Source organism: Athene noctua, chromosome 12 (genome assembly GCF_965140245.1).
Source record: "Athene noctua chromosome 12, bAthNoc1.hap1.1, whole genome shotgun sequence".
Classification (NCBI taxonomy): Eukaryota; Metazoa; Chordata; class Aves; order Strigiformes; family Strigidae; genus Athene; species Athene noctua.
The window spans coordinates 18,854,596-18,998,774 of NC_134048.1; the positions used below are offsets into that span (position 1 = coordinate 18,854,596).

At 42.0% G+C, this 144,179-nt stretch overlaps 2 protein-coding genes across 7 annotated transcripts; both read left to right on the forward strand.

Annotated features, from left to right (window-relative positions):
* Positions 1-17,187: 17,187 nt before the first annotated feature.
* On the forward strand, positions 17,188-35,184 carry GFPT2 (glutamine-fructose-6-phosphate transaminase 2). Its single transcript, XM_074915757.1, has 19 exons — positions 17,188-17,238; positions 22,102-22,209; positions 22,802-22,900; positions 23,597-23,722; positions 24,302-24,360; positions 24,865-24,999; positions 26,505-26,566; positions 28,170-28,249; positions 28,533-28,650; positions 29,354-29,517; positions 30,052-30,147; positions 30,253-30,350; positions 30,688-30,808; positions 31,125-31,282; positions 31,418-31,532; positions 32,146-32,273; positions 32,997-33,164; positions 33,587-33,748; positions 34,341-35,184. Exons 1-19 carry the CDS (start codon positions 17,232-17,234, stop codon positions 34,383-34,385), a joined length of 2,049 nt encoding a protein of 682 aa, XP_074771858.1. The 5' UTR covers positions 17,188-17,231; the 3' UTR covers positions 34,386-35,184.
* Positions 35,185-37,031: 1,847 nt separating this feature from the next.
* On the forward strand, positions 37,032-67,833 carry MAPK9 (mitogen-activated protein kinase 9). 6 transcript variants are annotated; one of them, XM_074916552.1, is made up of 12 exons: positions 37,032-37,149; positions 41,493-41,667; positions 46,343-46,472; positions 47,627-47,685; positions 48,687-48,825; positions 50,936-51,101; positions 52,081-52,152; positions 56,413-56,595; positions 57,537-57,661; positions 58,192-58,255; positions 59,881-59,956; positions 60,725-67,833. In XM_074916552.1, exons 2-12 carry the CDS (start codon positions 41,546-41,548, stop codon positions 60,870-60,872), a joined length of 1,284 nt encoding a protein of 427 aa, XP_074772653.1. In that variant the 5' UTR covers positions 37,032-37,149; positions 41,493-41,545; the 3' UTR covers positions 60,873-67,833. The 6 variants fall into 6 exon arrangements, with proteins under 6 accessions (XP_074772653.1, XP_074772651.1, XP_074772652.1 ...); XM_074916550.1 differs by having other exon boundaries at positions 59,881-59,952; positions 60,730-67,833; XM_074916551.1 differs by lacking the exon at positions 52,081-52,152 and adding an exon at positions 52,377-52,448.
* Positions 67,834-144,179: the final 76,346 nt, after the last annotated feature.

The following is a 144,179-nucleotide window of genomic DNA, read 5'->3' on the forward strand; positions in this document are numbered from 1 at the left end:
CACTTGACTCTGTTTCTACGCACAAGGGGAGAGGCAGACAGCAGAGTGAGTAGTTAGGAAGGAATTATTATTTTTTTTGTCAGTCCTTTCACTAGAGAGAACGTTTAGAGATATTATTGGCATAGTCATGTAAAGGGTTTTCCAGGCTAGATTTCATCAAAAGACTTCAAAAAGAGTTTAGGGACATAAATTTAATATTTAGATGATTTTGTGAGGAACAGATTAATTTAAAAACTTTAGAGCTGAAGTAACTCCCAACAAGAATAGAATAAAGTCCAACATATTTTATACAGACGGATCCTCACGCAGAGCGTGTCAGGGAAATAGTCACTGGCAGGGACCAGAAAGTTGAATCTGTCCTCCTACATAAAGAAGGAATAAGACAGAGAACCCACGCCAGGAGGAGCTGGGGGCACACTGAGGGCACTCCAGGAGGGCAGGAGCGTGAGACGGGTTTGGCTGGTAGGGGATGGATTACGGGACGTACACGCAGGCATGTGGGAGAGGCTTCCTGGCTGTTCTGGCAGAGGGAACTGCCTCTTCCTTGGGCCAGATACACGTATCAGGTCAGACAGATGGATCAGGCACCTGCTTTATCATCTGAACATCTTTCATATCAGGTCATTTGTGGGTAGCTTTGATGTTTCAGTGGGGTTTATTTCCAGTTCCCCAAGGACATCCTTCCCTCTTTAACTGCTCTCTTCCCATGTGTGATTTGAAAGCATGGCCACTGAGGGCTGAAAGTGCTGCTGAATTGCTTTTAGAGGCTCAGGACTCAAATTCCCAAGTTGCCTAGGCACAAGGCATTATGCAACCAAGCCAAGTGGTACCCAGGTATTTTTAATGATCTGAATTCAAGTGACTTACCCACGTTTACATAAAAAAATCAGTGGTGGAGCATGAGATTGTAATAGGATCTGCTAAAGCCCATTTAACCCCTGAACCATCTTCCCATGATCTAACTGGTGCTTTAGAGCTAAAGGAAAATGCCACAAGCTTAGTTCACCTTGGAGACTCCTCTAAGGAGAAAGCAGACTTGATAGATATTTCATGTCCCTTAAGGGGTACATTCTGCTTCCACAGCACTTTCTGAAGGTCTGGAAATCACCTGCTCAGAGCCTGTTCTGAACAGTTTGCAGACTGGGAGATTCAGCATCTTGGCTTGTGGGACTGTGCTTCAAAGGAAAGTTGGGGGGGGTGGGGTTATATTGTAAAATTAGGCTCTTACTCTACATCCATGGATACTTACTGTCTATTATTGCAAATTGCTGTTATATTTCCTACAAGAGTGACTGCTAAAACACTGAATCCATCTGCTAACAGCTGGGGTGCTGGGGAATATAATGCATGTGCTAAACCATTTTCTTGGAAGCTTTTTAGATATCTAAATACAGTCTGAAGAAGGAAATCATTTTCACTGAAGATACCTTACTTTTGTTAGCTTCCTCTCCCAATGACTCTCTTCTGATGTCTCACTTTGTGGAAGGAAGCAGAAAGGCTTGTTGCAAACAGTGAGGATACTGCTTTACCACAAAAGATCTGGCAAAATGTTCTGTGGGTTTAGTTTCATTTTGAGCAGTACAGGATCAAAAGACCAGCTTCTTTCTTTTCCTGAATCAAAATATGAAAGCAGAGGAACCTAACTATTTCCATACACGAGGCTAGAGCTGAATGAACACACCAAAATCTTATCGAACAGAAAAGATTAATTGACTTGGTTGCTGTTATCATGAGAAAGACCCTTAACTGGCTGAGTACTGGAATGGCTGAACACTGATTTCTGGAAAAGTTGACGTCTCCTCAAAGAGGTACAAACAGTGTTTCATCAGAAAATTCACATAGGGAAAAATTATATTCTAATTCACGGTTTCTGTATTCTAACACTTTGAAATTTATTCCATTGAGACCATTTGCCCCAGATATTTTACGACAAAGAATGGAAATGAACATTTGCAGAAACATGTAGGCTGAACTTTGCCTTATAGCATTATTACTCTAACAATTACATCGATATAAAGCACCATCAACTGGCAAGCAGTACATTGTCAGAAAAGAGAAAATATAACTAATATTGGTGGATAGTTTATTTTGTATTTTAATGTCCTACCGACACCATTAAAGGTTGGTTAGCTTAGGATGGCTAATTTGTTTTTGAATCTCCATCTGTGTAACATGTTTTGTTAAATCTAAGCCAAATTTAGTAGAAAGAAATCGTATTTTTGCATGCCAGAAAAGGATGTATTTCCTGTTAATTTTGCAGACATGCCTTTTAATTTTCTGCCCAGTGAACTGAGCTCAGATCCGTTAAAAGGCAGTCATTACTTAAACCTCCTCTGTCACTAAAAGCTATTTATTAGAGGTGATCCTTTAATAAAAGGAAAGCAAGAACTGGCTGTAGCTTACTCATGCGATACTTCTTAGTTCTTTCTGTTGCCAAGAGGTTACCAAAGAAGGAAAAGTTTTTATTGCATTTTTGGAACCGTTTCACTAGCAATGCACATCACAGGACAGTAAGAACAGGTAAAGAGAGAGGAGAAGGGTACTGGAATTGCTCCATTATTGTTGTTGGCTGCAACAAAAGCATTCAATCTCCTCTTGGATATTTTTTCTCAAATGCAGAGTAACACACCAATATGTACGAATTGCAAGGTAAGAAGAGTTAGAGTCTTCAGAAGCTAAATTTGTAAAGGGCAGGTCCTACCTGTCTAGATCCTCTGGGAGACCTCTTGTATGAAAAAGTGAAATATTTCATCACTTTGCTATATTCAGGTGTGAGCTGAGAGGTGAGAGATGGGCTTGTGGTTGAGACAAAGACACTACAGGGGCTCGATCCTCAGCATCACACACTGCCTTTGGCTTTCTTTGACAAGTCCTTTACCTCATGAACAAGAAAAAGAATATTTATTTATCACTTTATTTATCTCCTCTGCAGATGTTTTGCCCTGTTAAAAACAAATACAGATGTTGAATTGCAGGGGCTGTGAATAATCCATCCTACATCCATCTCTGCTCATTAAAAGCCACGTGCACAGATCTGAGATCACAGCCTACAAAAACCAGCCCTTTCCCCAACCTACAAAGTGAGCATACTGCCCCCAGCATTATATTTCTGTCTTTGAAACTTCTAGCAATAAAGACTTGCTTTCTTAGGAATTTCCCTAGCAGCTGATTGCCTATCTAAGGAAAACAGATGGATACGAGTGTAAACAGACCCACAGGTACTGGATGCAAATTATCAGTGGGATGGGACTCCCTGAGGCCAGCAGTTAGGCTGGAGTGAAGTAAGTGACCACCTGGCCCAGAGCTGATAAGAAGCAATAAAATCCAAGAAACCACCAGTCTGAACAAGAAAGGAAGAAATAGGCTCTAGCTTCATTCTTGCCTATTTTAATAACTCAAGGGATGATACACAGGAATAACCCTGGGGCCAGTCCCACTAGCTGCAAGGCAAAACCAGGTAGTTGGTGCAGTATTGTACCATATACACCACTGCTTGTCTTACATGTTTCCTTCCATGAGAGCTGCTCAGTTTTGAGCCAGTTTACAGAAGAGTGGGGCTCAAAAGAGCCTGATGAATACAACACTCACAAATGTAACTTATGCTTTCAAAAGCTCAAATCTAATCCTAACACCTTAAGCCATCTCTATGGAATATGGAACTGAATTTCCCAAAGCAGCTGTGTATTTGGGATTTTTCCTTGAAAAGCTTATAGTTGCCACCTGTGAATTAACTCAACTGCTCTCAGCTGCTGTAGATCAAGTAAATTACTCTGTTGTGTGGCTAAACTTCTACTTGTGGGTGACCTTGGCTATATTTAAGGGCTGTAGTCTTTACCTGCTCCTCTTCCATCTCCTTTGTGCTTCTATTTGCATCTGACTGGTTATGTCTATGAAAAAGAATGAATTTTTTTCTTGGTACATTTAGATCCACTAACTTAAAGGACAAGGAGGAAGCTTAAGTTGGTTCAGTGTTAGCAACCAGGTTCAAGGCAATGAATCAACTGTAGTTTACACCATTAACAGAGTAGGGAGAAGAAGACTAGGACTGGGTTTTAGATTTTGTTAGTCTGTAAAATAACTGAAATAGTATTTATTCCTGTTCATAGAAACTTATAGGAATTCTGTCCCTAGGAGGAAAGATGTGCTCTATTCTGAGCTGTGCTTTTTCACAGCTTATCTGGAAAAAGTATGTTCAGATAGGCTGTAACAATTGAAGCACAAGCTGTTTATGCATTGCTGGGTATTTCTGACTTGAAATATTTGACAGGCTCTATGTTAAATATGTGGGTTTAGTTTCTAAATGTCTGTCTCAAAGCATCTCTTTCCCCTGTGTGTTATTAAAAGAAAGGCTGTAAGAAAGGAAGTGAGGAAACTTGAAAGCTAAATCCATTCTGGGGGGTGGCCTGAGAACAGAGAAGCACATAGGAAGCCTTCCATGGTATCAGCTCTCCTTGCCATCTTTTGTTAGTGCGTTGAAATTGCTACAGTCGTTCTGTTAATTAGTTTGTGTTTCTTTAAAAGTTGTAAACGCATCTGGGACTTCTTAAGGAAGAAATTGCACTTGGGGATAGAGCTCTCAAAGATACCAGAATCAGACTTAGCTAAAACTTTATTAGCTTCACAATACTTGCCTCTGCACTTGATGGGGATGTGTTTACTGGGCTGAAGGTAAGAAGCAATCACTTCAACTGAGTGTGTCTGGAGAAAGATTACTTAGAAACTGCCTTCCAGAGGTAAAAGATAAAACCCCTGCCCTATTCAGGAAGAGCATCAGGCTGCCTGGTGTGATCTGTGGAAGGAAGCCATGTGTTACTGACAGCAGACTGGCAGAGGCTGCTGCCTTTGCTACCGCGTCCCAGTCATCGTGCCCTTGCCTTGATACAATGCCCAGCGTGTGACCGGGAGCCCTGTGCTGCTGGAGCTGGTGTCTGCAGGTAAGGCATAGAAAAGTCATCCTGATCCTCTCAAAATCACTGGAGATTCTATACTATTTTTCAAAAGAGGAAAGGGTTTAGTGTTAATGCTTCAATCAGGTTCTTTGCATCCAATGGGTGTGTGGGGGGGAGATGGTTGCTGTTCTTGCAGAGGATGCTCCATGGTGCCAGCAGCACATTCATGTAGCAGACTGAGGTCTTGCCCTTACGCTGCACACAGTTATTAGCAGACTTGTAGGTGGATGTCACCGATAGCCTCAGAGCTGGACAAAAAGATTTGTCTGGTTGTTTGCAACGTTAATGCAATGATTTGGTTTGAGAGACACCATAAGCTCAATGGACCTTCTTCTTGCTTACATGCATGCTGTCTCCTTGAGAGCTGTTGGGCTGCCCAGGTACAACAGGAGAAACTCTGAGTTATTTAACATCATTAATGTACAGCATCCCAACTCCTGCCGCCCAGGCTAGGCAATAAAACCCCTGGTAGTGTGCTTTGGCTCTTTATGATAAGATTTTTGCAAAGCAATGAAGATATATAACCTGTCTGTCCAATGTGATCAGGGATATCGCTGGGTTTTGCAAAGGTAATGATAAAGCCTTGTACTGAACTTAGTGGTTTTTTCTAAGCTGTACTTCAATAAGCCTGCAAATTTGGGGGTGTAGAAACACGAGTAACTGTATAATGTTTTGTTGCCCTTCATACAGCTGTGCTCAGTTGTTGACAACATGACTTGGGAGAAAGCTGATGGTTTTACAGTCCAGAAGTCTGGAATTCATTAGTGGAAATTTTCAGACGTGGGTTGGTTATTTGTTTTTGCTGGGGTTTTTTTGTGTGTGTTTTTTGTTTTGTTGGGGTTGTTTTTTTATTCCTTGGCTTAGCTACAAGATGTCAAAGCAAACAGAGCTGAAAATTCATAGTGAGGGGTGTGAAAGAGTTTCTTTGCTCTCTTTCACCAAAAAAGTGACTAGGCAGAAAAACCAAACACTTGTGAATTTCTTTTTCCTGGTTTTCTTTATCTGTGACAGCAAACCTTTACTGAGAAGAGGAGCTCTTAAGAGCTTCTCTGGAATTCAGGTTTATTTGGAGAACACCAACATGATCCTTGCTACTAAAGACTGCAGTTGTGCTAACCTCATAAAGGAAAGGGGAGGAGACAGGAGAAGTAATGTTAATTTATTCACTGAAGAGTTCCAACTGTGTAGCTTTTCCTGTGAGGAGCTTTTTCTCCTACACAGGAACCCTGCACAGAAATAAAAACTGTATGGCAAAAGTTAACCTGGGACATCTTGACTCGAGACGGCAGCAAAGCTCTTTGATACTGAGGTGCTGTGTCTTGGAAAGGTGGAGTTTTGTGCTTGAACTTTTTATTGGATGAGTTTGTTTTCTAGGCACTTAGTAAGAGCAGACTGCAACCCTTCAATAATGCCACTACCTGGAAGAACCTGAAGGTGGAATTATTTGGAGGGGAGTGAAAAATTCTTTCTATGAGAAAAGTACAGGAGTGCTGCAGCCCTCCTGGGCCAGGCACCAGCCCTGCTGCCAACCTGCTGCCCTGGCACAGAGCTCTTAGCCAGGTTCTGCTTTGAGTTCTCCCTTCTCAGAGTCTCATATCTGCTTCTTCCACTTCCCCATTTTTCACGCATTCACACCACCTAGATGTGTTGTTCCAGGCTCCCCCTATTTGTCATTGTTTCAGCACCTGTCAACTAATTTCTAGAGCATTTTCCTTGAGGTCCTGTGCCCCAAGCCTGCCCCAGGAGCCACCCTTCCCTGCCACATTACTTCCCAGTATCCTTTAGACAACAAATATTTCCTATCTTGTTATATTCCTCTGATGCTAATGCACAGGAGAGGCTGGGCTCTGGTTCAGGGCCACCAGCTTCTGACAAGCACAACCAACACAGTAACAAATAAGGCTCGGGAGAGCCACCTCTTCAGTAAATAAAGGGGAGGCGCAGAGAGAAAACATGCACATGAAACCTCTCCTTCTAAAATCTTTCAGCACACTCAGTGGATCTGCTTCAAAGGATATTTCAACATTAGCTGATGGAAGCTGTACTACTTCTGAGTGCCGAAGTGGTTTACACGCACCTACAGTATGGGAAATCCTTTAAGCCTTATGTAAATACAGGCTAACAAAACTACTTTGCCTGGGACTTTAAAAGTGTTAGGTAAACTTCTTTGGGATTGGGAGGCTCGGCTGTTTAAAAAAAAAAATCCAAGTTTCTGCTTCTCATTCTTAGTCCTCTTAGATTTCCAAGCTGAGTTGGGTATTATCCTCCTATATAGACATGGAGGGAGCAGATTCAGTGTGTCAGCAGCCTTGAAGCAGAAGTCGTAGAATCATCATAGAAACACAGAATGGTTTGGGTTGGAAGGGACCTTAAAGACCATCCAGTTCCAAGCCCCCAGCCATGGGCAGGGACACCTTCCACTAGCCCAGGTCGCCCAAAGCCCCGTCCAACCTGGCCTTGAACCCTTCCAGGGAGGGGGCAGCCACAGCTTCTCTGGGCAACCTGTGCCAGGGCCTCACCCCCCTCACAGCAAAGAATTTCTTCCTTATATCTAATCTCAGTCTGCCCTCTGTCAGTTTAAAACTGTTACCCCTCATCCTGTCCCTACACACCCTGACCAAGAGTCCCTCCCCATCTTTCCAGTGCCCCCCTTTAAGTACTGGGAGGCCTCTCTAAGGTCTCCCCGGAGCCTTTTCTTCTCCAGCTGAACCCCCCAACTCTCTCAGCCTGTCCTCACAGGGGGTGCTCCAGCCCTCGAGCATCTTCGTGGCCTCCTCTAGACCCACTCAAGCAGGTCTGTGTCCTTCTGATGTTGTCCCAGAGCTGGACACAGCACTGCAGGGGTGTCTCATGACAGCAGAGTAAAGAGGGAGAATCCCCTCCCTCAACCTGCTGGCCACACTTCTTTTAATGCAGCCCAGGACAAGTTTGGCTTTCTGGGCTGTGAGTGCACGTTGCTGGCTCACAGTCAGTTTTCCATCCACTGATCACCCCAAGCCCTTCTCCTTGGGGCTGCTCTCCATCCACTCATCGCCCAGCCTGGATTTGTGCTCGGGATTGCATCAGCCCATGTGCAGGACCTTGCCCTTGGCCTTGCTGAACTTCATGAGGTTCACACAGTCCCACCTCTCCAGCCTGTCCGGGTCCCTCTGGATGACGTCCCTGCCCTCCAGCGTGTCGACTGCACCACACACCTTGGAGTCATCAGCAAACTTGCTGAGGGTGCCTCAAACCCACTGTCCATGTCACTGACAAAGATGTTAAACAGCGCTGGCCCCAACACCGACCCCTGAGGAACAGCACTCGTCACTGCTGTCCACCTGGACATTGAGCTGTTGACCCCAACTCTTTGAGTGGGACCATCCAGTCAGTTCCTTATCCAGCCAGTGGTCCACCCATCATATCCATGTCTCTCCAATTTAGAGACATCATGTTGTGTGGGACAGTGTGAAAAGCTTTGCACAAGCCCAGGTAGATGGTATCTTGCTCTTTCCTTATCCATCTTGCTCTTTCCTTATCCACTTTAACCCTTTAACCCTTGGTTGTAGGTGACCACCAAATTCTTCAGGCACAATTTGCCCTTAGTGAAGCCCTGTTGGCTGTCACCAATCACCCCCTTATTTTCCTTGTGACCTAGCAGAGTTTCCATGAGGATCCACTCCATGATCTTGCTGGGCAGAGGTGAGACTGACTGGCCTGTAGTTCCCTAGGTACTCTTTATTTTCCTTTTTAAAAATGTCATGTCATAAGAAAGCTTTGCCCATATCTGGACAGGACAATAGCTCTTGCAGATGGAGCTAAGGACTAGCTAACCCCTTGTCAGTCCTCATCTCTGATCTATAAGGTAGAGAAAGAGCTGTGGCTTGTTACTGCCCTTAACATCTGTGCTCTTCGCCCTGACACAGCCAGTAAACAATGTGACTAAGAGAAAATGAAATTGGAATTTTTTTCTGTAAGCTGGAATGTGTAATTATGGCAGATGATAATCCTCCGTTTCTTGGAAAAGGCAAAGACTCTTAGCTGGGATTTCCCTAGCATGACCCAGTTCAAAAAGCAAATGACACTTCATAGAAATCACTGCAAAGCTAAAGTAGCAACTTTCTGGTCCTTAGTGCCAAGGGTGGTGGTAACTGCTTGTGAACAGACGTTCTTCCCTTCAGTTCCCAGCATGGAAATTCTTCTTCTAACTCCAGCGGGAGATGCAAGACAGACTGTGAAGCTATTCCTTCTGCCTTCTTTTAGTGCTGCTTGTTGGAAAGGAACTCAGAAGATACATGATATAAAATAGAATGGTTTCCTTGAAAATTTCTCATGAACTTATGATATTTTTAGCACATACAAGTTAAAACTGCATTCATTTGGGTTGCTTAGAAGTAATTTCAGATTTTCGTGAAGGTGGATTAATAAATGCGCATACTCCTGTTAAATGTTGGCCATTTCATGCCTTTAATTCCACACCTGTCTGTGTCTGAGTTAATTTAAATGGGATCAAATGGTATTATAACAACATATCTGAGGCCAAGCTCTGACCCTGAATTGATTGTACTGCATTCAGATGCTCTCTTAGGCTACAGCAATGCCACGTGTGTAGCTGTACAAGCACCAGTTTAAACATGGCTATGGTTAGAAGACTTTAGCACTACTTCCATGGGCAGAATCTTCATAGCTCATAAAGCCAGAAGAAACTTGTGATCATCTCATCTGCCTGCTGCAGGACCTGGAGGTAACTCCCTTGCCGTAGAGTTGACGTCCTGCAGCACGATCATTTATGGGGGGTGGAGGAGAGTCTGGTGCAGGCAGCTGTACAAATAAGGGGTTTAACTGGTTTGGTTTCAAGTTTACAGCCAGTTTTGGTCAACAGAATTGAAAACTGCCTGCTTTTGCTGTCAAAATGTATATGCATGTAAAATGCATATAAAAAAGATTTTGGATCTGACTTGAAATTAAATGTTATGACTTGGGGAGAGTATTTTTTAAGAGTAGACCACTTCATTTTAAGATGTAACTAAAATACAGAAAACAGAAATATCTACACCTCATCAGTTTTCTGGCAACTCTCTCCTCCCCCTACCCCTGTCCCAATTCTTCCCTGAATTTTGCCCAGGTTACAGTAACTTAGTATATTTTTTTTCTATTTAAATTGCAGAAGCAGTAGGAAGCATTTAAGAAATGCATGCTGTTTCAACACATAAGTCAAAGCAGCATAGTTAAAAGTGGAAATACTACTTTTACAGTCAAAGACGGTGCCTGGGAAAAAAAAAACTTCCAGGGGAAAATACTGTCATCTTGTCTCCCACTTGCCTAGATACAATGATGGGGTAAGTTGAAGACAATGTTTTGCTTCAAAACTGAATTTCCTGCTTTTAGTCGACCTACAGCTTACCTCGTCTGGGATGTTCGCACCAAAATAATCATTGCCCAATGACAATACCACAGGCAACTTTGGTTGCCAAAGGCAACTTTACAGAGCAACAGCATAAACATCCCCATGGGGATGTCATCTTTCATGCATCTCATGGGATACCCTAAACATGAGGTTCTAAATCCAGCTAGTAAGTGGAGCTATTAGGAGTAGACAGAGTCCACCAATTTTACTGTAGCACAAAAATCCTATGCTTAACAGGAGGGAAAATTATATTAAAAAAAAAAAAAAAAAGACAAAAAATTTCTACTGGCAGCAAACCAGTGCAATTCATAGCTTGGTCATTGCAGTTGTTTAACTGAAGAGTTGTTTGCAGAAGTTGTCAGGGGATAGATTTATGGCTGGACACGAGCCTGGCTGAGGGGTGGTAGTGGCAGAGGTGGGTTGGTGTGGGACATGCAATCCAGGTGATGCAGTGGAGGAGCTGTCATATCACTGCACAACTTCCTCCATTGCATGCTAACTTAACATCCTGCATGCTTGCCATAGGTTGTACAGCACTCTGTTTCTGTTAATTTATGAACCTGTACCTTCTACTCAGCACTCTCTATCATCCTGTTCTATAGCAATATTCTGTGTGTAGTGAACAAACTGATGTCCAGCATTATTTCTTCTAAGGTACTTCTTAATCCCTAGTACAGAGGAACTGCACAAGAACTGAACTGGTTTTGCATATGGCTGGTGATATAAAAGTTATCTTGAAATCCCCTGTGTGCAATGTCTTTGTTTCTACCGATGCAAATGTGCCCAAATCTGGTTTTGACAACTGGTAGATTCTGGCAGATTGAATAACCTCAAAACTCCACAAACAGAGACATAGAGGGGTCATTAATTGGCAGTGAGAGAAAATTAATGCTTCTATTTAAGCGTAGTTTATGCCATTTTTCTTTGAATAAGCTGCCAAAAGAACATGATCATAAGCTGTTACAAAAACAACTTAAGCTGTAGCTGTGATTTGCGTCAAGCATTCCGAAAGGAAAAATATAGAAACCGTAGGCAAGAGCAGGCATCAGTGCAATAGCTGTGACTCCAGGACTGAAAATAACCCACCTGTGAAATTAATTTCCTTCAATCATTTATCAGTTGCTAAACAACAGCATTGCATATCTATCATAACTGTTAACATATTTATTAAAGTTGGGGAATCTCTGGTCACCTGTGGGCATTTAGGTACTTTACTTTCAGCCTCCTTTAAAATAAATAGTAACGCTGCAGCTGCAATGTTAAGTACACCAGTCCTAAAAAATTACTTCTGTATCTTGATTCTGGCTCACCCCCTTTATTTATTTTAATCACAAATGGGAGAAAAAGGGGAAGAGGGGTAGTGTTTAAGTTCCCAGTATGTAATCTTTTGATGCCTATCTTGATTGTAGAAGGAAGTGATAGGGACAGCAGATTTGAATGTGTGAGGGAAAGCCAGATGCATCTTGTTATATGGGCTGCTTTTAGAAATTTGGATTTGTTTTCTTTTAGTCTGGAGCTGCTGATGACTGGAGCTGTGTGGAAACAGCTCCTACACCCAGCACTTTTCTTCCCTCCAGCTCCTTCCAGCTGCTGCTGTAGCAGCTTCTTGCTGGGCAGTGGTGGCAGAAGCAATGTTGGGGGGTGAGACAGTGGGGGAGAAAACTGGACTATTATTTAGCATCCTCTTGCCTTGCTTTGTGGGGAGTACAGGTATGTGTTCTTCAAAACAGCAGGTTTTGATTTGCAAAATCAGAAGCTTCTTGCCAGAGAACTGTCTAAAGGGCAAGCCGGAGGGCAGCCAGCAGCGAAACTATTTTCTAGCTTCAAAGGTGTTCTTTTCAAAGGCCAGTTTAAATCCTTGAAGTATTAAAGCTGTGAAAACAAATCAAGAGAAGAATGGAATGAAATTGTTCTTACTAAAATAGCAAGCCATGTTCACATGCTTAGAAATAAAATTAACCAGAGCAGAGCAGAAGTTGTGCTTCACCCTGCTCTGTGGCGTTGAGTGAGCCAGTGCAGCTTGGGAAGCGCAGAATTATTGCCCTTGGAGGGTGGCTGCTGCCAGGACGGCTCAGCGGGAACCGGGGAAGGAGTGTAAGGCTTTCCTTTAGTGGAGAAGAAAGAGGTGATGCTGTGGCTGGTCCTGCAGTGTGATGTAGCTGTACGAGCCATATGGAGCAGCTGCGGTACCTTTTTGATTCTACAATCAGCTCCTTGTTCAAACACTTTCAGCAAAGCCATCATTTGGTGAATACCGGAAAAAAGTTGATTTCTTTTAATGATTTTTTTATCTTTGGAATTTAAGCTTTTTGACTCGCATGGGCATGCTTCCCCCAGCTATTATAAATAGGTAGCTTTGCTTTCTCCAGCCTCATGCAGTCTGTGAGATTCCTGTATTTATGAAAAATACTGAGTGTATGGACCTGATCCCTAGAAATGTGTCAGGGGAGGGCAGGTATACAGATATCTGTATTGCTCTGTCAGCGTTTCTCACCCTTGACCTGAAGGACCACACAACAGGCTGAGAAAACTAATCTGGCACCAAAAGCTAGCTTGCTTGAAAAATCTATAGACTTTTCCAAACATTTCTTTTTCTCCCTGCCACTTCCCATTAACTTACTTGCAGCTCCTGTTATGAGGAATTTACATCAAAAACTCAGGAAACCACTTAATGCTGTTTAAAATGTTATGCTTTAGATGAATTATTACTGAATGCGCCTTTGTGTTTTTAAAGTATTTCAAGTCTAGTTAATTAGCCGAGTTGGTTTTACATTACACATGCTCATCACGATAATTCTGCTGAAAAGCCGTCATAGAATTAAATCATGGTTACTTAATTCTCAATCATAGCTATGACGTTGATTCACATTTATGCATAACTCCTCCTAACACGCGTAATTTTTAGCATTTCAAAGATAGCTGTCTGACAGTGACAAAATATGATTAACTCTCCCCTGCTCTCAAACGAAAGGTGTTAATTACTGTTATGTGCTTTTAAACTGAAAATACCAACTCCTTAGTCCTAGACAGATCCTAGGTGGAACAGCTAGTTGACACCTCCACTGAGAGAACCATCAGTGTAACAAACAAGTTTTCCTCTCCTTTGAACTTCTCAGCAGAAGAAAGGTGTTGCTGTCTTCACTTCAAAGGCTCTTGCCAATTATCTCCCAACTTGCTGTGGAGCTGAGATGGATGCAGAGTCGGGCTGGCCTTTCCCACCTAGTTGTGTCCTGTCCTGAAGCACAGCCATGCAGAGCCCAACTTTCTTCCAGTGTCAGCGGGGTCAGACCCTTATGTTTGTTTTTTCAATCAGTGAAATTCAGCTTCATTGGAGTGGCTCCTGATTAACAGCAGTCACCATTGCCAGACTGGGAAGAAATTGGAGAGAAATACAGATCAAGCTGGCAGCCCAAATATTCTTGAGAGCCTTGGTAGGGAATAACTCTGTCCCATTTTGTTAAAATCAAAGTGATGGTGATGGGAGTGCTCAGTTTTTCTCAAGGTTTTAAATATGTTTATTGAGAACAATACATAAAAATTGCAGAAGTGCAGGAATCTAGTTGAGGAGGACAGTGACCTGTAATATGGGATGGCTCTTTTGGTCTCTCATCTTCCACATTTGAAGCAAGAAAAACTCTTCAGGGCAGTTCTTCCTAGTGTCCATTTTCTCTAGTTTGTTATTTCTTTCTTTTATATATATATAAAACTAAAATAATGAATTATCGTTGTTAATATAAGAACAAGTACTGTGTATTCTATCATGAATCTAGCAACAGGCTATTAGTTCTCAGCAAATGTAGTAGCCACTCAACCAGCAGTCCAAAAAGGGCAATTTCAAAGGAGTTTTATAACCCAGCTATAATCATAGAAGTGCTAGAGTAGGAAGGGGCTTCCATTTGGTCACCCATCCTCCTTCACACCACACACAGATCACTCACTCTACCGATGCCTCACAGGACAGGGTCTACTCCAGCAGTGTCACCAATGAAAGGGCCATAAACCAGCCTTGGCAGCCTGTTCTATTGTATAACTGGTCCTGATATTTATCATAGTTCTTTCTCCTGCAGTTCACATCCAATAATACTTTTTTCCTGCCCCTGTTTACTAATGACAATGTTTTGGTCCTTTTACTCCCTGGGACAACTGAATTTACTAAAACTCCTCAGTAGGAAATTCAATCCCCTTTGGTGTCTAGGATGGAACAGAACAAAGTATTTAGATATGTATCTGAATCTCTTGAATATGCAAATGCAGTTTGAAATATCTGTCCTTAAAATCCTGCTGGCTGCTTTTCAGGGCAGATCATAAATGCTGTAAGAACTACTACCTGCATCAGTCTCAGAGCTTAAGCATAAATCCCTCTTCTTTCCAACCACATCCTGTATGATTTTAATTGCTCCCCGCCTTTGCCTAATGATGCCCCAGGCAACTTCCCTGTTATCTGATGCTAAACCAGCAATACAGTAGTCTCCATACTGTACCCTACTATTTCCTACTTCCATTTTTGATCACTTGTGTGAAGACAGAAAAAAGAAAGACATAGCTGGGAAAGAATTCTGGATCCTTAGAGAGTCAGTTAGGATTTTTGTTCAGATTTTTGTGGGAAGTTGCATCAGTTGACCTCCTTTGTTGCTTCTCAGATGCCTGTCTTTTGTAGCATGAAAATGGCAACCTTCAGTTTACAAACTCTTTGTCAAAACTGCTGTCTGTTTTGGGATTTTTTTGATGGTCTCCCAAGAAGAATACTTTTCCAGAATACAGAAGAGTTGTTATATCCTTATTGTGTTGAATATGGTAGATGATATTTTGGCTCTTAGACTTTATCAAGTTTTAAGGTGAGATGGGATCAGTTTGATCATCTCATCTGAGTGTGTAAAATCGGTCCCTCAGGCCAAACAAACCCACTAGTAAACACAATTAGTGTATTCTCTAATAGACTTCCAAAAAGTCATGAAAAAGCCAAATGGCATCAGACAGATGAGTCTGGGAAGTGTTGACTGATAAGTTATCAAAGTGACAGGTTAACCACTGATTAATGCAGTTCATACTTGCAGTTGAGTCTCATTTTCTTTAGTTTTCTCCCTGGGAATGTCACATGGAAATATGAAATGTCTTGCATGAGTGAAATTTTGGACTCTGGTTCGTGATCTTTGGCAATTAGTATTGCAGTGATTAAAAAAAAAAAAAAAGTGCTTCTTTCTACTGTCTGCACCACTCGTTAGTCAAAAGGCATGTTGTACAGGAAGCAAAAAAAGTTTAACTTTATTGTAATAATTTAATATAAATAGCAATGCTACTTAACACGCATAGCTGAGATCAGGAACATCTCCCTTTGCTTGGGCTGGACTGGGGATAACAAGATCAGATTGCTTCTGAGGAGGAACGAAGTAACCTAAACAGACAAGACAAACTAGAATGGAGTGTCAAAATGACTTGCCTGATGTGACATGGCAGGGACTGCACTGTTTGGTTTTATTCTGGGGGGTAGGGAGAAGGAAAACAAAACTGTTTTTTATAGAGCATAGTGTGCATAGATGTTTCACACAGGCAGTAAAAACCACAATTTATTCCTCCTTATATACTAATTTAAAGCAGAATTTCTAACACTGTTTAATTGTATGACTTGAGAAGATTTTAAATCTATGTTTTTTGCTTTAAAAGTGAGACAGGGTTTTTCTTTTTCAGAGTGGCAAAAAAATTTTAGGAAAAACTGAAAAGTTTTTTTTCTAGTTGAAATGCTGATGTTCCAATCTTTATCATTTGACCGCTGCATCAAGAGAAAAAGTGACAAAATTTGAAGGAACCACCACTTTATGTAAAAAAATTATGTACAAAAAGAAATTCAAGAGAAAATGAGCCCTTAAGTTCTAGCTTAAATAAGATACCCTACATTTGAGTTTCAGTAACTATGTATGAGATAACTAGGATCCTCTCCATGAAATATTTTGGTACTTTTTGATAAGGAAGAGGAAACTATAAGCAGGGTGAATCATCATCAAACTTTAGGGATTTAAAAAAAAAATCCCGTTTGTTCAAACAGTGGCTTGAGCTACTTCTGTGACTGCTTGCAGCCCAAGCAAGGCACTCGCTTTAAGAGTCACCATTCCCCTCTGCCTGGAGGAGGCTCCCTGACAAGGGATCACAAGTTTCTTCAGCAGAAGGTGAAACTCAAGACTGGTGCCCCGGGGCTCGACGGCGGCCGGGCCAGGGCCTCTGGCCTTCCCTCACCCCCATGGCGTCTGCCCCCACCAGAGCCCAGCCCGGGAAGAAAAGGCTGGGGAAGGCTCCTGGAGGCGATCTGCTGTTTCTTTCTTGCCAAGCAAACGGCGGAGCCCACACAACCTGACCAGGAGTTCCGTCTGGCGCTGCGGGGAGAGGCTCTCCCGCGGGCCGAGGCCAACACAGGTGCTCTCGGCCCACGCGGGCTGGGGCCGGCTGCTGGGCGTGCGTCTCGAAACGCTTGTGGCTGAAAAGGCTGAAAAACGGGGGACACCTTCCCCCGCCAAGCTCGGTGAGCGGCTGCCCGAGCCCTCCGCCCCCGGCCCGGCCGTGCTGCCCTGACAGCCCGGCCTGTGTCGCCTCCCGCCCGGGCTCCTCCGCCTGCGGAGCCCGGGAGACCCCGGCAGGGCCGAGCCGGGCAGGCGGGCCCCGGGGCAGGGCTGGCCGGGGGCAGGGCGCGAACCACCGCGGGCCCCCCCGCCCCTGGGCCTGGGCTCTGCCCCCGCCGTGCAGCCGCTGGGGGCCCCGGGCGGAGCGGCCCCGGCGCCCGCTCCGCGGCCAATGAGCGGGGAGGCAGGGGCCGAGCCGGCCGCGCTATAAGGGCCGGGGCGGCGGCAGCCCCGAGCCGGGCGGGAGCCGCGTGTCCTGACAGCGGGAAGGGCCGGGCTGGAGCGACCATGTGCGGTGAGTGACGGGACCGCGGCTGCCGCCCCTCGCCCGCCGCAGCCCTTCGCCCTCCGGCCGGGACGGAGCTGGGGCCTCCCCCGGACCGCTGGTAGGAGCGGGGTGCCCCGGGCCGGCCGCCGCTCCTGCCGGGGTGCTTTGTCCCTGAGCTGAGGGGTGTCCGGCTGCCCCGCGGGCAGTCCCGCGGAAACGCGCCCCCCTGCAGCGGGTTCGTCCGGGACTGGCCCCGCTGCATCCATTCTGGGGGGTGGGAACGGGGAATGACCGGCTCTTGCGGCGGTGGCAGGTAAAGCTCCTCCGTTCGCCCCCTTCTCCCAAGGAGAGGAAATTCCCTCTCTGCTCCCCACAGCCTCCCCTCTCTGTGCCCTCCCTGCCCGGCTTGGCTCGGATTTGTGATCGGAAAACGTCCCGTTCCCACCGCCCGGCTGCCCCGGGGGTATCTCGGCAGCGTTGTTAACCTTTGCTCCTCCTGACGCCTCGGTACATCACTGCTGTGGCTGATGTACAGGCTTCTTTCTAGCGGCGCTTGCTTCTGGTTTTCCTAATCCAGGACTAGGGATTAGTTGTAACTCACTTCCCAATTGCGGCAGTAGGGAGAGTTTGTTTTCAAACAAAGGCTGTGAAGGAGCTTAATTCTTAGCTGATGTGAGGTTATTCACCTTTATCTAACAAAGATGAGATGGTGAAGATAATACCTACACCGTGTATGCAGTTGCTTAGATATGCTTTGGATCAGATTGAAATCAAACTGCAGGTTCAGAAGCTGTTAATGCAATATATTTTAGTTACGGAGGAAATTTTAGTGAAATTTTAGTGAAATTTTACCTGTCCGTTCACTAAAACCTCCTCTCAGGTCTGGAAGGATACTTTTGTTGAAAGTAGAAAAGATTGTGCTTGTACTTAGCCACCATGAACAAACCCTCTTTTGTGAGAAGCAGACTGAAAGTGAGTTGAGTTACTGCTCCCAGAAATGTACTTTCTGAGCTAGATATCATTTCCCTGCCTCCACATCCTTTTTTAATTGTAACCTTAGAGCAAGGAGTCCAGTAAGCCTCTTTCACTTCAATGGAAACATGAGGTGATATTGTTTGAGCTCCTACGTGACTCTCAGGTCACTTATCAATGAGACAAGCTCACTGTCTTCTAAACAAAACCCGTTTAGGTGAGAGACTTGGCCCAGTGCCTAAGCAAACCAAAGGTATTGGTGGCAAGCACTAAGCAGTGAGACATAATGGTAACATCAAAAACTTTGCATATCTGGGCTCTATATTGATTGGGAAATGAGGGTGTTAACAGTGTTAAATGAGTTTGGTAAAGCATCTCTCTTGGGGTGGAGTAACTGACTCAGTATGAAACGACAAAGAGAGTGGCAGTTCATGAAGTGCAGTGAGAGTAGTGTTAGTTTTCTTCCCATCAACATTTGGAGACCTTTTACGTGACATTTGTCATGAAAGATGTCCCATATCTTCCTTGCTAGGCTGATCTGCTGTAAAAAGTGCAGTGAGGTTGCAACCAACAGTTCCAAATTACCTTTTTTGTTTGTTTTGATTTTTGCATATCTTCCCAGGTCTAAGTGTTGAAAATATGTCCTCTTGCGGGTTTTTTTCCTGACTTCAGGTAGCACATGAAGATTTAATCGTATGTTTTCTGTTTTGAAAATACATAGGTCGTTAAATACTGCCATAAACATGTTCTTTAGGAAACAAAGTTAGATGTTGTCACACTAACATGTAAGAAGACAGTATTAGCAAAAGCATGCAGGGTTTAAAAACCAGGTAAGATGCTCTTAAACTGATGATCTACCTATTTTAGATCAATATTAATTTCATCAGGGTGTGAAGTTGAGACTGGGACTTTCTCAAAGCTAAGTTTCCGGCATCAACAACGTGCTTACCTTTATAGAGGCATCATTTTATGTAAAAAAAATATTAAAAATAAAACTGTTCAAACTTCAAGTATAGGCTGCCCCCTTCTTGATTTTGGTGAAGTCTTGCAATTGCAAGAGTTCTTGTGGATTTTTCATACAAAAAATACTCTTTTTGATGCTCTGCTTGCAATCCTGAAAGGGAAAGGGGAGACTCTAAAGCCTTGCTATGCACATGCAGGGAGAGCCTTGCTTTTAGTGTCTGCACCTGATTAAAGCTGGTTTTAGTAACATTTTAACAACCTTCTGTTTCTGTTTTGAGTATCTGATTCTAAAGGTAAGCCATACATGATTGACCTAGTTCACGCTTCTGTGCAAACTTTTTAATTATGGGAAGTTATAAACTATATGCAGCATTCAGATCGAGACAATACCCTAGTAAAACACATCTTATTTTTTTTTTCATTAGATTCTGATTGTATGTATGACTTGGGAAAGTATTTATTTGATCATGTGCTGACAAATAAACATTACCTTACTTGATAGGTATCGCTTTAGTATTGCATTAGCTTAGAGAGTACTTGAGTTTTCACTGGGGAGGAGAGATGCAAGCTCTGGAAATGGCATCTAATATCTTGGGGAGGCCATTATAAAGTAACTTGTGAGCATCACAAAACTTCCTTATCGTGAGTATGATTCAACCAAGATTCAGTTGTACTGGTTTGTTTCCAGAAGGAATTAAGCTACAAGAAGTCTTTATCAGAAGTTGTTTCTACGTGAGTTGAGCAATGTGCTTTAAATCTAGCCAAAATGATGACTGAGTAGGGAAGAAAATATGCAAGAGGGTAAATCATGAAACAGAAAAGTACTAGAGAAACAATGCTGAGAGTAAAATTTATCTCCTTTAACTGAAAGAGTTTATTTTTCTTGAAGTCAGGCTGAAGCTCTTGCTTTCATTGTAAATGGCCTCTAGTGACTTCTGCGTCTTATAATTCACGTGTGTGGAAGCACAGCTACGGTTCCCTGGAAACAAGGATCTTTTTAACAATTGCAGCACACTGGTAGCATTGTAAGGACGGTCCCGAAGGAAGGTTCTTCCTGGAGCTCTGTGTAGTCAGAGATGCCACATGGATCATACAAGGCTGATGCATCTTAAATACATTGTGAAATCTGGCCTAGAAAGTAGAGCTGGATCTGAAATGAGGTGTGTAGCAATGTTTTGGAATGATGTTGTGAAACTTGTATTGAAGAAATTGAAGAATGCTGCTCTTGAGGTTCGTGGTTAGTGCCAGAGAACGGTAAATAATCTGTCTGGAAAAATGATCAACAAGCTCTCAGTCTAAAGTTACTGTATATAACCAGAGGCGTAATTTTTCAAAGCATCCATGAAGAACAATATTTAGCTGTTCAAATTCCCAAATACCTCTTTAAGTGCAACTATTGACTTAATATCTTCGTTAATGTTGGACACTCTAGAAATCATTAGGCTGTCCTCCTCATAAATCTCACTTCTGTAGCAGAAAAGAATTTTTCACCCTTTAATCCTTCCAGGATAAATTCAGAGACCAATGTAATAGTTTGTTAGTCTCACTGTCAAATCAACAGTATTAATGGCTTAAAACCAGTGGAGTAACTGAATTCACAACAATATTTATAAGGGAGATTTATTGGTGTATCATTATAACAGCATCTTCACTACAGCTATTTACAGTTCAAAAACCTTAATTGAAGGGGAAGAGGATGTTAAATTTCAAACAAAGGCTTTTTCTATCTAAAATGCTTGTCTGAAGTGCTTATCTGTTGAGCTCTTAAAAGTCTGGGTTTTGCTAGCTGTAGTCTCCAGTCCTGACTTGTTGCTTGGAGAAACTGTTGAAACAGTGAAATTAGATATTTCTGTTTTATTGGGGTACAGATTTGCAAGAGTTCATAAAAGGGCCTAACATATCCTTGTAAATGGAGAAGTCTCAGGAAGAGCAGTAGGCAGAGAAAAGGAATGGTTGTGTTTTCCTTTGCAGGTGACTTTTTTATTACACCTTTTCTAAAGATAAAACATCCCCTGAACTCCTTCTAATGAATAAATCTTGTGTACTTTTGCTTTCCAAAAAAAAAAATAAATTGTGCAGGGGTGGGATGAGGAGGGAACCAACTCCAAAACTAAAAAAGCCACTTCTTGGTTGATGACTGGTCTATTCAAGAGAAGAGGGATCAGACTTGCAGACTTTTCCAGGCTCTGTTTGCCAAGTAGGCAAGGAATGAGTTCACATCTTTCCCTATGACGCCTCTGTAAGTGTTGACCTGAGTAACACGGGGCAAGCAAATGGATCTCATGTCTCTACTGAGTTGAGTTTGGCAGGCACCATTGTGTTGAGGCAGTGCAAAGGGTGAATGCTTGTTTTTTGGGTGACCCTGGTTTTGTATCTTCTGTTTCTTTCCTTTGTTGTCCTATTCTTTTGACTTCTGCCCTTTCTTTATGTTTGTGGGTTGTTTTGTTTTTCCTCTCTCTGTTCTCCTCCTGCTGAAGTGACTGTTGTATACAGGATTAAGCTGGAGCCTTTCATAAATAGATGTTGTGCCTAGTACCTACCCGTGGGTATTTAAGGCCATGACTTTGATTACAAAAGTCTCCTTGTGTTAGTACTGGTGAATATATTCCTTCTTTGAATGTCTGGATATGAAATAGATCACAATGTTCCCATTTTCAGCTGTGGTTTTCACGAAAAGTAGAAATTTCAACTGTTTAACTCTTGGTGGGTAACATGAGGAGAGTGAAACTGGCCAGAAAAGTGTATGTGTTGTGTGGTGAAAATGAGAGTCCTGAATCCTCTATTCTATTGGAACTCTTTCCACTAAAAAAACTGGTAGGAGGAATTGTACTAATTGGGAGATTGAGTCCCCCGGGAACTCTCTGTGATAGGGTTTTAACTTGAGTCTGAAGGGATGCAAACTCAAAAAAAAATTTGCTTCTTTTTTAACCCCCTTCCCCCTTTCTCTTTAAACAGGAATTTTTGCTTATCTAAACTACAGAGTGCCTCGGACTCGGAAGGAAATATTTGAAACCCTGATAAAAGGATTACAGAGACTGGAATACAGAGGCTATGACTCTGCAGGTATGTAAACTGAACAAATTAGCAACCAATAACTACTCCTATGACTTTTGGGGTATTTTCAACATCTATGTGCTGGATTTTTCTTTTTTTATCCTGCAGACTAAAAGATCAGAACTAATCACCTTGATTCTTGGAGTTTCTTCTTCAACTTCCCTCAGGACTTTAAACTGGGTGCTTTGCTCTTTAATCAGATGGTGGTTGAGGTTTAGTACACATAAGCAAAGCAAACAGGGTGTGAGGAAGAAGGCCTCCATACAGGGTCATGTAGTTTGTGCCTCAGCCTTTTTTTTGTACATGTGAATCCCAGTGAAAGGATGAGGAAGATTAAACCTTTCTTTAAATTTAAGTTGGCTAATTTCATTGGGCAAAGCGTATCAATCTGTCCTCAAGAAAAATTTGAGATGGCTCATGTATATTTTCATCTGTGCAGTGGTTATAGACTTCATCTAGGGACAGACTTCAAATATATCCCTTTGAAGGATAATTTAAAAATAATTGTTTCACTAGCGTGCGCTTGTATTTTCTCAGCCGACTTTTCATCCAGTGTATTTCATGATTTAAATAACACTTGTGACTGTGTCCTATACTGTAGGAGTGGCAATTGATGGAAATAATAATGAAGATAAAGAAAGGTTCATCAAACTAGTTAAGAAAAGAGGAAAAGTAAAGGCCCTGGAAGAAGAGTTGTACAGTAAGTGTCTTAAAAATTACCCCTTTACTTTGGCATCCCAGTGAGATATCATCTGCATCTCAGCAGAAAGTCAGACCATGAAATTACAGTTACGATTTTGTACCAGAAATAACTGCATTATGTAATCCAACGGCAGTTAAATTGTTTGTGCCTCACAAATCTGCACTTGAAGAGCAAGCTGATCTTTAGGTACAATGTTGTGAAATTATCAGTCTGCTCTCCACTCTCTTGGTTGCTTCTTTGTTTGAGACCTGGGCTCCCTTGGTGCTTTACTCAGATGATTTCTGTGCTTTGTAGCTGAAACGTTGAAACATGGACTCTGACAGGATTTACGACCATTTAAGCAGCTGGCTGTCATCACAATCTGCTTTATGCAGTGCTTCCATCTGTGAAGAACTGAAGTTTTATTTTAATACGTTTACATTATAATTTGTAGTAATGTGGTCTGTTAGCCTAGCTGTTAGTATTGGCTGAAAATGTTTGAGTCTTGGCAAACAAAGTTTTAATCACAGTAACTTGAACTATCTGAAGTGTAATGTCTGGAAAGCAAATGGTTTAAAAGAAGGCCAGAAGATAACTTTTAGATTTTGCCTGTAGGAATTCTCTTAGTGTTTTACTGGGGGTAGGGTGGAGTGTGTATGTGTGAGAGACTCAACCTTAAATATTCATTCAGTAAACTGAATTTCTTGTGTATAGAACAAGATGACCTGGATTCAAAAGCAGATTTTGAAACACATTTTGGAATTGCTCATACTCGCTGGGCGACCCATGGAGTACCAAGTGCAATAAATAGTCACCCTCAGCGATCAGATAAAAGGAATGGTATGTGATCTGCAGCACTCTGGAACTGTATGAATTTTAAATAGTTCAATCCACATAGTACATACGTTCTCCTTTCTTACTAGTGTTATAGTATTTATTTTCTATACTAGGGCTAAGCTGTTGCCATTCTAAGTTAGACACTTTCATAATAAAATAGCCTCTTCAGAGGCTAAAGTAACACTGTAAAAGAATAATGAGTGCCATTCTCTGAAAATTGATGCAAATTAGTCAAAGTACAACAGTCTTCTTTTAAAAGATAAGACTGAAAATGTAAATGCATCAATATTGTCTGGGCTGGAAAAGGGAGATTTTATATCACTTTTCACTTGAGATGGCTTGGTGGTATTCTACTGGGTGTAGTTTAAAACTTTCTTAATGGTTTGGAACAACCTTTGTATGCCTTCAGAATTTGTAAGCTTCTGCTTTCTGTTATTGATTTTGTGATAAACTGTAGGTCTGAAAGCTATAGCAGGTAGATTCTAGTATACTTCTAAGCTTTTCTCCCTCTAATTTTGTGTTCTGAATTAAATATCTTAATTTTTTGCTACTGATGAGGATATATTTTTTTTTCCCTTTCAGAATTTGTTGTTATCCATAATGGAATCATCACAAATTATAAGGACTTGAGAAAATTTCTGGTGAGTCTGTGGCAACTTGATTCTAAAACTAGAAAGTAAATGCTCCACCAACTATCGTCAGATATTTCACGATTTTGTTGGAATCTGAATGCAAGTTTCTTGATATCATCTATAAAATAGTGAAGGAGTCTGCCTAATAAAGATACTGGTGAAGTAGAGTATGTTCTTGTAATCCTAAATGCAAAGTCCTAATGAGCAGAGTAGCAATTTACGCTCAAATTCTTTGAGAGGGTCTGTGGAGTGAGCTCCCCCATGTTACTTGTTGCTTGACAGATGTTAAACAAATCTTACTACTTGTCTTATTACAGTATTTCTGGAAGATTAGCTATGACATGATGAGTCTTTAATATTTCGTTTATAGTGATCCATATCCACTAGTCCAGTGTAGTGTTCCAAGCAATCTATCTTACTGTGCAGTTCCTGGTGGGAGGAAGCTGAGGCCCTTCAATGTTTCTTGCCTTAGGATGAAAACAGATTTTTTTACTCTTCTATATGATATTTCAGGAGAGCAAAGGCTATGAATTCGAATCTGAAACGGATACAGAAACAATCCCCAAATTGATCAAATACATGTATGACAACAGAGAGAGTGAGGACACCAGTTTTTCAGCCTTGGTAGAAAGAGTTATTCAGCAGCTGGTAAGTGGGACGTTCCTGTTTTCGTGGACTACAGTATAAGCTATTTGTGGGATTCCTTAGTATTGTGCATTTAGATCCTCTGCAGGAGTCCTCAGAAAAGTGCTGCAAATAACACTTTTTGGCCTCTAAACAATGCTAAATAGACCAAGAAATGAGATTAAAATTTTGGAAACTTCAAAGGATTTTCAATGGTAAATCTTTAAATTGCATTAGCAGTGGGGGTTTTTTTGGTGGTTTGTTGGTTTTGGCGGTGTTTGGTTTTTGTTGGGTTTTTTTTTTTTTTTTTCCCAAGCAAGAGGTTATCACAGTTTTTTAATGAAGCAACTTATTTTTAAAAAATTAATAGCCTCTGGGAGTTGAAATCTCTCATAAAGGGGAGTGTGTTCTTAAAGGCTATCCTGATCATGTTAAAACACTGCTGTGATTCAAGTTTATCTAATAATATGCCTTGGCTCCCATATTTGGAAATAGATCTAACAAGCTGTACTGATTCATGGTGTAGTTGATTTCCAAACTGCGAAGTGGGAATCTACTGTTACCTAGTATGTGAACGCTTAAAAATGTTGATAAATGCATTGCAAGCTTGGAGAAAGCTTGCTTTGTTTCCTCCCCCAGACTCCAGGCAGATGTTTTCCCTCCGCTTCCTGCAGTTTCTTACACTCTTTCAACGTCCCCTTTCTCCTCTCTGAAGCAACTCTGTAGGATTCCTCTAGAGCAGGGCTGACATACACACAAAGACCTGTATGGGTGAAGAGGGAAGAGTGGTGCAGCCACCTAGTTGAGGGGAAGGGTGGCTTCCCCTCACCACAGAACAAGAGCAGAGTAGTCTGACTGGAGTTGCTGGGAGAGGAGTGAATGTTACCATCTTTCTTCCATTTGCAGAGTGGAGGGGGCTTTTGCTCCTGCTTTTGTAATACTCCTCAATTTGCAAGCTGTGCTAATACTATAGAGTGCTTGACTGTGTGTTCCTGGTTTTGTGTTGTGGATTTGGGGGTTTTGTTGGTGGAGGTTTTGTTTTGTGGGTTTGGTCTTTTTTTTTTTTTTTTTTTTTTTAACACATTAGTGAGAATTTGCTACTTAAACTAGAAGTAGTACCTCCAAAATTTTAGCTGAAAATGCATGATAAAATGCAGATACATACACGTTCTTGTTAAAAGTCTCACTGAAAGTAAAGGTCTACCAGTCTTCATGCTGATTACAAGTAACATCTGAGAGTTTCTTAACCCTTGCATTGGAAGGTATTGTTTTTATTTATAAAGGGAAGCTAAGTGCTCACTTCCTGATCTTTCAGCTGTTGCACTGTTATGTGCATGTTAGCTTGTTCTGCTCCCTGACCAATTCCTTTTAAGGTGCAGTCTGACTTCCAGGAAGAGATTCCTGATAGTATAAAGAGCTCTCCTTCACAGCTCCCCCAGGAAGAGGGGCCCCACTTTAACGAGATGTAACTAATTGAAATAAGTTGTTTAGGATTTTTTTTTTTTCTCTTCTGTTTGCATGGTTTCCAGGAAGGTGCTTTTGCATTGGTTTTCAAGAGCATCCATTATCCAGGTGAAGCTGTTGCTACCAGGTTAGTGAAAGTCCATTTTGTACTTAGTTCATGCTCTTTTAGGTTAAAAAAAAATCGCTAACATCTCTTAAAAAAACAAACAAAAAACCCACCACCCCCCCAAAAAAGACCCAACCAAAAACCCCCCCTAAAACCCCTGAAGAAACCTAGAATTCTGATGTTTAAAATTCTTAATTAACCAAAACTTTGAAGTAGATAGCTGCACTAATGGAATCTGTGTGAAATGCAGCGAAGTTCTTCTGAGCATCTCTTCAACTGACTGTTAAATATAACTTAATTTGAGCTGTAGTGACTGCAGGTCACAGAATTTCCAGAGGCTTGTGTTGATTCTCTAGGGTATTTAACCTGATTCTGTTTAATAAATTAGCTGTGACCACTCACTGCAAAGACAGTAGTGAAAAGTAATCGGTTGATGTTTTCTTGCTTCATGCACATACACTTCTGGTTGCAGATCATCCAAATGGCACACTGAAGAGTGGACTACTGACACTCATTCCCATAGTCTGTCCTTTTATCTGTTACAGCGCCTCAAAAAGCAGCTCAGTGTAACTCCTGTTTCTAAAGTGTTATTAACATTACCCTGTATCAAAAAGGGAGGGAGAAGGGTATGGTTCAATTTTACTTCACACTGAATTAAGGCTAAGATAAATATGTTCAGGTTGGCTAAAATGCCATCATACTAATAGGTTATACAAACAGTGTTCTATAGCTGTCATAGCATTTATGATTTTTATTTTTTTTTCTGTGTAAATTCTGCTTTTATTTATGACTTGGAAAACAACTTTCAGGAAATGTAAAGTTACTAAAGTAGCAAGTGAAGTAGCAGTGGGAATAAACACTGTCTTATCCTACAACCAAAAAAGCCCATATTTTCTGTGTGCTAAAATGGGACTATATTAAAATTGTGAAAAAGCCAGCTGTATCATCATTCTAATTGGAGAACATCTTCTGAAATGAACTATTCTATATGTGGTTCAAGTTTGGGTTTTTAGGAGTGAGGGGATTAAGAGGAGCTAAACTTGTAATCTGAGGTCTTGGGGGTGGTGTGAATTACTCTTTTATTCCTGGGAGATTTTTTTTTTTTTTTTTAAAAATAAACTCTTCAGTGTGGCACATGACCCATATAATTGAAAAATGATCTTAATATGCTACAGTTTCAGAGGTGCAGTAGTGATGGTTGACATTTCTTAATTTAAAAGACTAAAGGGTGGAACAGTATTTCAGTAGTAAAGAGCACTGGAGCTTATTGCTGGCTCACTTCAGAGGCAGAGTAACCTTTGTTTAAGAGCAGTATTCAAATTGGTGCCTGTGCTAAGTTGTTTTGTGATTACTGGAAGGAAAGCAACTAGTTCATGTATGTTCTCCTCTACCAGGGTGTAGTTAATGGGGAAAGAATCACCAAGGCATACGGTACTTATTCGTGTAATGGTATTTGGTGAATCTGACAGAAACAAGCCAATTTTATGTAACTCCTGCCAGGATTGGGGTTGAGGACTATCTTTAGGAAAGCTAGGTGGAATATTGTCTTTCAACTTCCCAGATGTCCTTTGACTTCTTTGTATGCACCTTTATCTTTATAAACTTGCACGTTTTCCCTTTGTAGGAGAGGGAGTCCTTTGCTCATTGGAGTTAGGAGCAAGTACAAGCTCTCCACTGAACAGATTCCTGTTTTATATAGAACATGTAAGTTGATAAATCAAATTACATTATTTTTAACAATTAAAATTGTTAACTTTATGACTAGAAATTAGGTTAATTGGTCTTTGTACTATAAAACTACCAGTTGATGCCCCAAATAGCTTCTTAGCTGAGGTTGTTATATTTTTATACTACAGAACGTGTTCTTCATGTAAAAGTCCCGTCCCCTCAAAACACTTGTGTAACTGTAATGACTTGAACCTGTGTAGACAGTAACCTCTAACTTTAACATTGGTTTTGCATTTGAAGTGTCTCATTTCTTTAACAGGCAACATTGAGAATGTAAAGAACATATGCAATTCACGGATGAAAAGATTGGACAGCTCTACCTGCCTGCATGCTGTTGGGGATAAGGCAGTAGAATTTTTCTTTGCTTCAGATGCAAGGTAGTAAAAGTACTTAAACGTTTCTCAAAATACTGGTTTTGTTCAGAAGCGAGATAGTTCTGGAAATCTTATGCTGTCTTCCTGCTGTATAATGGTTTTCTGATAAAATAGTTTCTAATCAAGGTAACTTCATAAAGCCCCCAGGCTAAGGTACTTGGAAAATGTGAAGGCTTGACATCAGCATTTGAACTGCAAATGAGTGCAATATCTGCAGGTGCTAACCTCTATGTAAAATACATCCAGTGTAGGAAGTTAAATTGGGTACAAATAGACACTATCAGCTGAATATTTGGGCAGACTGTACGTTAGTCTGGGTTTTGGCATTTTAATCCAGCTATCACAGGAAGAGATAGTGGTATGATTCCAAACTTAGCAGCAACCTGGTGTACACATTTATCTTGGAAAGAAGACCGTGACCTTAGGGGTCCATCAGGAACACTGGGAGGCAGGATCAGTTCAGCAGGAACTTGCTGATGCGAGATGCCATGGTTCCCCAGCCTCGTGCTCCGTGTTCCTGTGAGAGTGCAGGAGGAGCAGCAGATGGAGCCATTTCCTTTAAGATGGCTTTATCTGTAGTTATGACCAAAAGGAAGATAGAAGAGGGGCTAGAAGTGCTGTGTGGCGTATTTAATTGCTTTGAGGAGTGCTGCTACCGACTCTTACTGACATGTCAGGTTTGTCTTGCTTCTTTTTTTTTCTGTAGTGCTATTATTGAGCACACCAACAGAGTAATTTTCTTAGAAGATGATGACATTGCAGCAGTAACTGATGGGAAGCTTTCAATTCACCGTCTCGAGCGTTCAGCTAGTGATGATCCTTCCCGGGCCATCCAAACCTTGCAGATGGAGTTGCAGCAAATCATGAAGGGTGGGTTGAAACATCTGTAAATGAATATCATTAAAGATGGATGGTTATTGACTGTAGTAGATAAGGCAGACAACTTCTCATTTGTTGTGTGAAAATGACCTGATATTTAGGCTGTTTGTAGTGGGAGCTGACAACTCTAAGATGAAGGGAAGATGGGTGGAATGGGACCCTACCCTTTTTTAGCCTTGGAAAAGTCCTAGATGCTTCTACTCATCTCAGTATTTAGTGAAAAATATAACTAATGTTAACATGTTATAATTGCTAGCAAACTTTGACTGTAAACTAAGAACTGAAGCGGAATACAGAAGTTTCCTTAAAAAGGAATTCAGTTACTTTGTCAGTGCTGGGAAATGAAACCAACCAAACTCTGAACTACCATCCCTCTTCTCGCCTATTCCTAAGTTTTTGTTTAAGCTAACACAGTCAACTTAGATTAGCTTGCTACCACAGGTTGTCTTTAGAATCATCTCTTTGTAACTGTAATAGATTCAGATAACAAACCTAAGCATTACCATGTAATGTTTTTCTAAACAGGTAACTTCAGTGCCTTCATGCAAAAGGAAATTTTTGAACAACCGGAATCAGTTGTCAATACGATGAGAGGGCGGGTGAATTTTGAAAGCAGCACAGGTAACACAGGAACGGCATTCAAGCTGCACTAAGCCTGCAAATTTTGAACATACTGACTAGAAAATAAAAAACACCATTGATATATGCTTTTTTGTTTGTTTATAGTTCTGTTGGGGGGGCTGAAGGATCATTTGAAGGAAATCAGAAGATGCCGAAGGCTGATCATTATTGGCTGTGGGACCAGTTACCATGCTGCAGTAGCTGTATGTTCAGCCTTAGCTTAAATGCATATATAACTCCATAGTTGCTGGGTTTCTAGCCCTTCATCTGCTTTTTCTTCTATATTTCAAACTTCTTTCACTGAGGGGTCTTGCCCTTTTGTTTATTTTTCTTTGTGCCACATTCTTTATTAATGCTCCAATGCAGTTACCTACCATGCTAGAAATTAACTTTTTTCACCTCAGTTTTTAAAGCTTTGGTGAGCTGTAATGTTCAATTTTTGTAATAAGCATCCATTTAGATTATCTCTGACTCAATTTAAGATGTCAAGACTTCTATAGGTGGCAATATTAACAAATACTGTGTGCTGCTTGAATACAGACTCGACAAGTATTGGAAGAATTAACTGAATTACCAGTGATGGTGGAACTTGCTAGTGACTTCCTTGATAGAAACACACCTGTATTCAGAGATGATGTATGCTTTTTTATAAGTCAGTCAGGTGAGCTGCATTTACTGTTTTTCTTCACTTAAGTGAAAACTGTAGAAATATTAGAAAAAGCCAGTGATTTATTACTTTCTGCATGTTGCAAAGGAGGTTGGTGGCTAATGGCCCAGATTTGTCTTGAATGAAAGTTTCTTTCAGTCTTGATTCAAATATGTAGACAATGAGTGTGTGCTGAAAGATTGTTTTCAGTTGCATTTCGCATTGTGTGTGGATGCAGTTATTGAGAACACAGTTACGTAGAATTTTTATGCTTTTCAGGAATCGTTACTATCCTCTGTCAACCTGAAGTCAAAATGTAAATGTTTTCCAGGTGAAACTGCAGATACGCTTATGGCCCTGAGGTATTGTAAAGAACGTCGTGCTCTCACAGTTGGCATCACAAACACTGTCGGGAGCTCAATATCCAGGGAGACTGACTGTGGTGTACATATCAATGCAGGACCTGAGATAGGTGTGGCAAGCACAAAGGTAATTGCTGTTCAGTGTTTGACTTTCATACTTCAGCCCTGTGGAATCCAATTAAAATTTTAATTGTAGCACTTCAAACTGAGATCATACTAACTCTCTGAAGACTTAGCTGCTAAATGCTTTTTTTGTTTGCAGGCTTACACCAGCCAATTCGTGTCTCTTGTAATGTTTGGCCTAATGATGTCTGAAGACCGAATTTCCTTGCAGAAAAGGAGACAGGAAATCATTAGTGGACTAAAATCATTGCCAGGTATATTAATATTTTGGGTTTGAGAAGGGATAGGGGATGTTGTTTAATGGGCAATATGAAATACTACTCCGGGATGTTTCTTTCTCGTTTAAGTTTTGCTCTCCCCCTCCTCCTGAAAGGTAGGCAACACCAAAAAATGGACTATTAGTTTCTGCACTAATTGCCAATTTTACAAGTGCCCTTCCAAGAAACTTGGAAGGAAGATCAGAATTTTCATGGGTTGGATTTTCTAATTACAATAAGGTAGTTTTACATGAAAAATATTACTTTATCTCCTAAACTGGTGATTTGAAATTTTTAAAGCCTTTCACTTTAAATTGGGATAGATAAAAGGAAACCAATTCAAGGTGACTTTAAAAACGGATGTACACAACTTCCTTTAGAAATACAAATGGGATGTCTGAGCACTGCTTAAACCAGTAGTTGCTTTAGATTTGTTACTGTAAATAAGGCTGGAGAAAATATCCTTAAACTGCAGTTAAAGATGCAAAGTTAATGGTTGAATTATATTAAGCATATTTGTTCTAATTACTCATTAGAACATCCTACTACAAGCAAGCTATTTTTTCTAATTAAAAAGTTTTTAATATGTGCTTTTTGTGTGCCCCAATAGAGATGATTAAAGAAGTCTTGTCCTTGGATGAGAAGATACATGATTTGGCTCTTGAACTGTACAAACAAAGATCACTGCTGGTTATGGGTCGTGGGTATAATTATGCCACTTGTCTGGAAGGAGCTCTGGTAGGAACCCCTCAGTATTGTTGGATGTTATTGAAAATGAGATTTTTTAGCTTCTGCAACATAGATTATTTCTAATATTTCATTAAAATTTAATTCTGCTTCAGTAAAACTGCTATCTATAACTAAAAGCATTTAGTCCTGTTGGATTGAACACATGTAGGGTGAACCTGGATATGATATCAGTTTCTTTTTTCTTTCAAATAATAATAATAAATGCAGTGTTTAATGACTCTATAAAAAAAAAACAAAACAAAACCACAACAAAAAACCCAAACAATTTAAAATGCTGACCCATTTGAAAATAACATTGGAAAAACACAATGTGTTGATGTTCAGATGAGATGCTCATGCAGGAAACTCATAAATTATGTTATGAACGTTCTGGTGGAATGGATGCATATCTATCTCTCACAGAAGTTTGAAATGTTAAAGTGCATTAGCCAAGGTGGTGCTGGGTGTTCAGTTCTTAAAGTTCCTGTTGATTACTCCATTTCTTTGTCTGCAAACACACGTGCATGGGCAAGCTCTGCTTCTACCTGCAGCCTGCTAGAAATCCCAGCAGACAAGTCTGTCTGTTTTTGCTGTTAACTGGTATTTGAAAATACCAATTTGATACTGTATGTCTGTATTTAAGTGACAGATGTACAGCTTTGTGTTTTGCTTCTTGTGGCTTTTATTTGTCATCTGACCTACTAGTAACTTGATGGCATTTGTGTTTTTTAGAAAATAAAAGAAATCACATATATGCACTCTGAAGGTATCTTGGCTGGTGAGCTGAAACACGGGCCGTTAGCCCTCATAGATAAACAAATGCCTGTTATCATGGTGATAATGAAGGATCCTTGTTTCACCAAATGCCAGAATGCTCTGCAACAGGTCACTGCTCGACAGGTAAGCTGTTTATCTAACACAGTGCGATAGGGAAAGAGATTGTGGATGTCGTATTGCTGCTGACTGTGCCTCAGAAAAAGGATGTATTGGTGATTTTTTTTTCCTAATTATTAACTTATAAATAAGATGCATAATCTGCATTGTAGGTTCTTATTACAGGTTAACACCAGTAGTGAAAACTGATTGCATGTAGATCATTTGTTTGGGGTTTTTGTTTGTTTTGAAGCAAGTGGAATTATGTTAAAACTCTACAGGGTGAAAACATTCAAGTCTTACAGAACAGTGAGTGACAAAAGTCATTACACAAGACTGGCACTGTCTGTTAGCTACCTGAGCATCTTCAAACATAGTACAGGCATGCTGTGAACCAGTACTTCAAAGCAGTTCTAAGCCAGCTTTTCACGCTGAAATTTCATTTTCAGGGTCGTCCAATCATTCTGTGTTCTAAAGAAGACACAGAAAGCTCAAAATTTGCCTACAAAACCATTGAGCTGCCTCATACAGTTGACTGCCTTCAAGGAGTCCTGAGTGTTATTCCTCTCCAGTTGCTCTCATTCCACCTGGCTGTTCTCAGAGGATACGATGTAAGTGCTTTCTATATTTAGCACTCCAGTTAGTGCAGTTTTGAACTTCCTCCCACAATGTAAATTGAGAGACCCAGTTATATGGCATGTCAAACAAAGAACTATGATAATAGTTAGTGGAGCTTGTAGTGACTAGTAGTAGAGGTGGCATTTCAGGGCAAATTCTTCTGTTTAACTTTTTTAATTGGTATCCTAAAAAAATTATAATTTGCTTAGTGTGATTAGTTAACATAGGACTTCTTCAGATAACTAAATCTGAAAATGTGATATTGCACTTGAACCTAAAATAGTTCAGCGCTTTGTCCAGCTTAGCTTGACTCTGCCTGGGTGTGTCAGTTTGATAATGACGACTGCTTTGGAAAGATACCCTGTGCAAAACAAATATATATTTGTTAGGAGGGTTTTGGAAGCAATGATGAATTCAACAGTGAGTCGTTATCTTGCAGATCTATAGTCGCTTGTGTGTGTTGAATGTGTCTAGAATAAAGCAGAACTCATTAGGAAGTCTAAAAAAAGCACACTAAATGAACTGTCGACTGCAGAATGTCAGTATTACTCTGTCATATATTGAGAGTCTGTCTCTTCATTCTAGGTGGACTTTCCAAGAAATCTGGCCAAATCTGTTACTGTAGAATAACAGCCAAGAACAGCTGATGTTTTTGTCACCAGACCTCTGAGTTATACTTGTAGAAATGTGTTGTTCTGAATTGATAGGTACATGTTTTTCTAAAGAGAATGACAGTGCTAACTGGAAAGTGTCAGAAGGATTTATCTTGCAGCTTTAAAAGCTTTTGATGTGCCTTGTACCCAAGTGCTTTTGCTCACAGCAAATACTCCTCTAAGTCCTGAAATTGCCAAAGAAGATAAAAATTGTTTACACATTATACTGAATGAACTTTTTCTACTGTGCAATATACATATACAGCTCTCTTCAGAGTAACTGTGAACATGTTTTTTAGCCTACACTACTTAACTAGTTTTAAAGATATAGTATTTATAAGTACAATTGTATAGCTTTTTTTAAGTTATTTTTTTAGTACATTGCTTATCTGTAGCATTGGTAATGCTCAGAATGTAAATACTGAGCATGTTGACACTTCTGTACAGTTGTAGGAAAAAAACCCTAACTTCAGCTTCAAACTGGAAATTTTTTATCCCTCTTCCCCTCCCTGCTTTGCATCTGTGTTTCGTATTTTAACCAGTCCTTTGCAAAGCTCTTTTGTGGCTGTAAATTCTCAGCTATGTTTTAAATTTCTGCTTCTTTCAACTAATTATTTGAAAAGCCAGAGCAACCTTTTGGTTTGTATGCCACCCCAGCTCTTATTTGCATAACATGTACAGTGCAACAAACTAAGGGAACTGGATGTCTTTCAAGTGATATTTCTGTTTGAAGAGTGTACAATGAAATTACAATGCAATTAAAAGATTGTATAATTCTTCTTGTTTTGTGGTTTTTGTTTTTAACTCGATGACTCCACATCTCTGGTCTGAACACAAGTACAACTCTGCAGTATTCTGATACAAGTCTTGCCTAAATCCCTTTTCTTTCCTCTTTCTGGGGTTAAGTTCTTTCTGTGTCACACAGGTCTCCCAGGTACACACACCTTTCTTTTCCTTATTCAGCAGCTGTGTTTGAAAATAATATCTCAGGTTGCTCCATATCACCGTATTTCTGAAGCACATGAGTGCAGGAGAACTAAAGTTCGGTGACTGTTTGTTAGTGTCTTGCCAGACATGTACTGATACAGCAGTGTAATCTCTGATTGTAGTTGCTACTGTAGTTCACATCAGCTATTGATTAAACCTTTGTATTTTACCTTCTGCTGAGGTAGATGAATGTGGGAAGAAATTTACTGCAGGTGAAAATAAAAGCTGTGTCTCTCTTTTTACATACAGAAATCCCCAGCACCCTATACTGGCAAAAAGGAGACAGCTTCAAACTCTAGAAGTAAAGCCATATTTTATTAACATATATATTTGCAAAAGCATGCTTTGCTAGCTCTAAACTAACTAGCAGTAGGAAGCATCTATAAATCTCAAAGAAATAAGCCAGGTATACACATAAAGTTTTTGGTTTCTTGTTGCTTTGGAACAGTCAGAAATAATATTTAATTTCTGCATTTTATTATCTAAATCCTTGACTAGTAGAGTTTTCTTGACGATATTCCTCTGCAGGCTTGCTTCTAAATGAAGATGTTTGAATGCTTATGTAGGTTAATAGCTTGAAAGTGCCACACTAGCTTGTTGTAATCGGAGCTTCTTACTGGAAACTGCTCTAGTACTTTTTATAAGCACATAAAAGAACACAAATCATAACGAAAAGTGTGGTGACAATCTGACCTAGATGCCAAGAATATGTAACTTGGTATCCAACATGTTTTGGTAAATGATACAAAGGCCCCTTTCACTGTCTTGTCTACTAGAACTGGTAACCCCTTCATATTAAAAAGTGGAGCTGTTAAAGGAAACTAATGTAATTCTGTCTATATGATACATTAAATTGTTTTTAAAAAATTACAGATGTGCTTTTCTAAAATCATCTATGAGAAATCACAGAAAAGAAAGCTCCTCTTAGTCCTAGAAGAGATGGAAAAATATATTGAGTTTATTTTTAGTCAGCAGCTGTTTTTAAAAACAAGCAGTCCCAATGTCAAGGCAGGTGGTATGGTAATGTATAGAAGGCTTATGATTTTTGAGTGCGGTCAAAAATAGCTGGGGGAGTAAATCCCTTCCCTTCTGCTCCGTCCCCTGCGGAAAAGCCGTGCAGAGCCCATTCCCCAGCGCTCGAGGCCATCGCGGGCCCGGCGGGGGCTTGCAGCTGCGTGGGGCTGGGCCCGCCGTTGTCAGCCCAAGGCCCAGGCGCTAGGTGCCCGGGGTGGCGGCAGGCTGCCCGGGGTGGCGGCAGGCTGCCCGGGGTGGCGGCGCTCCGCCGTGCGCTGCGAGGGTTCCCCGGCCAGGGCAGGTGTTTCCCCCGCGGGCCGGAGCTCCGAGGATTGGCGCCACCGCAACTCATGACGCGGCGCTGCTGCCAGGTGACATCATAACTGCGGTGACAGCCTGACGTGCGATGATGACGTCACGCCAAGGGGCGGGGGCTGCACCCGGATTGGCTTCAACTTGCCTGTCTCCACTGCGGGCCGCCACAGCCCTCCCTTATATAGTGACTGCTAGGTCCCGCCTCCGGAGCGCGATTGGATGAGTTTCGCCGGTAGAGGGCTGCGATTGGGCTGGGCGGCTGTCTGTCACCCGGCGCAGGCCTGGCGCGGCCTGTGTGGAGCACCGGGAGGCCATTGTGGCAGGGGCCGCTCTGCGCGCCGGAGGAGGAGGAGGAGGCGGCGGCCGCGGTTCGGCAGCGCCGCGCCCCGTCCCGTCCCGCCGGAGCCCGACTGAGGGAGGAGACGGTGAGGGCGGCCGCCGCGAAGGGACCCTGTGGGCGGCGGGACTGGAGCCGGACGGAGCGGGACGAGCTCCCGGCCCTGCGGTGACCAGACTCTCCCGGCTTCTCCCGCGGGCCCCGCCTGCCGAGGCGCGGGCAGAGCCGGGGTTCCCCCGTGCCGCTGCCCCGGGCCGAGCGGGAGGGAGGCGGAGGGGGAGCGGTGGAGCAAGGCTGGGGGCCCCTTCCTCCGCAGCGCCCCTCCAGCGGGGCTGCCCTGGCCGAGCCCCCCGCTCTTCCCCGTGCCGCAGTGCCGCCGCCGGCCCCGCTCCGCTCCTAGCGGGAGCCGCGCCCGCTCCTCCGCGCCGGGCGCTGCCTCTCCTCCGCCTTCTCCTCTCTTGCTTCGTGTCCAGCCCGGGGCGGGATCGACCCCTGCCCCGCTCCCGCCGGCGAGGGCAGCGCGCTGTGTAACCGAACAGCCGGGACCCGGGGTGCTCGGCCTCCCCTGGGAGCCCCCCGCCCCGTCCTGAGGGGCCGAGGCGAGGGAGAGGCCCGCGCTGCGCGCCCCGCTCGGTGCGGTGGGAGCGAACGTGAGTTTCCTCCCGAGCCGGAGCAATTTCTCAGCAGAAGTTTTAGAGGGGATGTAAGAAGTGATCTTAGTTATGTGGCAGTTACATAATTGTACAACAGCGTAATTGGTTACAGCAGATGCACATTTAAACTTTTTCCCTTGTCCCACCGATTTGCCTCAGAAGTGGTGCCGAGATACACCCAGTGTTTGTCTGCGGTGCGTGAGTTCTGCTGTTACAGGTGGTTGGTAAAATCTTTGGTCAGTAATAGTTTGGGTGGCTTAAAGAAAAAGGTTGACTTTTCAGAGAGCTGAACAGATGCAGAGTACTGCTACACTCTGCTGTAACCGATTGACGTTTCTGAGCTACTGCTTTGCTACACTTACCTTTGGTAACACTGGCTAGGAGTTGTGAGTAGAGGAGTAGGAGGCAACTCACTGTGGTTTTGTAGTTGGACTCATACCTGTTGATATATATTGCTGTAAAGATTAAAGAAAACCCCCAACACGATTGAATAATAGCTTTTAAAAGGGCACACCTGAATTTGAAGAGCATTTCTAGGGGTGAATAAGAATGGGGAGAGATTTTCTGCACAGAATTTCCATACCTTTTCATAAATATATATATATGTATGTTGTCTTATCATTCTGTAAGCAGTAGAATTTTAGCTTAAAAGTCAAGGTAAGTTTCTTCATGTTCCTTTGTCAGTAATAACATTTCTGTAACCAAAACAACCCTGGGAATGCGTTCTCAACCACTACAACCTGTTTGTTTCAGAAGCTTTTGACATGAAGATATCCAGAGGACAGATCTGGTTAATAATAAGTTGCCATTGTAATAAATACCTTTTAGGGAAGTGACTGTTAATACAGGATGTATGCTATAGTGCAGTTGCTTTCAACTTCTAAAAATTTCTTAGTGGAATTCAGTGTAACAACTCATAAGCCTACTGATAGTAGGTTTGGTGCATTGGTTATTTTTCTAGTTAACTTTCATGAACTAGAGGTTGAAAACCGCTCCTGTAAGTTTCCTACATATGAATTTAAAAAAAACCCCAAACACCACCACTCAGTTTATATTCATTTTCTGCATGTTCTCAAATAGAAAATCATCTTGAAACATTGTGATTCAGTAACATGCTATTATCAATAAGTAGGTTTGCTGACTATCTTGTGACTTTGGTTTTGCTGCTGGTTCTATTTGGTCCAGCTGCAGCTAGGAACCCAATTATGGCAATATTGCCTATTTCAAAAAAATTCCTGTATGGAATGTGGAGTATGTTACTTGGAGTGATTAACTGAATAATTTCAGGTAGGAGAGTAACAGCTCAGGATTAAAACACTTGCCTGATACACTTTTCCCTTGAGCAGTGGCAATTCTGTTTTTATTTGGGGGATCTTGCCCCCCAAATAGATTGTCTGAAGTCCTGTGAACAGCTACAATCCTGTGGCACCTAATTTTACATTAATGTGTGTGTCTGAGATAATGTATCTCTTGATGCATCCAGGCAGCTTGCAGCCCAAGTGAAAATTAGGGCTCATCTTTATGGGGAGGCCAGGTGCTTAGCATAGTGAATTGCAAAGGATGTCAGAACACATAAAATTTGTATATTGTGATGCCTAATTCCCTCTTTGGGTCTTGTCTAAAGAGCTTATCCTGATCTCTAAATGATTTTTAAAAGATGGCTTTGTGCACACAAGGTTCCTTAAAAGGAGGGTTTCTCTGGTTCAGGATAACTTCCTTTTCTCCTACTTCTTTATCGCCGTTACAGAAAAGTGTTTCGTTAACCCATGAGAAGGTATAGTTCTTGTGTAACTATCGGATCTTTAACTTGATACCCAGCTTATGCAAAATGTATACTTGCTTGGTTTTGTTCTGCAAGCCCTTTTCAGAGATAGGATTGTGCCCTTTCAGCCGTACCTTTTGTATTCACTGAAAATACCATGACTGCTCAGGGACTGTTAATCAGAAAATTTGCTACCTTGGAGTCCGTAGCTTTGGAGTAATGAAAAGGGTCAGAAAGAAGAGTGGGACTTTTCCTGAGTTGTAATAGGAAAGGTTGGGAGAGCCTCTTAAGGCAGCATTTTGGTCTCACTTTAGTCCGAGTTGATTGTGGAGCTGCATCTGACTGCCCCTAAAAATAATATATTGGAGGTGTAATTTTTACCTTGCTACTATTGCTGTGGCAGAGGCAGAAAGTTGATAGGCTCAGCAAAGGGAAAATGTGAGCTTTCTCCTCTGTTTTTTTTTCTTAAGCTTCTAAGAGGAAATATCAAGAAAATTTACTGTCTAAATTGCTGCCAGAGATTACCAAGTTGAATATTTCTTAATGTTGCTTAGATTTTGAGAAACTAGAAGGTACTGGAGACATTTCTTGAGAATCCCTTAAGACTAACCATTATCAGTTAAGTTTAAGCCTGGTCTTTGTTAGGATTTGTAGGTCTTCCACCTGTTCTATTTGCAAATTTCTTGGAGTTCATCTGCTGGCTTAAGCCATGGAAAAGATGGTGCTCCCTCCTATGTACACCTAGGAAGAGAGAGGTCCAAATTCTAATTCTTGAAGCAACTGAGAGCTATTTGTGTGGCTGTATGCTCTTCTAGGATGGGCTTCTGGGTTGCTTTTAAGGCTTTCCTGTTTTGCATTGGCTCACAAGTATTCTGTAGGCCAGCGAAGAGAGAGGGACTAGCTGCTCTTTCTTTAGCTAAAGCAGACATTGTACAGCCGGTGGTTAGGACAGCTGCTCCGGGGGAAGGTGATCTGCTTTCATTTCCTCTTTCAAGGAACACTTGATGGTGCAATTTACTCTGAGCTGTAATGACACTATTTGTCATAGTGAACATGAGATTAAAAATTTGAGACTTTGTTAGAGACCTCTTCAGTAATTACTGAATTCTCTTGTAAGGTTGGGAAGAGCGGTGGAGGCCGAGAAAACTGGAGGTCTGTGCTTGTTACTGTAGCACTTCAGAGCTGAAGAGGTTTAGTCCATTACCTTGGTCTCAGATGTAATTACCTACCTCTAATTCATTCTTGACAGATGGATATAACTTACTGTCTATTATGGCATGACAGTCTCTTTCAAACTATGGCACAGACCTCTCATTCTTGTAGGACTGTAGGTACACTGACTGCTGGCATAGGGTGTTACGGTGTGTTTAAAATGAGAGGGAAAGTGGGTTGCGATAGGTATGAATCGGGGAAGGGTTGCCTGGCCGAGGTGAGGAGGCAGAGCCCTGCTTGAAATTTCCTCCTGAACTAGGCTGAAAGGGATGTTGGAGAAACTGCATTAGTCTTAGGGATTTTGGGGGCAGTTGTTTTGCAGTTGTAATTAAGTCTTTTATTGAAACCCTGTTTCCTTCTATGTATGTGGACTCCATGGGTTTCTGCTCCTGCTTTTATCTGCCTTATCAGTGTTTGAAAGACACATTTTTTTCTCTGTAATACAGAAATTAATACAGTCCTAGCACATAGTAGTAGCTCTAAGTTAGGGAGTAGCCTTCAAGTGGTAGAGTTGCTGAATTTGGGTGGTTTTGTTTGTTTGTACAGTTGTTTACTTAGCTGCTTTTTGTTATAAGCATTGGAATAGAAACATGTATTTACTTAAAGCTGTGAAGGCTGTAATTATTTGCTCTTTGTCTGCAAGTATTTTTCATTAGTGGTAATATATGAACTTGAAAGAATGCTTATTTAACGGTCTGCTATTGAAAAATTCATATGTATTAAAATATGTATAATATATTTTTCATCTTGTCTGCCTGAAATTGGCGAGAGATTGAACATTTGTTGTCTTTCTTTTTCTTTAAGATCTTGAAAACTTTACCAGGTCCTCGAGAGAGAAAACTACATGACACTACACCATGAGTGACAGTAAATGTGATAGTCAGTTTTACAGTGTTCAAGTTGCAGATTCAACATTCACTGTACTAAAACGTTACCAGCAATTGAAGCCCATAGGATCAGGGGCACAGGGCATTGTTTGGTGAGTAATAAATACTTTATTTAAAGATAAAAAGCTATAAATATAAACTAAAACTTGAATGTATTCCTGTTAGAGGTGCCAGAATGTAAAATACTGATGATCATTTCTGTCTCTTGCTACAGGGTTATGGAGTAAATAAGTTCTAAAACACCTGCTTGCTATAGTTCATGTGCAAACCTATTTTTCTGTTTCTAGTTCTCGCATTCCCCATGTAGTTATGATATTGCAGTGTAAGGTATGACAATGTGATGGTGAACGATTCTGGGTTTTACTCGTTTCTTCATCACGGCCCCCTTTCTTCCCCCCCTTTTATTCCCGATCACTCCTGTCCGTTTCTAGGAGCCATCAATGCAGTGCCTTGCCATTAACTGGCAGGATGAGGCAAATCAGTGTCATTGTCACTCCATGGATTAACCAGAAAGGGATGCTGTGTGAGGGGTTGGGCTGGCCGGCTCTTCCTTGGTGTGTCACCTCAGCTATGTGTCCAGCCTCCACTGGCCCAGGACGTGAGAGTCGTTAGGCTGATCCTGAACCTTAGTCTCTTGTATGGCACCACACCTCTGGGCCAGCTAAAGGTAAACACTTTCAAATGTTTTTTAGACTGCAGCAATCCATTCTGCACCACTTTGTGCCAGCCCGTATTTTGTTGGGCCAAACTTACTTGGTAACAGCAGAAATGTTTATTGATGCGATTTTTAATTCCTTACACAGGGAAGCAAACATGCTCAGGAAACCTCTAATATTAGACTAAATCACAACACATGGTGGGCTGTTCATGCTTTAAATCCAGTCTGCAGTTTCTCTTCATCTATAAATCCTTCAGAATAAGTGTGATGACTCATGTATTGTGAGCAGCTCCTTATACAGCACCTGCCCATTTCTATTTGTTTTTTCATAATCATAATAAGTTATATATGTAGGAAAAGAATTCAATTTTTGTGAGAATGTGCCTTTATTTTTAAATTAGATACCCACATTGCCCCGCTAATAGGTGAAAAATAAGCAAAATCAGAAGACCATACTTCATTCTTCCTTAGTGGGTTGAGTGAGTGGATAGGCATACTAGATCTTGGTTATTAGTGTCTGGGTAAGACTTAGTATAGTGCTAACATTTTCCAGGTATAAATATTTATAAAGTTGTGCTTGTTCTAGATGGCATGCAGAAATTTAAAGTGGTTGTAAGCATTTCTCCTTTCATTAGAAGTAGTGCATTTCTAAACTATATGACTTAAACTAGGTGTCTGCTTCAAAATGAAGTTAGGGTCATGTTAAGGTCAGTGTTTTGGGAGTAAGAAGGAATGGTGTGATTTATTGACTTGTTTCGAGAACACTTGATTTATGGAACAACAGAGTGAAGCATTGTATAAACTTTTATCTTCCTGTGAAATACCTGAAAACTATGTCCAGGTTTAAGAAGGTGCAAAATCTTAATTTCTCCTAAAATTCCTAAACTCTTAAAAACACAAAGGAAAGATATAAACTACTAGGATGTAAAATGTAGAAAACTCAGTGTAAGATGAGTGCTATCCTGTCGTGTTTGGCTGGAAAAATTGTCCAGTCATTAGTGTAGCACTCAGATGTAATGCTTTTTTTTTTTATCATGCAGTGTTTAACATCCTTAGGAAAAGTATTTCTGGAGTTTTGTGTGTGGATTTTACTTTCTGGTGAGAAATTTTTAATATCGTGTGTTACTTCAGCTAGGAGATCTCTGAATTTTTCTATTTTTTAAATCAAAATATGAATGGGAAACTCCATTGGTATTGCTTCTGCTTATTTTTTCTTTGATATTAAAATGTAGAAAAACGTTTTAAAATACAAAATGTTTTAGAAATACATACTTGGGAAAAGGTGATGAATGAAAGCTCTAGGAAGATAAAGTAACTCAGTTGTTATGTAGAGGTATTTATTCCTCACGCTGCAAACACGGTAGGAGGGGAATTGGATATACCTGTTGTATTTTATATCAAAGTACACTTTTATACATGACTCTCTGCACTTCTTTGTTACTAAGTATTAATACATTTGAAGCCTTATAATCCGTTTAGGACTGCATAATCCCTTACACAAAATTATTGTTTTGAAATAATTTTTGTCTTTGTCTTCCTGATATCTCTTTTCCTTTCTTGTCCTCAATTTCCTAAACTTCCTAGTGAATCTGACTTTTTTTCTGTTCCAGCAAATTTCTTTTGTCATGCAATGCAGCAAAGCCATGATCTTACAGCACAGCTTTGTGTTGATAACTTTATGTACAATTGAATTTGAAGAAATGGTTGGGATAAGTTTGTTATTATTTGCAAAATCCTGTTTAGACAGTAGGGAAAGAGTTAGTGAAGTGGAACTGGCAGAGCAAGAGTCCATAGCAGTAGCATCTTGCAGTTCAAAGTGGAAGTCATTTGCCTACTGAAATGAAGAGTGATTTCCTACTATAATTTAGGTCATGTTTTGTTAATAGTTTTATCATGTATGTGGCATCACTACTGTTAATATTAAACGTTTGCTCAAGATGCAAAGCTATCACAAGTACAGTGAAGACCCTACTACAATTCACTATGAACAAATTGGAATTGCTGTTATGTGGTGGGATAGACACTGAAATTCTTTCATGATACCAAACGCTGAAATCATTTGTCGACATTGTTAGTAGCCAAGATGATGACTGGGTAGACTCTGGCAAATGCACTTTTTTAATATCTGCCTGAAACAGTTGCAATGTTGAAAAAGTCTATTTTGAATTCAAAGGAGCTGGGACAGGGAAAGAAATGTAACACCAATTACATCCATGATTTTTTTTCTTTGTTAGTTTATGTAAAATTATATGATATTCAGAAGTGTGGCCTTGGTATTAATACCGGTAATCTTCTGTCTTTTTTTTCTTGGTAAATTAAGTAAATGCATGCTTACACAATTTTTTACCATTTTTTGTCTTCTACCAGTCTGTTTTTAATTCTTTCCCCTTGGATTGTGTAGGTAGCAGACAGCTTCATTTTTGTCAGAAATTTTTTTTTGAGCTCCGATATTGGTCACTTCCATGTAAATAAGCAAAATAAAGAGGTTTAGGTGGAGTCCTTCACATGTGCTCAGAGTGAGCCTTGACATATACCTGATTTGTCAGATCAAAGGGATACTTCCCCTAAAATTGCTCCTTTGTCCACTGCTGACCTGTGATTGACTTGAACAGCTAATTCATGCAGCCCCTGTTGGTTAATGATTTTCTATTAATTACCAGGTGTAGTTAGTCATTAACATATGCAAACTGTTATAATTTACATATAACATCTTAGTGAAGTGAATACTGAAACATCAGTGCTTTCATATTTGGGAGGAAAATAATTTTTCCAGCTGTCTGGCCAGTCGCCTTCCTCCCATTTTATGTTTTGTTTTGCACAGACATAAAGGCTTTAAATCAGAGAGTGATCATATCATTGAATAATGACTTGCGTATTTCACAGAACTAAGCAGAAATAAATGCTAGCAATCCTTTAGTGCAAGTGGCACATAGATTCAAATTTGGGACATGTAATCTGGGACGTGCCTCCAAGAATACTCATCTCATGGGTGAACCCTGCTTTGTGGTGCTATTGCTTTTTCCTGTAGGGAAAGCGGTGACTTGATGCTGGTAAGCTGCCTTTAATTTGGGTATTGTTACAACAGGGGAGCTGTACTTTTTGTGAGAGTACTGTAATGTGATGGTCCTCGTACATGTCTTGACGAGATAAGGAAGGAGCTCACAAAGAGCTTGGAAAATATATGTGAATGAGAATTCTTCCATACCTTAAGAAAGTAACATTAAATGGAAATAGAGTAATATAGGAATCCTTATTTAAAACTGAAACTATTTAAAGATTGGAACTCTTAAGTAGTTTGTGATATGAATTCACATATATTTTGACAAATAGTCTGTGTGTTATGAAGAGTATTTCCACTTTAGTCTCATTCTGCATATACAGATAATTTAGCTTTAGATTCTTACAGTTGTTAAATCAAGTTTATACCTTGGCCTCAAACTGCAGAGGAGGAAGGAACTGAAAAACAAGATTAAGATTAATGGCCATGTTCACACTTAAACTCTTGTGTTGCTCCCTGCAATCTTAGTTTTCCATAATTCTCAATTCCATTGATTATATTTTTTTTTTTCCAAAACCAGATGATGAATGTAATTTTTTACTAGGCACTACTATAACTGTAAACTACCCACATACAGGAGAGTATTGATGCCTGCAGAACGGGTCATGCTGACATGGTTGTGACTCTCCTTCAGCAAAGAGAAATTTCTCTTGCAAATGACTAAATGATTGTCAGTCAGTGACAGTTCAAGAAAATACTCTAAATGTACAGATTAGGCAACTGAGATGCTTCTTGATTTCAAATAAGCTCAAAATATTTTTAGATCGTAATTTTGAATGTGAGTCTTTAGTCAGCAGAATCAGTTTTAAGACAGAAAGGAGGGCAGGAAGACTTCTGTTGAGTGTCAGTGACGTCTGTTTAACTATTTGTATTTATTAAAGGATGTATAGATTTTAAGGGATGTTTATTTTCTAGATGAAAATGAGATGAAGTTAATATTAACAGCTTAGTGGATATGCTTTGTCTTGAATCTTGAATTCTTTCCTCCTTGTCTCCCTTTTGTCCTCTCCCTCAAAAAGACTTTAACTTGTTTGTCTTTGAAAACTTCTAGTGCTGCGTTTGATACAGTCCTTGGAATAAATGTTGCTGTAAAGAAGCTGAGTCGTCCTTTTCAGAATCAAACCCACGCAAAAAGGGCTTACAGAGAGCTTGTTCTTTTAAAATGCGTCAATCACAAAAATGTAAGTTTGGCTTTATATTTCTCTCCCTCGTTACTCTAGATTGTCAAAAAAGCTCAGGATTTGCTCTCCTACTTGCTGTTAGTAATCAAAGTAATGGAAAAATAGTGAAAGACTGGCAAGGTTTGCTGTGGGTAATGCAGTTCTCCACAATGCATGGTTAAGTTCTTGGGTGAGCTGACTGGAGTATGAGGTGCCACAAGGAGGGTTTTGCTGCGTTGTTGGTATAGGTTTACCGTCAGTGTCAGATTTATAGAGCAGGCCCTGCTTTATTGCATTTGCCCTTTTAAGTCACACAGCAGCAAAGCCTGCTTGGCAGTGGGTTTGGCTCTTGTAACTGCTCTGTAGTTAAATCTGAATTTAGACAAGATTTTTATTAAATACAGTGTTTAACTGATGGGGTGTGCAGGGATGCAGCACTGTCTAACAATTAGTTGATAAACAGAAGTGAAATAGTATGGACAATACACGTATTTTAAAATCTTTGAACCTTCTAAAATAACAAGCCTTAATACTTCAACGTTCTAGTACAAGAATATAAGGTTTATGTGACTGTTGTTTTGATACTAACGTGAACTAGAAACATTACTGATTTTTGAAGTTGTGCACTCAGGTCTCAAACTTCCTGGAATCAACTAGCCTTTTGGGATTGATTTTTAAGCAAGCTTTTGGTGAAGTCCAGAAGTAGCAGAACAAAAGTAAAAAGGTTATTAAAGATGGCAGTACAGTAATTTTAGCAGTTCTTCTGGAAATAGTACATCATCATCTAAGTTTAATGGGGTGGTGTGGGGCACCCCTGTGTACGTGTTCTTGGACAGCCTTGGTAAAAATTTCTTTTACATGTGATTTAAAATAAGATGACATTTAGGATTTGGGATATATTTTAGGCACTGAGGAGGGAGATAGGTGTCATATAACTTTAAAAAGAAAAAAGTGGTTTTGTCCTGTCTTAGTTCCTTCGGCATCCATGCTGCAGTTTTGAACTATTTCTGAATTGGCAGGTTTTCAGCACATGTGAATTAAGTGAAGCCAAGTAACATTCAAATTGTATATAGTAACAGCGTGCATTTGGTTTTTTGAATAGTAGCTTCTGCAATAGTGGATTTTTATGTGATTTAAAGTGGAAGTTTCTGCTAATGTTTATTTTTATTTTATAGATAATTAGTTTATTAAATGTATTTACACCACAGAAGTCACTAGAAGAATTTCAGGATGTGTAAGTACTAGATTTTTTTGTTTTAATTTTCCTGACAAATGCTGCCCTAAGCCCTGGAGCTGTATTTCCAGTATCCTACAGACTTCACACTTTGAAAATAAGAGGGTAGTTAAAAGCTGAGTTTAACATTTGAATAGTCTTTATTTCCAGATTATTTCAAGAAAGACCAAAAAAGTTGTTTCACTATATGTGTAAGATGGAAGTGGGAAATAAGAAAATATTTATTTACCTTTTATTCATCCATTTGCCATTTGTTGATTGCATATGCATCTGGTTTGTGTCCATTGTCCTTTAGCTAAATGGGTCACCTCAGGATAATATGCTCTGGATAACCTGATACCATTTTTTGGCATGCCAGTCCCATCAGCACAACAGTATTTTTGGCCTCAATTAAGTACTGACTGTTTCTTTTTTGTGCAAGCTGTGTCAATTGGGCTAGAAGAGATTCATGACGATTTAATTGGTGGGATATTCATAGGTTCCAGTGAATATGCTGTTGTGGTTTGTTTGTGAATGGTTTTTTTTGGGTAAATGGGGGAGCGTGTGAGTCTGAGGCAGGTGAGCAGATGATATTTTAACTTGAAAATGAATCATTCCTCCTTAGTTCTTACTGTGCTTTTCTTAATTTTCTTATTTTTTAAAAACTAAAATACAAAGGAAGCATCATTCTTTGACACATTGCAGTATCTGCAATTTCTGCATCAGCTTCAGTCAGTCTTAGTGTTTCATGCTGCATAACCTCAGAATTATTCTTCTGTACTGCTGTTTATAAAACTGGTGGAATTGTCATCTCTTGTGATGGACTATTGAACACTTAATTTTTAATAGTAGGACTATTTGAATAGATATTTGATTTTGAAATTGTGGCCATGTATTATTTTTTTTTAATCGTAAGCTTTTTGACTCATAAGTTAGCAAAGTAGTTGACTTTTATTAAACATCTTTTATGTTATGTTAACTTATGTATAAGTTTTCTTAATGCTTTCTTTTTTGTGCTTTAGATATTTGGTTATGGAGCTGATGGATGCAAATTTGTGCCAGGTTATTCATATGGAATTGGATCATGAAAGAATGTCTTATCTTCTCTACCAAATGCTATGTGGTATCAAACATCTTCACTCAGCTGGTATCATCCACAGAGTAGGTAGTATTAGATCATTAACAATACTCTTTATGAACACAGATTTTCTTAATGAGTCAGGGGGAATGCAAGGGGTGGCTATTTCATAAGTATATTTCTTTCATAAGAATGTTATTAAACCTGAAGATTGTTTCTAGTTCAAAGATAAAAACTGTGTGGTAAATAGATCTTAAATCAGATTATCTTCATGGATTTAACTAATGCCAAACTAATTTAAAGATAAAACATGAGTATCTGTGGACCTTTCAAATCTAATGTCTCTAAAATTTAGTAGTTAAATTATTACCTCTTAAATTTCTCTGTTGTTGGAGGTATTGAAAAGTCGTCTGGACATGGCCCAGGGCAGCTGGCTGTAGGTGGCCCTGCTTGAGCAGGACATGAAGCAGGTGACCTCCAGAGGTCCCTTCCAACCTCAACCATTCTGTGATTCTGAAAAGTAAAGTTTGTAAATGATCAGAATTTCAGAGTCCTGTGCAGACTTCATATAGCTCTTGGCTTCTGTTGTTTTGCTGCTGCTCTTGTGGTTTTTTTTTTTTTTTTTAAATTAATTTCATCACTAGTCTGTTTGACAGTTCTGCTTGTTTTCTGTTCTTTTCCTTCCCCTACTTCCTGGACACGCTTACCTTTTAAATTTTTTTTTTTTGCCTGGCAGCTGAAAACTCTTATCTAGTTGTAATTTAACTTGCCTTTTTTTTCTTTATGTTCAATCCATAAACATAACTGACACGCTGTATAAATTACAACAGATCTACTTCCTTACTTTGCTGGAAAAATCTACCATGAAAATCCTGTAGTATTAGCAAGGAAGTTTATATATAGTAGTTGGCTTAAGCCTGTGTCCAGACTCGGCTTTCCTAAAATTATGGAAGGGCTGGAACTCCAGCTGAACTCCGCCTGACATGTTGACTGTGATTTGGAGGTAAAAGGAAGACACAATATTTGCTGAGAAATTTGAGTTGATAGGTAGCAGAGTGAACAGCAGAAGGGATACTGGTTGAACAGGAAGATGGGCAATGAGAGGAACTGCACTGTGGATAGCTGAGCAGCGGTGTGAAGTTTATTTGAATAGAGGAGCTAAAGTGGTGAGAATTAGATCGGGTTAGAGTGGGATCAAAACAAAATGACCTTTCTGGAGTGGCAATTCTTGATTAATTAGATTGAGAGTTCATTTTGAAAAGAAACCAGGCTAGGAAAGGAACAGAGCTGGGATAGTTCAAAAGGAATGGAATAGTAGAAATTACATCTAGAAACTACTCGGTCTGTGAGCAAACAGTACACTCGGCGTTCTGCAGAAGATTTGTTGCTTTCCCACATGAATTATTTGCATGTCCCCATCTTCTTTAAGAAAAGGAAGTTCTGTACCTGAGAACATGGTTCATGTGGTTGAAATGAAGTCCAGCATTTGAGCAGAATTAAATGTACATCTGCAATTTGTCTACTTCTGTCATTTTCTGACTAAAACCCAATTATTCTAGTTTTCCCTAACTGTGTATTCCTTTGGGTGCAATAATGGCTCTTCCCATGAGACATATCTCCTACAGTATTTTGTTTCCTCACCCATTGGGTAACTGTGTTTTCCCTACATCCTAATTCTGAGAAATTTGCTAATCTCTATAACGCAGGTGGCTTGTCTGTCATTAACAAATGCGCTTATTAATGCTTTGTGTGTTAAGAAACTCCTTTTCCTACAGATACTTGCCCAATTCATGATGTTGTCTTTATGATCTGTACCCTAATAATGGCAGTATTTGGAACTCCTTTGCCATGCAGCTATTCATACCCAAAATATGTCCACTTAATGTGTGAAAGGAAGCAGATTTATGTACGTATTGTGCATATATACAGACAGTTGTAGGACTGACTGTACTGTCAGTGCATAAATGGGTAAAATAAGACTTTGCAATCAGCTTTGATTCTGTTTTTCTCTGAATTTTTTTGAGTACTTAGCTGTGTAGCATTTAACTTGTCTCTAGCCTGTGTATAAAGCAGATCTATCAGAGCAGGAATTTGCAGCTGTTAAAGTGAATTGGTGACATACATTGACTGTGAAGGGGGGGGTGTATTATTCAGTGTGTTGGTCCTTCCTTAACTGAAGTAATTTCTTGTTAGGATTTGAAACCCAGCAACATAGTAGTAAAATCAGATTGTACACTCAAAATCCTTGATTTTGGACTGGCGAGAACAGCGTGTACAAACTTTATGATGACTCCATATGTAGTAACACGATATTACAGAGCACCAGAGGTTATCCTTGGCATGGGATATAAAGAGAACGGTAAGTTGCTGGAGTATTGCTTCTCGTTTTTTTGTCTAAAGAGTATCTGTCTCAGAACATAATGCCTTTAAAAGGGGGAGGGAGAGCTGGTTTCCCCCTGTCATGTCTGTTGTTAAAGTGTGTTAATCATGGTATTGGAAATAACAAAAACTACACTGTAATAATTTTGGAGAATATAATAAGTTTTCTGCTCTATGTGCCTATCTCCATTTAACATCTACTGCTTCCTCTCCTTTGCTATTATCTTTTCATGTGTTGTCCCATTGTCTTGTTGCCATTTTTTTATTCTACAAAACACTGTTGAGTCATGCTGCATGATATTAAAAAAAAAAACAACCCACATCAATATGTAAACAATAAGCCCTTTTATCAGTGTGATTTTATTCTGAAGCATCTTCTTTCAACAGTCTGTCCCCTTTTGCATATCTGATTATTAAAATCCGTTTCAGACCCCTATCATAAACCATGCCTTATACTCTCTTAAATCTGCATGGCACTCAGAGGCTAGGTGTTATGTTATTAAAAACAATACAGCTGTAATATATTGAATATTTAGCCAGCAAAATTGGCAAGGAAATTGTCCTTGACTTGCATTTTTGGGGGTTTTACCTGCTGATTTTTACTGGTGGTGGAGTAATAGCTGCCTCCTCTGGACTTCTGTGCTGGTGCATCTTTTTGCTTTATCACAGGGGCTTGGGGATACCATGTTTTTTGTATATGTGTAACTTTGTAAAGCAAGGGACTTGCAGGACCTTGCTGGGCCACTGATAATGAAAAAAACCTGCCATTAATATGCAAGGCAGTTTATTGTACAGCAAGTGCTGATGTGGATCCAAACTCTAGTAGACGCTGTTCTGTATGGGACAAAAAGTAAATTATCTGCAGGACTGTAGGAATACAGTGTGAGCTTACAAATAAATAATTGTATTTAAAAAAACCTCTTTAATCTTTTGTCCTTGTTGCACCTAACATATGATAGTGGATATCTGGTCTGTTGGGTGCATTATGGCAGAAATGGTCCTCCATAAAGTCCTGTTCCCAGGAAGAGATTGTATCCTTCTTCATGGTTTCAGATATGTAAACACTGATTGTATTTTACAGAATGCAAATAACATAACTCAGCAACAGTCACTTGGTGTTGATATGATTGAAAATTCGTGTTAGCAGTTTGGTTTTCCACATTGTGTTTTATTGTAGATGCTAGATGGTTTTGTTTGTTTTTCTCACTTTTGTTCATGATACTTCATAATTTGATCATTTCATTTTTACTTTCAGTTGATATCTGGTCAGTTGGGTGCATCATGGGAGAATTGGTGAAAGGTTGTGTGATATTCCAAGGCACTGATCGTATCCTTCCCTAGTCATCCTTGAATCCCTATGTTTTAATGGATCTACTGTACTATTTGAAATTAGTGTCATTAACCAAATTGTTGAGCTTTCCATTTTATTTTCTTAGTAGGCTATATTTAATGTAATTTGTACTGGTTGAATCCATAGAATTTATACTAAGAGCTTCAGCTTTTGTAGCTTAAAAAAGGATACTGCTAGGATTAAAAAATAAATAGCAGTAAGTATATTTTCTTACTCTTGTTCTTTGTAGATAAGTGTTATAAGCAAAAGTCTACAAAGTTACTTTTTACTATGCATGGATTTTGCTTACTATTTATTTGAACAGTAGACTTTTTTTTTTTATTGTACAATTTTTTGAGTTTCAGACTTTTTTCTTACTCATTAGGACTTGCTGGGCAACACTGTCCTAACTACAAGCACACTGCATGAGATCTTTTTTATTCCTATTATTTAATATAAAAAGAAAAACTTTATTTTTGGAGGTTTTTTCATTCTATTAAAATTTTATTTTGGGCTTACTTTTTTTGTAAGACTGTTATTCTTCCATTTCCCCCTCCCAGTATTTTTGACTCAGATTTGTCTTCATAAAATTCTGTTCTCTTGTATGATAGTAATTGTAGGAAGTTATACTGTATTAAAAACAAACAAAACCTTCATATGTTTTCATGCCTTAGAAATTGGAAATCTCAATAACACATCACTGGATCACAAACAAATCTTTACACTGTATTAAGTGAACAGAAATAGTCATAAAGGAAATGTTCTCTGAAGAATTTGATGTATTTCAGAATATTTCCCTAGAAACAAAATTTAAAACATTCGACTCATTATCAAGTTCCAATTACAATTTCATCCTTTATAAATAATACCTTACAAAGTAGTAGCTAGTGTTGTAGGACCAGACATTCAAAATTGATAGGTAGATAAATAGAATCTGTCCAGATGATGTAATTAAACCAGAATTGCCAGTTATGGCTGTAGGTTATCAGAAGCTATAGCTACTTGTGGTCCCAGGTTTTGAAGAAAGTATAATATTTTTGCTTGTCAGCAAGGAAAAGTTGAGTCCACCACTAAAAATATCAAGTACATGTTCACAGATACTTATGTATCTTATAGAGGAGAACTTTCAATTTTAATGTTAAATTTCATGACACTAATCTTCAGCAGTTGATCACGCATTATTTGGTAGTATAAAAGATTAATTGTTAAATAAGTCTTTTTGTTTTCCACCTTTCTTCCTTTCTATACTTATTGTTTTACCTTTTGAAGCCTTCAGACCAACCTAACACAATTCTTCATGTATGTTATGTGTTTCACCTGCATGCTAGCATGGGCTATTTTGATTCATTTCATGAATAAATGAAGGAAATTTTGTCCATACTTGCTGAATATGCAAGCTATCACTTGTGGTTCTCTGGAGGTCACTGAAGCTCCACCAGTCTGTTTCAAGGAGGCTCCTCCCATGGTATCTTATTGAAGTGCATAAGTGTGCTTACAGGGTTTTTTATTTCTTGTTAGACTTTCGCTTCTCTTGAATGTAAAATACTGATTACTGTTGTTGAAACTTGTCCCAAGTGGTAACTGCTTCGGTCGGGTTGTCACTTTGTTTTATCTTCAGCTGCAGGGTTGTTTTGGCAGTGTGGTTTATGGGTGATGCTGGCACATGTGGCTGTGAAGTTACCTATTTTTTCAGTTGTGTTTGAGGTTTTTCTGTTTGTTTTGTTTTTTAGGTTAAATTTTAAAATGTCTTGATATTTGGGGATTTAGAGCAGGGAACCAAGTTCAGCCTGTTGCCTTTGACTTATCTTCAGGAAAACCTACTCTTAGGCTCAGTAGTTTGTATTTTCCTGTAGGGTCAGTGGGGGTTGCCGGGATAGTTGCTCTGGGTGGAATGAGGTGCTTCACATTGCCAGGGTGATGGGTGCCCTGAACCTGCTCCTGGCTGGTGCTGCTGAACTGGAAATGCAAAACATAGAAAAATCAGGCAATGTAGCTACCCAAGATGAACTAATGGAAAGCTTAGTGGCACCGATGTGTTTTCAATGCTCTTTCTGCCCAGGTAATGAAGGAAACAGACTGATGCAGAAAGCATCAGGGGGCTTTCTTGGGAAAAATCATGCTTTATTGTGGTTGTAGTAAGAACTCTGTTTTCAGCTTTTCTTCCAGAGGCCCCAAAAGTAGGCAGATATATTTGGTATGGGTTAAAATTCTGGTTACTTTTGACCCTGAGGTCACTAGAACAGGGTAGTTTTGTCTGCAGATTGGAGGGTTATTCACATAGCATGCTGTCTGTGCTTTGCATTGAAATTAGGGTTTTCTACCATTTGGGTTTCTGACAAGAGGCTTAGCTTATTTCAAGTCAATCCTATATTGAATTTTTTTTTCAGTATCTGTAAAGCACTTTGAAGCAATCCAACTTCGTCATTGGGTTTTTTTCCCCAGTTTTTATTACCAAAGTGACATAGGTCATTAAGTTTTTCTGCCCCCGGTGCTCTGAGACCACCATAGACTGGACTCTGATTAGCTGACTAACCAGGCTGCTGTTACTCAAAGAAAAAGCATCGTCTTGAATCTAGATTGGTGGAGATCTCACAGAAATCACTTTTCCAGCTAAAAACAAAATTTCCTGACGTATGTTAAAATTTTCTTTGTTATGTGTTTTGTTTTAGCATGAGAGTTAACAATATTGACTTCTTCTGATTTTAATATGGTTTTTCCATTGGAATGTATTTAGTAAACAAATAACATTTTCAATCTTTGTATCAGAAGTCTAAATAAAATCTTAGCATAAAGCAATTACTATACATATATATCTAGTTGTATTCTTGGCATATTAACTGAAATAAAAGCACCTCAGTTTTTTAAATACATTTTAATTCAAAGTGCAGCAAACTTGTTTTGTTACAAAATGTGTCTATGAGAATGCATAGGTTGAAGCAGTAGATTATGAATTTAGCTATGGATGTTTGCAAGGTCAGTGATTAGACTCTGCGAGAATTGCACATTCTTTTTATCAGAAAAATCTGTGAAGTGTTAAACTGAATAAATTTAAATATCGGGAATACTAATGCAGTGTGATAAATGAGCTTTGTTATCCTGACTAGGCTCGTTCAGAGTGGACTCTGGTGTCTCTGTAAGAAGTGTCACTGTGTCTAGGGGAAGTGCCTTCACTTGAAAGAGGGAGAAGGGACAGTCCAGAAGAAACCTGAGGCACAACTTCAACTTGTGGCTTGTAAATGCAATTCCCATAAAATATTTAAATTCTGAATTTAAGAACAGAGTAGCCTTTTTTGAGTAAACCCGACAGAAATCTGGAATCACTATTCAGAGCTCCTTTGAACCTTTTCTGAATCTGAAAATTCAAAAAATAAAACAGACAACAGCAACAAAACCTGCCCCCCCCCCCCCCCCCCCCCATCCCCAACCACCCCAACGCTACAACCCAGAGCCTAATTTCTTTAGGAGACAGGCACAAAATTCCTTACTTTGAATGGGATGTATTTGTGCTTTAGGGTTTTTTCATGCATGTTTCCCTACTTCCAGTAATCGTCAGTGTTGATGGTATTATGTTGGACTTCAGAAGATTAAACAGCAGCATTTCTTTTCTGTCCTTGTAGTTGTTTTGCTATGGATACAATTGCCAAATAACTTATTTTGGACTTCAAAAAAGGTATTGCTTTCAATGCTAGCCAATAGATAATAATTAGCAAAAGATATTTAAGTATCATGCATTGTGCAGCACTTCTAGCCTGTCCTTAAGATTATAAAATCTGAATCTTATTTTTATGTCAATCTAGCTTTTTGCATGGCAGCTCAAAATAGTACTGTTGATGCTAGAATGAAGTTCATATTTGTGTCCTTTGTTCAAGTTTTCATTAACTTTTCAGATTTCTGTAAGTGATGTTTTTGAATAGTGCAGACTTCAAATTCTTCAGCTGATTTTCCTAAAGATATGCTGCAGATATTGATCAGTGGAATAAAGTTATTGAACAATTAGGAACACCATCAGCAGATTTCATGAAGAAACTACAGCCTACAGTGAGGAATTATGTGGAAAACAGGCCAAAATATCCTGGTATTAAATTTGAAGAGCTCTTCCCAGACTGGATATTTCCATCCGAGTCTGATCGTGACAAGTTAAAAAGTAAGGCGAGTTTTTTCTCTTTTCTCTTTTTAAAAGACGTTAATTTAAAATGTCTGTAGTACACTTAAACATTTTATATTTTTAGTTATTGCTATAGGTGTCAACTTTAGAAGCTGCATACTTTCTGTTTCATTTATGACATGTCCTGGAGTCTTAGTAGTAGTCATTAAATACAGAGCTATATCTCTGCCCCCAGTATTCTATTTAATTCTGTTAGTTCTAGTCTATTGAATAATGTCTGTTGCTTAAATGTTCTCTGAAAGTAATACTTGTAATGGAGGTTATTTGTAATTGTCTTTTTATAGTTGATGTGTGCATATAACTCATTTTGGCTGTACTTTGACTTTAGATAATCAGTGACAAAATGAAAAAAAAAACCAACCTTATGATATTTTTTAGATTATCAAATAATATTTTTTTTACATAAAATAACTTGTTATAGCCTTTTTTATTATTACAATGATTGGTCAGACAAAAAAGTGATGTCAGTGATGTACCACTGCAACAATGGGTAGCTAGTTATTGTGCAGTAACACCTTTACAAGAAGAACTAATTTGATAGTACACAAATTAGATCATTGCTGTACCAAGATGTATTTTTAAAAGCTTATTAAAAATGTTTAGTGTTTTGTGTTCAGTAGTGAGTGCCAAATAAATTGTGACTCATTTAACAGCAGAACGGCTCAAAATTGAGGTTGGTTGGTGTCAGCCACAGGGTTTATTTTGGATAATAGCAAAATAACATTTAACTAAAGGTGTGGGACCTCATTTAAAAAAAAAAATAAAAAATGTAGCTGTATAGGAAAGCTTGGATTTGTGGGCCTGTTTTCACAGTGAGATCTGTTACAGTGTCTGTCCTATGTTCCCAGTATTCATTTTCTGTGTCAGATGTTAAACTCTACAGTTTTTACATGTATGTTCTTTTCATTTTTACTTTCTAGCCAGCCAAGCTAGAGACTTATTATCAAAAATGCTTGTAGTAGATCCAGACAAGAGAATTTCTGTCGATGAAGCCTTACGTCATCCTTATATTACTGTCTGGTATGATCCAGCTGAAGCAGAAGCTGTAAGTTTTTGCATTTAAAATAAATTTTAAGGTGCCAGTTCAATAGCTTTAAAGAATACCTTTAGTTTTAGTCAAGAGCATGCTTTGAATTCATTCTTTGGCTAGCAAAAGTCACACACAAAGCCTTCAGATCAACATTAGGGGCAGAATCACCCGAAGAACAGCTGCTGGAGTGCAGATGATGTAATTTTGAAAGTAGTTGTTGACAGTTTCTTTTACTTTACAGAAAGAGTTGCCTATGTGGTGGTAATCTCGGGCTTTTTGCAAAGGGGACTTTCTCTAAGGCCCCATAAAGCCTTACAGTGAGTTTAATTTTAGTCGATGCTTTTAAACAGCCTTTCAGTGGGAAGCAGGATTTAAAGGCAAATTCTGGAGTTGAGAAATGTGCCTTTGAGGTCTAGGAGATAGATTGCCAAGGATGAAAGTAACAAAATGCTAGAAAAGCTGTCATTTTTAGGGTTTTTTTCAGTTATGACTGATTGTGTTAACCTGGTGTAGTAGACACGTTATAGAGTTTCTTTTCTTTGTAGCCTCCACCTCAAATATATGATGCACAGTTGGAAGAAAGAGAACATGCAATTGAAGAATGGAAAGGTAAAAAGTGAGCATGACAAATGACTTTTATTGTAATAACTTGTATGATTAATGCCTGGCTTGCAGTACACGTGTGCTGGATTGTGTAACTGACTGGAACGTGCCGTTTCAGTTAGACAGTACTGCTTGTGGTAATATGAAAAGAAGTCAATAGTGGAAAAATGTTCTATTTGGAGTGAATATATATGTATGTGTGTATATGTACATATGTATACATGTGACTTTCTGAAGTCTGTTCAACAAAATGCCACAGTTATCTTTTTTCCTTCCCTTCCTCTGAGTACTTTGTTAGACTTAAGTGTTTGTAACCTCAAATAGGTTTCTTGATAGATAATTCTCTGAAAGAGAAACATGTTCCTCTTCTCAATGTGTATTATTTAAGCCATATCTCTTGACAATATTTACTATTTCATTTGGTTTAGATGTCAGTAGATGTCAAATAGCAGAAGAGTTTTTTTGGTGTGTTTTCTCTCATTGCTTGCTTATTGACCAAATAGATTAAACTGTTGACTTAACACAATATCATTTATTCTTTTGTTTATTGAAATTAATTACACCTTATAGTTTTAGTCAAAAACATGAAGTGGTGAGGCGGTTTAGTTTTTAAGCATCTACCATCACAGGACCGAGGGTGGTAGACATATTTGACTACTTTGAAAGCTGGTTGGTTTTGTAAAATAGCTTTATAGATTTCAGATACTGATTCTGGCTTATATATATTTTCTTTAGGGCATGTCTGCACAGGTACACTACACATTTTTTTGGATTAATGCAAGGCAGAAAATTAAAATGAATCAGTTAAATGTAATTTAATCCATTAGTAAATGTTGCTACTCAGAATTAAAGAGGTCTTAACCTATTTAAATATTATTACTCTTAGTTACATTAAGACCATGGGTACACACACAAGGTGCTGTGAGTTAACTGAAGGTGTAACTTAAAATGTACCTGGTGCTCTGCAGCAGTAATAATCTTAATATAGACCTACCAGAATAATGGATGCTCCTTTAAAGTTACTGCTTTGACTTTTTTTTTTGCTGTTGTGGTTCAGGTGCCTCTATCCTGAGTTGTCCCTGATTAGTAAATGAGGGTTTTCATGCAATATTTTAATATTTTGTTTAACCTATTTCAAAATTTTCAGACTTCCCTCAATGTGTCCATGGAGATTGTTGTTTAAGAATAAAGGTGTTTGTGTATGTTTTCATTATGAAAGTCAAATTTCCACGGGGGTTATTCATACATTTTTTAAAAAAAAATCCAAACCTGTTGGTTTTGTTTTTTACAGTTAATATTAGTGCATCATAGGTATACATAAAGCTTTGGAGTGGAATCGTTGTTATTTTTAAATAGGCAGCTATTCTATTTATAAAATATGTTGATTCTGGTACATGCTTAGTGCCCTTCTGTGATGCGTAAAGAAAATCTGTAGAATTCTGTAATCATTGCTGTAGACTTTTTAAAAAAGAGGGGGGAAAGGAATAAATACCTATACAGTTGTACTTCCAGCCTGACCCTTAACCATTTCATTGCACCTTTATACGTACGTGAATTGTTTACAAATCCTCTGTGATCTTACAATTTTTTTTCTGTCACTTCTCTCATTCCTCCCACCCTTCTCTTATAAGAATTAATATACAAAGAAGTAATGGATTGGGAAGAAAGGAGCAAGAATGGTGTGGTAAAAGATCAGCCCTCAGGTTAGTCATTGTTTCTGTAGTTCTCCTGTAACTGTGATACGTGGTGCTGATCTGTTGCACTAGTGAATGAAGAAGTCCTGCTTAATAATCCAGGTAGGCAAAAGTTTTGTTGTTCAAGACCCTTGATTCTGATCTGCCTTTGGAGATCCACGTGCAGTAGTTTTTCATTGGTATGATTTAAGTTGTAGGAGAACTTCGGAAGTCTTGTGTGTCCAACGCCCTGAGCTGCCTTCTCCCCACAGGGCGCTCTCATCAGATGTGATAATCAGTATCATGTTATGTCACCTGTTGCATAGATTCCTTTTATGCCGAATGGTTATTCTGTGGCTCTGTATGAATAAGTCCCTTTCATGCAGGATTAAACATCATTAGGGCTCCTTTAAAGTAGTTAATAATGCAAAGTATTTATGGCCATGATTGAATCTTTGATGTTTGCTGCTGTTCTATTGCTCCAGTAATTGGAATATTGTGCTGTCTTTTATTAACTATATCTATTAGACTTCTTTACGCTCGAGTCACTATGTCACTATTCACATTATACATTGCCTTTTTTACCTTCCCCCCCCCCCAAGAGAGGGGGAAAAAATATCTCTTAATGTTCACCTCGTGATTTGAGTGCTAGGGAACATGTTGCTTGCTTTTCTAATGTTTATTAATTTCTTTATCTCCTAAGGATTTCTGTGGGGAAAGTGATGCTCAGAGCCTAGAATTGTGGTTATTTGTACCTGCAGTATTGTCTTGCCTCAGATTTTATTATGTTTGGTTTACTTAGCACAGATGCAGCAGTGAATAGCAACACCAGTCCTTCCCAGTCATCATCTATCAATGACATTTCATCCATGTCAACAGAGCAAACATTGGCCTCAGATACAGACAGCAGCCTCGATGCCTTGACAGGACCCCTTGAAGGATGTCGATGATCAGCCAGGATTGCAGACTTGAGTTTGGAAAAGAACTCTTGCTTCCATTGGGTCTGAATTGCTTGTAAGTTAATGGAACCAAGTAGAAAAACTCCATGTTCTGCATGTTCTGCTAAAGTAATGCCTGTTTTTTTTTTTACTCAGTTGTTATGAAATTGCCTGCTTAATGTTGTAGAATGAAAGCAAATCAATGTCTAAAGAACAAGAAAATTTAAATTTAGACACTATTATAGGCATTTCTTTGTTTCAGCCTATTTCAGGTGAGCAGTTATAGTAGACTTTATTACACAATAAAATAACTCCTCTTCAGTGGGTTCATGAACCTTCAGTCCCAACTGGCAGGCTTCTGTGACACAGTGGTTGTTTACATTTTAGTACAGTATTGCTCATTAGTAGGTTTTTTGAATGTATAGTCTCTATGAAGTTTGTTTTAACGTGTGACTGGCAGTTTGCTTTATTTAACAACTGGAGTGTTGTATATAGGTGTGAACTCATACATTGAACGCTCTCAGTACTATGTTTAAAGGGCAGTTATTCTTCCACATAGCACTTTTTTTTATTGAGCCCTTTCTATAGTCAATTTCCAACAATTCTGTCTATCCTCTTGTAGAAGAGATAAACGTGAAATTTAAAGAATATAGCCATTACTTTGTATTTCAGCTACGAGTATGTGTCTAACTTCATCAGTTTTTTAAATGTGGATGGAAGTTACAGTGACTTAAGTCACTCATCCTTCCTTAAGATTTAATTATCTGTGAAGCAGTGCCTGTTGAGAAGAGGAGAGAGTTTTAAGATGTTCTGTATTTTCTAGTTTGTGATACTGGTCCTTTAACGAAAACAAACAGAAAGGGAAATTATATCTGTGATGGTCTTCATTCACTGCAAACTCTGATAAAAGGACAGAGGAATTGGAGAGACTTGCAGCCTCAGAGCTGCATAAATGTTTTCCATTTTTTTTAATGGGTTCACTCTATCTGTCAAGTAATTAGAGAAATAAAAATACAGTAGTTTTGAGTCGTAAATTAAGTATTTGGTTAACAGAGCTTAGCTCTATTCCTGCTTTAGGAAAACCTCTCTATTTGTACTGGGGGAGTAAAACATATTGAATACCTCTTTTCTAAATAGTGTCAGAAGAGGAGATTATTTACTGTTTCAATACAGGCTTATCAATACAGTTTTCAGAATCGGATAAGGATAATACAAACATTGCCTGTTACATTGCACAATAGAAAATGTGCTTGCAGTAGAGTAGGGCTTAAATTACTTTATACTACACACTTGTGAATTTGTGCACATTGACTTTGGAGTGCACAGGTGTGAAGTTTTGCTAAAGGATCTTGTGTGTGCATGTGTGTGAGATGAAACTATATAACTGTAAGAGTAATAGAGATATACAAGATGAGGTAAAACACCACTTTTCTTAAAGGCACTATATTTAGCTGTTGATCCAGATACTTTTGACTTGAATAGAGAAATAGAACTTCTAAAATATACTGGCCCAGCCAGCCACTTCATTATTGAAATATTTTTTTTGTAAAAGAAAATTGTTCATTGTTTCTGATGTTATGATTTGACATTTCTTTTGATGCAAACATTGCTTTTATGTTAAAATTGTACCCCTTTTTAATAGCTTAATTTGCTGTAGCAAAAATACCAAGTTTTTACTGGCCCAGAAGGTTAAAAAAATTCAAAAATTAGCAAAGTACTCAATATGATGTTAAGTTCAGAATTGTCATCTGGAATTACAGATTTTTAAAATTCTGTTTAATTGAATTACAGAATATTGGGACTTGGTTTTTTTCTTGTTGTTTGGTTTTAAACTGATGGATACCTTAATTTATCTTTGGATACTGACAGTATATGTGAAATATTTTTAGTACATTTTTGTCACTGGAAAAAACATTTTAAAATATCTATTTACCGTGTAGCAGAACAGTACAGGTTGCTGTTCTTTTGCGTTTTTTAAATCCTTGTTATCTGTGTAAATTCAAATTACTAGACGCGTATTCAAAATGAACATTAGTGATTCACTATGGAAGTAACCTACAGGATTTCATTTTTCAAGATTTTTAAAAATCTTTTTCAACTGAAGTTGCACTGTGCCATGTTCATTTTAACAGTTTCTGCTTTAAAAGATTTTAAAAAAATAATATGTGGTGTTACATTTTTTTTTTCATATGTTTTGGATATTTGAAGAGTTTGGCTAGTTGAGTTGTTCCTGTTGGACTTGGGTTGCTCAGAACACCGGGGGGTTGGACCAGATGACCTCCAGGTCTTTTTCAACCTAAATTATTCTACGATTCAAATTATTGTTTAATGTTTTTTAACAGACCTGCCCTATCTCCATGATGTGAACTGATATCTGACCTTCTCCTAGTACACACTATTAACTTGAATATGTACTCTTGGAACAGAAAAAAACACAAAACCAAAACCCTGAGGTGAACTGAGTTTATTTGTAAATCTTGTTACAGGAAAAGCTGTCTCATACCTTATTTTTTTAATGTCGTCTTGCTGTGGCATACATTGAAGCTTCAGAATTTTACAGAAATGTTGCTGCTTTCAGAGCATGCATGAAATGTCTGTGAATATTGTGGATTTTGATTCCAGTATCATTCAAAACCAAATTGCTAATAAACTGAATGAACATTGATCTCAAGATGGCACATATGCAGATTATGTTCACAAAAACGCATGCAGAATAGATGCATGCTAAAGTTCCCATGCTATTTCAGTGTGCACATATAGACTATAAATGCACTGCATGCAGATTATATACATATAGTCGTATTCCTGACTGCAGATTAAGTTCAGTGCCACGTTTGTGAAATGGTCGTCAATGCCACAAGAACCTCATCATTGATGGAAAACAAAATGCACATGTAACTTGACAGGGGTTTAAAAGTTTAGAGAGTTTGGTGTGCAATATAATCACTGTTATTCCTAATACTAAAATCATGTATGTAAAGTGATGCAATTGACCATTTTTTTGCACTTTGGCATTTATAAATATTTATATGTATTTAAAGATTAAGAATATGTGTGTGTATACATATACATATATATATTAAGAAACCTGCTCAGTTTTGTAAACATGAATGTTACTTTTCTTTGAGAGACTTTGTATAGTGTTAACACTACTGCAGTATACATAAACAATTTATGAAATATGACTAGAAATAAATGGTGGTCAACATAGATACAAGCTGTAATCTTAACTGCTCACCTGAAAAAAAAGAGGGATCTATAACTGTCAATCAGATTATCTACCAGAAACATTGTATTAAATATATGAACACTGAGTAGCTGCATGGCATTGCAGAAATGGAGTAGGTTTCAAACAGTTCATTTCATCTGTACTCATATAATTTTTCCTCAAAAAAACCTCAAAACAACAACCTTAGAAAAAGAAGCTTGGCGTTTTGAAATCTGGACAAGCAGCCTGTAAGTGTGCTTTGAGGAAATACTGTGATATGATGAGTCTGGTTTTTTTATTGAAAGACAAGAAGTGAATGTCAAAATTAAGGCTTTGTCTGCATGGATCATACAAGGTAAACTAGTCTAATGACTGGAAACTAGTGTTTGCAAACAGCCTTTGAAATTTTGGAATGTTTCCAGCAAGGGTTTGCATTTCCATGTCAAAATAATGAAAAATAAACTCAACTTTAACTAGAAATTAACTGGTTAGTTGGTAAGTTTTAAAAACTGTTAGGAACCAGAGGGGACTTGAGGTATTCTTTGTCTTTAAGTCCTAACAGAGCATATGTGTTTATTCAAAATGAATTAAAAAAAAAAAGTGATTCCATATGTTTAATTTTCCTTTCCTAAAGGAAGGACTTTAAATGAATGCTAAATCAATTTCCTCTTTAGATCTGATTGTATTTGGCTTAAAATTATAATTTTATGAATGAAGTAGGATTTAGACATTCAAGATACAGCTGACATACCGAGTCTCCAAGAGCTGAGTGGATGACCCTTTTGGCAGAAGTGCAGTTCGCTAGGTTGGTGTGTGCTGGAAGTTCAGTTGTTGAAGTGCAGACAAATCTTTACTGAACATAATGCTGTTTTGGAGTACGGGTTCAGTCTTGCAGCAATACAGTTTGTGCAGAGTGTTTTATTTGAATTGTGACACTTTAAGTGTGGTGGGGGGTAAATGCTGAACAGCCTTTGTCTGTATATTCTACATATGTCATATGGATTCTATCAGGGCTTGATGCTAAACTTAGTGATACCATATACTGGGAACCAAATTCTTTCCTGGGATGTGTACTGTGTAATTCCTGCTCAAAACTGGTTTTGATCCAGGGACACCTGCACCCAGATGCAGAATTTGGACTTGAGTTCCTATAGATGAATCTGGTGATTTTCTTTGCTTTTCCAGAGTGTCTTTGATTATTTTTTAACATGTTGAAATATGACAGAAAAAGTGTATTCTGGCTCATTATTTTACATCTATTGTAGATTGTCTATTACATGAGTGATAGTGATGTTCTAAAAGCTTATTACACGACTTATCAAATCAGTTTTATTTTTTGCCCGCTCTGCATGCTAAAAATGTCTGGAGCTAAACTAATGTTTAAGTAAACCAGCTTTTCTCATATCAGTGTTGGAGGAAAGTGGAGAGATAACCATCGTTTCTGTTTGTGTTCTATAAAATGACTATTTTTGTAGCTAAAATTTTAGTTGTTGGATTTCAATCCCACAGTGTTGCTTTGTGGATATAAATTTACCTGGGTCCGCTATTTCAAACAGTATATGTATAACAAGTCCAGTATAAAATTAAACTAATAAAATGCACTCTTCTGTAATTTGTTATTGAAAATATGGCAAATTATTTTGGTCCAAGAATTCAAAACAGAATAGAGAAAATACATGTAACTAAGTTTTTATTCTGTGATGCTGCTGCTTATTTTTTGAAAAGGTGCTTGCAGTTTTGCACAAAAGAAATCAACTTTATTAATTGTTGAGTTTGAAGCACTTTAGGATTCTTCTAAATACAACCAGTATATGGTGTAAAAAGGAATGACATAAAAAATGCTGAATATGTTTAAATTTTGGTTGCAGTCTTTGCTATTCTAATAGATTTGATCAGCATGTTCCTTTAAATATAAACCTGTTTTCAGAGATTTGATATTAGTTTTTTTAATGGGCTGAAATTTAACACATAGTAAGAGATCCTTTGAGAAATATCTTGTACTCAGATGCCTGTAGGATGACTTGAATAGCAATGTGACTACCTAGCCATCTATTATATAAAGATACAACAACGTTTGTTCCTATAGCAAGGTCAGCTAGCTAGGAGCACTAGGATTCTTTTTCCTAAAAGAAAAAACTTTTTATTACCTTCTGGCTACACATCATAAGGTAGTTGTATGTGCTGTGCTAAGGCCAGAACACCTGCTTCTTGGGACTCCACTGCAGTAGATGCTCTATGAATCCCACAGGCAGACACCGTCCCTGCTCTGAAATACTAATCCCAAACCCTAATACTTTCTAGGGTGTGCTTAAGCAAGTACATGTGTATTTGTTTCCCAGGCTGGGTCTGTAGTTCATCGCTCCATAGTTTCTTAGGATAACAAAAGCACAGGAGAAAGTGTGGGTGAGAGCAACATTTTATGTTCACTACCTGCAACAGTAGTCATGTTTGTTACTGATAACAGCTAACTGAGCATATGCCATTGTGTTGTCTTCTAATGGGGAAAAACTTTTTTGAAAAACCAAGTGTGTCACTAGCTTTTCTATGAATTGAGATGCTTAAATTGGTGCTAATTTTTTAAAAAGAAAATGTAACAGATGGTGAGCAGTGTATTTGTCTGTTTTTGATACATATATTTTCTTATACGGTGGCAAGCCAAACTTTATAAAATGACTAATGTGCATTTTCAGCTTCATCAGATTCCCAGATTTTCCTGAAGCAAAACATTTAAACTTCCATGGTGGTTACTGCTTCTTTGGAGCTATTGCTTTCAGGTGTTTTATACACTAATAAAATGAACACAATTAGGAAAGATAGCAATACATAACTATCCCTTTCTTTAAATTACATGACATGTCGGGTTCCCCAGGTGGTTTTAGCAGTTCAGTGTAATCAAGATACCTAATTAAGAGCAAATCACAGATAACTTTGTGCAGTTAACTCAGCACAGTGAAGCCTTACCTGGTCACTGAGATAATTTATAAAGATTATACAAATTTTCATCTATTTTAGAGGGAATATCAAATAGAAATAATTAACTATTATCATAAAAATTCAAATACTAATTTCAGAGAATATATTCTGTAGTGTACCCCAGAACACATGCTATTAAAGAGTATAATAGACTGAGTGATTTATTATGAAATTCAGTTTTATCAAATTATTCAGAATAACCCCCCTCCAAAAATTAGTTCTTTGCAAATTTCTTTTGAAATGCCTTCAAGTTTTAACTACCTTCAGAATACTTAGTATGTCTTGTTCTGGCCCTCTTTCCCACCTTCTGTTTGCCAAATGTCACAAAAAGTAGCATCAAGCCCTATCACTTGTTACAGTGTTCTGATTTTATGGCCTTAATATTAGTTATAGTATGGTATATAATTTCAGAAGAAAGATGTGCTTTGAAGTCATTATATAGATACATGTGGCCTCTTCTGCCTATGAAATTAGGCTTTGATTGTCATATCCCATTCTTGATGCTTGTGCAATAGGAACATGTTCCTTTCAATGCAGTGGCTATTTTATCTGATGCTGGACTTTGTTTTCAGGATGACTAGAAAGTTTTTTGGTTTTTTTATGGACAGCAGTCATGCTTCCTTGGGTTTTTTTTGGATTGATTTTCTTTAAGCAAACTAGAATTTCATAAGGAAAACTGTCAATAACTAGTTCTGAAGTTCCAGTTAAAGCCTCATTCTGAAGATTTTTTTTTCCCTCCAAAAACCTAATCGTAAAACAGTACAAAAGCCACTGTAAAATTACAAATAAATATGTATACTTAAAAGATTTGAGCAGTCTGTCTTATTTACTGTAGCAATGTTTTATTTTTCTTGATTCTTCCTATGTTGAAATGGAATGTTTTATGTAACCAAAATGATGTATGCTCTTAGTTATTTTAAAACATGAAGTTTCAGTTTCCACTTTAGCTTCCAGTTAACCAAAATGTAAATATTGGTATGAAAAATGAATGAAGAACAGCTTTAAGAGATTGGTTGGAGCTGCTTTCTCCTGGTCAGCTGGAACATTTGGGGACACATTAACAGCACTTGGGTTTACTGCCAAGTGTGTTTTTCAATTATATTTTTTTAATTGCAGAAGCTTGCCTGGTAGTACTTGACAGATCTGTATTCCTATCCATATGCTGAAACAGTGTCATAATCAGATTGTCAGACTTCCTTGCAGCTTTAAGGTACTGGCTATATATGTGTGTGTGTATATATGTACATATATAAAAGGACTCTGGAAGAATTTTCTCTTCCCCTTGTGCTCAAACAGTGTTTCACTTTGTTCTCACTGAACAAAACAGAGGTACAGCTAACTTGAAAAAGTAGTTCTGTTGTACTTACTTTGAGGAAGAGGTAAGTAATTTTGCAAAGAGAGTGATGAGGTTTCCAGGCACTTTGCAAAGCTGCCTGCTCTAACTCTGGAGAAGGTGAAGTAAAACTTAACTGCTACTTTGATCTAATTACTTTTCATGGAGGTTTTCTAATATTAAAGGAAGGGTTAACCTAGCTGCCTGTCTAGATTCATGGCTAGGGCTCTCAGCCAGTCTTTGGCATTGTAAAAGCTTCACCTATGACAGTCTGAAATAATTTTTACCACAACATTGCTGTTTCTTGCATGGAGAAGTTTTAGCTCTTCTCTATAGGACACTGCAACAGCATATCTGAATAAAGCAGGAATGCCTAGTAGATCCCAAAGCTACCCTGTGTTTGATGAAAGGGTATTTTTCAGGTTGCTTTTTCAGCTACAGAGGAAAATAATTCCTTAAATAGAGGAAAAAAAATAAAAATATAAAAGGTAGGACAGTGATGTGTGTGCAGGGAAGTGCTTTACAGAGCATTACCCGAGTACATTCCTTGCCTTATGCCATACAGTTTCTTTATATTTCCTGCAAGTTCTTGACATTGAAAGGACAATTTTAGAAAGGTAAGGAGAGAAAGAACTGATTTTAAAAGACCCAAATAATTTTTTTAGGAAAGTGAGACTTAGAAGTGTGTTTTCTCATAGTAAGAATGTCTCTGAAGATAGGAGGAAAAAAAAAAAAGAATCAAGAAGAATGTAAGTGCATGGAATTCAAATTTTAAAAACAGTTCATGATTGCTTGGTGTGAAGGTAAGGTGGCAAAGAAATTCGTTTTGGTTCAACAGGGTACTCACTCGTGGAGACCAGGCCATGTGTGGAAGTGGTTGGCCAGCGAGCACGTATGAATGAAGGGCCTGCAGCGTGGAACGGGGCAGGGCTGCTTCACCCCATGAACTTTGTGGGATGACACTGGGTTTTTGATTCACTCGCACTTGATCTTAAAACTAGCTGCTCACTCCTCTCTGGGGAAGAAGAGCATCTGTGTGGTTTCTGCTTACACAGCGTGAGCTGTTCTAGTGAGACACTGAGTTATCAAATAGATGGTCACTCTTACGTTTAATCTTGCTGAAGAGCAAATAATGAACCACGTGTTTTTGTCATATAATTTTAAATTCAATACAGGTTTAGGTATACAGATACCATTGTTGATGTTAAAAGTTCTTCTGCAGTGGGTTAAAGGAACAGTGGTTATTTTCCTGATATTTTGTGTCATTAGTGCTGGTATGAAAATAGTTAACACAGTTCTTGTGTGGAGAGAGGTAGCTCTGAGGAGATGGGAGGGAGGGAGCCTACCAGTGATAGTCTTAAGATTAATGTGTTCTTATAGGAGTCCTGTAGGGAGGCTAATTATAATCTGGAGGAGCAAATGGCTCGGCACTCTCTACAGCCCATGTAATACCTGTGGGACTTCTGGCTGGCTGCTAAAATGGGCTCCAGCAAGCATGACATCCCTTGATTGAAGCCACTCACGCATTTAGCGCATCGTACAAGAGAAGGCTGGCCAGAAAGCACCAGGGTGCTTCCCCAGCACACTGAGCGTGGGAGCTGGTAGTGCAGTGTCTGAAAGACTTTTCTAGGGGTAAGAGAAAGCGTCTCTGGCATTAGCGGGGTGGTGCAGAGCTCCTGGAGTTCAGGGATCCCCACGAGTTTGTATCAACTGCACTTTATAATCGGCAGACTAGTTTTTATGTTGGTTTTCTTATTTCACCTCAGAGAGGGGAGTTTGCTGAAATCAGGATCTAGCCTTTCTCTCTCCTACAGTTTAGCTCAATTTCAAGCTGAACACATGCCTGTTTATTTCCATCTGTTAATTTCCCCGAAGGTTTCAAAAAACTCTTCCATTTCTTTCTGGAGCATTTCATTTCTTCTCTCTGCATCTTCCTTTGCTCTCTCTGCGTTTCGCATTTTCATCTCCACGAGACTGTACCACTTACGCTGCTGTCCCAGTTTTGAGTGCATACCCTTAACCTCTGCCTGCAGCTCTCTGTTCCGCTGCTCCAGGCTGGTGGAAAGACAAACATTGTAAATTACAGGATTTTTTTCCCCCTTTCTTAATAAAGCTAAAGGCTTTTTTAAAGCTAGCATTTTTAATATGTTCCTATAAATACAAATATTGGCATCCCCAACACTTCCAATGTATGATATAATATATTAAAATAAAAGCTGCAATTTTTAGTTATCCTAATCTACAGTAAATAACTATATGACCAAAGGAGTCAGTTTTGGGGTTGGAGGGTTGGAGTTTTTTTGTAGTGGAATACTACAGTAGTTCACAACAAATGGCAATGCAACATATTTTAGGAAACACAGGATTCTGCTTGTATTGCAGTTCCCTTGTACTGCAAGGGAAAACTAACAGAATATGGCAAAGAGATTTTTAAAAAAGGAAGATAAAACCCTCGAAATAGCTCCTTTTATGAAGAAGAAATTGATTAAATTGATTAATACTTTTTCAAGAAACTAAAGATCAAATAGATTTTTTTTTTTCTTTACACAGTGTTCAAGGCACGGTGTAATTCAGCATTACCCACTTGCCATCTGTTACAGGAATGTATGTTGAGGTATTTTATGATTTAACCAGATAGTCAATTTGCACAACATACCTGTAAATTACAATATTCATTAGCTATGTTTAGAATGTTCATTCCTTTTAACTTTCATTCCTTTTAACTCCACAATAGAAAAGTAGTACTATTTAGAAAGTAGAGCCTGGAACTGTTTCTCTCTTTTTTTTTTTTTTCCCTGCATAAGAAGCTCTGGCTAAATCTATTCAATTTCTAATCTTAGAATTTGGGAAAATACTTATGAACACTTTCCTCTGAGTTGTTAAAATTCATGACTTGCAATTTGTAAAGGATAATGACTCACTGCTAATGCTGCCGAGAAGCCTGCACACTTTTCCCTAGAGAAATTCTCAGTATTGGATTAAGGCAAAAGGGAAAAATACACAATAGACCAGAGGCTTTTCAAGAGCTCTGCACAGCCCTGCAAAAAAAAAATAATAATCTGACAGATGCTCTGGAGTTTCTCAAGCATCTCACATGAAAATGAATTCAAATAACTCCAAATAATTGCTAACCTAATCCTGTAATGCTGGGTCCTGGTGACATTGGCAGTGTGATGTGGAGGCAATGGCTGCAGCAGCATCCCTAGTCCCTGCTCACAGATAAGGACCCTGCAGTAGGACGAGTTGCCTCCCCCAAAGCCTCATAGTTTTTAAAATCCTTTACCTTGCAATTTTAGATTCGTACTCAGCCTTCTGTCTGGACATCAGCATCTTCAGATTTGCCAGGTGGTGCTGTGGCGAGGTTGGGCTTGCTGGCACTTCACTGGAGGATGTGAAGCCGTCGCTGTTGTCTGCTGGGACGTGTGTTGTGTTTTCTTGATCCCACAAAACATGATTTACAGCTGTGTTGGTTTCTTGGGAGTCTTCTGGGTGGGCAAGTCTTGTCAAATATCTTGAAGGAGAATTTTCCTCAAACATTGTTTAGCAGCAGGAGCCTGCTGAGTGTGCCCAGCCAGCACCACCCGTGCCCCCCGGGCTCTATCAAAGGCTCAGTGCCTTTTCTGTTTTAGAGGAGACCTTGTTTTCGTGTCTGCCTCGCTCTTGCCTTGTCATGGACTGTGAGAGTTTTCTTCCTCCCCACAGCTGTTTGAAGCTTTTCAAATACTTGGAAATAGTCCATTTTGCTGGAGCCTGGATCTTATTTCAGGCTCCAGCTTTGCTTTCTGTACACAGTGGGTTGAGATCTTGAGCTGCTGTGCCTGTTTGCTACCACTCACCTTTATCATCATGGCTGGTTTATTCTCATCTCTGGGAACTACTACTGCTTTACTACCCTCCATCTGTTTGGTGTGGTTTGTCTGACATCTGTAGGTGGCCTATTTGATAGCTATCTACCCTTGACTAGTTTCATTCTTGGGTCAGGGAGGTGAATTCCACAGCCCTAGCCCATTCCCGGGGCTGTGCAGGGGGAGCAGGGCACCTGCTTTGCAGGCAGCAAGGACAGGGCTCCTTGTCTTCCCCTTTGCACCCATTAGGAGAGAGATGTGTTACGTCTGCTTTGGCTGCACTGTATCTAGTTGGTCAGGCATGAGAAAAATGGTATGAAAGTAAAATGGCTCCTTGTGCCGCCTCATCTCTGGTGCATCTGCTGTGTCTGCTTCATAGAGAGCAAATAGTGGTGCAGGCGAGGGAGGCTGGTTCCTCCGGGCATGATGTTTCAAGGACAAGAAGCCGGAGGTTAAGAAAAAATAGGCCACTTGTCAGTTATATTTCAATTCCTCTTGGAAACACTATTTGATGTGAGTAAATATGGAGTGTTTATTTTAGTTTCCTGTTCTCACAAGAGAATCAAGCACAGCACAGAAATAACTTGATTATAAAAAAGGAGGAGCAAAATATGCATGCGGTTTAAGTGCGTGTCTCAAAACTAATAGAGATGGTTTAAAATAACCTGGAAAGTTGTTTCCTCTTCCTGACCCCCACCTGTTCGTTCTCGTGGTACAAGAAGTGAAAATGAGCTGGTTTAAGTGCCATTGGATTTCTGTAAGAGTTTTACTGGTCTCCTATGTGAAAACCACTCCTGGTTTTCACTCTGCACACCTGACAAGGCTGTGACATGTTCCTTGTCAAAGTCAGGGCTGGGAGGTTATTGAGACAATTTCTCAGTTTGACCTGCACTCCCTTCAGTAGGAAGAGTCCTTAGAAATGAGCAGGCAGGTAGGTGAATGTTGTAGGAATCTAAAGAAGGCTTGGGGTGAAGATTATATTTAAAAAAAGAAAAAAGTGTTTAGTCTTCTGAGGGCGAGATGCTGTGCTGGAGGAAGGTGAAGAGAAATCCATTAATTTGATTTCAACCATCAACACCTCACTCTCCCCCCCTTCAACACTGCAGTTGCTGCTAACTTACACTTTTCCTCCAGAAAAAGATGTTCCTGGAGTATTAATGCCAGTGCTTTGCATGAGTTCTGTGTCTATTAATAATTTAACAGATGGCTGCAGTTTCTGATGAATCGGATTTGGTTTCATTGATTAATCTGTCTTCTCCCCACCCCTAAGGAGAGAGGCAGCAGCTGTGCTGACCAGCAGCTGCTCTTGCACAAGCAGGAGCGTCTCCAGCCCCAATTCCTGCAGACACCTCTGCTCGCCTGTCGAGGAAGCGATCCCAATGTCGCTGTGCCTGTTGGGAGGCTGGTAGGGAGCAAAGTCAGGATGGAGAAGCGGGACTGCTGAGGGGTCCCTGTTTGAGGATGGGCAGACTGGGAGGAGTCCAACCTTTGTGGTCCTGTTTGTGGTTATGGTGCTATAACAACTCGGTGTGGGTGAAATTGAGGTCAGTGGGATACAGGCAATTCGGGGAGGTGCTTAAGGCGTGTTACATGCCTAAGGCATGTAACCCCTGGTCATGGTCCCCAGGCCAGTGTATTAGTGGAACTGGTTCAAGTGGCTCATGGGGGAGACGTTCGGAGGCAGCAGGTTGTCAGCACATGGGGCTGTGATGGGGCATGAGCAGTCCTTAGTCCCATCCCTCTAACACCAGAGCTCTGTGCTGGCATCAAGACAGTGACCAGTTCCTTCTCTTGACACTTGACCACTCAAGGAAAGTGTAAAACCACCACTCAGATGTGGAGCCAACTGTGCAATAAGGTGACTGGGAAAATCACATGGAGGTGTAGCATGTAGTACTCCTCTGCTTTGCCTTCCTTACGCAGCTTAGCACTGACTTGGGCACTTGTGGTAGCTCATGCTCCTCTGAGAGAGCTCTCTTTAATTTTGGATTTTGCTAATTCCTCACCTTGACATTATCTTGGAGCTGATGTGCAAAGAAAAGACAATGATAGATGAAAGGAGCCCCCTTCCCCACTGCCCCTCGCACACTCACTTCTAGTGCTGGTGTGGCTTCAGAGCAACGTGCAGCACGTCAGCACTGGTGCCACAACGAACGGGGGCTGAGAAGGCTGCAGCTTATCTGCTTTCTCCTGGAGGTCAGTGCTGGCAGGGGGACTTCAGAGCTGACAGCTCCTCCATGACAAGTCGTTACTGCGTCAGCTGGGCTGCCAGTGTCAGAGGGGAAAGAAGATGATGAGTGGATAAAATACTGCATTGAAGGTTGCTGCACAGGGGCCAGCTTCAAGGTCGGGATGAAGGTGAGGGAGTGATGCCGAGGGTGCTGCCACAGAAAATAATTTCTTCAGGCAGGAGACTCTCTTCTGGGTGTCCTGCTGCTGGGTCACAGACCTGGGGTACGGAAGGCTTTGGGCATCTCAGATGGCTTTCTGTGGGGTGTGCAGTACTGACCACTGCTCTCTCGGACGTCACGTCCCCGTGATTCTTAGACAGTCCTGTAACACCTCTTTTATAGGGTGGCTGCCAAGCTCCAGGTTAGGAACTCGGAGTGCATCAGAGCAGTATCAATGGGGTATGACAGCTGGAATCTCATCTACTCTGTGCTTCCTCTCCTAATTATAGCCTTGATCAAGCACAGCACCATATAATGTTGATTCCCTGCACACCACCAGCCCCCTGCCCTGAGTTTACATTTATTCATATGCCATGTTCTTTCACCTTCCCCATGGCTTCTCGGGGGAGATTGCTTGTATTAGTTTCCTGACAATTTAAAGGTCAGCGATGAAAAGAGCTGTGTATTTTTTTGCCCTGAGGCAGAGGAAGAGCTCTGTTCCAGACTCTCAGCTTGCAGGGAGCTGGGATGTTTTGAAATATTGTTTCTTATTTTGGCCTGACTTGGGATGGAGCTTGTGATTCTCTGCGATGACCTCTCCCTGGAGCGCAGAGATGCTGCCATGTGTGGTTAAAATTTAACATGCTTGAAATAGTTCCTCCAGGCGAGCTGTGGGATTCAGCCTCCCTCAGTTCTGGTCCTGTGCCAGCTGCCTGTTCCCCTGCATCGCCTCCAAGCTCTAGAAGAGAGACCAGAGCACCCTCTCTTCGCCTTTCGTAGGGTGTCATTGGCACTGTGGACAGATGAGACGCGGCTGTTCCAAAAGGGATGTCAATTTGCCCCAGGGATGTGCGTGTTTGAGGTTACTACCTAGATAAAAGCTCATAACTTCCGTTACACAAAAACTGATGATAAATGGACCCTGGTTTTGGTTTGGGTTTTTTTTGTAAGCTGGGTTTATCAGCACTTTCCCCTCTTCAGCGTGGTGGTAGAGACGAGCTCAGCTGCCATCAAGGGCCTTTGTATAGGAACAAGCATCATAAAAAGGCAAAGATTAAAAATTTAATTAGCTTTCAATATCACACTATGAAAGTTTGCTTTTTATTAGTTTGTTTCTATTTCCCTTAGCAAAAAGATTGCTATCAAACAATACAGGACTTCACACAGCTTGCGGAGCATGTCCTTATGCTAGCCTCAACTGTGTTAAAAAAAAATAATTTGAAGAAGTGTGTAGAGTGCGTGCAGGCAGCCAAGTGCCTCTCAAAGTGCACTCCTAGCCGTACACCAGAGCGGTTGGTAAGGTAACACCTAAAAACCAGCCCCGTGCTCCTGAGTCTCCTGGCTCTTGATGCAGTGGGCTGGAGAAGGTGTCCTGGGCTGGGGAAACGCTACTGGGAGGCGGCTGTGGGATGCAGTCAGAGCTCTGTGTGTGATGCTAAGATGAAAGAGTCTAAAGTTTAATAATTTTAGACGTTCTTTGGGAAAATATTTCAATTCTCTTTAGTAACAGTGACACACTCGCCCTGAAGTGTCTCTGCTAAACTTGATATATTTTATAGTTACTTTGGAGCTAGGTTGGACCTATACATTTGTATGAATTGTTTGCTTGCTTCAACTTTTTTGCTTGCTTTGTATGAATTGTTTGCTTTGACTGAACTTCCACACCTTATCTGTGCTGTAATGAAAGAAACAGTTCTCATGGACTGACATAGAATGATTTGTCTTGACCTGTGTTTGGAAACTAGAACCCAGTAGAAATGCATGAACTGATTTTTGTATTAAATGAGACTATCTGTAGTCAACATGTTTTGCATCTAAAATTGACTTTAATGCTATCTTGGTTTGCCATTAATGAATTAAGTTTTGTTCTTGCTGGAATTTTTCAGCCTGTACTTCTGTGATGTTAGAATGGTGAAACCCATAGTCTCATCTCTAGTTTTCCTCTCACAGTTGAATTAAAAATAAAATCAGTTTCCTGCCCTTTTTTTTTTTTTTCTCAAATCCTGTTTGGTCTTTTTAACTCTGAATGGACTATTAACTGTGCTAAATATGCAGAATAAATGGAAACCAAAAAAAAAAAAAATGTTCTCTCTGCACCTGCAGAAACAGGACAAAGCACTTTTGGCTGGGACAGATTCTGGTTCCAAGTGCTTACCAGCTTCAGGAGTCTGAGCTCTTTTACAGTTTTGGCATCAGTCCTGTATTGTTTCAAAGCAATCTTTGTGCAAAGAGAAACAAACTAATAAAAAACCCAAACTTTCACAACTTTGATTTTGAAAGCTGATTAAATTTTTAATCTTTATTTGCCTTTTTATGACACTTACACAAAGGTGGTGCCACATCCCAGCAGAGGAGGAAGAGGCACTTGTGGCTGAATGCTGTAAGAACCTGAGCTTGTCAAGCTTTGTCAGGAATATTTCATATGCCTCATCTGCATAACCTGATGGATTTGTGCATAAATACAGAGGGCTGCAGCTAGGTAGAGTCACAGAAAATAAGGGTGCTTGCCTTTGGGCAGCTGGAAGCTGCTCGAAAAATAGAGCTGGAATCTCCTTACTGCGACCCCAGCAAAGAGCTGGGAGCGTTTGGGTTTTTTTGTTTTTCTGCTCCTCGCAGGGCTGCAGGTGACTGCGGTATCGCCCTCTTCCCTGCCAGAGCTGGGCTATGTCCCTGCAAGCAGCCGCTGCCCAGCTGCACCGCTCCGGGGCTGGAGCAGGCTGGGGGCTCTGCGGTCCCCCCGCACGGGAGACACTGTCAGGTGTAAGGGGCTGTTGTTGCCAGAGGGCAGGAATGAGTGGGAAGGGAAAAATGACCTTTTTTTCTTTTCTCTCCGGAGGAGAAGGGTAGTGTTCGGCTGCTTACCCACTAGATGTCATGGTTGGGTCTAGATATGCGCTGCTGTGGCCTGAGCTCCAATGCCTGGCGAGGAAAAATAGCATTTTTTTTTCAAGCTCGCTGGCAGTTTGTGACCAGCATCTTATAAAGGCAAGACATAAATTAATTTTCATCACTTAAGCCAGGGCAGAAAGGCTGGTGAGGGGGAATATTTAAAAAACAGCAGCTGCTGGCAGGAGAGGGCACTGTGTACTTTGCTATACCCAAGGAATGGTGCGTTTAGGATGAGTTTATTTTAGCTGGGAGGCTGTGCAGAGCGGCCACCCCATTCCCCCTGCGGTGTGATACAGGCCCTGTGCTTGCTGCTCCTTTTCCCATACCACGCTGGTTTTTAATTAAAACCTGCTTTTTACACTATGCTGGGTTAAAGTGGGTAGAGGGGCTGTTGATGGAAAGGGCTGGGGGGAAGGCAGAGTGAGCGTGGGGGGGATGAACTACGGCTGCAACATGGGCAGTGTCTGCATTGCTCTTTAACAAAAACATCCTCACTAAATATATGCAAATACCTTTAATCTAAGTTGATTTTCTTCCACCCCAGCTGTATTTTGTGTCTTAAATGTAGTTTACCTGTTTGCTTTAAAGTGTAGGGTTTCCATCTGGGGGGGAAATGGTGTTTCATTTGAAATGCATGTTCAAATTAACTCTCTCATCCTTCATTTTCTTCAGTATGATAATTTCTGTCGCATTATAATGGGGGAAAACTGTTTGGAAGGAACCCTCCCAAACTGCCTCTCTCATGGACTTTGCTTTTAAATGGAGGCAGGTTTGATGCAATTCCTTACTTCTTTTTTATTTCAGCTCTGCAAGGAATGATTTCAGGTATTCGGTTTGTTCAGCACTAAAGGCGAGCCAGCTTTCTTGTGCTTTCAGCATGACCCTCAACCACTCAACAGCCTGCTTAGTTCGGTGTTTGTATTTCTGGTTAACATTAATGGGAGCTGCTGATTTTCAGGATGTCATTCCGTTTTAAGGATTTTTGTTCCTTTCAGGATACTCCCAAGATGTGTTTCCATGTGGGACTTTTGTCTTTGTATAAGGACAGGTCTTTGACTTTAAAATTGCAAAACAAAGTCAAGATCTCCTGCAGTCCCTCTGGAAGTGATCATTTTAACAAATGCCTGCTGCTCTGCTTAAAGCGAGCTGTCGTGTTTAGCTGCATTTTGGATGGTGTCTATAAACACAGCAGCTGTCTGCATGCAAACGGGACTTTCCAGCAGTGCATAATATGAAAAGAATCTTATTACCAGTTTAAAAAAAAAAAAAAAAAGGCAAGAAAGGCTGAAAGAGCTCGGATGATGCCAGGTTCCTATCAGCTCCAACAATAGTCTAGACATCTCAGAGAGTCATCAGATTAATGTGATGTACATGCAGCATTTACAGCTCAATGTTTCTTAAAGAGAGCTGGGAAAAGTGAGCTTTCCTCCAGGGATGGGTACAACCCTGAAGGGCTCCTTTCCTCTATCCCACTTCTTATGTATTTCTTTCCCTCCTCTCATACCTGGGTTTGGGGTGTCACGGGTCACCTCTTCAATGAATCACAACTTAAAGCATGCAACAGTGACCTTCATTTAATGTAATTAACCACACTGACACCATTGCTCAGAAACCCCACAGCGTTTTACAAACTCTCCCGGGGCAGGGAGGTGGTTGCTTCGTTTTGGCCCAGCACCCAGCGCCGTTGAAGTGCCTGTGGCTGTGAGATGGGCTGAGGCTGTGGGAGCTTGGGTGGGCTCTGTCGGGAGGTCGGACGGCTTCACCATCCCCTTCCCTGTCCTTCCCTCAGCCTGGTGGAGAAGGGACGGAGCTGAGGTCTGGCCCTGCTCTGAACGTTTCCCCCAGCCGCAGGCTGCTCTCCTGCCCCAGCACCAGGGCATCCAGAGACGGGGCAGCTTGTTCTGCCAGGGACCATTTCTGAGTGGAGTGTAGCCATCGCCTCTTGAGCCAGGCTGCTCTTCAGGGTGAAAATAAACTGTGTCCCAGCTGCAGGAGTCAATTTGTAAAATATTATAAAATTCTGCAAAAAACCCTGATCCTTTGCTATTTAGTGAGTCACGTTACTCGCTTGAGTGCAAAGGCAGGGATCGAAGTGGGTTTTGTGCCATCCCCTGTGGCCAGCTGAAACAAGGGTGATGCCACAAGAGAGACTCGGCTCTGCCTGCCTGCACTGAGGAGGTTCCCAGAAAAGAAATACCAAAACACCAGAGGAAGGGCTGCTCTTATGATACCTTCTGGCCCATTCAGAAGGAGAAAATGTCAGGAATTTCCCCAAAAAATCTGTAGTCTTTCACTTTCCAGCTGAACTGTCCAGAGCTGGCCGGGACAGAGGAGCACCAGTGCTTGTGGGTGTCCTGCGTTCCCACCAGTGCCGAGACCGGTCGTTTCTTTAAAGGTGTTTTTTTGTTGTTGGTTTGGGGTTTTTTTTAATTTATTTATTTTAGCTACATTCTAACATTTATTTAGTACTTCTGGGTTTTTTCTTCTGGTTTGTGTTGACATGATCATGTTGGGGAGCGTGTTGGGCTGGTACACAGCTGCATTGTTCGCATGTTAGAGGGGGAAGAAGCAGCAAGAAAATGGCAAAGCTTGTGGAAAAGTAGCACTTCTTTGCTAGCATTTTTGGAGAATATAGTAGTCCCAAGCAAAGATACTGAAGAAAGAGGGAAGAAGGAGATACATCAGTTAACGAGTTATTTTATCTAGGCAAAGCAAGCTGATAGCAGTAAACTCAGTGGAAGAAATAAATCCCATGTTGTTATTCGAACTGGTTAGAAAAGTGCATATTAAAAATGAGGCAAGTGATGGCTTTAGAGGGGTTAAAATTCTGGCCATAAAAAGCCCCAATAACAACTGATTGGAAGGTACAAGGTTGACAGTTGTTCCTGTCTAATTGCTGCCCTGTGAAAATGATTTTGCTTTTCTCTGCACCCACTGCTGGGGCTGTGTGCTTCCCCGTGGAGAGTTTAAATTGCCCGTGAGCTCAGGGTCCTGCCCGTGGGGCTGCGTGGGACAGCCCCCTCTGCTCCCTTCATCTCCCCCATCCATGGAGGCTTTTCATGGCTGGAGGGGAGTGCGAGGGACAGACCCCCCAGGTCAGCCCACACTCAGGCAGAGTTTTGGGGAGAATAAAGGAAAATGGGGCATGAGCCGTGTCCCACTCGATGCTCCCGGGGAGGAGGGGTGGCAGGCAGGGCCAGTGCTGTGGGGTCATTCCGGCCGAGCATGGGGTAATTGAGAGGGAAAGCAGCCGTGTTAGACCCTCTGATTAAATCACTTTTTCCTAAATGTCACTTGAAGAGAGTGGTCGTAATGTTGAGTCATTACCAGCCATTTGCATGTACAATAACAACAGGGGAAAAGATAAAAAATCAATACAGGAATCAATAGAGAACTCCCTGCTCTAGGTCTTTGGCCGGGAGCTTATCGTTAGTAGACACTCAAGAAGCAGAGGACTATTAATTAGAGGAAACATTTGCCATCCCGGGCAAATGACTGGCAGCTGAAAAATCCTTGGATTTTTTCTAACTGAGCTTTTGAAAGTGGGTTTGTTTTCCCTTTCTATTCTGGACTCCTCTGTGTCCAAAGTGAAGCGTCTCCTTCCCACCTTTGGTTTGAAGGAAGAGAGAGGTTTCTCACCTGGAAATTTTGGAAAGGATGAATTTCCAAAAGTGGTGAGCAAAAGCCAGGGGCAGCCTGTTTAAATTCAAGTTTAAACTCTCTCTTAAATCTTTGGGCAGTAAATCTCTGATCTCTCCTCTCTTGTACCCGTCCCACCCAGCAGTGCTCACAGCCTGAAATAGCCCATAAATAAGAAACATATTTTGTTGTTTTTACAAAGAGCAGCTGCCGGTTTTCCAGAAGAGGGGGCTCTCAGCAGGCAGAGCATCCTCTGAGCACTGCTGGAAGCCTCAGCTCTGGTTTGAGCAGGACCAGGGCCAGATGGATGAGTTGAGCATCGCCCTTCACTTCTTTTACCCAGGCTGAGTGACTTCCATCAAACCTCCAGGAAAAAGCCTTGCTGCCCCCAAGGGCTGTGCCATCCCTCAATGCCCAGCTCATCATCTCACCATTGAAGTTGGTGCCGTGGGTTTGGCTGCTTGTTGCTGACCGCCGGGAAATGGCTCTGTGCTGAAATTCAGTCTGGGAGCTCCCAGCCCACCCACCCGCAAACATCGCGGGGGGGGAGAAAAAGTACACAAATAATGACAAAAAAATAATACTTTTTCTTATTTTTGTGACAGTTCCATGAGCCAAAAGGGAGACAAAATGAAGTGAAATGTTTTTAGGGATAGCTTCATGCAGCTATGCCGGGGTGGGCAGGGGCTGTGCTGCCATGGTGCTCCCTGCAGCATCGCACCCACTGAGGTATCTCTCAGGCGGGGAGTCAGGGCCCGAAGCAACATTTTTTTTAGCATTTTGGGGGAGTTGTAATGAATTTTGGGTGTGGGAGAGTGTGCATGATCCTGACTGGACTAGCTGGGCTGTGAACCTGGCTCTTGGCAGTACGTTTGCTTTATTGTCTGCGGTTATGTATTTACTTTAATTAATAAACATACGCTGAAACCACATTTGAGATATTGTTTCTCCTCTGCATCATGGTTTAGCTGATCCCAGGCAGCCACTATTAGGTAGCTTTGTATTTTGGGGTTTTTTTTCATACTCTTTATTACTACCATGAAATCATTGCCAGGCCCCTGGGAGGATGATGAAAAAAAAAAAAAAAAGCTCTTTAAAAACAGCAATTATTCTTAGTAAAATATTCTAAATAATTCATTGCTTATTGGCTGCAGTGTGCTATTAAATGCCTTTTAGCTACTACTTGTATAAACTCTTAAAGCCCTGGTTCAAAGCCAAGCTCAGGTTAATGACACAGCGATTTCTGCAAGAAGCTCAGTGCCGCTGAGAAAGCAGCTCCTGCAAAGTGCCTGATGGGGCCAGGCACGGTCCTGGGGGGTCGAGGGGGCTGTGGGGTGCCCACACTGGGAGCTGGTGATGCTCCCAGCGCCCATCCAGCAGCCCTCAGCGGCTCGGGGGCAGGGTGTGTGTATGGGTGTGCAGGAGGACTGAGGCTCCCCCCTGCCTTGGAGTGGGTAGGTCGGGTTCAGCCCCAGCACAGGATTTAGCCCTGTGGCTTCAGGCAGCAGCTTTACCCCTGCTCGTATTGGCACTGCTTTTCTGTTTGTAGGGTTAGATCTTAAATGCGTCCTGGTTTGTTGGGCTGAGCGGTTTTCAGTGCGTGCTGTTGCTTCTCCAGGTGATGGAGAGGCGTCTGTGGGCGTGTGCCAGCATCACTGTACTTGATTTTAACCATTTTCTCAGGATTTCCACAATTAGAAAGTCTTCTCAATCTTGCCCACGTTCTGGAGAAGCTGGGTAGAAAACACACTGTATTGGTGTAACACTCAGGTTACAATGGTAACCCTCAGGATTTAAGAATGGTGACAACTGCCTTTAATGCATGGAAGAAAGGGCAATAAATGAGAATACAGCAGTAGCTCTATTAACTTCCTTCTCCAGCAGCCTGTTTTCTGTGCATGCACGCTGGAGATAAATGAGTGTGCTCAGCAGGCTGGGCTCACCGCAGTGCCAAGCGTTCCCCAGCTTTGTAGTGTGAAGGTGATTTTTCTTTCTTTCTCATACCTGCTCACCTCCATCGTTTATTTGTTTCTATTTGGTTTAATCCCAATCATTTCCTTTTGCCTCATGCACTTTAGCCGCTAAATCTGATCCGGGTGAGTCCTTGCTTGGCTGCTTTAGTGCTGGCAAGAGGCTGGATGACAGGGCTGAACTGGGCACAGCGTTAGACCCAAGGCATTTGCCTCCAGCTCATCTCTTTGAGCATCACTTTCTGGTGCAGCTATAATGAAATGACTGAAAGAGACTGACGCACAAAAATTTGAATTTAAATTTCTTCTACAAAGCTTTTTTTAATTGCTTCTGCCTATTAGCAGGTATTAGCATCTCTTTGCCGAGAAGATCGTAAACAGTTGGGTGAAAAGCAAGAGTTATGACATGGCTCAACAGACGTCATGTAGATCAGATCTCACGGCCGTTTTCATCAGCGATTAAAGCAGAGCTTGTGCAGTCTGTAGGACAGGGCGTGTTTCCAGGGGAAATGGCTAGCAGAACCAATTAAAGGTTTTTCAGTTTAATTCACATTTAAAAGATGAACATTGCGGAGTTTTGGCAGTCACTGGGCTATTTATTTTGTTATTTCAAGTGTAAAATAGGTCAAATCATGACTTAAACCACAGAACTGTTTGCAGAGTTGATTCCACGTAGTTTCCAAGGAACAGTATTTTGTTACTAGAGCTGAAAAATATCCATCTCAGCTGCTGGCCCTCGTCCAGAAGCAGCTCACCCCATGGCACTGGGGTCTCTTCGTCCAGGCTCAGTTGAAGACCTGGGATGTGCAGGATCTGGCTCAGGGTGCTGTTCAGAGACCAGCGGATATGACGTAAGGTCTGTTCTTCCCGAAGGTCTCCAAGAATTTCGCAAACAGTGACCTTCGCTATATCTCTGGGAGGTAGGTAAATAGTAATATACTAATTTTACAGATGACTAAACAGCATGGAGTGTTTAAATGACTTGGCCAAGGTCAGAGCAGACAGTGCTGGGGCTGGGAGGAGAGCCCCATCCTGCTAAATCCCGTCGTTTCCTCTAATAGCTCTGAGCAGCCCCTGCCTTTAGCAGAGCTTGATGGTGTGGTGTTGAATTTAAATGGATCTCAATTTCATATACAGCAAATGCCAGGATATAAACTGAGGTTTTCAGAGCAAATCTTTTATCTGGGCAGTTTTTAAGGACTGTTTCATTTAAAATTGCACTCGGCAGAAATCGGGCTCTTAGAAATCGGAAAATAAGCTGCCTCCTGAATGACAGCTACGAGGGAACAGGCGAGTTAGGGGATTAATTTGTTTGATTAAATCTTTAAAGAGTTTACTCTGAGAGTGCAGACAGGCCTACAGATTATAGCATGGGCGCAGTGGTGGGCAAAGGAGTTATTTAGATAGAGCCTATGCGCTATCTTTCATTTTTCTCGGTCCATAATGAATAAATAAAATAAAAGCAAAGCCACAACCGAAGCTGCGGAATTAATTACCATACTATTTTTGCTCCTCTAGGATAATAAAATAGTGCAAATGACTGATGGCAACCAAAATGCCTCCAGCAGCCACCAGCACCCTGACATTGGTGCTCCAGGGAGAAATCGGTGGTGTAAATCACTGTGCTGGGAGCGATCAGTTCTACGGCTTGTGCTCTGAGGAGAAACTACACGTTATCTGGAAGGAACTCCAGCGTTTGGGCAACATAAATTGTGCCTGGATCAGGCTCTTATCAGGTTATTTAAAGATGCACGGCTCATATTTCTGATACACTGCTGATATAAGGACCCAAGGCAGTCACGTATCAAAATTGTTGGCCAGAAGTTAAAATCTGACCCTAAGTTGAAAACACAAGTGTTGACTGTGGCCATGGTATTTACACAGATTTTCTAAAGCTGCTGTGGATCATAGCACCATAGAATGATTTAGGTTGGAAGGGGCTGTTAAAGACCATCTAGTCCAACCCCCCTGCTGTGGGCAGGGACATCTTTCACTGCAGATGAAATTGCTCAAGGCCCTGTCCCACCTGGCCTTGAACAATTCCACAACTTCTCTAGCCAACCTGTTCCAGTTGAACAGATATTTCAAGGTTTCCATGGTAATAAATTACTGCTGGGGAAGAAGAGGCATAGCAGAGCCAAAGCCTGGTTCCACATGGCCAGTGGAAGAAGAAGTCACTTACACAAATCTGAACCCGTGTTCAAAAGGCACCAGGCGTCTTGCTGTGTGCAAACCGTTGAACACTGCCAGGTTTTATGCTGAAAAGCATCCCAGCCATTGACCCAGACACTGCTAGGCCTGTAAAATTTTCCCCACTGTGTGTGGCTGGTGGAGGAGATTCTCCAAAATAGCCATTATTTTTGATCTGCAAACATGCACCAGAGTTGAGGATCTGTAGCCAACCTGAGCCAAGCACGAATGGCTTGGCTGAGGGTGGTAGCATGAAGATGGCACACCTCTACATCAGGGCATTGGCTGAACTTGCAGCCACAACATCATGGCCCAATACATCATGCTGGGTAATTTCTTCAATTTCTGTGCTTGTCAGTGGAGCAAAGTGCCTTGAGTTTGGTCTTCTCCATCCTCAGTGGAGATCAGCCCGTTTGCTCGCTGGTGGCAGGAATATGTGGTGGGTCTGTCCTGCCTCCCCACCAGGAAATGACAAATAGCCACCCACCACCCCTGCGGAGAGCCAGGAGCCTCATCCCTCCCCAGAAGGGCCCCTTTAATGTCAGGACTTCAAAACACAACAGCAACAGCAAACCCCAAATGGGAAGGAACCAAATTAGCTCCAGACAAACTGGCCACATTTGGCAATGGGGGATGTAGATTTGTGGGCCCTGGCCACCCCACTGGCTCTGGGGGATGAGGTGGGTTTTTGGATGCTTGAAATTTCCTGGTGCAGCAGGATTTGTGCACTGCGTGTGGCTTGGGGCTGGATGGGAGATGGCGAAGAGGCTCCGGTCAGTGCCACAACCCAGGAGAGCTTTTGGTAAAATAATTTTTATCATCCAAACATTAAAGCAATTGCTGAAAGCACACATTCAAGGCAGAAACAAGTTGGAGACACTGAAGTTTTTGATCACATTAATGAGCTCTGTTTTCATGAGGGCTAAGAGACTGAAACGTCCCCATTTGTCTCCGTGTTTCTGCTGAGCCCCCAGTGAGCCCCCGCTCGCAGGCAGCCTCCCACACAGCTTCTGAAAAGTGGCTTCCGTGTCGCTGGCCATTTGTTGCTGCCATCTGATAACATAAGCACGTTTATTTAAATCAATAGCAATTAATGTTGGGGTTTTTTTCTTCCATTCATTTTTTTCTATGATACGCAGTGCACCAAGAGCATGGCAACACAGGCCTTTATTTAATGACTGGACGCAGCAGTTCCCTGCTGGCCCCCAGGCTGCAGTGCACTGGCTGTCACAGAAGAGCAGCTGAAGGAGCTCTTTATTAACTGAGTTTCCTCCCCAGGAATACAAGGCTGGCTTTTCATAAAGCTGGTGTTGATGATGGGGTAGGGCGCTGCTAATCAGAGACAACTCCCCTGGACCAGCCTTTCCTGGGACACCTTAGGGAAAGCCACGCAGTTGGGGTTAGGTCCTCCCCACACCCCTGGCCCAGGCGGTGCCCTCAGCTGCATCAATCACTTCAGGGCCAATAATCCCCCAGAGCCTTCGCCCAATTTGCTGTTACCTGCCCAAAAGGAGGGATGAGCTCGTTACAGAGTTTGGCCCTCCACCTAATGACTCTGGGGTGGTCAGGTATAAATGAGGAGCAGCCTCCAAAATGAGGTGTACCCAGTGTGGCTGAGGATGGAGGCAGGCTGAGTCTATACTGTATGGTTATACTAAAGATTTTTGTCTTGATTGCAAGTTTTGAAGGGTGGAAGTGGCTGTGGAGAGGCAGAGCTGTACCCTTAAGCTGACCACAGGAGATCCAGGTGGGAGGTATTTCTTAAAAATTAAATTCTTCAATGTAAGGAACTGCAGGAGAGCTCAGTGTATTTAAATACCTCACCAAGCACTTGGAAATCTGGTGCCAGGCTTGTAAACGGTGTGTGGGGTGAGCATCTGCCTTGTGTGATGGATGGCCCGGGTGGGAAGGGGAGGCTGGATGTCCCCCAGGTTTGGTGGCCACATGGGGAAGCATTTGCCGTGTGGCTGTGTGTGACCCCAGGATATGTCCCTTAGTGCAGTGTCCTCAGCTGCTCCTTGTCTCTGCCCCCATATCCCCACGCAGCTACAGCTGTCCCTGATGGGCGCCTCATTGTCCCGGGCCTTTGAGGAGAGCTGTTGGTGAGGTTAACTGAGGATGGTTTGCTCTCTGCTGGAAGGCTGCAAGCAACTGCTCTGATGGGACTGGTGACAGGGATGGGGAAGGTGCTGGCTGCTGGTGCCACCATAAGCATCTCCTGCAAGCTGGGAACCCTCCCTAAAACTGTGTGTCTTTAAAACACCATGGAGCTGAGGGGTTGGTGTTTTGGAAGTGTTTGGTATGGGAAAAAGTGAAAACAGCTAAATTACACTGTTGCTGTCAGAGGAAGAGTCAGAGGCTTTCCAAAGCCTAGAAGAACCTTGTTGCAGATGGTGACTCAGCATCCCCCTCTGGGCTGAGGTTCATCGGTCCCTGCAGCTTCATTCCCTTGTGTCTGGTTTATGAGATGGGGTTTGCTCGGTGCCCCTCTGGGACCCCCAACCACAGAGGTGTGTGTGCCAACCTGCTGGCCTGGACTCGCTTGGTTTGTGGGTGCCAGCTTGGCAGAGGTGATGGTTTTCAGTGATGCTGAAGCATCACTGCACTGTGGAGAGGGTGGCTAATGAATGTGAACATCAGTCTTGCTTTTTATTTGCAATTAATGCTGGCTTTGCTCCTTGAACTCTTGTTTACTTCAACGCACACATGCCTGTTCTGAATCATTAACCTGACAGCCAGTGAATAGTAGCCTTTATTTTGTCATCTCCAAAACAATAAAAGTCCTTTTGTGGAAAATGAATGGAAGATCAGGTTATAAAAATCCTACAGACTTACTGTGGTGAGTCACTGAAAAGCCCAGATCCCTCTCTTGATCACATCACTCTGATGTTATCCACACAGATACCGGGGAAAAAGAAGACCCCAAATTATTAAAACCATAGTTCAAGGGCAACTAAACAATATGCATTGGATGAGTGGGGATGTGAACCACAGAGGAGCAGGGCTGTGAGGGAAAGGGGAGCCTGGCTGTGGCAGCAGTGGGTGCTCCAGGAGAGGACAGAGGAGCCCTTTGCACGGGGCAGCGTCTCGTCCTCCCCGCAAACGCATCCTGTGGGGCAGGAGGGCTCTGCTCACCCACCCTGCTGCCAAAAATTTCCAAGCGCAGGCATGGCCAGTGAGCTGCCCTGAAACGATCCTTGCCTTTCTCAGGCTGGGTTTGCACTTTGAACTATAAAGGCACTGTGTGTTTGTGATAACCTGAAGCTGTTACATTTACCCTGCTGGCATCTCGCCATTACTGCTGCTGCTTTTACCCCTCTGCAGGTCCCTCAGGCCAGATCTGTCCCCAGCTTTGGTGTATCTGTGCTGACTGAAGAAGCAGAGATTTGCTGGCTTGTGTCAAGGCAAGGGTCTGACCTACTGATTTTGGTTTGCTCTAGGGTAGGAAGTAGCTGGGTTGGTGCTTATATGCAACAAAAGTGGGAGCGATTACCTGGGGGTATTGTGTGGTTTGGTTGACAAATTCAGTGTAAAATGGCAGTTTTTCAATGCAAGTGCTGTCCTATAGCTTTTCCTACATCTGACAATGTACGGATCTTCTAGTTTGGTCAGCAGTAGAGAGCAGGAGCTGGATACCCAACATCTATACATTATACAGTTTTGCGAATTGAAAACAAGTGTGTTTCCCACTATCTTTGTCAAAATGATGGTGCTGGGACAAATCCAGAGGAGCTCTCCTGAAGCCATGGCAGAGGTTCCACGTTCATGTGGTGGTGCTGAGAACGGGATAATCCTGCCGAATTTTAGCAGAAAGTCTTTGCAGAGCAGAGTTCCTGTAAAGCAAATGGCCTTGAGCTGTAATTTAATTGCACTTCTGTTTTTATTATTATTATTATTCCAGAAGCAGTTTGGATTCCCGTGATATTCTGCTGTTATATGCATATGTAGGAAGCAGTCTGGCAAGAGCCAGTTTATGGTGTAGAAATAAACATCCTGGGGGAGTGAATGCTTCAGGGATGAGGTTTAAACTTCGTTTCCCCACACAAGTACTCCCAGCTGAAGGAAGGGTTGAGTCAGTGGAGCAGCAGGTAACATCCCTGCTCCCACCAAGAGCATCACTGCTGTCCCATAGTTTTAGCTTTATGTTGTAGGTAGAATTTGTGGGATTTCTGGGTGACACAACCCAAAAATGCACAAGATGCAGCATGGGGGTGGGAAACAGCCTTCCTAAACCCCTCTGGACAACACTGAGTCATGTCCTCTACCTGGTGGCTCTGCCACCAGCACCACCCTGAGCTGCCCCCAGGAAGGGTCTGGGGAAGGGCTGGGAGCAGTATTGCTCCTGCCCAGGCTGGTGAGGGGCCTGGACGCCACCTCTGCTGTCGTCTTGCCCTCTGTGACATCTCCCTGCATTGCAAGGAAACCCCTCCCAATGACCAAGAAATTGCTTGTCTAATTAACTCTTGCATTTCACTCATAATAGACCTTAAGCAGCCTAAGTGTTATCGACCCTTGGGAAAGAAGAGTTGCAGAAGCATCCTGATTAATGAAAACAAATTTCAGGAAATCCAGATATTCTTACTCCCAAGGACAGAGTGCAGGGTAGCTGCAAGCTAGAGCTGAGGAAGAATGAGGCGTGTTCAGCTCTGCAGGGGTTTGCTGGGTGGGACTCCAGAGACTTCTGTACTGCTGCTTTGCTATTTGGATGGAGAGAGGAGGGTATTTGCATTGCCAGGGATGAAATAGGGAAACTGAGGCAAAAGGCACCAACTTTGCTGCCCTAAATGGCCATACGCCCATCTGGTGTCTTTAAGGTGTTACAGGTGATGAAACGGACTTTCCTGAGGCTTATATCTTTGCACCGTAAGAGGAGGTCATGGAAAAGATGACATGTGTTTTCATTTCATGCTGTTGAAGCCTTAAGCAACAGCAGTGGATGTAATGAAGGTTTTGAGGCTTTGCACTGTGCTGGCAGCCTGTGAGCTGGGGTTAGAGCGGCCCATGCTGCTGGGGCTCTCCCAGTCCTTGTGCTTGGCTGGGCAATGTGGGGCTCAGGCTTCCCAAAGTTCCCCACTGTCCCTGGCTGCTCAAGCTCTCTGGTTTACTACGTCTGCCTACCTTCTGCTGTTCAACTTGGAGCTTCCCAAGGGAGAAGTCCAAGTGTCCATGAAATTTGAAAGCAAAAACTTCCTAGCAGCTTGCAATAAGGAACTAAGTAAGCTCCTGTTATGAAAATCTATGGAAAAAACTCTTAATTTGCATGTAGTACCTCTACATTGTATTTTAAAGAAATTTAGAAAAGAAGGTTGGCATTGCTGCCCCCATTTTACAGCTAGAAAAACTGAGGCACAGAAAGGAAAATTATTTCTCCAAGCTCTCTTGGCAGCAGAAGCAGGGAGAGCCGTTGTGCCTCCTAAGGCAGAGCATACCTATTACAGCACCTCCTTGCTATTATTAATTTTTTTTTTTTTTTTTCCAATTTGAGGATCTTGTTCCACAGGCTGCCTTTCGGGGCTGGGGAGAGGTGGGGGGAGGGAAGGCAATTTAAAAAGAAATACCAAAGCTATAAGAATCTCATTCTGTTGTAAAGACAGAACTTGAGGAGCAAATAGAACTTACAGTATTTTGTCCTTACTTGCCATTTTAAGTATAAGCCCCCTCTGCTTTTCTTGTTATTGCAGCATAAGTATTTAGCAAAGCATTAATCTTGCTTGTCAGTAATAACATGTAAATTAAACACCTGCTCTAGGAATCTGTAGTGCTTTGTTCCATTAGATGGTATTGACATGTCAGATATTTGGACTTTAATTCAGAAAAATGGTGCCATTTTCATTTATCTCTCCTAATGAAGAATGAAGGTGTGCGCTGATACAGGGCTGCCCACAGCAATGCAGCTAAAAGTGAAAAACAATACTTAATATAGCCACTAAATTACATGTGACATCTCATTTAAAGATAAACAGCCTGAAGGCATATGTCCAAGTGGCATTGATGAAATTTTTAAATGTTCCTTTGAATTTTCATTTAACCAGTAATTTGGTAGTGAAGGTGCTGTGCTGGCTGGCAGATGTAAAGTGTTGTTGCTTTAAATGTGAACTGAAAGCAGAAGTAGGAGAAAGATATGAGTCTTGAGGGAGACAGATATGGATTGACCCAGACATTCCCCTCCAGTCCCACGGGAAAGCAGGAGCTGCACCCAGCAGATGGTGGCCATGAGATGGGTGGATGGGGCTCTTGTGCTCCTTGCCAGAGGACAGGTCTTACGAGGAGCGGCTGAGGGAACTGGGGTTGTTTCGTCTGGAGAAGAGGAGGCTGAGGGGAGACCTCCTGGCCCTCTGCAACTCCCTGACAGGAGGGTGCAGAGAGCTGGGGATGAGTCTCTTGAGCCAAGGAACAAGCGATAGGACAAGAGGGCATGGCCTCAAGCTGCGCCAGGGAAGGTTTAGACTGAATATTAGGCAGTATTTCTCTGCAGAAGGGGCTGTTGGGCATTGGAATGGGCTGCCCAGGGCAGGGGGGGAGTCCCCATCCCTGGAGGGGTTGAAGAGCCGGGCTGACCCGGCACTGAGGGATCTGGTGGAGTTGGGAAGTCAGGGTGAGGGTGATGGTGGGACTGGGGGAGCTTCACGGTCTTCTCCAACCGAGATGATTCTGTGATTCTGAGATGTCAAAGCTGACTTGTCCCCATTTGCAGAGAGCTTTGAGGCTTTTGAGAGCAACACTGGCACCAAACAGTGGACATAGCGTGGGGGTGTGTTTCAGCCTTGCAGGGCCGCATGGGCACTGTGACTGATGTCCCATGGTCTTGGGAGCTGCAGGTTGGACGCTGCTGAGCCCCCACTGTGTCATATCTGACCCCACCTGGCTCTTCAGCTTTCTGTTGTTTTCTACTTTCTGGAAAAGCTCAGATCCACATGGAGAAATGCTCCTTAGCAATTTAAGCTACACAACCAATCTTATCTCTGGAGATGGGTTTCCCTTTGTGTGGGGGATCACAAGGGATGGTCACTGGGAGCTCAGTCCCTGCCCTGAGGGATGACCAGTTACACCTGCCGTTACAGTCACCCAGTCAATCCGTGCTTAAGGACCTCCTGGCTGGACATCTCATGGTCTTCTAACCTAATCCAGTGCTTTGGTCACCTGAGCTGCAGAAGGACCTTCTGCCCCAACATCCAGTCAGTATCCTTTACTCTGGTTCAAGCTCGTTTCTTCCCAACAGATTCATCACAAACATGGAAATCGGGTCCCATCTTCCATCTTAGTAGGGAAACCCTCTATGCATCTGAAACTTATCACGTTCCACTCTTCTTCTTTTTTCCAGCTAAATAGTCCCAGTTCATTCAGTCTTTTTCCACTGGTTTCCCAGGCTGGTTTTGTTTTCCTCTGGACCTGTTGCCATTGGCTTTCCTGTGTAATGCCCAGATAGACACAGTAATGAAGCTGAGGCTCTTTCAGTGTGAAGCAGAAGTTTTTTGGGTTTGTGTTTGGTTGTGTGGGTTGGGTTTTTTTGGTTTTTTTTTGTTTTTTTTTTTTTTAGGGTTACATTCCTGTTTGTGCAATAGAAAGCAACTGATTTTCAGCAGGGCTTCATCCTATGGTTTTGCTTGTGTGGGCAATCTGGGCCATCAAGAAGCAACTAATTCCTTGTTTGTGTGTGCAGCTGGGGCTTTTCCGTACCTTGCACAGCCTGTTCCTAGAGGCAGGCCCTGGGGCAAAGCATCTTGTGATAGAAATAAAGACTTCCAGAGGGAAGGCACAAAGTGCCGTATTCTCCTATCGATACCTGCCCATCTCTTTAAGTGACTGCTTGAACTGGTGTCTCTACAATGTTTTGGCGGTTGCTCTTAAATGATAGCCTTTGATTTACTTTCAACTAATTTCTTTTGAGAAGTGCTCCAGAGATGAGCTCTGTGATTTATTTTTGTCCAGCTCTCTTAAATTTGCACCAGAGACTTTTAGTTTGCTTGCTTGTTTTCCCCCAGTACGTAACAGGCAGCAGCAGGAACAAGCTCAAGCAGAGGCTGCTTTTGTGGCCAGGCACTGAACACACGAATGTCCAGGATGCAGAGCTTCAAAAACATTCGGCAGCAAGAAAAAGCCATGGCAGAGGCAAACAGCAGGCATTTGTAGACCGTTCCCCTCCAAATCTTTGATTAGTCACATTTAATGGGATTTCTTCTTATGTTCTTGAGCTGCACAGCTATGCGAGTGTTTGACCATGTTCATAGTCACCTATTACCAGCTCCAGCCAACCCCCATACATTCACTAAATGTTTCTTTGCTTCTCCTTGATAAATGTCAGGCTCAATCTATAATGCAGCTCTCAGAATTTCCTGGTATGGGGTCACTTGGCATTCAGCACTTGGAAAGATCACATACTTCTACTTGTTCAGTCTTGATTTTGATCAAGAGAAGAGCTGATGTCATTTCAGCATTCCTAAAGCTCCCCCTCCCCTTTGGCTTTTTTTAGAGTATAAAGCAATTTGACACAACAGGCTGTGCTTTGTTGGTTCTTATTTTTGCATGTGACAATATCCATAATAAACACAGGCTGGGATTGCTTGTAGAGAATCTACACTTATTTTGAATAGATCCCTTTCCTGTTCCTCCAAAGATGTTTAAAATTTGCCTTATTAAAAATAAGAAATCAATGCATTTCCCCTCACATAAAATATTAAAAGCAGTGTGATGGGTTTTATTGTTTAATAAATAGTTTGCACTCCCAAGGCTCTTTCCAGCAGAGAATGAGTACTTCACAAGCTTTTCCAGTGTCTGGCCGTGCAACTTGCCTCTAGCAAAGAGTTCTTAATTCGCATAGTACCTCTAGACGATGTGCAATTGTCAACCCAGACCCCAGTGCTTTCTAATTGTGGTTGGCATGAGCTTCCCCCTGCTGCCTTTCAAGCTGCAGGGAAGTCAGACATTTTCTACCCGCTAGATCTCTGGGTATTTTGTGATAGAGACAGAAGCCATTAAAAGCTGAACCTACTCCACCAGTTAAGCAGGAATTGGGTATTTCTAAGATCAGCCTCACTTATTTACGCTACTGAAGTATCTGGATATATTATGCCCTTTAATTTACTTACTTCCCCCTAGACCATGAGAAATAGGGCTTTTCCATGTTGTTTAGCTGGGAATCGAGGCCTGGAGAGGGAAGGGGGCTGCCCGCAGAGAGCCCAGGGCAGAGCCATGAAGCTGCCGAGGTCTGCTAGCATCATGGCCTCATCCCTGCTCTGGTTTCTCCTTCACGTTTCCCTGAGCTGTGCAGCCCTGCGACAAGTGACATTTAGCAAATCATGTCAGACTGAGGATTTGTTGGTATGATTCTTTTGGCCTGATGGGGAGGAAAAAAAAAGAAAAAGCCTCTTAGTTTTTCTTGCTAGTTCTTGTTAATTATTCCAGAGCTCTCTTCAGCAGCAAATGCTCATGAAAACATCAGAGCTGTGCAGGGGAGTTGAGCCTCTGCTGAGTTTCCTTCACCCCTGTGTTTCTGCAGTTACACATAAGGTGTTGCTTCGGTTCACAGATGATGACTTGCAATATCTAGGTGGCTTCACCTCCTTTCCCCTGACACAGTGCAAGTTATCTGGAAATGCTGAGGAGCAGCAGCCCACAGAGTGTGCAAGAGCAGCTCCTGCCAGCCCCAGCCCGCACGTGGACCTCTGTGTGGCTCCACCATTCCTGCCCATGCCCCTCAGGAAAACTTAGATTTCACAATAAGGTGCCTAAAATTCACTATTACATGGTCATGTTTTATGGGGCCCTTGGTGTATTTTTTCTGATTTGCCTCACTCCCCTGGATGGCGTGTCAGGGCTCTCTTGGCCTACAAATTGTGGTGTCCTTTAGGTGGGTGTTTATGGGTGACAGTCACTGGGGAAGGTGGGGAGAAGTTGTGATCTCAGCTCGCTGTACTAGGGGAATGGGGTGTTTGAGAGACTCTGTTGCAACAAGATGTGAGCAAAAATGGCAGCAGGGAATAGATCCTTAATTTAAATAATGAGCACCCCTTGTTGCCTGACAGATGGTCATTTTCTGAGAAATGCAAAGTCTCTTTGGAGGGGTCAGATTGCTTGTATTTACATGGAATAATGAGGGAGAGGCACCGGTCCCAACACATGCTGTGTTTTTCACATTTTTTTCCAGGGGTATTCCCAGCTGTCTCTGAAAAGAGCAGATTTGATCCTTTGCAAACCTTGTGTGAATCTGACCACGCGTTACTGCACGAAGAAATCAAACAGTGATGGGAGTGTCTCTGATATTCAGGCAGCTATTATAATGCCCTTTAAGCATCTTTAGCTACTAGAAAGGAAGCTTGATACTGATGCCAGAAAACATCTTGGGCTTGAATGTGCCTTTACTTGTGCAGGGCTGGCTGCAATCCAACACCCAGTTATCTGCACGCCAGTAGTGTCTCCCAGATTTAACACGTGGGAAGGCAGATGGATGGCAAAGAATTTGCTAAGGGGTGGGGCACCTTCCTACTCGCTTCCTCACTTGCTGCATTCACTTTTGATGTAAGAACTAAAGATCAGGCACCTAATATTGTGTTTTAACCATTATTTATTCCACCAGTGCTGATGACGGACAGCAGGAGTTCTACTGCAGGAAGTTTTTTTTGCGTACACCAGGAACTCCTTGCTGTTTCATGGTATTTTAACTGGGGTGGTGGCAGCCCTGTTGGGCATCACGTCTGCTCTGACAGAGGCATCTCAGTTGTCCAGCTGCTTCTCTGAAGCATGCTGGTGCTTGCTGTTTTCATCATACAGAGCATAAAGCAAAGCAACATGTCACAAACCAGTGGCCAGGAGACAAAGATCTGGTTGCTTATGGCTCATGGCCCCATGATGCTCAAGGTCTGTGCTGCTTCTTGGCCGAGATCTCAGGAACAGCTACAGGGGGTTTTGTCTACATGAAAGTGTTCAAAAAAGTACAAATTGAATGAACTGTTGAAGGAGTTGTTCAACCATCCTTGAACCCTCATGGAGGAACAGTTATTGACAGTTGGTGGCCTTAGTATGGTTTCTATATGTAAATCACCATTTAGGCTAATTTTAGCACAGATAAGGCCCTTACAGTCCCATTAAGCTTCTCCTGAAATGGGAAGGAAAACAAACCCTAGTCTTGAACCAAAGAACTCGTAATGATACAGACTGTACTTATGTGTTGTCTTTCTGCCTTTTCCTGTATGTGGGTCCCTCATTCTGCCCAGCGTCTCCCAGTGCCGAGGAAGCATGAAGACTTTTTATTGGGGAACAGGTAGTGATGAAAGTCCTAGACCAGGGAGAACTGAGCTTGCAGATACAAAAACAGCACTTGTCTGAGTTCCCTTCAGTGGTGTAGGGATAGGTTTTACTTTCGCACTTTAAAAAAGGCTAAAATAACCCAAACCCCTCCTAACTTCCCAATTCTGAAAGCCTAGAAAGAGGCAAGCAATTCTGAAAACACCAAAGGCAGTAACTTTCTTTGTTGCTTGGCAGATGAGAGATGCTCCCATAAAATTCAACAGTTTCATACATCCTCACCATGTGGTCTTTAATCTCTGGGTAGCAATGTGTTTAGAAGAAGCCAAGTCAATCAACACCCATTTTTCACAGTGAATTGACTACTAGCGTCAAATTCTGGTTCACATCTTGTGCCAGAAAAAGCCTTGTTGTCACCTACATGGAGAGCCTGCCATGTCAGGCTGCAAAATCATTTGTTTTGTGGACATGGCCCTAAATTTTGCTCCTTGTCAAGTCCGGGAGATTGAAACCAAAGTTGTATTGTGGTAGGTTTTTTTTCCCTATTTAGTTCATTCCTCTCCAAAGGTGGTTGCCTGCTGTTCTCCATATACCCTGTGCTCAGACTGACAGAGAAACAGGAGACTTGAGCAACAGAGTATTGCTGTCAAGGTTGTTGCTCCTCCACTTCTGTTGGCCAGTGCTACTTGCGAAGAGCTCTGTGCATCTGGGAAGGAGTTTCCAGGGACCTCAAATTACCGGACAGTTAACAAAATGTTGGCCTGATCTTCTGCCTGGCTTCCTGGCAGCATATGGAGGCGTTAGCTTTGTTCTGGCATGCATAGGCTGTTACAGCTTAAAAAAAAGTATTTTCTTGATAAAATTGTTTTTTAGCTGGTTGACCCATAGTGAACTAAACAGGTGATGTTTAGCAGTGATCTCCACATGTACAGGACATATTCACAGCAGTGGGAAGGAGAGAGACTGGAGCAGCAAAGCAGTCGACAGTGTGTAGCACTGACAGGGAGTGAAACCTGTAACTGAAAACAAAGCAAAAGTAATTTTTTGAAAAGCTGAGTATTCTAAATTTAGCTCCGAAGTTGCTAGAAGAAGATGGGGGGTGTTTTTTAGTAGGTGACCCAATTGGTCTATGATGTCACAGTGAAAAATGTGTGTGAAGCCAAAAAAACGTTCATGCTCTTCTGCACCCCATCATCCATGTGGGCTATATTTGGGCTCAGGGATGACACGTGCATGTGTGTCTGGTGGTGGCATTCAGGAATGATAGAGGAGATGGTGACAACCAGGAATGATCCACTGGTGTGCAATGGGATGCTCCTGCGGAACCTGCCCGGCTCTGTGCTGTGCGTGGTTGCAGATAATGACACGCCATGTACTTTCATTACGCTTCCAAACACTAAGGAAGCCTTCATTTATCTATGCCTGGAGAATCAGAGAGAAAATCAGCATCAAAGAGAACCTCCTACTGAAAGCATCTGATGTTCTAAAGGATAAAGGGTATCTGGCAGGGGCCTTGAAGGGGGGAAATCTGCCAGGCGTTCAAGCACTACTAGCAGTCCAGCCTTGTAGCCTCCAGTTTAAACGCTCTAAGAATATGATGATAATGCACTGGGGCATTCAGAGCACAAATTGATGTTTTGTCTTTAGCTTTTTTTCTTTTTTTGGTTGCACTAAGAATCTGCCCTGAAGCTCCCAGATTAATTAAATGCTGACAGTCTACTAGTATAGGAGCGAGGGATCTCTCCTGCCCTTTATACGTGTTGCACAGACTGGAGTACATAGTGCCCCTAGGAAACGAGCTTGTTCCATTAGGCAAAATCAATAAGGCAGAAATCTCTGTGAAATTCTTCTATTAAATTACAAATAGACTAAAACCCTATACCTGGTGACAGCAATCATTGCTTTTGCGTCCTGGACAGATGCTTGTGGGAGCATTTTGGTCAAGTAGGCACGTGCACTTCTGCAAACATTGACTTCACTTCACTGCTGTTTCCTACAGTGGCTAATTTTTCATTCTTTGGGCTATAAGAGAAAAACTTTATTTTCTCTCTGTGCCTATTCTGAGAAATCAGCTGTTTTCTGGAGTATTTAGTGTAACTCTAGTACACCCATTCATGCAAACATTTGCCATAAAAGGTCATTTTCCCGCTGATAAATTCAGGCTCTCTCCCTGAGTAGGATGTTCTGAGTTTATAATTTTCCTTGGTTGCAGCATAGGCTTCTCCTCATCATACAAGTTTTATCTCAGATCCAAGCTTGGAGCTTTCTGCCATAGTGGGGCAGGGATGGGTGAAGAGCTCAAACACACACACAGCAAGTGACACCTGTGCCCAAGCAGTGCCTGAGATCAAACATCAAACGGCCGTGCATTTATCGTCTCTGAGCAGCCCAAAGTGACACATGGCCTGTGATCAATCTTTTTATCAGTAATCTTCCAAGATCAGAGTACTCAGTTTTGCAAGCAGATCTTGGACTGCTTCTCAGCTGGGGCAAAAATTAAAAGGTTCAACTTTTGTCACAGGGAACCATGTCTGTAAAGGCAAAAGTTTGGGCACTGATGACTTTTGATGGCCTCTCGGAGCCCTGCCATGCCTTTCACCTTCTCTTACGTGTCCTGTCTCTAGCAGGTGTATCGTACTGATGAGCTGTTAAAGCAGCAGATGCCACAAAAGTTTATTTTCTTAGGAGATGCAACATGGGAGAAATCTGCGAAGACATCATGATCCTTATTAGTGTCATTTCCACAGAAGATTAGTCTCCCACCGTCTCTGCTTTGCACTGAAAGACCCAATCCTGAAAAAAGTTCTTTGACATTAAAACCCCCCAATATTCATGCAAGTGTATCTAGTGGATAGGGCAGGGAACAGCAGAGTTAAGCTGCAGCAAGCAGGGCACACGCTAAGTGTTAAAAGTGTGGCCAGGGACTGGATTGCTTTGAGGATGTGGACAGGACAGTCTCCATCTCAAAACTCTTAAGAACATCCTGGACAAGGTTTGTCAGAAATTACTGACTGACAGCCTGAGGAAAGGGTTATGTCATTTCTGGTCATTCCCAGGGTTATTTGTCGTCAGTGCTGAAGGCCCTGTGTTGTCGGGGTGCTGTGCACCGACCTACTTGTTTCTTAGAGGTTTCCAGAACTCCTTACAGTTAAGTAAGTCCTCCTTACAGTTCCTGGAAAAAAAATGGCTTTTGGGGAACCTATTTTCTTATGAGGGTCAGAGATTAACACCCTTCCCAGCATCCATAGCAACCTGCCTTAAAAATCTCTGCTTGGAAATCTTTTAATCTTCTTTGGATGTTTTTTGAACATTTTCCAGGAATGTTCTGCGCTTTCCCATTCACAACTACTAAATATACACTCTGTTTGGACTGCAGACCCCAGTCTATTTTTACATTTATTTCCAGCATATTTTAATTTTTCTACCCTGGATAGAACAATTTGGTCTGTTCTTAAACCCAAGACCTTGCTGCCCCTTCTCCTTGCTGTTGCCCAATTTCAGCATCGCTTACAAGGGGTTTATTATTCTGAGGTACTTCTGTGGGGACAAGGACTGTGCTAGCTGCTGGCTGCCTGGAGACAGACATAAAACTAGGAAAAAGTGGGCAGGGAAGAAGGGAAATCAGTTGTCCCTATACAAAGGAGTAATAAAACACCTCTTCAGTCTCTATGCTGTTTGTAAATGGTTAACTGAGTTTTGGGGTGGAAAATATTGTAATAGAGCAGTGAGTTCCCACTTGTGGAGCTTTTCTCCTTCCTCTGGGTTGAAATGGCCAATAGTTTTCATGTGTAAGGCAGAAAACAAGTAACTGCTTGCTTCCTTGTCCTCCTGTGTGCTAATTTTTAGTAGGATTTTGTTTATTTCATTAGGTGCAGGAATATGGAATCATTGTTTATATTCCATGAATGGGAATGGCAAGAAATAGATTTTTATCGTTGCTGCTCTTGTCTTTGGCTGCTCCTTTGGCCTGTGGAGTGTTTCTTTCTGGATCTGGTGAAGATTTAAAGCTGGGGGAACAAGATTTGAGAAAATATTCTCAGGCACGTGGGTTAGTGGAGGACTATTCCATTTGCGCTGTGACTTGATTACACTTATACATCTTCACTTGACCTTCACATGGAAACTCACCCTTTAAATAACGTTTCTAAGTCTCCAGGGTCAAATCCAGGCTTCTGTGATGCAAAACATTACTAATGAAATTACCCTGTCTTGAGCTGATGATATCTTACTGGGCAGCAAGGCTGAGCTCAGAACAACGATGGGATGCCCTAGCTGTGCTTGGGACCTACCTCCAGTCTTTGGGAAGGGGGTTTAAATCCAGAAACAATGAGGTTTTAAGTGTGGGTGGAAGTAATGGAAAGCTTAACTCCCACAGAGACGGCCATGGTCCTGCCCTGTCACTTCTGTTAACTAGCACCCAACACAGCAGCTGGCTCGGCTCTACTTATTTATTTTTCCTCCAGCCATGGGCTGTGCCCTTTGATAGTGACAGAGATAAACTCAGCTCTCCCAACAGTGCTGGTGCTTTAGAAATGGGGGAAAAGAAACCCAAGCCCCAGGTCTATTACTATAGAAACAAAATCCTTAATCCACTGGGGTTGGATGGTGCTGCAAAAACATTGACTGGAGTTTCCAGTGTGAAAGCAGGTGAAAGGGTTAAAAATGAAGCTGGTGCTTGTTCCTCCATGGCATTATCTGTATGATTGCTTTTCATATCTTGTTTATTGTGGTTAGCAGAGCAGCTATAATATAGAGTGCTAGATGCAATAAATCTTGTCATTGCGTACAGCATACTTTTCATCAGAGCTCAAGGAATTGCAAGGTAAGCATTCAAAGGCAATCTATAGATTTAATTATATAGAAAGTCTAACCTGTGTAGATCTTAAAGGAAATTATAACTGAAGATTACATGAAGTTGTTTTATTTGTATTATGTGTATTATCCTGTTTTAGTTGCTATGAGGATGCAAACAATGGCACTGCCAGCGCAGCGTCTTCTGTGGTTTTGTGTCGGCACTGAACAGCCAAAGATGCTGGTAATTTAAGGGCTGAGGTTTTTTTCCCCTTCTGACAGCTATGTCTATAAATTTACACTCCTGCATTTTAAAATCTTCTCTGATGCTAATTGTAGCCCAAGAAATCCCATCGGATAAAGGAAACCATCTCCAATTTTATTTATTTACTGAAAGACAGGCCTGTGACCGCAAAGCAAAACTCTGTGCATCACAGTGACAGGTCCAAATTGCTCTAATCTCCACGCTGCCACGCTCACCAGCTCGGTCCCTGGCTCTGGGCTGGCCACAACATGTTCCCCAGTGGAAATACATGCTAGACACCCCCCTGCCCTGGGGAGGTTGTTTACCCTGTCAGTAAAAACTACCAACAGGAGTCCTGGATGTTTGGGATTATAAAAGTTTTAGCAACTTTCATTTTTTCCTGACTTGTAAAATCCCCATCTTGGGGTACTGCTGATGTATGGGCTTGGGTAGACCAGCTGACCTGTGGTATGGGGTCAAGGTGGGACAGGATGGGTGATTTTAGGGATTGTTTTTCCTTTATGTTTTTCTTCTTCCCCGCCCCCTCCCTTAAACTTCATGCCAGCTATTTGCAACAGCCATTTGCTCTCCAAAAGCCCTAAGTGGTAGCTTGTTGTGTTCATCCCTTGGTGGAGTGTAAGCACCAGCACGCTGCGGGGCTTTCCTCCCCCAAACACAGTCCGTGGAGATGGCAGGGGTGCGAGGGGCAATGTAGGAGGTTTTTGCTGAGGGTGGCATCCTTGGGAGATGCCAATTCAATGATCTTGAGGCTCTAAGCAAACTTCTGGGGGTTGAGTTGCTTTGCTCTGTGGGCAGCAAGGTCTGGTTCGCTGAGTTTCCCAAGCTGAGGTCTGAGCGGGGTTTCTGGCCCTAGGTTTGGTTCTCCAGGAGGGACAGGAATAGGAGGACTGTTAGAAATGGAGAGATGGGTTCACTCATCATTGCCAATTAGCAATGAGACCAAGCTGGGTTAAAAAATCTCAGCTCTATCTGTGGCTGCTGTGCAAACGCCATGACATGGTGTGTGGTTGGGAGAACCTGCTCTGGTCTTCCCAGCTCAGGAGAAGGGCTGGGAGCTCCTTGGTGGTAAGTGAATCTTCCAGATGTGTCACTGAAGTGTTTCACTTGGACAGAGTGACTGATGCTGTTGGGCTCACTCCCACACGCCATGAGTCAGGAGGAGGTTGCCCAACGTGCCCTCAGGGAAATGTGTTGCTCAAACAGGTTCATCCAGAAAGGAGCACCAAAAACTCCCAGCTGGGAAGAGGCAGAGCAGGAGATGAATCTGCCTCAAATTCTTCACACCTTTCTCATCCGCAGCCCTCAGGAGGGCTGAGGGGTGTTTGCACCCATTTCACTGATTCACCTGTCACCTGAGTCTTGTGTTGTGAAAATGGGGTCACAGCCCTGCAGATAAAACAACACAAAATTGCTACCAGCTTATTTCATTATGTTGGGCTGTAGACTGTGATTCAGGAGCTACTTCACAAAGGCTTGCACTCTTGGTGGCACGACGAGCCTTGGGGATGGTGCCAGGCAGGAGCGGAGGGGTCAGCACACCACCAAAACTCGTGGGGCTTGGTTCTGGTCCTGGCTTTCCCTCGTGGCACTGCCCAAAGTCCTCCAGTGCTGCAAACTGCTGAGTTTGTCCAGTGCTTCAGTTCACCACCCTTCACTGGAGACAGGGATTTCCTACTTCATGCTGAGGCTGGAAAAACAGAAGTAATTGGTAGCTGTGAAGTGCTCTGCTTAAACAGTAAGAGCAGTGTAAATACTAGATCAAAACTAAAAAGTGCATTTACTTCCATCTCACTAGCATAAAGTAAACCACAGCTGACTAGAAAACATACTCTAAAATTGCTACCAGCTAAGCATCCACAACAAAATAAAATACATTAATTATCACAAAAGTGCTTATTTCCATCCATCAGCAACAGATTCAGAGGTTCCACTCCTGCCTCAGTGGCAGCAGCCTTGTTCTCCTTGAGATCCCCTCACCAAATCCCCTGAGGACTGGGGACAACAGTAGCTCGGATCTTGCACAATTAAGATGCTGCACAGGGTGAATTAAAATAAAATAAATTTATGACAACTGTGCAATGATAAAACTTTGAATAATTATTCAATTTCTCTGTGGTGATGTGATAGGATGGGGGAGTGTGCCTCGGTTCCTAGAGCAGCAGGGATGTCACTGCCTGGACCACGGTGCTGGCAAGGGACACCTTGGTGAGAATTTCTGCAGCTTGGTTGTCTACTTCCCTTGCTATGCTTTAAGTTCAGGGATTATTATTTTTTTTTTTTAAATACTAATATACATTTGAGTAGCAGCACAATCCCAGAAATGAGCTCTTTTGCTCATACACATGGTAGGAGCCAAGATGTATAATTTGTTTGTGTGGACTTGGGAAATTCTGGCCCATGTTGTTTTTAATGAGAGGTTCTTAAAAGCTGTTTTTTGTGCTGATAGCAAATCTGTGATACAAACTGGTGTCAGCAGTGTGCACACAACAACTTGTGTGCTTTTTAATTCCATGATCATGAAGAAAAGCCTTCTTTCCCAAAAATCTCCCAGGACCCCTCTTTAAACCTCCCCAACTCCCTTTGGTACCTCTTCTGCTCTGGTGGGAAATGCAAAGCATCTGTGGTGACATTCTACCTGTCCTAGTTTTTGGCTGAGAAGGAAAATCTCTGCTCTGTGACTCTGATACAGATCTTGGTAGTTTCTCTTGCACAGGATCAATAGCGCGGAAAAGTCAGGCTTTGAGCTATACCCTGATTGATGCTTGCACAGACCTACACCCTTCACAAGCTTCCAGAGAAAATCCCAGTCCTGATTCATCCAGACCATACTGGGGGTGGTGCTGAGTTCCCCTAATCTTACTGTTATGTTTCCATGGGCTTCTCCAGGGGCTGACATTCCCATCCTGGTTCAGGATTAGGTCCCTGGGCACTGTCCTCGTTCCCTCTCTGAGCAGTCATGGGGTTGGGTTGGTGACAAATGGGCAAAATCATGGCACGTGTCTAGATTTTAGCACGCAGAGCTGGCTTGTAAATGGAGCGTTTTGTTAATGCAGAAGGAAACGGATAGATATTAATTGCTCTCTGGCAGTTTGTCGTTTTTCATGTAAGCTGTTGATGAAATAAGGATAACCTGAGACAGAGGTTGAATTCAGAACCTGAATTCAGAGGAAAACACCTATCTCGGCTGAAAGCAGAGATAGGCTGCATTTTAAGCTTTTTTTTTTTTTTTCTTTCCAGTAGATTTGCCAATATCCAAATGTTTCAGGAATTATTCTTGGCCTCACCAAGCTGCTCATAGAAAAATTTCTCCTGAAAGTCAAAACATTATTTTAACACTTTCAAAATGAGCCATTCTGTTTTCTTTTTTTTCTTCATATCTCTCCCTTTACATTCCTTTCATTATGAAACCCACAAACTTGGAGGGAAGGAACCACCAAACCTCATTCAGCCCCCAAATTGAGAGCAGAGCAATACAGTTTTAGTCTAAACAGAGAGGAGTGTTGTGTTTGATTCCTGAAAGTTTTGCAACTTTTTTCTGACTTTTTTTTTTTTCAGCACACGTGCTTTCTTTTTGGGGACTGCAAACAAACTATAGTAATAATCATGCAATTATTTTTCCCTGCTGGGGACAAACTCCTCTGTTGCAGTGGCAATAGCAAGTTTATTGATGTTGGACCCAGCAGACCCTTGAGTGTGGACAGAGCTTAAATGAAAAATTACGGTACTTTGGTCTGTGCTGAATCCAACCAAACATCCTTATGATCATCTTGGGCCAGCTCTGAGGAGGGGAGTTTTAATTACCTGAGTAGGCAGTCATTAACTCCCACAATTTAGCAGGGAGAATAACCCCTGAAGAAGCAATGTTCCTTTTCCAGCAGTGACACTCTGGGTACTCTTTGCAGTTCAGAGAGGAGCAATGAGCAGGTACACGTATTCAAGGAAATTTATTAAATTTCCTATAAACAGCAGAAGGAACCAAACCATTCATGTTGGATTCTTTTGCCCTTTACAGATAGAGAGTTACAGTTTCTTTAAAGGTGCAGATATACGACAGCTTTTGGTCTGGGGAAAGTCCAGGGGAGAACAGAGTGCACTTGAATTGCTTTTGCTGGGAATTTATAGAAAGCTTTGACCTTAACAGGAATAGTATAGCTTTGCTCTGTCTGTTTGCACTTTGCATTGTTCAGTAATGTTGCCTAGCTCTCAGCATGCTATTTCATTTATACATGCATTTCTAATAATCTTCTCTCTGTGCTTCAGTCTCTTCTCCATTTTACTCTTCCTTTCCCCCAGTCTCCACATTCCTGGCAGTTGCAGTAGGTTGGGCTGTTCAAGAGGCGATAGACAAAAACCCCCCATGTTCTCACCATCTTTAAGCACAGAAAAGGTAGAGGCTTTTCTTGGATAAAATGCTTTGCCACTCTGCTCTAAGTGCCATTTGAGCTTCACATCCCAAAAATGAGATTCTACCCTTCTCCCAAGAGCAAGGCAGGGAAAAGCTTTCTCTAAATAGACCCAACTGCAAACAGTCATTGAAATGCATCGCTCTTTTTCTTTTCACTGCTTCACTTCCCCTTACCTCTGATGTAAATAGTAATTTGGCCGACACCTGGTGCCAGCCACCTACATCACATGTGTGACTAACACTCCTCGCACCCACCGGACCCGTTAGCCCTATTTTCTGCCTGCAGCTCCGCGAGTGACAGCTGTATTGCTGAGCCTTGGGTACACCTGTGTCCCTGGGCAGGGGGAAACTCAGACTCCCCAAAACACAGACTATGAGGGATGGATGAATGGGTTGCATGGGACTGGTTTTACTGGACCCCTTAGAGATGTTGGTTTCCCTGAAGCTACCACAGCTAGTGTGTTCTCACTAGCATCTGTTGTATGCTCTCATTGAAAGATTCAGCCCAAAGCTTGCTTTATCCTATTTACAAAGCAAATTTGGTGCCGCTGGACTTGGACAGAGTGAGTCCACAGGTGTGGGATCCTTCCCTGACCTCCCATCACAGGCCTCGGTGAGGCAGGTACAGGCAATCAGGCAGACATGGGTGAGATTTGATGCACGCTGGCGCTTAACGAAGCGTGATCAAGTGATGTCCATCACAGCACGGCTGCTGCTCCCTGGCTGGGGCCCTGTCAGCCAGCTGAAGCGAGCACAGCCTGTGGGCAAAGGGCTGCTCAGGCACCGGCAAGACATTTCCCCACTATATCCCTGCCTCCCTCCTGCCTTGGGGTGGGAGCGAGAGATATTCCACATAGCCTGTTCCTATAGGAAGAAGAAACAACAGATTTCAGTGTCTGTATTCAAGATTAATGCACCTAAGCAGAGATGCTCTCAATATCCAGCGTTTGGTGCGCTGTGCTTGGCCCTGTGACTGCCCAGCTCAGGTGTTAATGTCACCTGTGGGCAGGTGCTTGCCTGCACTGTGCCCCCGTCTCCTGCCTGCAAACCCGTTTCACGCTGCTGTGGGCACTGGTGAGAGCCACGAGCATGCACGGAGGTTGTTGGATAAGCAACGCTAAGTGCAAAAACTTATTATGGTTAGGATTCTGTACAGGTGCTAAGACATGGGGGGTTTGTAGGTGGTAAGGGAATGTTGGAAAATCTGGGGAAAAAATGGGTTTTATTATGTTCTAGTGTGGGAAAACTATTTTTCAGGCTATTCTTGGTGTGTGTTGCGTGGGGTGATTAAAGCAAGCCAGGCTCAGGTGGGTTTCTGTCTTGAGGTGATGGCAGGGGGCTACGCAAATAGGGACAGGGAAGCACTGAAGTGTCCCGAGCCATCTCCTGGGTTAGTTTTCATGCCCTGAAGCAGCTGGAGTTGAGGATCTGCCCTAATCTTTCCATAAACCCTTTGGAAAAGCAATTCAGACTGATCTCTCCCCACACTCGGAGAGGGACCGTGAGTCCTGTGGATGTCACCGTCACGGGCAAGCGGCACGGCACAGCCTCAGGAAGGGACCGTACACACAGCCCTGAGCAGCTTCATCTGCTGCTGGCTTGTCTGTGACTTCAAAGACAGGAACTGAGAGGTTTCTCAGAGCTTGGCTTTGTTATTCATCATCTTCGATGCTCATAAATTATCAACAAACAACCTCAGCTATCAAGTCGGTGAGGAGGACTGGGTAATTATGTTTGTGGTTCAAAATGAGGGTTGTCAGTTTTAATTAGGGAAAGCTGAGGGCACAGGGAATTTTTAATGTTCCTACCTGAACTCTTGAGTGCTGCACAGAAAATAATTGTAAATGAAAAATTAATCAGGGCTTGGTAGGGAGTGCAAGGGGTACTCCTTTTCCTTCTATTTTCTTATTTTGCTCCCTTTGAATCAAATTTGGGTCTAGTGACACGATCACCAACAGGTTTGTTTTTAATTATAGTAAGAAAAAGGTATAAGCATGTACCAAATGGGCTGGGTAACATCAAGGGGAATCAGATTTTGAAAACCCAAAAGTCACTGATATTTACAGAGATTTCTAAGGTATGAATTGAAGCAGGTATGAACAGAGGCAACTGCACTGCCTGGATGGTGCTGCTCTCAGCAAAGCAATCCTGAGCTATTGCCTGTCCTGCTGGTGCCTATGGCCATGCCTGTGCCTGCATGTTTTCTTTGCCCTGGTGCAGGCAGGATTTAGGCTTTGCACCCTTCCTAAGCAGGGCTCAGCAGCGTGCATGGAGAAAGCTTAAAAAAGGCAAAGTGAATTGTATTGTGACTCTCCCCTGGTTTGTAATGCTGTGCTCCTATAGCTACACCCTTCCATGGAGAGGGTGACACCAGAACTTGTCCCCAGGGACGATGGAGGGGCCAGGGGGTGCTGGGCTATTGCTATGTGGTAAAAGGCTTCTCCCCTGCATAGAGCCAAACACCAGGGAGCGTTGGTCCCAGCATACCTGTTCCTCCTAAAATCAAGGGAGCTTCATCCTTTAATGTCACTGCCAGCCAGAGGGGCTGTCTGTGTGATTGCAGTATTTGAAGAGCAGGCAAATGTCAGCCCATCATGGGGAGCGTGGGTTAAGTTTTAATCATCAAGTCAGTATCCTCTCTTAATTTATTTTCCTTCATTTAGACAGGATTTGCTGGATTGCATGTGATTTCGTGAATATTTATAATGAGAATTATTTTTTTTTCTTGCTGCTTCTATGATTAACCAACTTGGTACTTTCCAAGGACGTGCACAGTGAAGGTTAAACTGAAAAGGCCCAATCCTTTCCCGGCATTATCCTTTGAGCATTAGCAGAATTTTGTCAGGCGTGACTTCTTCAGTCTCTGCACATTCACTAGGAAGGGTTTTTCCATAGCCAGACAGTGCTGCCTCGCTTCAAGTGTGCATGGTACCAGCAGGGCTGGATCCAAAATGTTCTCAAGATAGCAGAAAGATGATTTGGGCCTGATCTAAGCCCACTAAAATGAGTCAACTGCAGCAAATAAGCTCCCATTCACTAATGTAGTTTTATAATAGTCAAGGTGCAGACAAGTAGTTGGCAATTGTAGTTGTTAAGTCATGAAGAATAATGAATAAAATGCAATTATTTTTTAATACTACTGTGCTGGTTTTGGCTGGGATAGAGTTAATTGTGTTCATAGCCGCTAGTAGGGGACTATGTTTTGGATTTGTGCTGGAAACAGTGTTGGTAACACAGGGATGTTCCAGTTACTGCTGAGCGGGGCTGACACAGCGTCAAGGCCTTTTCTGCTTCTCACCCCACCAGCGGGGAGGCTGGGGGGCACAAGGATTGGGAGGGGACAGGACAGCTGACCCCAACTGACCCCAGGGATATCCCAGACCATACGGCATCATGCTCAGCACGTAGAGCTGGGGGAGGAGGAGGAAGGGGGGGATGTTTGCAGTGATGGCATTTGTCTTCCCAAGTCACTGTTCTGTGTGACAGAGCCCTGCTTTCCTGGGGGTGGCTGAGCACCTGCCTGCCCATGGGAAGTGCTGCATTAATTCCTTGTTTTGCTTTGCTTGCGTGTGTGGCTTTTGCTCTACCTATTAAACTGTCTTAATCTCAACCCATGAGTTTTTTCACTTTTATCCTTCTGATTCTCTCCCCATCCCACTGCAGGGGAGTGAGCAGGTGGCTGTGTAGGGCTTAGTTGCCAGCTGGGGTTAAACCACAAAAACTACATACTTCTGTTATGGTAAGAATATGTTAAACCTCTGGAAATACTTTGGGTCACTCAGCAGGTGCTGGTAGGGAAGATGATATCGTTTACAGCAGATTACGTGTCACTGGCTGGATTCACAGCCCTGCTAACAGGCTGGTGATGCAAAACCAGCCTGGATCAGCTGGCAGATGAAAGTCTCTTGGTTGCCTCTTGGTGCCATGGCATGTGAAGTAGTCCTAAGTCAACCAGTAAATGAAAGGACTCGCTCTGATCTCAGTTATACTAGTAAAAAGTGAGCATAATTTTACTGACATTAGCAGCCTCAGGATCTAACACTTTTTGCAGAGTGCCATGGATTCAGGTGGACCCAAAGAAGCCCCTAAAGCTCCACACCGTGGAGTAAGTGGGTGTCAGCCCTTCCTGTTCATGCAGGTGCAAACTGGAGACGAGTGCTGGGGGTTAAACACACCTCTGCCCTGCCTCCAGCCCTGCATTCAGCCGTGAAAATCCCTGCTTTAATCCCCGCAAAGCCAAAGGGTTTGTATCTGTCACACCCCCTGCAAAATCTCATTGTGAGAATTTCCAGGTGCCTGCCATGTCCATGGCTAAGGTCAGAAATTAAGGGAGAAAACGAGACAAGCTTGTGTTCCCAAGCCCCCCGGTGCTCGGGTACGGCTGGAGCACTTGCAGTCGCAGATCTCCTTTGAATGCTCACTCTGTAATCCTGAAAAGATGAAAAGTGTCTGTGGTCTGGGAGCACAGTTTGGAGTTGTTTTTGCCAGGCAGGGTGACCTAAACCTCAGTGATGTATTACCCCCAGCCAGGCTCCGGAGACAGCTGCCTCGCTGCCTTCTATGAATTTCAGCTTCTCTCTTTGCAGTTACTGATTTGCAACCAGGCTTGAGGAATGGGGATATTCCTATCCAGGAAAGCTGCAGGCAGGCTGACCAGCTGCTGTGCAGCTTATTTGTCTACCACCGCACCTCTGACAGCTCTTTAACTGTTTGACGCTCCAGCGTTTGAAGGGAAAACATGCACGTGTGCAGTAGGTTCCTGGGAGCCTCCACGTTTGCGGGTGTTTCTGCAAATTGCAGCCGATTGTGCTTTGAGCTTTGCTGTGATTTTTGGGACAGGAAGGCAAAGTCTAGCAACAAAACCATTTAGCCCTGAGGTTTTGAGACAGAAGAATTTTGGGGGTGTGATTAACACACAGTTACTTGCCTTCTATTTATGATCCTAGCTCAATTCAACCAAGCCAGTTCCTTGTGTTGGAAGATCTGGCAAGTTTATGGGTTTCTTTTGTCACAAACAGACAAGCTGTGGGATGCTGTCCTGTAAATTGTTTGGTGCTCTCAATTGTTCTTCTCTAGGAGCCTTCTTCATTCAACTGCTTCCAGCTAAATGCCTGGCATCATCTGGAGGGCAAAAAGTACTGTCGTTCATCTGCGCCACGGCAGAGAGCTTGTAACTGTCTGGCTGCAAATGGGATAGAGGATGGTAATTAAAATGTCCACTCAGAATATAGAAAGAGGTTGCAGACAAGTATTTATCAGCTCCTAGGTCTTCAACAGGCTGGTAAAACACCAGAGCGTATTTAAAACAGCTTAATTAAATGGTGCTACAGTTTTAACCTTGTCTAGGAAAATTGTTGGCTTATTTCCTCTAAATCACACATTTAGAAAGGGAAGGACAAAACCACTCATAGTCAAAAACTTGGATTGCTGGCCAAAAATAGACAAAAATGCAGTCAGGGGATAGAGCATTTGGCTGGGCTTTAGGAGAATGACTCTGGTTCTGCTGCTGGCTGTTTCTGAGTCCCCCCTGTTCTCTGCATCCTCTTCACTCTGTGAAGAGAAAAAACAAGATGAAGGCTGGTTTGCAAAGGGCAGAGCTGCGGGGGGCAGCCAATATTGTCCTCCTGTTGTGCAGATCCTTGCTCACATGGGCAGCACTGCCAGCACCTAGAGGCTATGGGATGAGTTTGTCTAAAACAGGCATTAAAGGGGTCTTAATGGCAAATGAGCAAGGCTGAGCCTGCAGTAAGACAGGGAGTAGGGGGACACAGTGGTCTCCAGTCACCAGCCTGGGCTGGTGCCATCCTGTCCTCTCCCCACAGCTGTGCCAGGCACAGCCCAAACCCCGTTAAATCACAGGGCAATCCCTTGCTTTCCTCAGGCCTTGAGACCAAGGTGATAGAGGGATAACAAGACTTTATCAGCTGGATTTTAAAAATGCTAATGAGCCACAAATTGAGCCTGGCTTGTTTCTGTATGCCCAGAAATGCTTGTATTGCTCTGAGGGCCGTTCAGTGGCCTGCTCCACAGAACATCACCTGCAAGCAGGGAGCTCTGTTAAATCAAGGGAAGGGTCTGATCTCAGTTCCCGCAGACTGATGCAATTTGCTGGTGGAGTTTCTCACGAGTGTGGCAGTGGGCTTCCTGCTCTGGAGCAGCCTGTACACACAAGGAGACCATGACAGTTGCAAGCGATGTCCAGCTGTGATCACCCTGGCAGGGACCAGCTAACCATGCCTCGGTGCAGTCCTCCGAGGGCTTTTGGTCCTTGTTACAAAGCCGAAGCCGTTCCCGAAGTGTAAAGAACCGCAAGCACCTTCCTCCCTGTCTGTTTGCCTTTGTGGGATCTGACCTACTTCTTATTCATAACACAAAAGCCTCCCTTGTTTTCTGACTTGCAGTGAGCTACTGCAGGAGTGCTCAGTGCCTGGGAGCCATGGTCAGCTCCAGGAGAGTCCTGGCATCTTGCACCACAACGAGCTTCACCTTAGAAAAGCTGCCCCCAGGGAAGGAAGACACTATTTGGGGAGGCTGATGCCAGCTGCACATGTAGTGACCAGGGTATGTCCCCAGCCCTGCTGCCCCAGCCTCCCCCTCCTTGCACCTGAGCTCAGCCCCTCCTGCAGTTGGGGCTGTCAGGGCTCGGGAGTTGCTGCCTTTCTGCTCCCAAAACCCAAATGTGCGAATCCTCGGCAAGAAATTCTGCAAAATTGTACTTTTTGTGGCCACAGCCTCTACCTGTTTCTGAAAGGACAAGGATGGTTAAACCACTACAGGGACCTCTTCTCAGTCACTGAGCAGCATCACTTGGCGTGGCAATGTTGCACTTGAAGAAAAGGGATGAAATGGATGTGCAGAAGCCTCTCCCCACACAGGTTGTACCCCAGGCTGACTGTGCCTCGGCACAGGGCAGCAGCATGCTGTGCCTCTGGGCTTGCAGCACCAACAGCCCACGGCTGTGTATCACATGCCAATGGCCACAGCAGTCCTCATGTGGAGATCAGCCTCTTTTTTTTGAGGACACACAGGAATTGAAACCATTGCTACACTATGAATTGCAATGGGCACGGCTGGGCTGCTGTGAGGAGCCCCAGTGCACTTTGCAGAGACCTTTTGCTTTCCCTCCTACCCATCTAGCAGCACTCCTGGGCTGCCACCCCTCCGGGGCAGAAACAGTCATTATGAGGCAGGGACAGGGCTCACAGGATACACTAAGGATTTTGGAAGGTCTGAGCTTGAAACATTAATATATGCTCTTTCGCCTCGTAAATATTTCTTCAAAAGGCACTGCAGCTATCTGAGATGCTCCTACACAACAGCAAGTCATAAATGATGGCTTTCTTCAAGCAGAGTAGACTGGAAGCTCGGTTAAATACATCAAATTAACTGTCAAAATAATCTTCCAGGACTTGATGAGCCCAAAGATTAAACGGCATGTTATTTCTTCTCTGTGCTTTTTTTATCTTAGCAAAAGGGATTTACAGTAGATTCCAAAATCCATATTTTAAATGAATTGCAAATAGTTTTTTGTAGACTTGGCCCATATGAAAAGGATTATTACCCAAAACAGCCCCTCTGTCAGGGGGAATGTAGGTTAAAGAGAAATGGGAATGTAAATAAATGTAAAGGCTTTACAGTGAATTCTGCAGGGGGCATGTTTATTTTCTGGTTTGATTCTCCAAGCCTGGCTTCCTATGCAATTAGAGGGTCTAGCTCTTCATTGCAAAACATACAATCATTTCTTTTTTGTGTCATCAGTAAATATTTGGGCTGAAACTGTTTAAACATAAGCTTTCAATAATCTTTGTTTTGCTTTTCCCTGTTCTCTGGCTGAGTCTTGGTTTGAATTTCCATAGACTAAAAATACATGATTTTGTTTGAAGAGCTTAGATGATCTTGTTCATTTTGCTGTTTATCTATTACCAGGAAAATCTAATCCTTCTTTGATTGATGTTCAGCATCATGTAGTTAAACAGTGATACAGGATATGCAGCAGGGAGTTATTATTCCGAACCACGCTCTTCAGGTACCTGAGCCCACTGCTGACATAGCGCATCCACCACATATTAAATTGTATTGCCCTAACATAATCTGCCACAGGTCAGGAGCAAAAATGTTAACAAATAGATGCAAAAAAGTGATAAAAGATAGAAATAGCAGAGGATATTAGGAGGCATAGGGCAAAGAGAAGATTGGTAGCAGTCAATCCTGATTTTCAAGCTAACGTGACTCTGAGGCACCATTCCCTGCATTGTTCATGTTTGAACACTGACAGGGAAGGACAGAGTGAGCCCAACCCCTGGCTTCAGCCTTAGCTATGCTAGGTATTCATGTATTTATCTGGGGCTCTGAATTTCAGCTTCCCTTCTAGGATGTTTTATGGTGAACAGCTGGTGATTTCTTTTATTTAAAGACCTGTAGCGTAAAGAAGCAGGAAAAGAAAGCCAAAGCTTCCAGAAGGATTTCCCCATTTACTGGGCTTCTGGATGTTCATGTCAAAGTTAAAAAGTAACATTAATTACAGGCATCTAGAAAGAGCTGTAATCATCTGTCATTCATGGTGACAGGATGACATCTCCTGTTTGGATGCTTCAGCATTACCATTCGCAATCTCAGGAGCTCAGGCTACAATGATAACTATTTCTGACAACTCCGGAGATGAGTTTGACATTCTGGATGTACGTGTGTGCAGGGGAGGTCATATGACAGCGCAGGTATGCGTTAGGGCCTTCCACTGACAAAGAGCAAACGGGTATTTTAATTCTGAGCAACTTTTAGTTTGGCTAAAGGGGGAAATAAGCACAAAAGCTGAAAGCACTGAAGGTGGGGTACCCCACGTGCCCTCCATCCAGCTTGTATTCATCACTGTGTCTAGAGTTCCATTAAGCTAGATGGTGTACACCCCTAATGACATTAAACTCTTCCAAACAGCCAACAGGTGAAGTGTGCTAAGTCCTTAACCTGTGAGCAACTCAGGTGTGCATCTTATTCTTCCTCAATCCCCCCTTTTACCTGGGAGCAGATGCAAAAACAAAGCCTGCCCTCTCCATGGAGTGGGGTCATGGGCTGCCTGGCCACCTGGCCAGAAGGAACCTCCTCAGAGCCTGAACTTCATCCTTTGCCCCTGGAAATCTCCTTGTGGGTTTTCTTGCTTCCAGGATGAGTTCCAGTGAGAAATGCTTGTTTGGAAAAATAAACAAAAACTAGTGGCCATTGAGAGTTGCTCTCTTTACTCCCTACATCTACAGTGTTATGGTTGCAACTGTCATCAAAATCTTGCTTGAGAGTGCCTAAACGGAATTAATTGGACTGGAGGGTAGCAGGGGCAGGAATGCCAGACCCAAATAATGGGTTCAGCATGCTGAGACTCACCAGTTCAGAACTGGTAAGCACCCATGAGCAGACTAACAGATGGCCAGTATCACATCTCTGCACAGAGCAGGGCATCATAATGTCAGATCGTTTTTGGCCGGGTAGCTTTTTTTTTTTTTTCCTGTCAGATATCAATCTCTTGAAGAGCTGGCATCTCTCATATCCTCCCTGGCTCTGGATTCTCTATACATCTGCATAAAGTAGGCCCGCTGGCTCCCGCTCAGCTCAGAGCTATGTAGGAATCAGGAGATCCTGCCTGCATTGCTGCCTGCCCCACAAAATGTTCCTGTGTGCCTTCATCAGCTGTGTGCTGCTGTGGCTAATCCCTGCATTTACAGTGCAGGTAGTTTGCAAGCTTGGGGTTGGTCACATACACTCCTCGAGTGTATGAGGAATGCAGCATCTTCATCCCTCTTGGTTAATGTTTAACGAGAGATGAGAGCCATTTACTGGTGAAATTCACTAATGACGTGTTATATTAATAATAGCAGAAATGAAGAATAAAGAAGAAAACAAACAAAAAACCCCACCCCATCTGACCCCAAATCCAAGCTAAATAATGTAAGGAGTGTCTCCTGTGATCATCTTGCTGCAGATTAGATCAATAGCAACATGTGAACAAAGGCACGAGGGTGGCTTTGAGCCCAGAGCTCTGCAGCACTGGCAGTATTCACAGCCCTTATCATGGTTTATTACACAAACGTTTTCCCTGTGCATCGCAAGGGTCCCTGGTTGGCTAATATACAGCCATTGTCGAAATAAATATTTTGTTAATTTTTTCTTGCTGGAGGAGAGATCAGGCAGTAACTCTTCACTGCCACTGGGAAAGAATATGCAAAGCCAGTTCTTCAAAAGGTCAGGCTTACATTAGGCACTGTGATTACAGCTAGAGAAGGAAATCTGTGCTCATTCTGCCCTTTGGGCGGATGCTAGACATTGCAAAGTTTGGTGTGCAAAGTTTTTTTTTATATACTTATGGAATAGCGTTTGCAATCTGGACTCTTTGAGAAAGTTGGTAAGAATCTCTGCTGGGTCTTGACAATGGGATTTCTAACTAACATGATGAATTTCTTTGCTCTGTTTATTTTTCTCCCTCAACTGAACCAGTCTCATAGTCTTTATTGTGTAGTTCATTATTTATACCTCAGCATTCAGCTGCCCTCATCGGATCAGCTCCCTCTGTGCAAACACACAGTGGGAAAGTCCCTTCTCTAAAGAGCTTTAGCCATCAGTGCTAATTAGAAGACAAAGGTGCCTGCTGCTCTCCCGTACTTTGTTCTCACTCACAATAACAGGCAGTTTGTTTTCCACAATGTCCCTGGAGACGATGGGATTGTACCTCCCATGGGTCTTTTGCCAAGAGCCAGTGCCTCAAGGGTGCAGGTTCAGAGCTCTTGGTGGAGGATTTGTCCATTTTGTGAACAGATGAAGATTTTCAACATACTCTTTTCCTGTAAGATGTTGAAGTCTTAGCATGTTTTTTTTTAACACAAAATAAATATCTCAGCCGTGGGAAGCTGTCATCCAGGTGCTCTTAAATTAGGCAACCAAAGAAACCTTGCTGTTCCTGACAGGAATGCTGCAGGAGGCAAGGTCATGGTACCACCTTCCAAACACACTGCCTTCACTTTGAGGACTCGAAAGGACTTTCGCTGTAACTTCATCTTCCATCTTTCTTTATCTTAGAGCTTTCCAGTCTCTTTTTGGGAAGATACGAAGAAATGGTTTCCCACATTCCTGATTATTACACAAGGGGAGCGTGATATACAGTGAATGTTAAAATGATTTATAACGTAGAACGCTCCAAAGGATATACACAGGGAATGAGAGAACTGCTGGAACACAATCTTTTGGCAGCACATGAAAGCCCAATAATGATCTTGGAAACGTATTGATTCAGGGATTAACATGAAAGACATCCAGCTAGGATGCTTAGTTCTGTTTTGGGTGGCATCACTGGAAACCTTGAGGAAGGTCAGTAGATCCCGTTGACTCTCAGTCATTCCAGCTGAAAGTTGGGTGGGAAGCAAAGACCTCATGGAGGACCAGATGCTGTATCCACACTTATTGTTCCAGGGTAAATAAAAGAAGAAAATGCTTTTAATTTGTTTGAGCAGCTGTTGTTCTCCAGTGAATCTTTCACTTCATCATTTTCAAATGCAAATTGGCTACATAACTGTACATATTTCAAATGATAATTAAAGATAAAGTATAATTTAAATGCATAATTCTATTGGTGATGAAATGGCATGAGCCACACTTTGATGGTGCAGTCAAAAGGGTTTCAAGTGTGGTGACACAGAAAAATCAGTTGTGCTGGCCAGGCACATTTCTCTTGACTGCATTACACAAGGCTTTTTGAGAGAGACCAGAAAAGTAACATCATGAAATAAGACCTGGAGGATCTGAAATGGTTTTAGTTTTAAAGTACAGCTGCTGTCATTTGCTTCCCCATCTCCTCTCAGCTATTTCTGCAACGGGGACCATTCAGACACAGAATAGATGTGGCTAGAAATGCAGACTTGGCAGCATGTATCAGATGCAAAGAATACTGTATACCTTATAGGAAGATAAAGCCATGTCAAGCTGGAAACAGAAAGCTGATACTTTGCACTGCAGCTCTCCTGAGCCCTGCACCGCCTCGTGTGATTGGGATGGGAGAAGCTGAGATCAAATCCTGCAGGCAGTCCTGAGCACATCACTTCTGTGTGGCCACGCTCCCGCACACGCACCACATCGCTCAGCAGCTGCTCCAGTGCTCTTGCTCTCACACCTCGTGCCTGAAGAGCTGCAGGTCCACCACAGCGATTTACTGCCCAAGGCACCACGGTCGGCAGTCCTGTGCTCCAAGTGCTGTGCTAATCTGGTGATGTGCAAATGCTGACCCTTCTGCAATTAGAAGAATTCAGGAGCTGATTTTAGGTGGTCTTCACGATACACAAGTCTGACTGCAACTGTACAGCTCCTTAATTAATGACTTGCTGGCTTCATTCCCAATTCATGGCTCCTCCATTTAGACTATTCCAGTCACATACACTCTTGAAACAGCTTTGGCTTTTACAGACACAATCCAACAGATGAATAAATAACAATAAGCTCCTTCTGAAATGCATTCAGGAAACATTTGATAGGAACTAATTTATTTTACTTTACTATTTAGCAAGCCAATATATAAAATTACCTAACACAACAGCAGATTAGATGATGCACTCACTTTCTATTAGCTTTTGGTTGCTGTTATTGAAAGGCTCAAGTATATTTTTGGAGAGGCAGTTATGTAAGAAAGAGGGTTTTTTAAAAAGACAAGATATTTTCAGGGTTTCCTGACATCAAAGTATACTGAAATAGTCTTGCATTGTCAAGCCTTTAAAGTATTGGTCCCTTATCTAAGCTTCATCTTAAACAGCTGTGTCCTAGGTTGGTTTTAAGGAAGACATCACTGAAAACTCTGCCATAAAGATTACAGCTGGCAGAGTCAAACTTTCCACCACCCAGGTGAGGTGTCCCCAGGGGCTGGTTGTGCCCCCCAGGAATGGAGCATCAGCTTAGATGTCCTTGCCCTTGGCTCTGGAAGCAGAGCCCGTTACACTAACTCATCTCTAACATGAAAATGGAGCAGCATACACAGCAAGAGCAAAACCCCAGATTAAATACTGCCAAAGCAAAGTGTCTTCTTGCACATACGGTTCTTTGCTTGCAAAGGTAACGCGCGTGCCCAGCTCCCTGCTAGGTGTGCTGTCATCTACGGGCACTGGTGTCTTGGGCGAGTTTCTGGGCTTCTCCCTCCTGCCACAGCCTGAAGCATTGAGTTCACGTTTGTCTGACAGCAAAACTCATCACAAACATATGGGTAATCCTAGAAACCGGGAAGACTAAAATGAACCTTAAGTAGTTTGGCTGCCTGTGCACAAACACTGTCTCTGCTTTGACGACAAAATGTGGACAGACTGCTTGGAGTCATAGGAAACCAGAGAGGGTAGAAGAAAAAGCAGCCAAATATACGCCCCTAGCTGTAAATAGCCACTACTAGAGTAAAACCTTTTGTTAGAAACAGTGAATTTGCATCACTGAAAAACAGAGTCACAATTGTAAGGGTGAAAACTGAAAGACCAGTGGACTCACCGGCTTTGGATCTCCAAGATGTCTAGGAAAGGAAAGCAAACCTTCAATAATTCCAACTACAGTGTTTTTTTTTCATTTTTAGAGTTTTTCTGTTGTATTCTGATTTATCTGTTAGACAAAAGAAACAGCTCAAAAGAAATATTTAGGCCCCATTCCTGAAAATGAAAACCAGTTAGAGGTCTCACAGTATCTGAATTAAATAAATGTGTGACTCTTCGCAAGAGAAGAAATATGTGATGTTCTCTGAAAATCTTGTGCCCCTGTTTTGTAGAAACAATCAAAAACTGAGCAAGGGTAACTCTTTGAAAATGTTATGGTGAGTCCAGATAGTAAAGAAATATAAATGGAAATCTGTCTGTCGCATACCAGGAGAATATGAAGGTTGAGTGTGTCATACACTTGAGCTGTTTTATTTGTACAGTCATTTATTCAGCAGCCATCCTAGGAGTTTTTATACCCCTTCAACTTTGTGCAATTGTAGAAAATGACCCAGTGTCTTTACAAAGATTTGTGTGGTTTTATGGAAATAAAACTCTTCATTACTTGAAAAGGCCACAACATGCAAGGAATTTGTTGGCATGTTTAAAAACTAGAATGATACTCTATTCAATTTTAGAACATTTATCAGAAACTAAGAAATCATTTAGTTCACCAAGAAATGTGTCTAGAAAGACAGTAACCTGAAACTAAGGGTTTGGCAAGTAAAGGTAGATATTCAATTGCTGGAGAAAAAATAAATTGAGAAGAAACCAAACGCTTAGTGAAAGAAATTCATACTTCTAATGTATTTTAAAAAGCAGCTAAATGGGCAAGACTGGCAAATGTGTAAAAAATAAAGTGTTCAGATATAGGTGGGTTACTTTTAAGACGGGGAAGGTTAAATGATTTTGAGCACTAACCACATCCCCAGGGTTCAATGGGATAAAAAGAAGAAAGAAGCATAGCCAAAGAAAATAGAATATTGAGTGTACTAGAAAGAGCTACCATCTGTTAATTTCTGGGGTTAATGGTAACACAGAGCAACACGATGAATGGCTAGGGGGACCTGTGGAAGGGAAGAGTGCCTGGCAGGGAAGTGCAGTGGGGAAGAAGTTCTGCTCTTCCATTGCCACCAAACTCTTGTCCAGCTCTCCATGTCCCACCTAGCTTCCAAAGGCACAAAATGCCAAGCTGGGCCTGACTGTCAAACTGCCTGAGTAACCAAAGAACTCCAAATATATATATATATATATATATAATATATGTCTTCCCCTCCCTCCCATATATAAATATAGGTAACAGTGTTCTGATATACCCAGCTCAGATTCTGAAACTGGTTTCCCATTTCTGTAATTCCCTCCCTGAATACAAACTGGCTTTTTTTTTTTTTTTTTTTTGTCAGCGACCAAGAAAATACTTTGCTACCGTTTGTGAGTGACTTTCTGTGTATTTTAGTTCTGGTCCTTAGCATCCTGAGCATCCCACAAGCCCTTCTTCCTTCCACAGCAAACCCGGGTTGTACTGAGGTGGTTGTCTCCTGCTCTGCAGCATGGCGTATACACTTGCAATGATAATTCCCGATACAATTTAGCTGCGCTTGGAGGAATTAGTTAAACCTCCAGCTCTACCTAGAGCTGAGGAGTTTGTGGGGGTGGGGACGCTGCATGAAAAGTAGGCAGCATGAGACAAATATAGATGCTGTCAAGGGAAGCTTATTTCAAGCATGTCCCCCCAAACCCACCAGTCTATTATTCTAGCCATAAATTTGTCCTTCAGTGTTTGTTTTTCTCATCTTAAGAGTCTGAAAGGCCTATTTCTAACATTGCGAAGCCTCAGCTGTCATATCTGCTTTCCTCTTATTGCAAGCTGCGCACTGAAGCACCGTGCCTTTTCATATCAAATACATCATTAAAATACATCCTTTTTCCCATCAGAAATAGGCTCTGGGTATAGTTACTCAAGCATTTTCTCTAGCAGCCAAGCCACTCAAAAACATTCCCACCTTCCTGATGACCTGTTTCTGCCCACGTGTATAGTTTCCATCTCCTCACATGTGTGGGGCTGCCCCATGAATTTGATCTTTGTGGATTAAAACCAGTGCTCCAAAATCCATGCCTTTGCACAGCAGAGGGGGGCATTGACCCCCAGCATGGAGACAGGGAATGCATCTGTATAACCTCATCCTCGGACACTGCTAATGGCCATTTCTGCTGCTTATGGGCACTGCCCAAAGCAAGGACTGCAGACAGAGAAAAACCTGACCTGAAACCCTTATACATTTCTCAAGCAGCCAGATAGAGACCAGAACCATTTATTTATCTTTAATGGCACTCTCCTTAGGCATTTTCCCAAACAAAATTAACACTTTTAAATCCTCAAATCAATTCAGCTTCCACATTTTGTTATGATTAAGTAACAAGCTGTTATTTATTTAATCATCTTTGGAAACAGCAGAGCTGCTGTGAACAGAAGAGCCATGTTTATTTTCAGGTATTTCAAATCCATTATACTCCTGTACTCATTGATACGCACAGAGATTTATATCCTTGATACAGAGAAACCCATTTAGTGAAACAAAACACAAGCATCTAAAATACAAATGAGGGTGAGCCTTAAAAGCTGAACTGCAGTCTTGTGTCCTCCTCACAAACACAAATCTCACAAAAGACTACAGCTCCCAACATGCACCGAGACTAATGGTATTTCTAGCACCAGGGTGACAGCTTGCATGAAGAAGCAATTAACCTGCCTTGGCAAAACAGGAGCAAGTGTGAAGAATAATGACCACAGCTGCTCCGTATTCTTGAAAATTTGGTGCAGCTGCCAGCTTGCAAGTTTACCCTGTGCTTAAAGCTAGTGAAAATTTGCAAGCTGTTTGACATGATGGTTGTTGGGAGGAAAAGGGATGCTAAAAATGACTTGTGGAGAGCTTGGTGAATACTGTAGTATCACAGGAAGAGAATTAATTTGCTTTGGAGAAAATCCTTTCGGTTAAACTTGTGAAGGAGCAGAACAAAAGATAAAATGTATCACAACGGGTATTTGCATTCACAGTGCTCTAATGAGCTGTTCTACCTAATGAATGAACCTGTGTTCAGTGTTTTGGGGATAATGCCAAAAAGCTGCAGCTCTGTGACACATGTGCAGAGCCATCCGTGGGGGGTTTGTGCTGCTGCCTTTAGACAGCATCGCTGGCAGGCTCACGGCCAGCCTTGCCAACCAGCTGCCACCACAGGGCATGCTGTGTCCCAGGTCCCAGGAGGGAAGCAGCACCTCACCCTCAATTTCCAAACTGCCTGCTGTAGTTTTTTGCCGTTTAGGTGTGTATGAAATTTTAGCTTTTTCCAAACCTGAGATTTTGTGAAGAGACACAGGCTTGCTGGGGCTTATCACCTCAGCAGAGAACAAGAGCCTGGGTTAATTATATTTCCATCACCAGTTGCATCTGTAACGTTCAGCTAGAACTGGCTGGGGAGCAGCAGCATCAAACCCACTGTGTTTCTGGAGATTCTCTGCAAGCCCAGCACAGACAGGACAGGCTTTTGCTGGAGGTGAAAGCAGGCAGGCAGCCCCAGGAGAGATGTGGATTAAAATCTCCTCTCCGTGGCGAGGAGGGGGGGAAACCACACCGTTCCTTGGAGCCAAAGGTGGCAGGGCAGTGTGCTGGATTTTTGTATCTCTGTGCTCTTTTGAACCAACCAGCAGACTGGTGGACTCCCAGTGTCCCCATAGGCTGCAGCAGTGCTTGAAGTCTTCCAGCACCTTCCCCTTCCTCATGCCGGGCTGTGTCCAAAGCCCAGTGTGCACCTCCATGGGGAAGCCAGGCTGTCTCCAGGGTGCCTGCATGGGAGACCCCCCCACTCTGCCCTGAGTAGAGCGATGTCAAGTCCCTTTAAACAATTCCTGTTCTTTTCCCTGGGGTGAAGAGGCTGGATGAGACGTTAATTTAACTGGGGAGAATAAATCCTCTTTATTCTCGCATCTGATTTTGCAAAATCTTAAAAATAGAAGAACTCGTTTGTGTTTTCTTCAGCCCTATTCAGAGTTAAGGACTCGAGTGTAAATTTGTACAACATGTACATATACGTCTATAAAAATCTTCACCTCCTCTTCTTCTCCCCCACACACATATGAATGCATTGTAGAACTTGAAATTCTACAGTTGCTTGGTAAAAAAATGCTCCAGAGAATGATCAAAGGTTAATGAAAAGTTCAGCCAAGGAGCAGACCCCAGCAGAGATACCAGTTCTTTAAGGCTTTCAAACAGCTGACAAGAAACCATCAACAAGTATTTGTGGTCAGGGATAAAGAGAAACATCTTTTTGAACATATCCAAGCATGAAACCTCCGTGGTAGTTACCTTATAATATTATCCCTACATGTCAAACCATGTCATTTTTATGAAAAAGACTGATTTATATATGACAGCAGCAACTTTTTACAGCCCTCAGGGGTTGTGATTTCAATAGCTAAGACCCGAGTAGTAGAACTGTAGTCTGCAACCCTGTAATAAATGGCAGTGGGAGGAACACGAGCGTTGCGTTCTCAATCCTGTTACCAGACTTTAATAAGTATTGCCTGCAAGTGCAGTCAATTTGCTTTCAGAGCTCAATAAAAATTGTTTTTTGGAGCAGTGTGCTTTTTTTAAAATTTTTTTTTTCCACTTTTTTTTTTTTTTTTCCTGGGGTTCTCATCCTTTAAAATAGAACTTTTCTGAAAGTAAGTTTTTGCCTTGATGCTTGGGAAACTCTTAAGGATATTTATTTATGTTTTGCAAATATTCACATTATAAAATGAACGTACTTGTTTACTAGAGTACTAAGAGCTCCACTCACATGAAAGCGTGGTCAGCATTCCTTCTGAAAGGGGACCAGGGTTGCTGGAATGGTTTATCTGGACGAGAGCCTACTCCTGCCTGAGGTCCAGGAGACCTCAGGAAAGATGGCAACGGCAGCAGCCAGCAAAGTGGGGCCAGCCAGCAGGTCAGGGTGCCTCAACGGTCTCAACAGCAATTCACGGGAAAGCATCATCATTTCATGTGGGCTCTAGTTTGGGTCATAACACCAGCAGTCAGAGGGTGGGGGCTCATCAAGTGGGGATGATGTTGGAGAACTGGTGCTGGAGGAAGAGATTGATTCACAGTCTCTGGGGTTAATTATATGGTAGATGTTGATGAACTGGGCAGAGATCTTAAAATCTATAAGGTATTTGTGACGGGAATTTATCATCATACCTATTCTGTTATTGATCAAATGGTAGTCACAAGACATCTGGACCCTATTGATTAATTTAGATATGTTAATGGTGTGTGTATTTTAAACACAGTTTGATGCACTAGTGGATTTTTTTCTCTTGTCTTTATTTTCCCGTCACCATGGAACTGTATATGTAAACACTCCTTATTTAAAAATATCAAATATGAAAGCAGATTTAAAACATTTTAGAACGTAAGTGCTGGGATCAGAATAACATGTGTGGTGTTTTGACATGAGCTGAAAATATATCCAAAGGCTCCTTTCCAGAATGCTGACAAAATATATAAATTAGCCTGGCAAAGGTCTGGCTCTCGCCAGAGCTCCCAGCTCAGTGCAGAGCTCTGATCCAGCAGAGCAGCCGAAGCCACTGCCTCTGATACGTGGTGAATCATCATTTTTCTAGGAAAGATTGTACCTGTGGCCATTGCTGTGAGGATGACCGGGAAGCCAGCAGCTCGCTGCCTCTAAAATCCGTGATACATTAACATTGCTCTGTGCCTGCTGCTACATTGGTGGCCGAGATATCCCCAGAGTGGCCTTAGCTGTTCTATCAGTGGGAAGAGAGGGAGCAGAGTCACCCCTCAGGGTAACGGCAGGGAAAGACAGCACTTTCTAAAAAGGAGCACTGAGCACCACATCTCTTATGTCCCTGTACCAGCACTTTCCTCTTAAGGAGTCATTCAGTGTTCTGGATCCAGCGGGTGAGGGACACAACCTGGTGCAAGCTAAAGCATCTTTGTGGTGCTTGGTTAGCCCTTTCCCAAAAACAGCAGCCTGCAAGATTCAGGGCTTAGACTGTCACTTTTTCATAGATTTAGTTTTCAATGCACAGCCGCCTGTTTAAAACACAACCTGCTGCTTTGTACACAGCTGTCCTAGCTGGGTTTGCTCCAGGTTTCTGCACCAAGCTTTGCCTCCTGACTCACACTTTTAATTTTAGACCTGTAATGGTTAGGGCAAACAGGCTGGTGGAGGTAGGAAGTGTCCTTGAGTAGCTCTGAAAACAAAAAAGCCAATTTATTTAGGGATGTTTCTTCTAATGGGTGATGGATAAAGTTCACCCTCAGGCTTGAAAAGATGCAGAGTTTAAATCACCTTGTAAAGAAAAAGATTTTCTCTTAGGACACAAGAATAGCATGAAAAACTCCTCAAAAAGAAAAAAAGTCATTTTTATTAGTTAGATATTTATTTAGGTGCCTAAATCTGGTTCCTGCTTCTGAGCACACATTTCTACCAGCATTGAGAACCCTGCCCCTGATAACACCAAAGGCTCAGGGGCACCCCAAGGAGGAAGTTAACATTAGGAGTGCAATATCTTTTAAAGCATTACAGATTCTGTGATTTACACTTCTAATTTCTACAGATGCTCTGGAAAAGCCTACTTTAAGTGTTTGTCAAGCATGCTAGGACTGCTGGTGGGAAGTGCAAATTCAAGCATTAATATTATTGCTTAGTTATTGTATCTAAAATACAAAGGGGCCATGCAGTCTTCAAAGGTCATTTGGAGAAAAAAATATCTTCCCCTAGAGAGACCAGCTTTCTTCTTCCAGGAATTCTCTGTTCCCAGGCAGATCCGCAGTACTGAAGGGAGACTTGTTTGCGTCTTGTCTGTTCTTACAGAGACTGAAGGAAAATCTCCCCAAGGAATGTATGTGGCTGCTGTAGCACTTGTGTTTTATTTCTGCACCTCGTCTGTGCTGTCCTGCAGCTCAGGCTGGTGCACTGCTGTTAATAAAATGCCAAAGATCAAGCTGGTATTAAAAATCAGGTCAGCTACTGTCTCTGTGTCTCAGTTTTAGGTATTCTAGTTACTCTATAGCATAGTGATAGGCACACAGAGACCTCAAAAGGCTCACCTTTGGAACAAAACCCCCTCTCCACATTGCTGGATCTAAAGAGGAGTTATGTTTTGCTTCTTAGAGCTATTAATTTGGTAAATTGTTCCAGGTGTAAACAGCCCTTCACCTGGATCACTCCATCTCCCCTCACAGCAGCTGGTGGGGAAGGGGGAGCATCCTTTTAGCTGAGGGAAAGCCCTGAAACACTGCCAGCTGTGCACTGCCCCCTCCATCCCGCAACACACCCCTCCCAGATGTTTTACAGCCGTGCTCTAGTGAGCTATGAGTGAAGGGGGTGTAGCTATTTTAATGTGTGTTTGAGGGGGATTTCTCCTCCCCTTATTACTGCATTATGTATTTCTTGAAGCTGTCTTGCAACATGAGTGATTCTTCAGTCACAGGTCAGCAGTAGTTTGGTGCTGAATGTCTTCGCATGCAGTTTTACTTCTGTGGATCTTGAAGTGGATGAGATCAAGTGGGTTGTTTTCTTACAGTTTGCTCCCAGGCTCCTGTGAATGCCCTGAAACAATCTGCCAGAGAAGGAAGTCTATGTCCTAGGAAAGGTAAATGCAGGCTGAGGTTCTTTATGGGTTACTAAAAATATGAGACCTGTATGCTTCTTTTTTCTTATGATTGCATATCATCCTCTGTAAAACTATCTACAGTTATTGTTTGTGGGTTGTTTGGGCATACAGGGAAGTTTAGTGGTATACGGTTAAGTATTACTGGAAACTTTTTGTTATGTTTTGACAGGCCTTTTGCCCACAATCACTATATTCAAACTCCAATACACTGTTTATGAAATACTGATCACTCCAGAAGAGTGTGAACATATAAAAGCACTTAGCAGCTCTTGGTGGGCAGGTACACAGTGAGTTTCAGAAGAGTTCAACACCGATTGTACTAAGAGCTCTAAAAATAAAAAATGTTGAGCAGAGGATGAAAGATGTTTGATCCTGAGGTATGGAAAGTGCTCGACCTTTTGTGTCTGCTGCATCCTCCTGTCACTGTAAGCTGTCTCTCATTGCAGTGGGCTACGTGACACATTCGTGAAGGACCTGTTTTACACCTGAAATAAAAAAGGGAGTTCTTGTGGTTTCTTTCCCAATAGTCTGGACTTCTAAGCTGTTCAGGTTTTCCTTTTATTTATGACAGTTTTCTCTTGTTGGAATTTATAACAGCTTGCAGTGGTTTATCCTGGTATAAGAACAGATATCTTAGAGGACCAGGACTTTGGGGAATAAAAAAGACTGGGGAGAAGTAAACCTTTCCCCAGATTTGTTGTGAGTGCATAGGAGTTTCTTGGGGTGGGGAACTGGCAGTGAAGTCTTGCTTGGTCTATAGTAGCTAGTGTGTTTTAGGTGATCTGAATTTTTTCTGTAATTATTCTTTCCTAGCTGAGGATCTCTGGTTGATAGTAGAGCATCTGCAAGCCCCAGAACAAAGGGCTCAATGTCTCGCTGCATAGAAATTACTTCCTTCCCAGTGTGTCTCATCTGCATAGTGCAGGCGTATGGCAGCCAGGCGGGCTGCTTTGGGCTCTGTGCCTTACAGGGGTGTAAAACTGGGGAGTTTTTGCAATGGTGGAGGACTGTCACTGAATTACTATTAATGAAATAGCATCAGAAAGAAAAAAAAAAAGATATATTTGCCTACATCCTTGAAGATTTTTTATTTTGATGCTAGAAATGGACATGATATGAGAAGTTCAATCAATTCCCCTATTTAGGACAGCAGAAATCTATTTCTGAAGAACAAAGCAATGTGTGATAAGCACCAAAAGTATTGGCTGGAAAAACACAAGTAATTAATCAGAGCCAGATAGTTTATGAAAAATCTGAACTGCAGTTAGACATGAGAATCTTAAAATTCCATTTGGCCAGCAGGAATTGTGGCAAGATCCAAAAAAGTTACATTTTAAATGCTTTAAATTATCCCGAGCCTTTTGGACAGTAAAATATCTAGTGTTTTCTTTGCTCTCATAATCACACTGCTTTACATTGGTGAAACTGAGAAGACAATCCAACCTTTGTTTCTGATGGTTACTTTTCATAAATGACCACCTATCTTTCTCCAGCAAGCCCAGTTATGTTCTTCCATATTACATTTCCATTCTTCCATATTATATTTCCAGTTATTTCACAATTGTCTTTTGTACCGTGTAAATGAACCATACAGGCCTGTAGTAAGTGCCAATCCTGGTAAAGTAAGTCCTGTTTCAGTATATTACGGTTGGTTTGCAGTGCTTCTTGCTATTACTATACCTCTTTGTCATGGAAAATGAGGTGTACGCTGTTGAGCTATTACGCAGGTTTAACATTATTGTTTCCACTGATAGCAAATGTTGTAGCTGAGGATGCAAAATGGCTTCCATTATAAAAATCTGACTCAGTGTTCTCATCATTAGCCTTGGGGTGAAAATTGCCTCCAAACAGAATGAAAGCAAGAAGAAAATAATCTGGCCTACCACAGTCCTTTCATTGTAGAATCTACCTCAAGTTCTCTGTCAAGTTACTGAAACTTTCCATAAACATGGGCAACTGAAACAACATATCCTGCAGGCAGCAGAACTCATACAGAACAACTTCTCAGTATTGAGCTGCCTTCAGTCAGGATGGTCTTATGAAGCCAACAGTATAGTCAGGTTCCAGCAGTGTTGTACCTCTGCTGATGAGCCCAGGCAGATCCAGGCTGGCTCTGCTTCTGGGCCATGGTTGTTCTGCAAGTCTCATAATACACCCCAGGATAACAGTGTTGACGGCGGTGTATGGCATGGATGTACAGCAGCACACACTGTGTTAAGAACACATAAGAGACGAGCAATTGAGAAGTATATACATGCAAAATGGATAGGAAAACAAACTCTTGCACAGATGAACTTTGAGTGCTGGGCTGCTTCAGTTTCCAGTAAAATCAAAGCTTACAATGCATAGAACTTTAAATTCACATTTACTGGTTCGTTCACAAGAAAGAACGTACCTGGCTTTGTTGCCCAGGGCTGCCCAGTCCCATGTAATGGTAGCCCTCTTGAGCTGATTTGGGGTGGTGGAAGAAGTGGTTGGGATGCTTCAGCACTGCTTAGTTTACATGCCAGCTTTCATTCAGCTTCTAGGGCAGCTTCCTTGGTAGCAGGAGCTTGCTTTCACTGCAGCAATCCAGAGATCAATTTTGCCCTCCCCAAAGTAAAGGGCAAGGCAAAGGTACTCAGGGAAACAAAGAGGATAATCAGTTAGCAGGGGGTAGAGGGCAATGAGAGGGTGAGTCTGTGGTCTGCTGCAACGCCAGGGACTGGGTCTATTCCTATTCTCACTGACCTACTCTGACTCTGGGAAATGCAATCAGTCTGTTTCAAATCTCCATTTGTAAGGGGTAGGGAAATACTCCTTTACCTCCACCGGTGTTGCAAATATAATAGCCCTTAGCTAAGGGATTTCCTTGAATATTATGATGCTTCTTATCCTCCTTCCCCTCAGCTCTAGCTGCACAGGGTATTGGCAGACTTCAAGGAGGGAGGGCGTCATCCTTTTTCCCCCACTTCCCATTTAGTGTCCTTACTAAATAGAGGAAAACATTTTCATAAATGCAAGGAATAGCTTTGCTGCTCTGAACGTGCCTGATCCAGAAGAGGCTTTGTTAGCTGACTCAGCCTCAGCAGCACTGAAATGAAATTAGCGGGTGTTAAGCCTGTTTTGAAATGCAGCATCACTGTGACCTGATTAATAAAGGCCTAATTCTTTTAAGCTGCCTCTTTGGCCTCATATAATTAAAATTTTGCCAATACATCATGTCGTTCCCTTGGTTTTTCTTATGCCAAAATGAAATTCTCTTTATTGCATTAGCCTCAGTAGCTGGAGGATGCTTGTTATCGAAGGCATTCAGATAGCTGTTGTCCTGTTCCTGCAGAGAGCACGGTGTGTTCAGTTCCTTCTGGAGCTCCACAGGTACCAGCAAGGGCTGGCTCAAACCCAGGGATGTGCAGAGCTGTGCCTTACCCATGGCAGTAACTGACCTCTGATACAAGTTGGTTTATCTGGATGGTTTTGTTTGAGACTTCAGATTCAAAGCCTGCAGTACTTTCCTTGCCTGTTTAAACTGAAATTCTGTTTGTAAAATAATGTGCTTTGCTTGCCTCTCGTGCCTTCTGGATGGTAAAATTCTATGGTGATACAGAGAGACGCATATTCTTTGCTGATGTGTATCATGGCAAATAGCACTGCTTTTTTTTTAATATTTGAGCAGGGTGACAAACCGTTTTCATGTTTTCCTCATTTAGCCTGTGTGATGTGGACTTCTGCCCATTTCTTTGCTGCAGATGTTGTTGGCGAAACAGCTTCTAAGGAAACAACCAGGTGTAATGTATTGAGACCTCAGTCTCTGCCTCAGAAAACTCTCTCCCCTTGTAAACTTCACCTTTCTGGGCTCCTCTTTTCCTCCCTCAACTTGTTTATTTAGTCTATATGTTCTCAGGGCAGGGCATGGCTCTGTTCTTCCATTCAATGTTCAGCACAGCAGAACCCTGATCCTTTGGTAATGCATCAATAAATCTCTTGGAGAGTTTCCCAACTTGACAATTATGTGTGCTGAGTTCCACCTTCAGACATGCAGGAACCCAGTAGAGTCAAGTATCTCAGAGGTAACCAGCAAGACAAGAATGGAAAATTAGGTTGGGTTTTTTTGAAACTAGTGTTTTGATACCCTGTTTGTCATTCAGCAATTACCACTGGAAACTAGATAACCACATTTTCAATACATAATGCACAGATGTCTTCTGATAATCTGCCCACTGGTTTTCATGACTAAGTAAGGGCTGATTCTCTCAAGGTGCTGTTCCTACTTGACCTCTGAGATTGACTCCAGTATCTGATGTTGGCAGAGATGATGTTCATCCGTCTGCAGAAGGCTTGTACATCACCAAGAACTAGGCCTTATACAGTGACTGAACCTCATCCTGTCTCTTATTGCCATCCAACCATGCTACTTATCCCCACATGACTCTGAAATCTGCTATGGATCTGCCGGATGGTGGAGTTGAAGGGCCATATTCCCTCTCTCCTTCCAAATACAGCTGGCCAGTGCAGTGTTTACACCCACAAACACATGAGGCAGTAGCAGCTCAGCCATGCTTCATCCAGTACTAGGGCACACTCTGCTAGACTGAAACTGGTCTAATCCCACCAGAATCCCCAAAATATGCAAGTTCATACTGCCTAGCTCTTTGCTCTGAGTTTCTGAGTGCATCTCTGAACGTAAGGGGAAAAAAACCCACACAAAGGCAGAATATCCATTACAGTTAGGGAGTGTAAACTGTTAGAAAGCTAAAATTGCTTGTTGCTGCTACAAGTATTTGAATTCTGAAGAGTATCTTTGGTTTGTCAGGATTTCCTTGCTTCATAGTGTTTTCACGCTGACATAACAGTTTGTTGTATAACTGGCTTTTGCAGATGTCTTGTATTTTGATACAAATTGTCTAGCGCTATGGCTATCGTAAATGGTCATCACAGTAAACAAAGCCCAGTCACTGTATGCTGGGTGAAAGGAGCAGATTTGCAGTAAAACAGCTGACAGAGGAAGAGACAGTGTGAGACTTCAGCCTTGAAACATGTCACTGACTTCAGGCAATGCAGATCAGCAGGAGACAGGACTGCAGCAGATGGTCTGAGTTTGATTAATCAAATGTCCTGAATTAAAGCCTGATTGTTTAAACAAAAAAAAAAAAAAGTAGGTTAAAAAATAACAGCAAGCTGACAATGTAAATGAGTGCACTGTCTATCCCTATTATTAACTTCAAATAACTGAAGGGTGAAGGAATCATTATTTTCCTGATAGAGCTCAGCATATCAAACATTAGAGTGTTTAAATATATTTTAAACGTTGTGGGGATCAAGCTGTTGTATAGGTACAGTGAATTTGGCATCCTCTGGAAAAGCTGAGCATGATGGGCCGGGGACCTGATGAAGGATAAAGTTGTGTTAAAATACACAGGGACCCATCAGTCTTGGGAACTGCTCTGGGCCATAAAACAGGCCTGTAAGTTGTCTGTTCAACCCCAGACATACACCACCCTGTGTGGAATTCAGTGTAGTTGAGGATTCAAGCCTTCCAATGTGACTTTATTTCCAGGACAGCAAAGCAGACCTCAGTTCTCCGGCTGAGACTGCATGATTCTTTTTTGCTTTTTAATTGTGCGCATATTTTATTATAATTCATCATCGTTACATAAGAAATGGGGAGAAATTACAGAAGTGGTGGAAATTATACTCAGCCCTGATTTCCTTTCTCTAACATAGCAAAAACTACCCAACATTTTAGGAGTGCAGAACTGAATTAAAACTATAGATTGATCACAAGTCCTCTTGGCTATATGCCAAGAGTGGAGCTATTAATTTGATGCAAATTAATCTATGCTAATTTGCACACTGATTTAATGAAGAGACAGACATGCAATCATTTCATTACTTCTCAGGTTTTCAATTAGATTGAATTCAGTAGCTGGCCACCATCATAGTCACTGAGTTTTGTTAAAAGGTTATTTGATGAATATTTATTAATTTGGGACTCTGTTACGGCTGGGCTTAATAGCAAGTATCATACTTTCTGAGTACATGCAAATGATTCTTCAAATATCCTAATGTAGTGATTGATTTACCTTTTTTTGTCTTGACTGCTCTATCTTTAATCCCAGTTATTACTCTGGCGTTCTGGTCTGAGATAAATGACTTGCTCAGGGGTAAGTGACTGTTTTATATTATCACAAATACTGTCTTGTTTTGTGGCTATTTTAGTGTGAGATGTGATGTTCTAAATGGCTGGAAATGTGACAAACCTCACTCAGTGCAAACAGATAGAAACTGAGACAACCCATAATATTGTCCTGGGCAAAAAAGTTGCCACTTCTACAGATGTCAGAGATTAGAGGGATGGATTCCCTTCTCATATATATAATGCTATTCACCTTGCAGTCACAATTAAGGATGTGTTCTGCTGGAAGTTTGATGCTTCTGCTGCATCAACTCCAGTGAATCTAGTACATGCTTAAGCATTACCCCAATTTGAACTGGTGCTTCTGAACCTTATCCAGTTTTTGCTGAAATGAATGGAGCTAGACCAAATTGCTATAAATAGAAATAGGAGCAAGTCCAACACGTTCCATTTCCTGCCTTTCATTGTTTCAGGTCTCATTTGTTGTAAGGATCCAGAATAAAAAATGAACCCCTGGATGTGCAATACATCCATGTACTTGCAGGACTGGTTTTGAGTCTGTGGATGTTCAGGGAACAAACTAGACCAGGTAACTAAAGCTTAACTGATACACACATACGCACATTTCTCCTTCAAGAGCTTCTGAAATGTTCCCCTCTGGACTCCTTTAAGGCCATAGAGTACCTCTAGCCTCAAATCTGAAGGTGCACCCACTTTATTCCTCCAGGCAGCTACTTTATTATTGATAAGCTTTGGTTTTTTCTTTCCATCTTTCAACATGTCTGTTCACAAGCCATTGGCATCAAGTTGGACCAGATCTCTTCTGGAAACAACAATCAGCAAAAGCTCTGCAAAATACTGACTGCCTTTAGGTGGCTTTTATGTCCCAATCTATAGGCAGAAGGTCAGAAACTTAGGGCAGAAAATAATCTGTTTGGTGCCAAATTAAACAGGGAAATTATTATGAACGCTCTGAATCTTCCTTTTTCTATATTAATCTATGTAGATATTACTTATCCTCCAATAACAGTGTCAGTGACTCTTCCTGTAACCATAAGTGAACTGTCTAGCATCAGTCATGAGAGATCCATTGTGTCTCTGTATCTCTTCTCATCTAACGGCAGGGGGGCTGGGACTAGATGATCTTTAATGTCCCTTCCAACCCAAACCATTCTATGATTCTGTGATCTGTGCTACAAATGGGATTTGCTTCGGGTGCTCCTGAAGTCAGCCTGGAGAAATACACAGCTGGTACTTTAGTTAGGAGATAGGGAAGTTTGTGATGCTCTTTAGCTGCTGGAAAAAACAATTCTGGTGTCTGAGGTCAGTGCCTCGTTGTTTATCAGAAACTTCAAAGTTTACCTTGGACTTTAGCCTTTTACCAGTGCAATGCATGTGAAAGCACAGGTAAATGTGAAAGGAAAATGGCTGTAACTTGTGAGGTTTTCAAAATGAGATTTTGAATGGCACAAAGCAGCATGGAAATAAGCCCTATATTTTATCCATTCAGAATTGGAAAGAGTTGGCTAGCTAGAGTAAAAACATACATATCTCTTAGTAAACTGTGACGGAGATGACAATTGTAATTTCAGAACTAAGCCAAAACTGGTGTCACTTGCACCTTCTGCCAGACTCCTTGGTATGCTAGTTAAACCAGTTTTCTTGCCCTTTGGTTGACACCCACATATATTACAATTACTCACACATAACCACAGAACTGGCTCACCCTACCTGAGCAAGAGTATTTTCTGTGCAAAGAGCCAGAAGAGCAGGATATATCTAGAAAGACAAGAAGAGGTGATAAGGAAGTGTTGACTGAAGTAGGCTGCACCTCCTTTTAGGTTTCACTCTCCACTGGAGCCAAGGTGTTAAGCTCATTCATTCCTACTGTAACATATACCATTTTGTATCTTCTCACTAACTTCTGCCTGCTTCCAGACTATGAATTAAGTCTTGTTTGTGATGGAGAAATTTAGCTGGGAAAATTGGAGAGCAAAAGACTTCAGAAGGTTAGGAGGTTGACAGGACAAGTAAGGCATGTTCCCATGCTACTGAAAGAGCCCTATTCTTTTTAAATGGTAAGGAGACTGACTGGTCACTATTCAATTAATGGCTCCTGAAATAAAGAGTACTTATAAAATCTCTGCAATCCCTTTACTCAACAAGGTCAAAAGGGTGCTGTTTCCATTGCAGCCTGTTTCTTGCACTAAATAAACACCTGCAGGTTATATCAGGCAGGACTCAGCTGCGCTGTGAGGAAATGCTGCAGGATTTCAACACAGGGGCCTGGATTGCCTGGGGAGAAAAGCTAATTCAATATAGGCTTTGGGAAAGTTTGTAGCAAATGTCATTGGCAGGGTTTGTCTATATGCTTATGTAAATCAGAGTACGTGCGGAGGAGGTTTATCAAACTGGCAAAGTCATAATATTACCAGCAAGTGACCTAAGGCTGAACCATTGCAGGGAGGCTGGGTTGAGTGAGGACTGAAAAATTTGACTCCCTCTATTAAGGGGTTTCTAATTTCCACACCAATTCATCTGCATGATGTCTGCATGACTGAGTGTCTAATCATCTCCTGCTTATTCACATTTTTCCCTGCTCTGGAGCATATACTCCCTGGGCTTTTTCTTTAACCTAACAAAAGGAGCTTTCATCACTACCTAGAGATGTAACCATACAACTCGTCTGAGAAGCGTCGCTCCTTACAGTGCTATTATATGACAGTGCGTGATGTTTCCACACTTAACTGGAAAGCTTGTTGAATGCCTCATTGCCTTCCTGAAAAGCACCTTTCTTCTGAGCAGCAGTGACAAATGACCATCACAGGGCCCATGGAGCAGGAGGGGAAACTGCGAAACTCAGTAGAAATTAATTTCCTGAAGTAACAGACTAAAACCCATGCTTGCATGGCCTAATACATTTCAGCCACAGGCAGCATTTCTGCTTCCCTTATGGGCTGCAAGCAGCTGAAGTTTCCCCTGTGCTGATCTCTTTGCTTCTGTGGCTCACTGAAGGGGCACAGCATGTCCATCTTAGCAGAGTGAGATGTTCCCCTTCAAGCCCTTCCTCCAGGAGTGAGCAAACACCACCACAATCCCATATCCCCTTTAAAAAGCAGGGTTGTACACAAAACAGGACTGCCTGTCTTAAGGGACTGGGAGATGGTTTTGCCCCCAGTCCTGCTACTGGCCTGTGCTGGAGTTTCTGGCATGTCTCTGTCCTTCTGGTGGGCATCCTTCCCTTGTGCACGCAGGCTAGGCTGCCATGCTTGGAAAGGGGCCCTGAATTGGCAGGAGACATCCTCAGAGCTAAGGATGCGGGTGAACCTGTGAGGAAGGAAGAGCCCTTCGGGAGGGAGGATATCTCTGCGTGTCCTGATGAAGGCACCACAGGCGTTACCTGAAGTAACTCCCCTGCTGCCACTTCTGGTCAGTCTTGTTATCTACTGCCAGAGCCGCCCTCAGGAGGAAGGTATTGGCTTACTCCTGAGAAATGGGAAAAGGGGGTAAGAAACAGGATAAAGGTGCTTTCTCCATACGAGGAAGGCCTTTCGCCCCAGGCACAGTGCTGAGGCGCAGACTCTGGGGGAACTATAAAATGGCTGCCCTCACCTGCCACCGTCAACATGACTTCCCCTCTGCCTGGGGGCCAGCAGGAGATGTGCCCTTCCCCATGGCAGGACCACTTTGGCAGGGTTAGAGGTCATGTCCTGCCCTCACTCCCCACCCTGCTTTCAGAACCCTCTTGCTGTCAGGCTTTAAATGCTGAGTAGGGCTGGATGGGCCATGCCCATCCCCTTCACTGCTCCCTGCATGGGAACGTGCCCTGTGGGCCTGGCAGTGGCAGGGTGGCTGGAATAGCTATGGAGAAGCTCTTCCCCATGATGCAAACATAACAAGGAAAACCTTTTATTTAAAAAAAAAAAAAAAAATTGCCTTGTTTCCTCTGGGTGTTTAGTCCATGCAGGTATTCCTGTGCCCAGGCCCTGGCTCCTCAGCAGGCACACAGGGGTGAGCTCAGGTCCCCACAGCAGCCCCTTGTAGAGCGCTGGGAGAGAAGTGACTGTTGAAGGGCTCCTGGAGAACATCTCGTGCTCAAGGTGCTGGGAAATCACCTGTGGGCACTCTTTCATGTGTGAGAAGAGCATCAGACACGGCAGGTAGGCGCTGGATTTGTGTGTGGAGGTGTTCCTACTGCAAAGCCTGAGACCCTCTGCTAATCTTGCCACCTGCCTGTATTTTGGGGGTGTTTCTCATTCCCTGGCCCTGGCTGTACAGTGTCACTGTGCCTGTTTTGTTGCACTTCTGCACCCATATAACCCTCTCCAAACTGCCCCCAAGCAGTGAGGTGGCTTGATTTGTTGTCTGTTAATATTAGGTCTTTCAGCCATACTGCAAATAAACCTCAAAGGGAAATCAATATTTCTCACCCTTAGCACATTGATTTACACCACTTTTCCTCTGCTGTAACAAATGCAAAAAGGCTTTTAAAGACTTGTCTGAATGCAAATGTCTTCCATGTGTAAAATACAGCCATGTGGGGTGGTGGGGAATACATGGTCCTGAATAAACTTGCAAGGGGCAGTACAGACTTGTGCAGGGCTGGTGGTTGTGCTACTGCATGCAGGTGCAGGTTTTAGAGATGCAGTCCATAGACTGGGAACAAGCAGTAAAACAGTGGAATGCTGTCTCAGCATTGTGGGTTGAAATGGAACTAGGATGGTGAGAATACCTAATGACAATAAAAAAGCACAACATATAAGTAAAGCTAGTGACAATGTTTCACTTCGAAGCATTTCGCTTCAAGAGTGGAGCTGAACAAAAAGTGGTAATAGTACATGCCATGTCGTGCTTCTGAGTTGCCTGTATATCGGTGCCAGGCAGCTGAGTGCCTTGAATCTGTGTGAGAGGCTCAGTCAACTGGTTACAATGCCAAAATATTGGCCTTTTAGCTAAAATGGTTGGACTAGATGATCTTCAAGGTCTTTTCCAACCTAGACGATTCTGTGAAAAGCACTGCAGTGAAACTCCCTGTTCCAGGGTTGGTCCCAGGCAAGGGAAGAAGCTGCAGAAGTAGCTGGGATCAGATCTGGGGCTGCAGAGACGGGCCCTGTCTTAAAGCAGCAGGCTTGATACTTGCCCACACCCTAAAGCTCTTCAGTGACCTGAAAGCCACCCAGGATTGTGACTCTGACTGTTCTTTGAATTGGCTATATAGTAAGTATAATTTGTATCTTTACGAGTTGCATTAAATCTAGTAACTGCTTAGTCACAGTAAACCTTCGTGTTAATGGCTACCTCTTCATTTTGGAAAAATACAGCAGGCAGCTGAGCTACCCCTTTGTGTGTCAAAGCATCCACTAAACCCACGAGCTGAAGTCACCAGTCGGGGGAGATGTAGGGGCTTCACAAGAGGCTTTTCTGCAGCCCTGGCATAACAGCATCAGATCATCTGCGTAAACAGCCAGAGAAAAACACAGGCAGCACAGTCTTGAGAAAACGCTGAATGCAGCTTTTTGCTGGCTAAAAGAGACTTGGAGCTCTCTCCTGCTGCTTCATTCCTGGTGTGTGAAGGGAAACAAGGCTTTGTACATCATTTGAAAGCAAACAGGATTGTGTCAAAGATATCAGACTCTACCATTAATTATTTCTTCAGACTAGATTGACCCATGGGAGCCCGATTTTTAGCCAGCTCCTCCAGGCAGGCAGATAATATCATGAAATATTCTTATATGATAGAGGTGGGTATCACTCTCTGGATGTTACTGATAAACATCGGCAAAGAAGCTGACAAAAATTTTTAAAAAAGCAGCTTCCATTGGAGTTGAAGCTGATCAGTGCATGAATTTAAATGGCTGCTTCAAGTTAGCTACTTGGTATATTAAGTACATAATTTTCCTGCTCCATTACTTCCACTATAAAACAATCACTAATGAGGACTACGAATTAGAGTTTGAAACAAAAAAATGTTTTTGAATCTTATGTGGTTTGACTCAAACTGATTCCTTTTTAAAATGGGTAGATCTGATAGATCATAGATCTGCAGGAACTGCTGATACATATTATATAGTTGCTTTAAAGGTGTCAGCATTTCAGAGCTGTTGGGCTATACATCTGCATTGCTGCATTCTGTCTATGACTTCCCACTAGGGCAGTTTCCAGTATTTTCCAAGTTTCATCTCTAATAAAATTACAGGTCCTTGGGGAAGAAAGTGTGGAGGAGAATAATTTCTTATGTGTTTATACAGTATCTACCACCGTAGGACTCTAATACTAACTGAAGTCTTTGGGTACTGCCACAGTATAAATTCTAATGTTTAAAAGCTGTTTAGGAGATTGTGCAGTGTCTGAGTCCTACTGTGTTAATTCACTGGGACAAGGGATTTACTGTTCATTATTTCATAAGTGTTTGACTCGTAGTAAGAGCTGGGCATTAAGTTGTCATTCTCTTGAAGTCCTCGGGCTGGACCAGAGGAGTAAAACCTAGACAGGGGCCTGGACTTTTCACAGCTCTAAGGCTGTTTTGGGTTGTGTGACCTTGTTGGGTCTTCAGATGTCATTTGAAATGTAATTTGCTGGGGTCTGAGTATCTTTCTGGGTTCAACAGCAGCAGAGGGTTGGGGTAACTCAGGACCTTGTTCATAGGCAGACTTATCAATGCATTCTAATGCTTTTGGTTCAATATGTAGAGTGTTTGTTCCTTGAAGGAAAAAAAAAATCTATCCAAGAGGCAGGATTTGTAATTACTGCTTGTAATTTGGATAAAATTGGTAGCTTTATCTTGAATGACCCTCTATGCAAAGATTCTTTCATGCACTGAACAGCATGACTTCCCATCAATTCCCAGAAAAAATACTGCTCAATCAAGGTATCTCTACTTGCATGGGAGAAGAGTGCTGAAGTGAGTCCCTTGGTCACTAAGCTGGGTTTATTTGATATTCCAGCCATAGTCTCATTTTCATGATTAAAAAACCATGGATTTTCCCAGGAAGAAGTTCTGCCTTACTGCAGATCTGCTGTGCAGCTGCCTCTGTCCTCCAGCTTGGCTCTCAGTCCCAGCAAGTGCCTTGGAAAATCTAATACTTAAAATAGTAACAGTTGTATGTACATCAACCCATACCAATCGTATTTATATAAGCTGCCACTGCTCTGTGTATGTATGAGGACAAACACCAAAAAATGGAAGGAAATGCCACAGAGGCTTTTGTGCCTGCAAACATCTTGACTGTAACTTAGATACTGGGAAATGCAGTTCATAGGGCAGTGTGTGATCTCTCTGCACTAGGACCCAACTGCATGATTTGTCTCTTCTGTATTCGTGAAGAGCTCTCTCATTATGGCTACTTCTCACATTTATTTTATTTCTAATTACAGTGATTTATGACTGGGTTTTAATTAACTTCTCTTGTCTGGAGCCTACCTATATACTTAATAGATCCTTACAATCTAGACCTAACACATTCACACTGGTAGAAGTTGCACATGGAAATACCCTTGCAGCCACAAGCTTTAATTAATAAAGAATTAGATTCTGTAACAGAGCAGTTAGTGAGGAAGATCTCAGCTTTTGTATTACAGAGGAGGTGAATGACTTGTCCAAGGTCTCTTCCAAGCCCTGGTCTCCTGACTAAATCAGCATCGTGCTCCTCAAACTCCCATTCCCGCGGGCCAGGGCACACTGTGCCTGTGGATACAATCTGTTGCCCAGGCAGGTTGGCTTTGTGGCTCCTGTTTTTCATCTTTGTGACACTCAGCAGCTCCAGTGAAACCTCAGATCTGATATAACTTTGGAGGATGCTGGGACCCCGCAGCAGACAGAGAATGGAGAACTGCCAGCAGTGTCGGACTGTTGATTCCCTGTGAGGCTGCCATGCGTTTCAGTCTGAGAGAGCTGACTGGCACTGCAGTCCTGGCTGCAGAGATATATAACAGTGCTATGAGTTAACTTTGATGTGACATCAACTTTTAGTTTAGTATGACAGTCCCTCAATTTTCTAATAAATTTGGGTCAATGCTGGTCTTTTGTGGGATAATTAAGGTTGATCCATTCTGCAGTGCAAGCAGGAATAAAATTCATTACTATGTGGGGAGGTCAAAGAAGGCCAAGGTGGAGAAATATCTGTGTCCTGAGCACTGCTGTTTAGTGCTGCATCCTAATTGATCAGTGAACTATGTAAATGCTGAACAGGTCAGGCTCTGCATTTTATAAAGTGTCAGAACTGATGAGACTTTCTTTGAAAAGTTACCTTGCTGTGCTGCATGCTGCTGAGAGAATAGGAAAATGGGATTTTTAAGTATTGTTCATTTTTAATTCATGGCAAATTCTTTTTATGATCTTTATGCAGCACCTGGTCTGCTGAGCATAGTGATTGTCTCTGTAAACAAAATGCTTGCAACACAAATAAGACAATAAACAGTCTCCAACCCTTCTTACCCCCACCCCCCCCATACTGCTAGGTGCTGTACAAAGCAATCACGGAGCAGAGAAGTGATGGTTTCTTATGATGGCAAACAACATAGCTGCTTTGTAATAGGATTTATTAGCTTGGCCTTGGGGTCAGGAAAGTTCAACTTCTTGTTCTGGAGCTAAAATCAAAGGTCATAGAGGCCACTATTTCACACTCCCTTGGGTGTGGACTTCCTTCCCTTGTTTTTAAGAAGAGAAACCTGATCCAAAGCACAGTCTCCCTCTTCTTTCTTTCACCTGGGCTCCAGTATTCTTGGTAGAAGGTTGCCATGAACACTACTGTCCTGCACAGGAATAGAAAATAGGGGCATCTCATATCTGAGTTCGGTCCTTGTACAGCACTTGCAAGCTGAAATCCCGACAACATTGGACAGAGATCTGCTATAAATACAGGGCTTTGTTTGTAGAGCTTTGACTTGCAGGATCATGCCCAAGTCCCATAGCCTGAGCACTCTGCTAGAACAAATTGCACTGAGAGATCTCGGTGTTTTTCATTTTACTATGACTGGAGGAATGCCAGGGTTTTTTTCACTCATAGCAAAAAACTTATCTGACCTCAGGGCTTTATAAAGCACATTGAGTTAGAATCATCCAAGAACAAGACCTTCCTATGAAGCAAACTACATATTCATTTGTACAACCTATGTGGGGACAGAATTAGTACTTGTGGTATTAATAATTTTTGTGATAGGCTCTTCAGCACTACTTCCCATCAATGCTAAAGCTGGGAAACATTGTTTTTCACAATGAGAGAGGCAAGAAGTGGATCTCTAATTAGGAATGCTATTAGGGAGCAGAAGCAAAGCACCCAGGGTTGTTTTAAGTGTCAAAGAATACAAATCATCACTCAGGCTCAGACAACATGTGTCTGTTACTGATATTAGACTTGTTAATGTAAACATGTCATGGTTTTCCTTCGTGATAAGACTGTGCAAATGAAAAAAAAAAAAAAAATCAGACGATACTTGAAATTCTGGTTCCTCCAGGCAAAACTCTTCTGGTGGGCCCTGGGCTGCCTCTCGGACACCGGCTGCAAGAGCGGAGTGGCAGCTGCCATCCCAGGCTGGGCGAGGTATGCATGGCTGATGGTCTTGCTATGAAGAACGAGGAATCTCTGATCCTAACAGGATGTTGAGGCTCTCATAGGAGAAACAGCTTGGTATGCACTGCTTCATGAAATGAAAACTAAGGAGAGAATGTAATTGCTGGCTATAAATACAGGAGGAGTAGATAGCAGGAAGTAGAAGAGCTCTGTAGTTGGCCTGTGCATCTGTAAGCTTGCCCAGTGCTTTCCCATTGTATAAATTGATTTAATGAAAGATATTACCTTTCCCTGTAGACTTTGCTTTTGTTCTACTCTTAGACCATAACAGCTCTGGTACTTCTATGCTTGGCACTATAGCAGAACACTTACAGTCTAGTTGAGGATAAATTTAGTTTGAGTGTGAGGAGGTTTCCAAGTTTGAGAGCTGCAGGATCTGGAAAAGGCTCACAGTAAATATAATGTAGGTAAGGCACCTGAAATAGCCATAAATTGTCATTTTATTAGTGTCTGAAGAATTGCATGACATGGGAGCACATGACAGCAGAATTGTGATGGCTCAAGAGATCCTCTGCAGTCCTAAGGGAATGTGAGCTGAAATAAAGAGACTGTGTAACATCAGTGAAGTGGGGAAAAATCTGCATGAGGAACATCAGTAGATTTACTATCCGGTGGTTTCTATTCAATTATTGATAGTAATCCAAGTACTGCTTACTGTATCTTGTACTCTTTTACAGTGTTTTCCTCTGTGTATTGAATGTCTGATTTACTAAGAAACTATATGCCTTGGAGTTGTGTAAGAACAATGAATGTATTCATCAGCTTTCATATAAAGCAGCTGTAAGATCTCACTGAGGAGGGCTTCTGCAAAGAGTTAAGCTGGGGGATGAAGTGGAATGTAATAGAATTATATATAAGATTGGCACATCCATCTAATGTACTCCATAGGCAATGTCATAAGGTTGGTTGTTTTGTTCTCTCTGTGTGCTTAGAACTTACAAGAGGATTGCAGAAATTCAGTGTCCATACCTAGGGTAAGATTTTGGCTCCCACTTAGGCACCGTACGAAGGAGCCAGGGGTCTCGAATGGACTGCTGTGCTCAGCACTTTCTCCTTAAGTCTGCCATGGGGAAAAGCTGTTCATCGTGGTCAGCCAAGAGGAACGGAGCACAGATGAGTGCTGGGGTCTTCCTTGCTCCCTGATGCCGGCAGTGGGAGGGTGACTGGTTGTAGGCATTTTGGGTACCCAGGGAGTGCAGTGGTTTGAATTTTGCAGTGGTTTCTTCAATAGGACTGGATGTGGGATGGCATGATGCAGGACAATTTGGCATGAAAAAATTTATCTCGGTGAGTTGCCAAACTTTTGCCCAGGACAAACAACCAGAGAATATTAGAATATTTCTGTA

Excerpts from the sequence above, each read along its gene's own strand:
- GFPT2 (XM_074915757.1), top strand. Across the intron at positions 31,533-32,145 it reads TGGACTAAAATCATTGCCAG|AGATGATTAAAGAAGTCTTG; the intron begins GTATATTAATAT and ends GTGCCCCAATAG. Across the intron at positions 33,749-34,340 it reads CTGTTCTCAGAGGATACGAT|GTGGACTTTCCAAGAAATCT; the intron begins GTAAGTGCTTTC and ends TCTTCATTCTAG.
- MAPK9 (XM_074916552.1), top strand. The coding sequence starts at position 41,546 with ATGAGTGACAGTAAATGTGATAGTCAGTTTTACAGTGTTCAAGTTGCA. Across the intron at positions 46,473-47,626 it reads AATGCGTCAATCACAAAAAT|ATAATTAGTTTATTAAATGT; the intron begins GTAAGTTTGGCT and ends TTTATTTTATAG. Across the intron at positions 57,662-58,191 it reads ATCCAGCTGAAGCAGAAGCT|CCTCCACCTCAAATATATGA; the intron begins GTAAGTTTTTGC and ends TTTTCTTTGTAG.